Here is a 144,179-nt window from a genome sequence, read left to right as displayed (position 1 = left end):
TTTGTTATTACTGCTTCTATTTCAACTGCTGTTATTGGTCTATTCAGGTTTTCTACTTCTTTTTCATTGAGTTTTGGAAGATTATATTTTCCTAGAAATTTGTCCATTTTACCTAGATTTTCAAATTTCTTGGCATTCAGTTCTTCATAGTAATTTCTTACAATCCCTTCTATTTCTGTGGTATCAGTTGTAATCTCTCCTCTTTCATTTCTGATTGTGTTTATTTGTGTCTGCTCTTTTCTTTTCTTGATGAGCCCATTTAAAGGCTTGTCTATTTTGTTTATCTTTTCAAAGAACCAACTCCTGGATTCATTGATTCTTAGAATGGTGCTTTTTGTCTCTATATCATTTAGTTCTGCTCTGATTTGGTTATTTACTTCCTTCTACTTGCTCTGGGCTGTCTTTGTTGTTGTTCCTCGAGTTCTTGCAGGCGTAGGGTTGGGTTGTTTGTTTGAGCTGTTTCTATCTTCTTTAGGTAGGTCTGTATTGCCATAAACTTCCCTCTCAGGAATGCCTTTTGCTGTGTCCCATAAGTTTTGGGTTGTTGGGAGATCGTTTTCATTTGTTTCCAGAAACGTTTTGATTTCTTCCCTAATTTCATTCTTGACCCATTCGTTTTTTAATAGCATGGTATTCAATCTCCATGATTTTCAGTGTTTTGGCTCTTTTTCCTTGGGGTTGGTGTCCAGTTTCAGTCCCTTGTAGTTGGAGAAAATGCTTAGTATGATTTCAATTTTCTTGAATTTTTTGAGGCTTGTTTAGTGTCCTATCATGTCTTCTATCTTTGAAAATGTTCCATGTGGATTTGAAAGGAATGTGTATTTAGTTTCTTTGGGATGAAGGGCTCTGTATATATATTAGTTAAGTCCATTTCTTCTAAAGCCTTGTTCAATGCCACAATATCTTGTTGATATATTGTTTAGAAGATCTTTCCATTTTTGACAGTGGGGTGTTAAAATTTCCTACTATAATTGTGTTGCTGTCAATATCTTTCTTGAAGTCCTCTAAGATTTTCTTTATATATTTGGGTGCTTCTATGTTGGGTGCATATATATTTACCATGTTTGTGTCTTCTTTGTGGATTCTTTCCTTGAGTATTATGGACTGACCTTCTCGGTTTGTTTTAATTGCTCCTTTTTTGAAGTATATTTTGTCTCATGTGAGTATTGCTACTCTGGCTTTTTCCTGTCCATTTGCTTGGAAAATTTGTTTCCAGCTCTTCACTTTTAGTCTGTGTAGGTTTTCTGTCCTGAGGTGGGTGTCCCATAGGCAGCAAATGTGTGGGTCATGCATTCTTATCCATTCAGCTATTCTATGTTTTTTAATTGGAGCATTTAATCCATTTACATTTAAGGTTATTATTGATAGGTACTTTTTCATTGCCATTTTTTTACCTGTGTTGCTCTCTGTCTCTCTCTTTTTCTTCCTTTCCTTAAAACAATCATTTTAGCATCTCTTGCAGAGCTGGTTTGGTGGAGGCATACACTTTTAGATAGCTTTTTGTCTCAGAAACTCTTTATTTGGCCTTCTATCTTGATTGAGAGCCTTGATGGGTAAAGTAGCCTTTGTTGCAGGCCTGTGGTTCTCATTACTTGGAATATATCTGCCATTCTTTTTTGGCTTGGAGCATTTCCATTGCAATGTGAGCTGCTAAGCTTATTGGGGCTGCCTTGTATGTTACTTTCTTTTTCTCTCTTGCTGCCTTTAAGATTCTCTCTTTGTCTTGAAATTTTGCCATTTTAATGATGGTGTATCTTGAAGTGGGCCTCTTCAGGTTCCTCTTCATTGGGACTGTCTGTGTTTCCTGGATTTCTCTGACTTTTTTCTCTCATCAAATTAGGGAAGTTTGCCATCATTATTTTTTCAAATGTGTTTTCTATCCCTTGCTCTTATCCTTCTGGTATTCCTATTATATGCATAGTATTATGTTTCATATTGTCTTGCATTTCTCGCAATCACTCTTCATTGTTTCTGAGCATCTTTTCCTTTTCTTTCTTTTTCTGGGTTTTTCTTTTTACTTTGTCCTCCAATTGGTGATCCGATCTTCTGCTTCATTGATCTTCTTTTTTTTTTCATTTTTTATTGATTATGCTGTTACAGTTGTTCTATTCCCCCCCTTCATTCCCCTCCACCCTACCCCCCATCCCCACCATTACCCCCCCTTAATTTATGATCATGTGTCTCAAGTTCTTTAGGTTCTATATTTCCGATACTATTCTTGCCCCCCATCTATTTTCTATCTTCCATCTATGCTGCTTATTTTCTGTACCTTCTCCCCCCTTCTCCTCCTCCCACTCCCCTGTTGCTAACCCTACTTGAGATCTTCATTTCTATGTTTCCACTCCTGATCTAGCTGTCCTTTTAGTTTGCTTTTGTTTTAGGTGTGGTTGTTAATAACTGTGAGTTTGCTGTCCTTTCACTGTTCAGATTTTTTAACTTCTTTTTCCTAGATAAGTCCCTTTAACATTTCATATAATAAGGGCTTGGTGATGATGAACTCCTTAAATTTGATCTTATCTGAGAAGCACTTTATCTGTCTTTCCATTCTAAATGAAAGTTTTGCTGGGTAGAGCAATCTTGGTTGTAGGTATTTGGATTTCATGGCTTGAAATACCTCTTTCCAGCCCCTTCTTGTCTGTAAGGTCTCTTTTGAGAAATCCGCTGACAGTCTGATGGGGACTCCTCTGTAGGTGACTGTCCCCTTAGCTCTTGCTGCTTCTAGGATTCTCTCCTTCATTTTAATCTTGGCTAATGTAATTATGATGTGCCTTGGTGTGTTCCTTCTTGGGTCCAACTTCTTTGGGACTCTCTGAGCTTCCTGGATTTCCTGGAAGTCTATTTCCTTTGCCAGACTGGGGAAATTCTCCTTTATTATTTGTTCAAATAAGTTTTCCACTGGTGGCTGTGCCTTTCCCCCTTCTGGTACCCCTATAATTCGGATGTCGGAGCGTTTAAAGATGTCCTGGATGTTCCTAAGACTCTCCTCATTTTTTTGAATTCTTGCTTCTTGACTCTTTTCTGTTTGGCCATTATTTGCTTTCTTCTGGTCCATTCCATTGATTTGAGTCCCAGTTTCCTTTTCATTGCTATTGGTTTCCTGTGCAATTTCATTCATTTCAGTTAGTTTCGCCTTCATATATTTGTCTAATTTGTGGCTATAATCAACCAGTTCTGTGAGGATCCTGATCACCAGTGTTTAAACTGTGCATCTGAGAGTTTTGCTATTTCTTCATTGCTTAGATTTATAGGCTTTGGGGCTTTGAGATCTTCTTGAGCCATTTTTCGTCTGTTTGCACCCTTTAAGTGTGAGGAGCAGAGCCTTGGACTCCCAGGTCACTGGGTTGTGAAGCTGTATGTGGGGGCGTGGTCAGAGTGGGGAAATGGCAGCACCCTCTGCTGTTTCTCCCTGCTGGGTGAGGAGCAGAGCCTTAGGTGGTTCACCAGGGCCGGGCCACTCAGAGTCGCTGGGTTATGACGCTGTATGTGGAGGTGGGGTCAGAGCAGGGAAACGGCATCGCCCTCCCTGCTGCTTGCCACGGGGACCCACTGGGTCCCGGTCCAATTGCCCACTCCCTCGCTTGTCTATCTGTGCACCAATGTGCGACCACAGTCACCCCACAGCCCTGCTCCCTTGCTTTTTCCATGTGGTCGCTCGCTTGGTCGCTCGCTGTGTAGCTCACTAAGTCCAACCCTGCGCCTGAATTCCACGCGCCTGAGTAGATCTGACCAACTTTTCCTGTGCAACCTGGCTCCTCCAGCTGCTGGTTTTGGCCCTTAAAGGTCAGACTGAACAATTTGTTGTTAACAGACTTCGGAAAAGTTCAATTTTCTGTGTTCTGGATATGTTTTCTGTTGCTAATATTTAGTTGTCTCTAAACTTGGTTGTGTGAGAAGGCACGGCATATCCACCTATGCCTCCATCTTGGCAGAAGTCTGCTTCATTGATCTTGCTTTTGATTCCTTCCACTGTGTTCTTCAGTTCAGAAATTGTATTACTTATTTTATCTTGGCCCTTGCTGATAGTTTCTATTTTCTTTTTCATGTTGATATAGTTTGCAGTGAGTTCATTGTAATTCCTTTGTAGTTTATGGTAGCTCATTGTGAGCTCTTTGAACTTCCTGATAACCAGTGCTTTGAATTCAATATCTGATAGCTGACTTGTCTCTGTTTCATCTAGCATTCTTTCTGAGGCTTTCTCCTTTTATTTCAGTTGGGGATTGTTTCTTTGTCTTCTTATTGTTTGTGAGACTCTTCTTGTTAGCTTCAGCTTCCTCACTTGATTTGTTCTGGCTTTCTGTGTTTATGGTGTGAACTTCTGTGGTAGAATAGCTATGAGATTCAGTGGTATGTATAGTCTCCTTGATCTCCCAAGCTCACTGTTCTTTGGCTTTCCTTTAAGCTGGCTCTGTGTTTGGGTTAGGATTGTTTTGAGATTTTTCTTTTGTGGGTCCTTCCCACCAGTTGGTTAACTGATGGTCCCTCTTTTCACCACCTATTGTAATTTGTTTTGCTGCTGAGAGGAAGTTGTGTTGAAGCTGGTTCTTCTGTGTGTACAATGTTTTGAGGATTCTCTTTTGCTCTTGTTCTGTTGTTTGTACTGGGTAGTTTCTCCACTATTTAGTTATATTTCCAGATGTGTCTTGGATTGTGTTTTGTGTGGTTTCTACTTCCTTCTTCACCTTGTTCAGGTTTTATCTGTTGTTGGTTCCTTTGTTGTTGGGTTTCCTCTTTTGGTGGGTATCCTGGTGTTCACCACTTTCACCTGCTCTTGTTTTGTGATCAGTTGGAGAGGCAGGCAAATTGGTTTATGAAAGCAGGAGAGTATTCTATGATATTTACAGTAATAGCCTATAAATAAGAGATAGTAGATCCTTTGGCTAAGTATAGTGTTAACCATGATCTTTAACCCAACTAGCCATTTTTAAGAAAGGATGGAAAGAAGATAAGACTCTTGTTGGGGAGGGAAGGCTTGTGAGTTGGATCTAAAAAGCAGCAGAGGTTGTGGGAAATCAGATTCAAGGGAAGGTGAGAATAAAGGATAGTAAATACTTGTAGTGTGTGAGAGAATATAGTTATCCACTACAGTAATAGGGTTCAGGAAACTGAAGTGGGCTAAGATCCAGGAAGGGTCTTGTGAAGTATTTACAATTGTATGAAACAGCTATTATTTACAATAATATTAGAGCAACAATCATATGACAGAATCTATGTGATCTGTATAACAGGAATAGGGGGTATAGAACTTTGAGTAGTGTGCTAAAGGAACACAAGTGACCTGAGGGATAGTAAATTAGCAATACACTGTGGAGGAGAGAACAGGGGGAACTTGTCAAATGATACAATATAGCCAGCCAAGCAAAGCAGACTATACAGAAATAAGAGAAATACAAAAATACTATTAAAATAAAAGATGTAAAAATAACTAAAAATGATAATACAAATATAGAGTAACTTGTAATTTCTCTACTATAGCAAGTGAAATTTGTCTCTACTTTTGGGATGCCCCCTCTTTGGGTCCAACTCTTGTGTTTTTGCAGTTCCAAGTTTTTTGTCTCCCTTGTGGGTAAAAAAAGAAAACATGTAGGAAAAGTGAGAAAGAAGAGAAGTTCTGATATAAAGGAAGAAGGAATAAAACAAGTATTAAGGCAAGAGAGGGAATAGGTATTGAAAGATAAAAGAATAATAAAGTTAAAAAATAAAAGGTTACTTAAAAAAAATACCTCTTGTTGGTTCCAAACTGGCCAATCTGGTTTTTCTGGTCTTGCTGGCTACAGCAGGCTGAGGGGTGATTGGTGTGGCTTTTCTCCCTTCCTGATGTGTACTCTGCCAGTCTTGCAAGCACTCTCCCAATCTAGTCTGTTGCCTCTCCTCAGTGCCCCATGCAGGGAATCCAGGTCTTCTTCAGAGCACTCTTTCCTTGGGGGTCACTGCCATGGACTGGGGTGCAGGGGTGTGCGCTGCCTGGCTGCCTCAGTTGGTGAGTTTGGGTGCGAACCCTTCCCGAAGCTATGGAGGAATGCAGGGCTTTTCCACTGGCTGGGTGAGGAGTAGGCTGAGCAGCTGTCACAGGAGAATCCCCCAAACAGATTTACTTTTTGAGAAATTCCTCCTACTCAAGTCTGCCTCTCAGTACAGCCCAATTCTCCAGCCGGACCGGTGACTATCTGGGTCAGAGCCTGACACTGTGACTCTCAACTCTCCCAAGCCTGTAACCCCAGACTCTGTGGGTGATCACAGCCCTTGTGTGTTTTCCTCTTTGTCCTTATTCCCCTGTCTGCAACTTCAGGCAACGAAGTCTCTCCAGGTGCTGCTCAAACCCTGCTTGACTGGGGAGGGAGGGAGCAGTTGACTGGGTTCTCTCCCAAGGACTCTGTGGCAGGCCCATAGCTCCCAAGGAGTCTGTGGTAGACCCAGTGCTGGGTGGTGGGTGCAGGGCCGAGGCTGCCACTGCCCTTGTCCTTGGGACCTTATTGTTCTGCAGCTGTCTCTTTACAATATAGTGTTTCAGTGTCCGCTACAATTTCTGATTTCTTGTTTTCATATATGCTGGGGTACCGTTGGCTGTTTGCTCTGTTCCTCCATAGATCAGCCTGGTTTTTCTCCCATGTGTAGGAAGAAATGGAATCTGCTCCGTCCTATTCCATTACCATCTTTGTCTCTTTTATTTTTATTTTTATTTATTTATCTTTAGAGTGGAAAGGAAGGAGAGAGGGGGAGAGAAACATCAATGCATGGTTGCCTCTCGTGCATCCCCTGCTGGGAACTAGCCTGCAACCCAAGCATGTGCCTTAATGGGAAATCAAACCACAATCCTTTGGTTCCCAGGTCCATGCTCAATCCACTGAGCTACACCAGCCAGGGCTATCTTTACCTCTTTTTGATATAGTCTTCTTGATAGATGTAAAATGGTATTTCATTGTGCTTTTGTTTTGCATTTCTCTGATGGCTAATAATGAAGACATTTTCATGTATAGATTGGTCATTTGGATTTATTCCTCAACAAATATCTATGTAGATCATGTGCCTACTTTAAAGTTGTTTTTTTTTTTGAGTTGTACAGTATGTTTATATATTCTATATATAGATTCTTTATTATATATATAATGTATATATATATATATATATATATATATATATATATCATTTTCAAACATTTTCTCCCATTCCGTGAGCTGTTCTTGATTGTATCCTTTGAACTACAAGCAATTTTTTACTTTTATAAAGTCTATTTTTTGTCAGTCACTTAATGCCTTTGGTGTCATATCTAAGAAGGATTTAGCTCACTCAAGTCATGAAAATTACTCATATTTCTTCTATATGTTTTACAGCTTTATTCCTTACATTTAGGTCTGTCTTGCAATTTCAGCTTATTTCTTTCTATATTGTGACATAGTAGTTCTAATTTTGTCTGTAGTGTGAGATAAGGATTTTAATCATTGGACATCTGGTTTTACCAATACCATTTATTGAAGAGGCTATTTTCCTCATTGTTTTGGCGCATGGGTCAAAAATAAATGGACTATATTACCAATAGAGGAATCACTGGATCAAATGGCAGATTCATTTTTAATTTTTAAGGAAATTTCATAGTATTTTTCACAGTGGCTGTACCAGTCTGCATTCCCACTAACAGTGGACTATGGTTTCCTTGTCTCCCCAGCCTCTCCAGCACTTGTTTGTTCATTTGTTTATGGTGGCCATTATCACAAGCATGAAGTGGTATCTTGTAATTTTAATTTACATTTCTCTAATGACTAGTGATGTTGAGCATCTCTACATATGTCTATGGGCCATCTGTATGTCCTCCTTGGAGAAGATTCGATTCAGGTCCTTTGCTCATTTTCTGATGGAATTGTTTGTCTTGCTCTTGCTGAGTCATCTTTGGATGATTTATTTACTTTGGAGATTATTTATATACTTTGGAGATTTGACCATGTCCAATGTATCATTGGTAAATATGTTCTCCCATACAGTTGGTTCCCTTTTCATTTTGATGATGGGTTCTTTAGCCATGTCGAAGCTTTTTAGTTTGATATAATCCCATTTGCTTATTTTTTCCTTGCCCTAGGAGATATATCAGCAAAAATATTGCTACATAGGATATCTGAGATTTTCCTGCCTATGGTTTCCTCTAGGACTTTATGGTGTCACAACTTATATTTAAGTATTTTTAATCCATTTTGAGTGTAGTATGGTGTATGGTGTAAGTTGATGGTCTAGTTGCATTTTCTGCATGTACCAGTCCAGTTCTCCCAACATCATTTATTGAGGAGGCTATCTTTACTCCCTTGCATGCTCATGCCCCCTTTGTCAAATATAATGGACCAAAGAGACTTGTGTTTATTTCTGGGTTCTCTATTCTGTTCCATTGATCTATGTGTCTGTTTTTATGCCTGTACTAGTCTGTTTGGACTATGGTGTCCTTGTAGTATAGTTTGATATCAGGTATTGTGATACCTCCTACTTTGTTCTTCTTTCTTAAGATTCCTGAGGCTATTCAGGATAATTTTTTATTCCATATCAATTTTTGAAATATTTGTTCTAGATCTGTGAAATATGCCATTGTACTTTTAATAGGGATTGCATTGTATCTATAGATTGCTTTGGATACTATGGAAATTTAATAATGTAAATTTTTCCAATCCATGATCATGGTATACACCTTCATTTATTTGTATCTTCCTTATTTTTTTTTCTTCAGTGTTCTATAGTTTTCCAAGTACAGGTCTTTTACCTCCTTGGTTAAATTTATTCCTAGGTACTTTATTTTTCTTGTTGCTATAGTACATGGGATTTTTTCCTTCAGTTTCTCTTTCTGATAATTCCTTGTGTACAAGAATGCCATCAATTTCTGAATAGTGACTTTGTATCCTGCTGTTTTGCCAAATTCACTTATTAGGTCAAGTAGTTTTTTGTGGAGACTATAAGGTTTTGTATGTACACTATCATGTCGTTTGTAATAATGACAGTTTTACTTCCTCCTTTGCAACTTAGATGCCTTTTATTTCTTTTTTCTAAAATTATTTCATTGTTGTTCAAGTACAGTTGTTTGCACTTCCCCCCACCACTTCCCCCCACCCTAACCATCCCCACCCCCCTCCCCTGTTCCCACCCACCTTGGTTTTGTCCGTGTGTCCTTTATATTCCTGAAAACCCTTCCCCCTCCACCAGCATTATCCCCTGTGGTTATTTTCAGATTGTTCTTAATTTCAATGTTTCTGGTTATATTTTGCTTGTTTGTTTGATTTTGTTGATTAGGTTCTACTTAAAAGTGATATCATATGGTATTTGTCTCTCACATCCTGATTTATTTCACTTAGCATACTGCTCTGCAGTTCCATCTATGCTGTACAGGGGTAGGAGCCCTTTCTTTCTTTCTGATGTGTAGTATTTCTTTTCCTTGCCTGATCACTGTGGCTAGAATTTCCACAGTAATCAGGATGTCTTGATTCTATGTTGAATAAGTGTGGTGAGAGCAGACACCGTTGTTTTGTGCTTGATCTTAAGGGGGAAGCTTTAACTTTTTTCCTACTGAATATTATGTTTGCCATACATGTCTCATATATGGCTTTTATTATGTTGAAGTATGCTTTCTTTATTCTCACTTTCCTGCCTTTTTATTTTAAAGGGGTACTGGATTTTATCAAATGCTATTTTAGTATTTATTGATACAATCATGTGATTTTTATCCTTAATTTTTTATGTGGTGTATTACATTTATTGATGTGTGAATACTGAACCAATTTTGCACACTAGGATTAATCCTGAATCACTAATTCAAAAGAACTTACGAACCCCTATGTTCATAGCAATGCTATTTACAATAGTCAAGTGCTAGAAACAGCCTAAGTACCCATCAGTGACTGAGTGGATCAAAAACTGTGGTACATTTACTCAATTGAGTATTGAATACTATGCAGCAGAAAGAAAGAAGGAACTCCTACATTTTGTGACAGCATGGATGGAACAGGAGAATATTATGCTAGGTGAAATAAGACAGTCAGTGAAAGACATATACCATATGATCTCACCTATAGGAGGAACCTAATGAACAAAATAAACTAATGAACAAAATAGAATCATAAACATGGAAACATGGAAACATGGAACAGACTGAAACTGACCAGAGGAAAGGACAAGGAGGATAATTGTGGAAAGAAGGGGAAGGGACTAAAAGGACATGTACAAAAGACCTACAGACATGGACAACAGTGTGGGAATTGATCGCAGAAAGCAGAAGTTGAGGTGAGCAGAGGAGAGCCAAGGAGGAAAATTGGTACAACTCTAATGGAATAACAATAAAAATGATTTAGTAAAAAACCAAATTGACTATAAAATTAAGGGTTTGTTTCTAGCCTCTCAATTCTATTCCACTGTTCTACTTATCTACCTTGATTCTATTTCCATACAGTCTTTTTTAAATATTATTTTTGAATGTTATTTTTGCCAGAGTAACAACACATGCAAGTAGAAACATATTTTTAAAAATAAACAACCCCCATGTATAATCTAAAGCAATAGATGCTCATATTTTGTCATCCTCAAGCACAATCCCAGATATAATTTTTAAGCACTCTCTTTTATTTCATTTCCTAATTATTGTAGCTTTGTGTTAACTTTGAAATTAAGAAATGTTTGTCCAACAATATCATTCTTCTCTTTCAAATTGGGTCATATATTATGGGTTCCTTGCAATTCCAAGTGAGTTTTAGCAGTCCCTTATAAATTTCTGCAAAAAAAGACAACTAGAATTTTGATGGGGTGTGCTTTGAACTTGTAGGTAGATAAATTTGGAAAATATTATCATATTAGCAATAGGAAGTCTTTCAGTCTTTGAACATGGAACGTGTTTCTATTTATTTAGATCTTTGATTTTTACAACAATGTATTGTAGTTTTAAAAATACAACTTTTGTATTTTTTGTTGAATTTATTCCTAAGTACTTAATTCTTTTTGGTGATATTTTAAATGGAATTGTTTCCTTAATTTCATCTTCAGGTTTTTTATTGCTTGGGTATAAAAGTAGAGCTGATTTTTGTACATGGATCTTGTATTCTGCAACATTGTTTAACTAATTATCTGTGTTTTTAAATTTTTTGTGGGATCTTTAGGGTTTTATCTACATAAAATTATGCCATCTGCAAATAGAGATAGTTTTACTTTTTTCTTTCCAATATAAGCTAACTTCTTTCCTTCCTCTCCTGATTACTTTGTCTACTACCTCCTGCAATATTATATGGAAGAGGTAAAAGGAGATGTCCTTTGTCTTGATTCTGATCATATTACAAAAGCATTCTGTCTTTCACCATTAAGTATAATGTTAGCTGTGCATTTTTTATAGATATCTTTTATCAGGGTAAAGAAGCTCTGTTCCATTTCTAATTTGAGTGTTTTCTTCATCAATAAGGGGGTTGGATTTTTGTCAAATGCTTTTATCTGTATAAATTGAGATGATCATATGGTTTTCCCCCTTTCATTCCATTAATGTGTTTAATCTATTATGTTGATATTTGTATGTTGAACTACCCTTATCTTCCTGAGATAAATTGCACTTCCCCATATTATGTAATTATTAAAATTAAGGGGAATGAAGGGGGGAAATGGGACAACTGTAATGGCACAATCAATAAAATATATTAAAAAATAAAATAAAATATGTAGCTGACTTTATTTTCTACTATTTTATTGATTATTTTTTACATTTATATGCAAAAGAGATAATGATTTATAGTTTGTTCCTGTGATTTAATTGTCTGAGTTTGGTATCAGTGTGATGCTTTCCTCAGTAGTCATTGGTCTTTTATTTGGGGGAATAGCTTGTGAAGTATTGGTGATGATTCTTTATTAAATATTTGGTACAACTTATCCATGATTCTGGTCTGTTGTGAGTAGTATTTTTATTATTATTACTCATCTAATCTCTTTGCCTTCTATTTGAATTTTTAATCTTTCTTCCTGAATTATATTAAGTAGTTGTGTCTTATCCAATTTGTTGACATACAATTGTTCATAGCATTCCCTTATCACAAATTCTTTTTGTTTCTATAATATGTGTACTGTTTTCTCTTTTATTCATGATTTTAGTGATTTGAGTGTTTTCTTTCTTTCTTGACCATTCTAATTAAGACATCTTTGTTTATTTTGTTGACCTTTCAAATAACCAACTTTTTGTTTTATTGATTTCCCTTATTATTTCTTTTGTCCCATTAGCTATTTAGGAGCATGGTGTTCAAATTTTACATACTTGTGAGTTTACCAAGTTTTCTTCTGTTATTTATTTCTGATATTGTTTAATTACAGCTGGAGAAGATATACTGTACAATTTCAACTTTGTTCAGTATGTCGAGACTTCTTTTATGCCCTGTTACTATATCATCTTGTTCTGGAAATTATGCTATATGCACTTGAGAAATATGTATATTCTTTTGTTGGGTAAAATGTTATATATACATACATATGCACACATATATCATTTTCTTATATACACATAATGTGTTGCACATACATGCATGTCACACACATATACATATATAACACTTTACCCAACAACAATGTTATATATACATATATGTGTGTATATACACATATATATGACATTTACCCAACATGTAAAATATACATGTAACTGCATGTATATTTATCATATATACACATATATATATACATATATGTATGTGTGTATATATTCTTTAGGTTTAGTTGTTTTATAGTATTATTCAGATCTTTTATTTGCTTGTTGATTGTTTGCCTGATGCCTTTTTTCATTATTGAAAGTGGAACATTGAAACTTCCAAAAGTTACTCTTGAATTGTTTATTTGTATGATTCAGATATGTTAGTTTTTCCTAATGTATTTTAGAGTTCTTGTATAATGTGCATTCATATTTATAGTTGTTCCATTTTCTTGACTGATTGACTTTTATTTTTAGAAGATGTCCTTCTTTGTCTCCAGTAACAATTTTTATATCAAAGTCTTACATTAGTATAGGAATTCCAGCTCTTCCTTGGCATTATCTATCTGACATATATTTTCTGTGGTTTTATTTTCATACTATTTGTGTTTCACATGTAAAGGGAGTTTCATATGAATAGCACATACAGGGTATGACACAAATGACACCCACTTTTTATTACAAAATCTTTTATTAAAAATCATAAGCATGTAGTTCTGTAACATAACAATCACACTCAAGAACACCATATAATATTTTAGGTGAAATTATCAAATTAAAAGTATAAATTATTGTACCCATACTACTACTATACCAACCACACTTGAGCAAGCTTTACCTCTACCAGACCCTGTATTTCAATTTCTTTCTTTTTTTTAAAATATCTTTTATTGATTATGCTATTATAATTGCCTCATTATTTTCTCCTCTTTATTTCCCTCTGCCCTGCAACCACCTCCCACCAGGATTCTCCCCTTAGTTCATGTTCATGGGTCTTACACATAAGTTGTTTGGCTTTTCCATTTCCTATACTATTCTTAACCTCCCCCTGTCTATTTTGTACCTACCATGTATGCTTCTTATTCCCTGTACCTCTTCTCCCATTCTCCTCCCACCCCCTCCCCACTGATAACCCTCCATGTGATCTTCATTTCTGTGATTCTGTTCCTGTTCTACTTGTTTGCTTAGTTTGTTTTCTTTCTTGTTTTTTTAAGGTTCAGTTGTTGATAGTTGTGTTTGCTGTCATTTTACTGTTCATATTTTTGATCACCTTCTTTTTCTTAAACAAGTCTTGTCAACATCAATTTATAATTATTGCCTAATGTAGTTGTCTTTTAAGTCAGATAGAAAAAAAGGAGTTATAAATAAAATACATTTGTATTGTCTTTTATATTTACTTATGTAGTTACTTTTTTTAGTGCTTTTTTTTCATGAGGATTTCAGTTACTGTCTTGGGACTTTTCACTTCAGCCATCAAGACTCCATGGTGTCTGATGAGAAATTAGTAGTTAATCTTATTGAGAAACATTCATACATGAGGAGTTTACCTCTCTTCCATTTTTTCAAGATTTTCTTATTGACTTTTGTTTTCAAAAACTTGATTGTAATTTGTCTAGATGGAGATCTCTTTTTATTTATACTATATAGAGTTCACTGTGCTTCTTAAATGTGTTAATTTATATTTTGTATCAACTTTGGGATGTTTTCAGTCATTATTTCTTTAAAATATTTTCTGCCCTTTCCTTTTTCTTTTCTTCTTTTGGGACCCCAATATGAACATGTTGGTATGCTTCATTATGTCACATGGGTCTATGAGACTGTACATATTCCTCATTTTTTCTTTGTTTCTCAGACTGCATAATCTCAACAGACCTATTTTCAAGTTTTTTTATTATTTTTTTCTGTACCTGTTCAAATCTGTTGTTAAGTCCTTCTGGTGATTTAAAAAAAAATTTTAGTTATCCACTTTTAAGCTCCAGAAGACCTATATGACTTTTAATAGTATATATTTATTTATATTTTCTGTTTGGTAAAAGGTTATCCTTATATATTTTTTACTTCTTAAGGTTTAAGAAATTAAATTTCTTTAATTTCTTTAATTAAATTTATTTAATTTCTTGAACACATTTGTAATAGCTGTTTTAAAGATTTTGTTTAGTAAATCTGTCATCAAAATTTCCTCAAGGGTATGTTTTATGGATTTCCTTTTGTCATGTGTATGTGCCATACTTTCTTCTTTCTTTGCATACCCTATACATTTTGGTTTAAAACTACACATTTTAAACAACATGGAAATTCTGGGAAATATTATACATTTCCCCCATCCCAAGGTTTGTTTTTATTACTGGTTGTTTTATGTTGATTTAATTACTCTTCTAAATTAATGCTGTAAAGTCTGTGTTGTTTTTTTTTATATGTATGGCTACTTTCCTCAGCTATTTTAGTGATCAGCTAATTATAAGATAGAGATTTTCTTAAATTACTGGAATCAGTGAGACTTCCAGTGTTTGCTGAGTGACTCTGCGTTTCTATTGGGGAACACCTTCAACACTTAGCCTGGCAGTTTATAAATCTGCCTTGATTTTCACTTCCTGCCTATGTAGAGCCTCAAGGTCAGCCAGAAGTGATGGCCTGTGGCCTCAGGTCTTTCATGAGGAGGTGTACAGCCTTGGCCACAAACACAGAGTTATGTATGAGCATGGTCTTCTAGATAACTGGGAATATGTAGTTACTTTTCAAAGCCCACTATGGACATCTAATTCTGTAGCTTTGCTTTTAAGCTTTTTGGTCAGCTTATCATCCATTGAATCAGGCACCTTCACTGTTAAGCATTTATCAACAACAGGGTTTTTCTAAATACTCAGAAAATGGACTATTTCACAGCATGATCTCTCAGTCAGGTCAATTAAAGATAAACCTGCAAGTAGAATATTTCAGAAATCACAGCATAGGCCAAATAATGACAATTCCCTGGAAATGGGGCTATGAAGTAGGTTCAACCTCATTGTACCCTCTCCAGTGGCTATTAGGTTGCAGATTTTCATTAAGATTACATGCTGTTATTTTATAAGACTATTTTGGAGCTGAAAGGTAACAGAAAAATACAGTAAATATTAAATTACATTGTGAACTTCTGTGGCATAATACCTGTGAGATTCAGTGGTGTAGTCTGCTTGATCTCCCCAGCTCACAGGTCTTGGGCTGTTCCTTACATTGGCTCTGAGTTTGTCTTTGGGTTTTGATTGTCTTGAGGTCTTTCCTGGTGGGTCCTTCCCACCAGCTGGTTAACTGATGATCACTCGGTCCACTACCTCTTCTAATTTGTTGTGCTGCTGAGAGCAGGTTGTGTTGAAGTTAATTCTGGGTGTACAAGGTTTTGAGGATTCTCTTTTGTTCTTGTTCAGTTGTTTGCACTGGGTAGTTTCTCCACTGTTTAGTTATATTTCAAGATAGGTTCTGGATTGTGGTTTGTGTGGTTTCCACTCTCTCCTTCACCTTCTTCTGTTATCTCTTGGTGGTTCCATTGTTGTTGGGTTTCCCCTTCCAGTAGGTATCCTGGTGTTCACTGCTTCCACCTACTTTTTCCTGTGTGAACACTTGGAGAGCAAGGTAAAATGGTTTATGACAGCAGTAGAGTATTTTCTGATATTTACAGTAGCAGCTGGTAGAGATGAGATAGGAATACTTTCGGTAAATATAGTGATAACCATCATCTTCAAACCAACTAGCCACTTTTTAAAAAGAATGGAAAAAAGATAAGGCTCTTGTTTGGGGAGGTGTTACACCACAGAACTTCACACAATAAACCCAGAAAGCCAGAACAAACCAAGTGAAGAAGATGAAGCTAACGAGAAGAGTCTCACAAACAATGGGAAGACAAAGAAACAATCCCCAAATGAAACAAAAGGAGAACGCCTCAGAAAGAATGCTAGATGAAACAGAGGCAAGTCAGCTATCAGATATTGAATTCAAAGCACTGGTTATCAGGAAGTTCAAAGAGCTCACAATGAGCTACCATAAACTACAAAGGAATTATAATGAACTCGCTGCAAACTATATCAACATGAAAAAGAAAATAGAAACTATCAGCAAGGGCCAAGATGAAATAAATAATACAATTTCTGAACTGAAGAACACAGTGGAAGGAATCAAAAGCAGGATCAACCAAGCAGAAGATCAGATCAGCGAGTTGGAGGACAAAGTAGAAAGAAACATCCAAAAGAGCAAGAAAAGAAAAAGATGCTCAGAAACAATGAAGAGTGATTGCGAGAAATGCAAGATAATATGAAACATAATAATATCCATATAATAGGAATACCAGAAGGAGAAGAAGAGCAAGGGATAGAAAACACATTTGAAAAAATAATGATGGCAAACTTCCCTAATTTGATGAGAGAAAAAAGTCACAGAAATCCAGGAAACACAGACAGTCTCATTGAAGAGGAACCCGAGGAGGCCCACTTCTAGATACATCATCATTAAAATGGCAAAATTTCAAGACAAAGAGAGAATCTTAAAGGCAGCAAGGGAGAAAAGAATGTAACATACAAGGCAGCCCCACTAAGGTTAGCTGTTGACTTTGCAATGGAAATGCTCCAAGCCAAAAAAGAATGGCAGATATATTTCAAGTAAGGAGAAGCAGAGGCCTGAAACAAAGATTATTTTACCCCCCAAGGCTCTCAATCATGATAGAAGGCCAAATAAAGAGCTTCCAAGACAAAAGAAGTCTAAAAGAATGTGCCTCCACCAAACCAGCTCTGCAAAAAATACTAAAAGGACTGCTTTAAGAAAAGGAAGGAAAAGGGAGAACAGACAGAAACACAGGTATAAAAATGGCAATGAATAAGTACCTATCAATAATAACCTTAAACATAAATGGATTAAATGCTCCAATCAAAAGACATAGAATAGCTGAATGGATAAGAAAGCATGACTCACACACATGAAAAATATAATGTTCCAAAACTCAATGAAGAAGCAGAAAGCCTGAAGAGACCAATAACACCAGATAAAATTGAAGAAGTAATAAAAAAAAAAAAAAAAACAACTCCTGACACACAAAAGCCCTGGACCAAATGGTTTCACAGGAGAATTCTAAAAAGCATTTAAGGAAGAGCTAAACCCTATTCTTCACAGACTATTCCAAAAAGTCCAAAAGAATTGAAAACTCCCATACCCTTTTTATGAAGCCAGCATGGCATCATCCTGAACCCAAAACCACATAAAGACACAGCAAAGAAAGAAAACTTCAGGCCAATATTGCTGATGAACATAGATGCTAAAATTCTCAACAAAATATTGGAAAAGTGCATCCAACAATACATTAAAAAGATCATATACCATGACCAAGTAGGATTCATACCAAAGATGCAAGGATGGTTCAATATTCACAAATCGGTAAATGTAATACATCACATAAACAAAAGCAAAGACAAAAACCACATGATTATATCAAAGACAAAAACCACATGATCATATAAATAGATTCAGAAAAAGCTTTTGATATGGTACAACACTTATTTATGATAAAATACTCAGCAAAGTGGAAATAGAGGGAGCATTCCTCAATATAATAAAGGCCATATATGAGACACCTCCAGCCAACATCATACTCAATGAAAAAAAAACTAAAATCCTTTCCACTAAGATCAGGAACTAGCCAAGGCTGTCCATTTTCACTACTTCTATTTAATATGGTATTGGAAGTTTTAGCCACAGCAATCAGAAAAGAAAAGGAAATAAAAGACATCCAAATCAAAAAGCAGGAAACAAAACTGTCACTGTTTTCAGATGACATGATAATGTACATGGAAAATCCTATAGACTATGCCCAAGAATTTCGCAAACTAATAAATAAATTTGGCAAAACAATGGGATACAAAGTCCATATCCAGAAATCAAAGGCATTTTTGTATACTAACAATGAAACAGCAGAACCAGAAATCAAGAAAAAAAATTTCATTCCACATAGCAAAAAGAAAAATAAAATGTCCGGGAATAAACCTAACCAAAGATGTAAAAGACCTGTATGCACAGGACTACACAACACTGAAGAAAGAAAAAAAAGGAAGCCACAAACAAATGGAAATATACACCATGTTCATGGATTGGAAGAATTAACATCATCAAAATGTCCATATTACCCAAAGCAATATACAGATTCAATGCAATACCTATTAAAGTCCCAATGACATACGTCACAGACATAGAACAACACTTCAAAAATTTATATGGAACCATAAATGACCCCAATTAGCATTTGCAATTTTGATTAAGAAGAACAAAGTAGGAGGGGTCACAATATCTGATACCAAACTGTATTACAAGGCCACTGTAATCAAAACAGCATGGTACTTGCATAAAAACAGTCACATAGGCCAATGGAACAGAACACAGAGCCAAGAAATAAGCCCAACTCTCCACAGTCAATTAATATTCGACAAAGGGGGCAAGAACATGAAATGGAGTAAAAATAGCCTCTTCAACAAAGGTTGTTGGGAGAACTGGACAGCTATGTGAAAAAAGTGAAACTTGAGCACCTACTTACACCATACACAAAAATAAATTGAGGTGGATAAAAGACTTAAATATGAGCCATGACACCATTAAAGTCCTAGAGGAGGACATTGGCAGGGAAATCTCAGATATTTCACTCAGCAACATTTTTACTGATATGTCCCCTTGAGCAGGTAATATAAAAGGAAGAATAAACAAATGAGATTTCATCAAAATAAAAAGCTTCTGCATGGCTAAAGAAAACAGTATTAAAATAAAAAGACAACCAACTGTATGGGAAAACATATTTGCCAGTGATACCTCAGACAAAGTTTTAATCTCCAAAATATACAAGAACTTATACAACTCCACTCTAAGAAGACAAGCAACCCAATTAAAAATTGGGAAAGGACTTGAACAGACACTTCTCCAAGGAAGACATACATAAGATCCAGGGACACATGAAAAGATGTGGAATATTTCTATCTATCAGAGAAATGCAAATTAAAACCACAATGAGATACCACTTTATACTGGTCAGAATGTCTATTATAAACAAACAACAAATGTTGGAGAGGTTGTGAGGAAAAGGGGACCCTAGTTCACTGTTGTTGGGATTGCAGACTGGTACAACCATTATAGAAAACAGTATGGAATTTCTAGGAAAACTAAAATTTGACCTACTTTATGACCCAGCAATTCCTCTCCTGGGATTATATCCTAAAAACCCTGAAACATCAATCCCAAAGAACCTATGCACCCCAATATTCATAGCAGCACAATTTACAATAGCCAAGAGTTTGAAGCAACCTAGGTGCCCATCAGTAAATGAATGGATAAAAAATTGTGGTAGATGTATACAATGGAATTCTATGCATCAGAAAGAAAGGAGGAGTTCCTACCCTTTCCAGCAGCATGGATGAAACTGAAAAGCATTATGCTGAGTGAAATAGGCCAGGGGTTGAAAGACAAATACCATATGATCTCACCTTTAACAGGAAGCTAAACAACAAAACAAACAAGCAAGCAAAATAAAAACAAAGACACTGAAATAGAGAACAGGGGGACAGTGACCAGAGAGGAGAGGGGAGGGGATTTCAGGGGAAATAGGGGAGGTATGTAGAGGAACATGTATAAAGGACACATGGACAACAACTAAGGGTGGTGGAAATGGGAGGGAGGTGGGGAGCACGGGGGTGGGGTGGCCTGGGATGGGTGTAATAGAGAACTGTACTTGAAAAATAATTAAATAAAATCAAAACAAAACAAACAGAAAATAAAACCCAACAATCTCTTTAACCACATCATGTTAATCCTAAGTGTCCAACTCAGACCAGAGCCACTTTTCTCAGTGACCATGGTCAATACTTAAATAAAAAAGGCTATGCCAGTCTAAGCTGCCACTAGAACAGTTTGCAATATTATGGTGCCACAACTGTGACTTATCTTGAGACTGGTATCTGGAAATGAGCTACCCACTTGAGTGGAAACATCTCATTTTCCATTGAAGTAGAGCCTTCTCTGTGGAAGATTTAGAGCTATGCCAAAGGCTAAAAGGCAGGAATACCCAATATTTTAAAAATCAATGTCCTTTTTAATTTTTTAAAATTTATTTATTTATTTTTATTGATTATGCCATTACAGTTATTCTATTCCCCTCCTTCATACCCCTTCACCCTACCCCCCATCCCCACCATTACCCCCCTTTAGTTTATTATCATGTGTCTCAAGTTCTTTAGGTTCTATATTTCCGATACTATTCTTGCCCCCCCATCTATTTTCTATCTACCATCTATGCTGCTTATTTTCTGTACCTTCTCCCCCCTTCTCCTCCTCCCACTCCCCTGTTGCTAACCCTCCTTGAGATCTTCATTTCTATGTTTCCACTCCTGATCTAGCTGTCCTTTTAGTTTGCTTTTGTTTTAGGTGTGGTTGTTAATAACTGTGTGTTTGCTGTCCTTTCACTGTTCAGATTTTTTAACTTCTTTTTCCTAGATAAGTCCCTTTAACATTTCATATAATAAGGGCTTGGTGATGATGAACTCCTTGAATTTGATCTTATCTGAGAAGCACTTTATCTGTCCTTCCATTCTAAATGAAAGCTTTGCTGGAGAGAGTAATCTTGGTTGTACGTCTTTGGTTTTCATGACTTGGAATACCTCTTTCCAGCCCCTTCTTGCCTGTAAGGTCTCTTCTGAGAAACAGCTGACAGTCTGATGGGAACTCCTTTGTAGGTAAGTGTCCCCTTATCTCTTGCTGCTTCTAGGATTCTCTCCTTCATTTTAATCTTTGCTAATGTAATGATGATGTGCCTTGGTGTGTTCCTTCTTGGGTCCAACTTCTTTGGGACTCTCTGAGCTTCCTGGATTTCCTGGAAGTCTATTTCCTTTGCCAGATTGGGGAAATTTACATTTATTATTTGTTCAAATAAGTTTTCCACTGGTGGCTGTGCCTTTCCCCCTTCTGGTACCCCTATAATTCGGATGTTGGAGTGTTTAAAGATGTCCTGGAGGTTCCTAAGACTCTCCTCATTTCTTTGAATTCTTGCTTCTTGACTCTTTTCTGTTTGGCCATTATTTGCTTTCTTCTGGTCCACTCCATTGATTTGAGTCCCAGTTTCCTTTTCGTTGCTATTGGTGTCCTGTGCAATTCCATTCATTTCAATTAGTTTTGCCTTCATATGTTTGTCTAATTTGTGGCTATAATCAACCAGATCTGTGAGGATCCTGATCACCAGTGTTTTAAACTGTGTGTCTGAGGGTTTTGCTATTTCTTCATCGCTTAGATTTATAGGCTCTGGGGCTTTGAGATCTTGAGCCTTTTTTTTTCTGTTCATGCTGATTAAGTATGAGGAGCTGCGTCTTGGACTCCCAGGTCGCTGGGTTGTGAAGCTGTATGTGGGGGCGTGGTCAGAGCTGGGAAATGGCAACCCCCTCTGCTGTTTCCTGGTGCTGGGTGAGGAGCAGATCCTTAGTTGTTCACAGGGGCAGGGCTACTTAGGTCGCTGGGTTATGACACTGTATGTGGAGGGGTGTGAGAGCCGGGATATGGCAGCGCCCTCTGCTGCCTCTTGCCACTGGGGCTTGCTGGGTCCTGTCTCACTGCCCAGGCCCTCACTGGTCTATTTGCGCACGAATGCATGACCACAGTCAAATCTCGGCTATGCTCCCTCGCTGGTTCCCAGAGGTCACTCAGTGAGTAGCTCACTAGGTCCACCCCTGGCAACCCTGCGCCTGGGATCCACGAGCCTGAGTCCATCTGACTGAATTTTCCTGTGTACCCTCTCTGCCAGCTGATGGCTTCGCCCCTCTTATGGGTCAAGCTGAAGAATTTGTTGTTATCAGACTTCCAAAAAGTTCAATTTTCTCTGTTCTGGCTGTGTTTTTTGTTGCTAATATTTAGTTGTCTCTAAACTTGGTTGTGTGAGAAAGCACGGTATCTCCACCTATGCCTCCATTTTGGTGGAAGTAAAATCAATGTCTTAACATAATTTATAATTTAAGAATTAAAAGAACAAACTATATTGTAACTCTTTATAAAGAAACACATATGACATTCCCTGTATTTGTTTCTTTTTTTTTACCTTTGACTTTTTTTATTGTGAAATAGAATTCATACAGAGAAGTGCAGAAAACATGAATGCATAGCTCAATAAAGTATCACAAAGCAAACACCTATGTAACCACTACCCCAAGTCATAAAATTGTATATTGGCAGCACTCTCAGAGACCCATCTTGACTTTTTAAAGTGTTCATTGCAATTAATTTTGTTAATAGTTTTGTGACAATTTTAGAGATAAAGATATTTCAGTGAGAAAAGGGGATGTTATAAAACATAACATAAAGCCAGATTTAGAAAGTAGTACCTTATAGAAGTAGGAATCAGAAACTAACCTTTTGAACTTAAACCTGGTGGCAGAGGAAACTAGATAACTATATTGTTAAAATCATCATGAAAACATAGGAAAATTACATACATTATTAAATATTGAACTTTTCCCCATCTCCTCAAAGACTCAGTTTCAAACTGTAGAAAGCTCAGTAGAAGTGTGACAGGCCAATAGAAAGTGACATGCTCTTAGTCTGAGATGCAGGCTTTTACTGACATGTTGAAGTACAGGATAAGTACTTGGCTTCATTAAACACACATCAAATATCTCTAATAATGTTGTGCCTGGTACTCACACATGATCTCAAATTTCAAACGATTCACCAATCATATTGATAATTAACACTTACACTGCACTTACTATGTGCCAGGCACTGTTCTAAGCATTTTGCACATATTAAGTTATTTAACCTCATAGCCCTTTAAGAAAAGTGGATAAACTGAAGCACAAAAGGGTTATATATTTCACATTGTCCATGATCATTCTGGTAGGAGCTAGAAAAGCTGGGATGCAAACTCAGGCTGGCGGGTAGTAGAGTCTGTTCTGGGACTATTTAGCTATTCTGCCTTCATGTAAGGATTTTGAAAATGGCTGTTCCTTGGTATAAACATCAGGATTTCTTTGGTCATTATTCACAGTATGTATGTATGTTAATAGCCTAATTATGAATAATTGCTCTGTTATTATAACTATAGCTATTTTCTAACTGTACTTTAATATATAGGGGCTAGCAGAAGTAAGGTCTGCTTGAGTGTGGTTAGTAGGGTAATAATATGTGTGGAATAATTTATAGTTTTATTTTGAATGTTTCACCTAAAATGTCACATGGTGTGCTTGAGCATGACATTGTTATGTTACAGAATTACATGCTTATGATTTTGTAATAGAAAAGGGGTGTTACTTGTGCCAAACTCTGTATAATAGGTGTCAATATACAGAAGACTATATCTGAGATTCCCGTTAAAGCATGAAAGATACATGGAATTGAAACATGTTTGATGAGGTCAGAAACATTTTCACATGGATATAACATTTTTAGTAAGGACAGAACCTCTTATTTTTTCAAGATTTTTAAAAAAGTATTGAAGTTATATAAGATATATTTATTGTATTAGCAGTGTTGTACACAGCCCATACTCTTATTACTTACTATAGTGCTAATGACAGTTTGTGACTGCTGTTCTGATTAATGTTATGGGGCTAGTAATTTTACCACCATTGCTTTTTCACCATCAGTGAAAATGTCAATGCAGGGAAAACATGAGAAATATCTTAGAATTACAATGAAAATAGCGTTGAGCTTGCAGACCCCATGAAAAGTCTCAGGGACCATCAGTAATACTTTGATCATACAGAAACTGTAAACAAAACTATTTATTTTTGTCCTTTTTGAGAACAATAACCCATTTTTTTAAATCTTAGCTCTCACTTCTGTTTCAGGATCATGATTGAATTGCAGCCATCTGATCCTTTGCTTATAAATTTGGTTTTTCAGGCTGCCAAGCCCACATTCAGGTACTATTTGCATTTCCAGAGGGGAGGAAAACTGTATGCATAAAGTCCATAAGATAAACACTCCCTGACTCAAGGTTAAGTTCTTTTCTTGACTTCTAACAACATAAATTTCTTCTAACAACATAAACACCCCTGAATTCCTGACTCAGTCTTGCTCTGCACATAGTTATCTGCTATTTCACCCAGCTCTTTACTTGAAGTTTGCCAAGCAATTGGTTCAATGGTGAGAGACAGCTAGGAGTAGGAAGAAATAAAAATTGATAAAGTGACGATAATAAAGGTATATCCTTAAGTCACTTGAAAGGAATCAAATCCTTCAAGTCAGCTAGGCTGCTTTTCCACTGTTGTATTAATGTGAATTGAATCATTAGTAAATAATTGGCAATCAATGGTCATTTTCTATGACTTTCAATGATTTGAAGTTGCACTGTGACTGTTCAAGGCCAGACAGGTTCACGAAATTCTGGCGGATAGAAGAATATTCAGAATCGTGGGGAAGTCTGACATGCCTTTATTCCAGAGTGGGTGATTCATGCACGCTACAAACTGCGTGTCACACTGAATGTCCCTGCATGTCACCTGTCCCCCTGGATAGCACCCAGCAGTGAGCCCCTATCCCATTAAATACGGGAATATAGACAAAGCCAGCAGGGTGTCAATAGATAATATGCAACAGACCTTCATGCGAGCCCACTCAATGCTATGGGGGCAATTTATTGGACCTAGTTCCAAGACTGTGAGAACAATACTCATCAGGTTCATTTTTAAGGTAATGGGAAATGGTTTCCCTTAGTTGCCCATACACCTAGGTGAGGAAGCTAGACTGCCATTTACCCTACAGAAGTATTTAGTCATTCTTTTTAAAAGATTTTATTTATTTATATTGATTGATTAATGTAGAAGGAGGGGGAGAGGGAACCAATGCATGGTTTCCTTTTACATGCCCCCTACTGGGGTCCTGGCACACAGCCCAGGCACGTGCCCTAGACTGGTAATCACTGGCAAGTCTTTGGCTCACAGTCCAGTGTTCAATCCACTGAGTCACAGCAGCCAGGGGTGGTTAGTCATTCTTAGCAGCTTGTACCAAAAGCGGAAGAAGCAAATGAAAGAGAGAAACCAGTATTTCCTCCTTTTCCAGACAAGCTTCATGGTGGATATCTTCCTATGAAAGATTTCTAGGCCGATATTTCTGTTCCATGTCTTATGCCTCCACAATGAGGCTGCATAATTTCCCTGGGAGCAGTTCCCTATTAAGTACTACTGGAGAACAGTATTTCATAGGTAACATCACCCTGATGTGAAGGAAATCTGAGTCTGGAAAAATGATAACCTTTACCCATGCCATTTCTTTATCACTATCATCATTAGAATCTTTTCCATGCAGAATGTAAAATTTATTTTTATTTTTTTTAATTTTTTATTGATTATGCTGTTACAGTTGTTCTATTCCCCCTTTATTCCCCTCAACCCTACCCCCCATCCCCACCATTACCCCCCTTTACTTTATGACCATGTGTCTCAAGTCCTTTAGATTCTATATTTCCCATGCTATTCTTGCCCCCCCCATCTATTTTCTATCTACTGTCTATGCTACTTATTTTCTGTACCTTCTCCCCCCTTCTCCTCCTCCCATTCCCCTGTTGCTAACCCTCCTTGAGATCTTCATTTCTATGTTTCCACTCCTGATCTAGCTGTCCTTTTAGTTTGCTTTTGTTTTAGGTGTGGTTGTTAATAACTGTGAGTTTGTTGTCCTTTCACTGTTCATGTTTCTTTAACTTCTTTTCCTTAGATAAGTCCCTTTAACATTTCATATAATAAGGGCTTGGTGATGATGAACTCCTTGAATTTGATCTTATCTGAGAAGCACCTTATCTTTCCTTCCATTTTAAATGAAAGTTTTGCTGGATAGAGCAATCTTGGTTGTAGGTCTTTAGATTTCATGACTTGGAATACCTCTTTCCAGCCCCTTCTTGCCTGTAAGGTCTCTTTTGAGAAATCTGCTGACAGTCTGATGGGGACTCCTTTGTAGGTGACTGTCCCCTTAGCTCTTGCTGCTTCTAGGATTCTCTCCTTCATTTTAATCTTGGCTAATGTAATTATGATGTGCCTTGGCGTGTTCCTTCTTGGGTCCAAGTTCTTTGGGACTCTCTGAGCTTCCTGGATTTCCTGGAAGTCTATTTCCCTTTGCCAGATTGGGGAAATTCTCCTTTATTATTTGTTCAAATAAGTTTTCCACTGGTGGTTGTGCCTTTCCCCCTTCTGGTACCCCTATAATTCGGATGTTGGAGCGTTTAAAGATGTCCTGGAGGTTCCTAAGACTCTCCTCATTTCTTTGAATTCTTGCTTCTTGACTCTTTTCTGTTTGGCCATTATTTGCTTTCTTCTGGTCCACTCCATTGATTTGAGTCCCAGTTTCCTTTTCATTGCTATTGGTTTCCTGTGCAATTCCATTCATTTCAATTAGTTTCGCCTTCATATATTTGTCTAATTTGTTGGTATAATCAACCAGTTCTGTGAGGATCCTGATCACCAATGTTTTAAACTGTGCATCTGTGAGTTTTGCTATTTCTTCATCGCTTAGATTTATTGGCTCTGGGGCTCTGAGATCCTCCTGCGCCATTCTTGGTCTGTTCGGGCCCTTTAAATGTGAGAAGTGGCGCCTGGGATTCCCAGGTCGCTGGGTTATGACGCTGTATGTGGGGGCGTGGCCAGAGCGGGGAAATGGCGACCCCCTCTGCCGCTTCTCACAGCTGGGTGCGGAGGAGCAGTGCCTTAGGTGGTTCACCTGGGCCGGGCCACTCAGAGTTGCTGGGTTATGAAGCTGTATGTGGAGGTGGGGTCAGAGCAGGGAAATGGTGGCGCCCTCCACTGCCGCTTGCCGTGGGGACCTGCCGGCCCGGTCCAACCGCCCACTTCCTCGCCTGTCCACCCTCGCACAAATGCGCGACCTCAGTCAACACGCAGCCCTGGGCCCGGCTGTCTCCCCCGAGGTTGCTCACCTGGTTGCTCGCTGGGTCGCTCACTAGGTCTGACCCTGCGCCTGGATTCCGCGGGCCTGAGTGTGTCTGGCCGAGTCCTCCTGTGCAACCCTGCTCCGCCAGCAGCTGGTTTCACACCTTACCGGTCAGGCTGAAGAATTTGTTGTTAACAGACTTCCGAAAAGTTCAATTTTCCTTGTTCTGGCTGTGTTTTCTGTTGCTTTCTGTTTCTGTTTAGTTTTCTCTAATCTTGGTTGTGTGAGAAGGCACGGCACATCCACCTATGCCTCCATCTTGGCGGAAGTCCTCAATATTTATTTTTAAAAGCTTTTTGTCCTCTCCTTTATGTTTATTTTAAAATGGCAAAGATTTCAAAACTGTCTAAATTTATTTTAAGTTTGTAGGAGTTTTGACTTCTCCAACCATGTGCAAGTTACAGTGGAGTTACTCATAATACTTCTACCTGATTCCTATTATTTACTATAGCTACAAAACTTATTTAATTAAATAAACATTATTTAAGCACTTGCTAGATACAAAAAACTCTATTAGGACTGTGGAAAACCAAAGAAATAAATAACATATCGCTCCCTCCCCCTAAAATATCTCAAACTGTGTGAGAGGTAGAAAATAAAGGAGGCAGATAGCTATTAATAATTTATAATAGAAACTAGTGAATGAAGGAGACATGATATAGACACAGCGTGGTACCAGCCTACCCCATGGTCCTAATTATAATATTGGTAGTGGAGAGGGGGCTGCCTGAGGTTCATAATGTTCTCCTAATGAGCCTTCCCCAGGCATTCAGACACAAGGACTGACGGTTGATGAAAAGCCTGCTTTCAAGCACTTAGGTGGTGAGTATCCACTGTCTATGAGCAGGGTATGTAGGCATAGTCAGTCTCTGAAGATGGAATTTAGTCTTCTCCCAACCCTCACTAAAGCACTGCACTTACAGGAGCTGCTTATCATCTCTTGGGCAACAGCACTGAAAAATGATTGCAGAAGAATTGGTTACTGTTTGTTAGTTTTAAAGGAAGATCCCCAGATGTAAGAATAACCATTAATACTAAATAATTTGCTAAAAAGGTTTTTCTTTTTATTTTACAGTTAGGTAATTAATATCATAAAGTGAGGTAGGGATCTAAGTATTATCTTGAGTGTCTCCTTCCTTTAGGAGATAAGGGACAAAGTCAAAAAATCAAACAGAACTTTATCTTCTATCCTACTCAGCTTTGATTTGGGAAGGAGGTAGTTAAGTTACAACATAAATAAAGTGGCAGTTCTAAAGCTTGCTTTCTATTGCATGCTTTTTCAGTGGCAATTACCTCAGCCACAAATATCATTTACAGAATTCTTTGAAAGTTCTATCTGGATGATGGCAGAATGCACTGGAAATCAATGGAGGGTGATTTCATTCCCAAATTGAAGTTATCATTTAATAGTCAGGGAAAACACACACACATGCTCACCTCAACCTGCTTCTTATTCATTAATAGATTCCCCAGTAGCAATTATGAGGCTCAACTTTCACAAATTCAATTACTCCTCAAAATAATGAATTATAAACACTCTTTACCAATTGAAATGCAATGGCATCCTAGCTTCCAGAAGGAAAATAGACAGGAGCTGTTGGAAATGATCCTAATCATGATGATAATAAGTAACAGCCCAGTGTGTAGTCTGCAAAACAGGCTTGTGCCTGCCTCTCTGCCCCTAACATTATGTGATGTTTTCTTTCCCAATTTATAGTATCCTAGCAACCATCAGTGCATGCTAGTCCTAATGGATCTAAAAATGTTGCACTGGGAAATCTGTGCCTAAGGGGTTCATGCTTTAGGGACATCACTTTCTCCTTGGAGAGAATGTCAATAGCTAAATAAAGGTATGTGAATTAGAGTTATATTCTTTGCTCTGAGACTTTGTTGCCCTTCCTGATATTGTGTGCCCTTCCTGATGCTGTGTAGTCAGACAGCCTGTAATCCTGGTTTAATCTAAATAGATGGCAGTGCTGCCAAGAGATCCTAATTCCACATGCATATTCAATAGCATAACAGAAAAGCCTGGGGATATTGCTTGCTGGAGATGACCTTAAGCATAGCAAAAGTGGACACTGATAATGGCCCTAAATTTTCATCTATGTACTACTCATTGATTTAAGACAGGGAGTGCATTGTCAAAATTTTCATGTTACTGTCAAATTTTCATGTTTCCCAGGATTGGTAAGGCTTTCCTTTATTCTTAGCCATTCTCATCTTACTGTGAATTAGATTACCTATAACCTTCCTTAGGGCCCACTGATAGAGGTGTTTGATATAGAAAAGATTTATAACTAGAGATAGGACCTAAAAGCAGAAGATAAAACCACTGAAAGAAAGCTAGAGAGAAGTTCTCTTATTATTAATTCTGGTCCATGTTCTCCAAAGTCAGTGATCAGGTGCTACCAAGGGCTTTTCCAGATAAACCCTGTATAGTCTGATATACTATACCTGAAGGAGTATGGAGTCCATTCTAAAGCTGAATGGTCCATTAGTTTCACAATGTTGTCAGAGGAGACATAAGTAAAACAGTACTGAGTAATTGAGGGGTCTTTTCATTCTGGCCTTGAACTCACTTCCCCAACTCTGTACTCCCTTCATTTCAGTCATAATGTAAATTCCATCATCACTGAGAACAACCTTGATCCATCATCCTAAATTCTGATCCTCTTCTCTAACCAGAATCTCCTGTGCTTTGGTGGTTATCTATTCTTGTCCCAATGAATGTTCTGTTTTTGATCACATAATTATCTCCAAACCCTTAATTGGTCCCAATTCTCCAAGCCCTTTACTTCTCACAGTGATTTGGTTCTATACACCCTTGGCTCTGTGTGCAGCAGTTTTGAGGATGTGCTTGATAACATCCTGGGAGTTTGTAGCTCCCTCAGCAATCTGTCAATGTTTGTGCCTTGCCAATCAATCCAAACCCTGGATAACATCACCAAGCACTTTTTTTTTTTTTACCTCTGAGGTGTTGAGTGTCCCTATGGAAAGTCACAAAGCCATAATGATTTGATTCTCTAGAGCCATGAGAGCTTATTTCAGTTGGGCCTTACTGGCTATTTATCTACACTTCTCATGACTTGCTAGCTCCCTTTGCTACTTATTCATTCTTTTTATACACTGTTATTAGGTAATTATTGTAGTTCACCTATGGCCCAAACGCTGAGGATATAATGATGATCAAAACTGACAAAGACTCTTCCCTTATGGAGTTTATCACTTAGTGACGGATGTGGAAAATAAACATTTATTTAAAAAAATATTTTGTTGTATTTATCCATTACTATTTAGCCCCTTTATGCTCCCCCTCACTGCAATCACTACACTATTGTTCATGTCTATGAGTCCTTTTTGCTTTTTGCTCAGTCCCTCTACTCCGTAACTTTCCCACCCAATAGCTGTCATCCTGCTCTCTATGAGCCTCTTTCTACTTTGCTTATTAATTCAGTTTGTTCATTAGATTCCACATATAAGTTAAATAATATGGTATTTGCCTTTTTATGACTAGCTTACTTCACTTAGCATAATATTCTCCAGGTCCATCAATGCTATCGCAAAAGGTAAATTTTTCTTATTTTTTATAGCTGAGTAGTATTCCATTGTGTAAATGTGCCATAGTTGTTTTATCCACAAATCTACTGATGGATACTTGGGCTGCTTCCATATCTTGGTGATTGTAAACAACACTGTAATGAACATAATGGTGCTTATGTTCATTCAAATTACTGTTTTGGGTTCCTTTGGATATGTTACCAGAAGTGGAATCACTGGGTCAAAAGACAGATCAATTTTTAATGTTTGAAATATCTCCATACTGCTTTCCACAGTGGTTGCACCAATCTGAATTCCCAGCAATAGTGCTAAAGGGTTCCCTTTTCTTCACATGCTCTTGAGCACTTGTTTTCTGTTGATTTATTAATGATAGCCATTCTGAAAGGTGTGAGGTGATATCTCATTGTAGTTGTAATTTTCATTTCTCTGATGATTAGTGACATTGAGCATGTTTTCATATGTCTATAGGACATATGTATGTCCTCTTTGGAGAAGTATCTGTTTAGTCCTTTGCCCACTTTTTAATTGGGTTGTTAGTTTTACTGTTGTTGAGTTTTGTGAGTTCTTTATACATTTTGGGTATTAATCCTTTATCAGATGTTTTAGTGAATATGTTCTCCCATTTGGTGGGTTGTCTTTTAATTTGTTGATGATTTCCTTTGCTGTGCAAAAACTTTTTAGTTTGATTGCTTTTAGCAATATTTTATCTGATATCTCTTTAGGCAAGGGAAACAAAAGAAAAATAAGCAAATGGGACTACATATATTTTTATAAAGCAATTTTATCAAAGCAAGTTTTGTGCAGAAGTATAAGTACAGGATGACCTGAGATAAGGACAAGCCCAGGAATAGTCAAAGGACAGAATAAAAGTTAGTGTAGGTGGACTTCAAAAGAAGAGTAAAAGTAGTATGATATAAGGTCAACGACATAGGCAATAGACTATAAAAATGTTTAGAATTTTATTCCACTTTTAATAGGGAGCCACTGGAGAATTTTAAGCCAGAGAGTCACAATATCTGATTTGTGCTTTGAAAAGATCCCTCTAGCTGCTATGCAGTGGATGTTAGAGGCAAATGTGGAAACAAAGAGACCAGTAAGGAGACTGATAAAAGACCCAGTTGATATGATGTTGGCTTGGACTAGGATTGTAGCAGTAGAGGTTGTGAAAAGTATTTGGATTCTACTGAGAAAGTGAAAAGCTGAATTATATGGTCAGCATCTAATAAAATGGTAACTGTTACCTTTATAAGTCATATTTAAATTGTCATTTTACTTCATCTGAAGGACAGAAAGTCTGTTTTCTCTTCTGCCTACCCCTCCCCACTTTGGTTTTAACACTGGTGCAATTGTTTTAAAAAGTGCTATAAACATCTCCTTTCTCCTTGAATACCCTTTTCCTGTCCCTTTCCTGGGCTTTCTCTCCACCAAAGCCCTGCAAAAATTTCTTGCCTTTTCCCACCATCTAAACTACCTATGTCTTCCTTCTTCTGTCTAAACATGTGACTGTAAAGTGAGAAGCTGAATAACCATAAAAATCTGTAACTAAAGAGACTATTGAGCAGAGTTGGGAACTAAGAGTACCTCTGTAATCCCTCACAGTAAACCATAAGACTGAACTCAGTGGCAACTATTAAGCTAGGTTTCCAAGAAATCCTTTTTAACAGCTCTTTTATGGTCAGACATAGATATAGCAGAACTCTTTTTTTAAATTTTTTTATTGATTATGCTGTTACAGTTGTTCTATTCCCCCTTTATTCCCCTCCACCCTACCCCCCATCCCCACCATTACCCCCCTTTACTTTATGACCATGTGTCTCAAGTCCTTTAGATTCTATATTTCCCATGCTATTCTTGCCCCCCCCATCTATTTTCTATCTACTGTCTATGCTACTTATTTTCTGTACCTTCTCCCCCCTTCTCCTCCTCCCACTCCCCTGTTGCTAACCCTCCTTGAGATCTTCATTTCTATGTTTCCACTCCTGATCTAGCTGTCCTTTGAGTTTGCTTTCGTTTTAGGTGTGGTTATTAATAACTGGTTTGTTGTCCTTTCACTGTTCATGTTTCTTTAACTTCTTTTTCTTAGATAAGTCCCTTTAACATTTCATATAATAAGGGCTTGGTGATGATGAACTCCTTGAATTTGATCTTATCTGAGAAGCACCTTATCTTTCCTTCCATTTTAAATGAAAGTTTTGCTGGATAGAGCAATCTTGGTTGTAGGTCTTTAGATTTCATGACTTGGAATACCTCTTTCCAGCCCCTTCTTGCCTGTAAGGTCTCTTTTGAGAAATCCGCTGACAGTCTGATGGGGACTCCTTTGTAGGTGACTGTCCCCTTAGCTCTTGCTGCTTCTAGGATTCTCTCCTTCATTTTAATTTTGGCTAATGTAATTATGATGTGCCTTGGCGTGTTCCTTCTTGGGTCCAAGTTCTTTGGGACTCTCTGAGCTTCCTGGATTTCCTGGAAGTCTATTTCCTTTGCCAGATTGGGGAAATTCTCCTTTATTATTTGTTCAAATAAGTTTTCCACTGGTGGCTGTGCCTTTCCCCCTTCTGGTACCCCTATAATTCGGATATTGGAGCATTTAAAGATGTCCTGGAGGTTCCTAAGACTCTCCTCATTTCTTTGAATTCTTGCTTCTTGACTCTTTTCTGTTTGGCCATTATTTGCTTTCTTTTGGTCCACTCCATTGATTTGAGTCCCAGTTTCCTTTTCATTGCTATTGGTGTCCTGTGCAATTCCATTTATTTCAATTAGTTTCGCCTTCATATATTTGTCTAATTTGTTGGTATAATCAACCAGTTCTGTGAGGATCCTGATCACCAATGTTTTAAACTGTGCATCTGTGAGTTTTGCTATTTCTTCATCGCTTAGATTTATTGGCTCTGGGGCTCTGAGATCCTCCTGCGCCATTCTTGGTCTGTTCGGGCCCTTTAAATGTGAGAAGTGGCGCCTGGGATTCCCAGGTCGCTGGGTTATGACGCTGTATGTGGGGCGTGGCCAGAGCGGGGAAATGGCGACCCCCTCTGCCGCTTCTCACAGCTGGGTGCGGAGGAGCAGTGCCTTAGGTGGTTCACCTGGGCCGGGCCACTCAGAGTTGCTGGGTTATGAAGCTGTATGTGGAGGTGGGGTCAGAGCAGGGAAATGGTGGCGCCCTCCACTGCCGCTTGCCGTGGGGACCTGCCGGCCCGGTCCAACCGCCCACTTCCTCGCCTGTCCACCCTCGCACAAATGCGCGACCTCAGTCAACACGCAGCCCTGGGCCCGGCTGTCTCCCCCGAGGTTGCTCACCTGGTTGCTCGCTGGGTCGCTCACTAGGTCTGACCCTGCGCCTGGATTCCGCGGGCCTGAGTGTGTCTGGCCGAGTCCTCCTGTGCAACCCTGCTCCACCAGCGGCTGGTTTCGCCCCTTACCGGTCAGGCTGAAGAATTTGTTGTTAACAGACTTCCGAAAAGTTCAATTTTCCTTGTTCTGGTTGTGTTTTCTGTTGCTAATATTTAGTTTTCTCTAATCTTGGTTGTGTGAGAAGGCATGGCACATCCACCTATGCCTCCATCTTGGTGGAAGTCCTCTGATATAGCAGAACTCTTTTAAAAATAAATATATTTCCAAAGGAGCCAGCAGACTCCATCGTGATATTTTATATTTGTTGAGCATTGGAAAGCTTTGGAAGGAAATAGAAAATTGGCCTTGATAGGTGCATTTACTCTGAACTTGCACCATCTTTAATTTAGTAAGCATAAAGCAGTGCCATTGTTAATGTGTATTACCTTGTTTATCTCAACATCACAGTTGTGGTAACACATCAATAGTCAGAGTTCTCATTTTCCAGGTCAATCAAGAAACATATTTTTAAAGCATCTCCTAGTTTGAGCATCCATGGACTAGTCTTTGGTCTTAAATACAGGTATGTGAGCCATGATACCAGTATCAAATACAAGCTAAATGTAAAATAATAAATTCAAAAACAAGGCAGCATTTGATCATGTACCAACCTGGATCATATACATTCTAATTTTAGAATGAGTTCTGAGATAGAAACATCAATTTTGATTTAATGTTGAAGTTTAGACTTTTGGACCTAGGACAGAAGTTAGAGTCCCACCTACTCATTTCATAAATTATCTAGGGTCTGAGACCCAGACAGATGAAGTAAACTAACCATGGTCACAGAAAAGCCAGTAATAGAGTCAGAACAGGCATCCAGGTGGTCTCTGAATTCCATCCCAGTGGGTTTTTTTTATGTTCTAAAGAACTTCCCCACCAGGCGTGTTCTTAGCATGCTTCTCGGTTGCTGCATTTTATTGGCCAATTAACTATAATTCTCCTAAAACAAGGGGAATATCTGCAGGGGGGTTGTTTTGTTTTTTGTTTTTTTAGCATTTAAGCATCTTACCTAGGAATGACTTTATTATGGGTATCCTAAATCTAGGGCCCAAATTGTGTTACACAGGTCTTTGTGATACATATTCTGCTGCTCTCAGCTTCTATCAGTAATCTCCAGACTTTGAAGCATGCTATTTAATTTATAAAGAAGTGATTGACAGTCAGCAACATTTTTGGGTAAGAACCCCTGCTATGTTAAAAAAGATTTGGTCATTGTTGGCCAGAAAAGCTCAGTCTAATGAGAAAGACATACATGCTATTCATAATGGGGGATCTCAAGATTCCTAGCTTAATTTAGAAAAAATGAAAAACAGAAAACATAAGTATACATATGAAACACACACAGATATTTCACTGCCACATATACACATACTTAGTAAATATATCCACAACAAAGAACTGCAATGAGTTGTGTTTAAGTGAACCCATTATGCATGTTAAATGAGGAGGCTAGCATAATTTGAGTTTCTCACATAATGTACAGTGTATTGAAATCCAAATTTAGCTCTCATTTCATGTGGACTCTGATAATTTTGCTGAACACATATAATTTCACCTAAAAACAAAATGTCCATTAATACATATATGAAAAGATACTCAATATCACTAATCATCAGAGAAATGCAAATGAAAACCACAATGAGATATCACCTCATACCTGTCTGAATGGCCATCACCAATAAATCAAACAAGTGTTGATCAGGATATGGAGAAAAGGAAACCCTGGTACACTGTTGCTAGTAATGCAGATTGGTGCAGCCACTGTGGAAAACAGTACGGGTGGCCCTCAAAAAATTTAAAATAGAACTCCCTTATGGCCCAGCAATTGCACTTCTGAGTTAATATATGAAGAAACTCAGAACACTAATGAGAAAGAATATATGCACCTTTATGTTAATTGAAGTGTTATTTACAATAGCTAAGATATAGAAGCAGCGCAAGTGCCCATCAACAGGCAAGTGGATACAAAAGTCATAGAATATATACAACGGAATATTACTCGGCCATAAAAAATGGAATTTTACCATTTACATGAATGGACCTAGAGGGTATTATGATAAGTGAAATAAGCCAGTCAGAGAATTAAAATACTGTATGATTTCAGTAATATGTGGAATCTTAAGTGCAAGATTAATAAACAAAATAGGAATAAACTCATAGATATAAAGAAAATATCAATGGTGGCGAGTGGGATGGTGGTGATAGGAAGTTGGGGGACTGGGTTAAAAAGGTGAAGAAATTAAGAAGTACAGATTGGTTCTTACAAAACAGTTATAGGGATGTGAACTTCAGTATAAGGAATGTAGTCAATAATAATGTAATATCTATAGATGGTACCAGTTGTGTACTTGGGATGTAAGGGGGATCACGTGTAAAATATATGATTGTGTAACCACTATGCTGCATACCTGACACTAATACAAAATGGCATTGAATGTAAACTGTAGTTGAAAAATAAAATTAAAAAACTTAAATGTTCACTTGACAGTAAGGGTGTAAATTAAATCTTAGTCTTGAATTTATTCTGTATAGATATTATTTAGCGTTTAACCTTGAAACAGGGATGAGACTATGTGTCAGTGGTAAAGAAATTGGTGTTTATTGAGTACATACTTTTTACCATATACATTATAGAAGTTATTTTTGCATGCTGGCTTGTGTGGCTCAGTGGATTGGGTGCAGACATGTGAACCAAAGTGTCCCTGGTTTGATTCCCAGTCAGGGATGCATGCTGGGATGCAGGCCAGGTCCCCAGTAGGGGGCACGTGGGAGGCAGCCACACATTCATGTTTCTCTCCTCTTCCTCCCTTCCCCTCTCTCTATAAATAAATAAATAAATAAATAAATAAATAAAATATATATTTTTCATTATTATTTTGGTCAGAGGGGCTCTTGGGAAGATGGCGGCAGAGTAAGACAAAGGATTTCACTTCCATGCACCAGAGAAAAACTGGGCTGATCTGTGGAGGAGTGTAGCATACAGCCAACAGGGACCCAGCATATGGGAAGGTAGGGACCCAGCATATGGGAAGGTAGGACCCCAGAAATTGGAGCAGACTCTGAATGACCAGACAGTGAGGAGAGATGGCTGCAGGTCAAATAAGGTCTGAGGGAATGGTGCAGAGGATTCAGGCCCTCCCCCGCGCTGTGCCAGGGCCTGGGCTGGTCTGCCTCAGTCTCTGGGAGCCAAGGGCTGGCTCAAAGACCTTGGGAGAGAGCCACTCACCAGCTTCCTCCCTACCCAGCCAGGCACAATTTAAAAAATGCCAAGAGAGTTGTTTGCTTGGAGTAACAGGGAGAGGAGTGGATATGAAGAAGCAAAACAGAGAGCTTTGATCACATGTGGAGTCTGTGGTCACTGGCTTGGGAGAATACAGAGTCGCCTTTGCGTTCCCACATAGCACTGGGAAGGGTTCACAACTAGGCTGGAGGGACCAGAGAAGCCTGGCCAGAATGAAACGCACATCCACACCCCAGGCCAGGACTGTGAGTCCTGGGGAAAGTCTGCTCTCAGTGGGGCGCTGAGGAGAGGATCTTAGGAGAGCAATCTTGAGACTGCCTGAGTTCACCAAGAAGGGAGAAAGGCAGCACTAATCGACCCTCAGACTGCTGCAGCTAGTGTGACCAGAAGAAAAGGCTTGACCAGCTGGAAACCAAGAGGTTTTTTGTTTGTTTAATAATCTTTTATTTTTTAACTTTATTATTGTTTTATTTTTCAATACTTTTACCCTCTCTCTTCTTCTTTCTTGTTTTATTCCTTCTTCCTTTCTTTCCAAACCTACCACTTTCTCCTCCCTTCTGCTGCCTTTTTTCTTCTTTCTTTTCGACCCACCCCCAAGTGAGACAAAAGACTTGGAACGGTGAAAAGACCAGAGTTAGACTCAAAGAGGGGACACCCCAACAGTAGAGATGGAGAGACAAAATCACTTTGCTATAACAGAAAAACTACAAGTTACTGCATATTTGAATATTTTTCATTATTATTACATCTTTTATTTTAATAGTATATCTGTATTCTTCCTCTTTCTGTATAGTCTGTACTTTGGCTGGATATATTGTATCACTTGACAGGTTTCCCCTGTCTCCTCAACTGTAGTGTATTGCTAATTTACTGTCCTTTACTTCCCCTTGCCCAGTTAGCAAACTATTGAAAGTCCAATGCTTTCTAATCTTGGTATATCATAGATTCTATTGTATGATTGTTGTTCTAATACTATTGTAAATAATAGTTGTTTCATAATGTTGTAAATGCTACACCCCCCCTCAGATCTTAGCCCACTACGTTGTTCCCTGAACTATAATACTGAGGTGGTTGACTCTGTTCTCTCTCATACTACACCTATTTACCATCCCTTATTCTCACCTTACCTCAGAATCTGACCTCCCTCAACCTCACTTCTTTGTGGATCCAAATCACAAGTCTTCCCTCCCCAAGAAGAGCCTTATCTTCCTTCCACCCTTTTTGAAAAGTGGCTAGGTGGGTGTAAGATTATGGTTGTCACTGTTAATAGTTGGGGGAGCACCTATGTCTTCTGTACTGGCTGCTACTCTAAATATCATAGAATACTCTCCTGCTGTCATAAACCAGTTTGCCTTCCTCTCCAACTGATCACACATGCAAAAAAAGGAATAGGTAGAAGTGGTGAACACCAGGATTCACAAGGAAGAGGAAACCAAACAACAATGGAACCACCAACAGATAACAACAGAGGAAGTTGAAAGAGGTAGTAGAAACCACACAAACCTCAACCCAAGACCTACCTAGAAATACAACTAAACAGCAGAGAAACTTCCCAGGGCAAACAATTGAACAAGAGCAAAAGAGAATCCTTAAAACCCTGTACACACAGAAGAACTAGCTTCAACACAACCCACCCTCACCAGCACAGCAAATTAAACTGGTTAGGGGACAGAGGGATCATCAGTTCACCAGCTGGTGGGAAGGACCCACAAAAAAGAACTAGAAACAACAAAAACCCAAAGACAAACTCAGAGCCAAAGTTAAGGATAGCCCAAGACCAGCAATTTGGGGAAATCAAAGAGACTACACCACTGAATCTCACAGGTATTATATACCACAGAAGTACAAACCATAAATCCAGGAAGCCAGAACAAATCAATTGAAAAAGCTAAAGCAAACAAGAAAAGTATCACAAACAATTGGGAAGACAAAGAAACAATCCCCAAATGAAAGAAAAGGAGGAAGCCTCAGAAAGAATGTTAGATGAAATAGAAACAAGTCAACTATCACATATTGAATTCAAAGCACTGGTTATCAGGAAGTTCAAAGAGTTCACACTGAACTACCAGAAACTACAGGGAAATTACAATGAACTCACTAAAAACTGTATAAACATGAAAAAGGAAATAGAAACCATCAGCAAGGGCAAAGAGGAAATGAAGAATACAATATCTGAACTGAAGAACATGGTGGAAGAAATAAAAAACAGGACTGATAAAACAGAAGATCAGATTGGTGAGTTGGAGGACAAAGTAGAAAAAAACACCCACAAAGAGCAAGAAAAAAAAATAAGTCTCAAAAAGAATTAAGAGGGATAAAGAGAAATGCAGGACAATAGAAAACGTAATGATATCAGAATAATAGGGGTACCATAAGGAGAAGAAGAAGAGCAAGGGATAGAAAATCTATTTGAATAAGTAATGATGGAAACTTTCCCTAATTTGATGAGAGAAAAAGTCGAACAAATACAGGAAACACAGAGAATCCCAATAAACAGAAAACCAAAGAGACCCACTTCAAGACACATCATCATTAAAATGGTAAACTTTCAAGACAAAGAAAGAATCTTTGAGGCAGCAACGGAGAAATAGGAAGTAACCTATAAGGGAGTCCCAATAAGAATGGCAACTGACTTTTCAATGGGAATACTCCAGGCAAGAAGAGAATGGCAAGAAATATTCCAAGTAATGAGAACCAGAGGCCTTCAAACAAGGTTGTTTTATCCAGCAAGGCCCTCAATCAAGATAGAAGGCCAAATAAAGAGCTTCCAAGACAAAAGAATGCTAAAAAACGCGCCTCCACCAAACCAGCTCTGCAAGAAATACTAAAAGGACTGCTTTAAGAAAAGGAAGGAAAAGAAAGAGAAAATGAGAAGCACAGGTATAAAAATGACAATGAATAAGTACCTATCAATAATATCCTTAAACATAAATGGACCAAATGCTCCAATCAAAATATATAGAATAGTTGAATGAATAAGAAAGCATGACCTACACATTTGCTGCCTACAAAAGACCCACCTCAGAAAAAAAGAACTACACAGACTAAAAGTGAGGGGCTAGAAACAAATTTTCCAAGCAAATGGCAAAAAAAAAAAACCAGGTAGCACTACTCATATCTGACAAAATAGACTTCAAAAAAAGGGCTATAAAGAGGAACCTAGAAGGTCACTTCATAATACTCAAGGGAAGAATCCACCAAGAAGACATAAACATTGTAAATATATATGAAACCAACATAGGAGCACCCAAATATATGAAGAATATCTTAGAGGACTTCAAGAAAGATATTGACAGCAACACAATTATAGTTGGGGATTTTAACACGACAGTGTCAAAAATGGACAGATCATCCAAAGAAAGAAAAAAATCAACAAAGATATTGTGGAACTGAACAACGTCCTAGATGAAAGGGACTTAACTGATATATATATATATATATATATATATATATATATATATATATATATATATATATATGTAGACAGAGCCCTTCATCTGAAAGAAGCTAAACACACATTTTTTTCAACTATGCATGGAACAATTTCAAAGATAGAACAGATGATATGATGCAAAACAAGCATCAACAAATTCAAGAAAATTGAAATCATACCAAGCATTTTCTCTGACGACAAGGGATGGAAACTGGAAACCAACCCCAAGGAAAAAGACCCAAAACACTCAAAATTATGGAGATTGAATGGCATTCTAATTAACAATGAATGGGTCAATAATGAAATAGAGAAGAAATTAAAAAGTCTCTGGAAACAAATGAAAATGAACTCATGACAACCCAAAACTTATGGGACAAAGAGAAGACAATCCTGAGAGGGAAGTTCATAGCAATACAGTTCTACCTAAAAAAGGATAGAAACATTTCAAACAAACAAACTAACCTTCTGCCCACAAGAACTCAAGGAATAACAACAAAGACAGCCCAGAGCAAGCAGAAGGAAGGAAATAACCAAGATCAGAGCAGAATGAAATGACATAGAGACCAAAAGCACAATTCTAAGGATGAATGAATCCAGGAGTTGCTTTTTGAAAAGAAAAACAAAATAGACAAGCCTTTAAACAGGTCCATCAAGAAAAGAAGAGAGAGGACCCAAATAAACACAATCAGAAATGAAAGAGGAGAGTTTACAACTTACCCCACAGAAATACAAAGGATTGTAAGAAATTATTATGAAGAACTGTATGCCAAGAAATTTGAAAACTTAGGTAAAATGGACATATTTCTAGAAAAAGATAATCTTCCAAAACTTAACAAAGAGGAATCAGAAAGCCTGAATAGACCAATAACAGCAAATGAAATTTAAGCAGTAATCAAAAATATCCTGAAGCACAAAAGCCCTGGACCAGATGGTTTCATAGGAGAATTCTACAAAATATTTAGGGAAGAGCTAACTCTTATTCTTCACAGGCTATTCCAAAAAATCCAAAATGGTGGAAGATTCCCAAACTCTTTTCAGGAAGCCAGCATCATACTAATCACAAAGCCAGATAAAGATACAACAGAGAAAGAACTTCAGGCCAATATCGCCAACAAACATAAATGCTAAAATCCTCAACAAAATATTGGCAAACTGCATCCAACAATACATTAAAAAGATCATTCACTCTGACCAAGTGGGATTCATCTCAGGGGTACAAGGATGGTTCAATATTCACAAATCAGAAAATGTGATGCATCATATAAACAAAAGCAAAGACAAAAAACACACATGATAGTATCAATAGATGCAGAAAAACCGTTTGATAAGGTACAGCCCCATTTATGATAAAAAAAAAACTCAGCAAAGTAGGAATAGAGGGACCATTCCTCAATATAATAAAGGATATATATATATGAGAGACCTACAGCCAACATCATACTCAATGGGAAAAACCTGAAATCTTCTCCACTAAGACCAAGACCAAGAACAAGACAAGGTTGTCCACTTTTACCACTTTTATTGAATGTAGTATTGGAAGTTTTAGTCACAGAGATCTGACAAGAAAAAGAAAAAATAAAAGGAATGCAAATTGGAAAGAAGGAAACAAAAATGTCACTATTTGCAGATGACATGGTAGTGTACAAGGAAAATCCTATAGACTCTACCAAAACACTGCTCAAACTAATTAATGAATTTGGCAAAACATCAGGATACAAAGTCAATATCCAGAAATCAAAGGCATTTTTGTATACTAACAATGAAACAGCAGAAGCAGAAATCAAGGGAAAAAATCCCATTTGATATAGCAAAAAGAAAAATAAAATATCTGGGAATAAACCTAACTAAGAAGGTAAAAAACCTGTATGCAGAAAACTACACAGCCCTGAAAAAGAAATCAAGGAAGACACAAACAAATAGAAACATATACCTTGTTCATGGATTTGAAGAATTAACATCATCAAAATGTCCATACTACCCAAAGCAATATACAGATTCAATGCAATACCTATTAAAGTACCAATGGCATATTTCACAGACATAGAACAAACACTTCAAAAATTTATATGGAACCATAAATGACCCAAATAGCAGCTGCACTTTTGAGAAAGAAGAACAAAGTAGGAGAGATCACAATACCTGATATCAAACTGTATTACAAGGCCACTGTAATCAAAACAGCCTGGTACTGGTATAAAAACAGGCACATAGACCAATGGAACAGAACAGAGAGCCCAGAAATCAACCCAACTCTCTACAGTCAATTAATATTTGACAAAGGGGGCAACAACATAAAATGGAGTAAAGATAGCCTCTTCGACAAATGTTGTTGGGAGCACTGGACAGCTATGTGCAAAAAATGAAACTTAAGCACCAACTTACACCATACATCAAACTAAATTCAAGGTGGATAAAAGGCTTAAGTATAAGCCGTGGCACCATTAAAGTCCTAGAGGAGAACATTGGCAAGAAAATCCAAGGTATTTCATGCAGCAACATTTTTACTGATATGTCCTCCAGAGCAAGGGACATAAAGGAAAGAATAAACAAATGGGATCTCATCAAAATTAAAAGGTTTTACATGGCTAAAGAAAACAGTGTTAAAATAAAACGACAAGCAACTGTATGGGAAAATGTATTGGCCAATGATAACTCAGAAAAGGATTTAATCTCCAAAATATACAAAGAAATTATACAACTCCACTCTAAGAAGACAAGCAACCCAATTAAAAAGTGGGCAAAGGACTTGAACAGACACTTCTCCAAGGAGGACATACATAAGATCCAGTGACACATGAAAAGATGCTGAATATTTCTAGCTATCAGAGAGATGCAAATTAAAACCACAATGAGATACCACTTTACATCAGTCAGAATGGCCATCATAAACAAAGCAACAAATGAAAGTGTTGGAGGGGTTGTGGAGAAGAGGAGACCCTAATCCATTGTTGGTAAGATTGCAAACTGGCACGACCATTGTGCAAAAAATTATGGAATTTTCTAAAAAAAACTAAAAATGGACCTTCCTTTTGATCCAGCAATTCCACTGCTGGGATTATATCCTAAGAACCCTGAAACACCAATCCAAAAAAACATATGCACCACAATGTTCATAGCAGCACAATTTACAATAGTCAAGAGCTGGAAGCAACCTAGGTGCGCACCAGTAAGTGAATGGATAAAAAAATTATGGTACATATACACAATGGAATTATTTGCAGCAGAAAGATTGAAGGAGCTCCTACGCTTTGCAACAGCATGGATGGAACTGGAAAGCAGTATATTGAGTGAAATAAGCCAGGTGCTGAAAGATAAATATCATATGATCTCACCTTTAGCAGGAAGCTAAACAAAACAAACAGGCTAGCAAAATAAAGACAAAGGCAATGAAATAGACAACAAGGAGACAGTGACCAGAGGGGAGAGGGGAGATAATTTCAGGGAAAAAGGGGAAGGATTTACAGGAAGTAGTATAAAGGAAACATGGATAACAACTAAGGGGAGTGAAAATAGGAGGGAGGTGAAAAGCACGGGGCAGGGTGGACTGGGATGGGAGTAAAAAAAAGTGTACTTAAATAATAATTAAATAAAGTAAAAAAAACATTCGTTAAGGTATAAATTACACATAAAACTTGCCCAGTTTAATTATGCAATCCAAATATGTTATATTTGGTAATATAAAAAATATTTTTGCAGAGGATGCTGGGAAGATGGCGACAGAGTAAGATGGAGCTGATACTAGCTCCTGTACTCATGGGTGAAAATCCTGGCAGATCTATAGAGAAACAGCACAATAAACCATCGGTTACACAGCATTTATGAAATTAAAAGACCAGAGATTGTGACCCATGCTGAAACACCAGACGGTGGCAGAGTCAGCTACTGGAGCTGGGACACATGAGGCCCCTGTGCTGCCGCCAGAGCAACAGGCCTGGGAGCCGGGGAGTCAGGGACAGGCCTGGACCCTGAGGAGCCAGCTACGGGAGCCAGGACGTTCGCAGATCCTGTGCCACTGCCATAGCGACGGGACTGGACGCCGGGGAGTCAGGTACGGAAGCGGGGACACTCCAAACCCCTGAGACAGCCCTGGGTGGCAGAGGATCCCTCTACGGGAACTGGGACGGTCTCAGCCCCTGTTCTGCTGCCATAGTGACGGGACTGGACACTGGGGAATCAGGTACGGGAGTTGGGACTTTCTAAGCCTCTGTGCCACTGCCATAGAGACAGAACTAGACGCCGGGGAGTCAGGTACAGAAACCGGGACACTCCAAGCCCCTTTGACAGCCCTGGGCGGCAGAGAGAGCCAGATACGGGAGCCGGGACATTCCCAGCCTCTGTGCCACTGCCATAGTAATGGGCCTGGGTGCTTGAGGAGGCGGCTACTAGAGCCGGGACATTCAGCAGTGGTAGGCGACCAACGTAGGGACCAGCGCGAGGACCAGCATGAGTGTAGATGGAGACGAAGAACATCAAGAAACTTCAAGGAGTCTGTACCACTGAACTTCACAAGGATCATACCACAGAAGTTTACACCATAAAACCAGTGTTTCAGAACAGATCAATTTTGGAAGCAGAGACTAACAAGAAGAGTCTCAAACAATGGGAAGACAAAGAAACAATCCGCAAATGAAAGAAAAAGCAGAAACTTCAGAAAGAATGTTAGATGAAATGCAGGCTGATCAACTATCAGACAGTGAATTCAAAGCACTGGTTATTACGAAGTTCAAAGAGCTCACAGTGAACTACCAGAAACTACAGGGGAACTATAATGATCTCTCTGCAAACTACAGCAATATGAAAAAGGAAATGGAAACTATCAGCAAGAGACAAGAGGAAATGAAGAATACAATTTCTGAACTGAAGTACACAGTAGAAAGGTTCCAAAGTAGGATAGATGAAGTGGGGGATAGGATTAGTGAGTTGGAGGACAAGGTAGAAAGCATCTCACAGAAAGAGCAAGAAAATGAAAAGAGGCTCAGAAAGAATGAAAAGGGATTAGGAGAAATGCAAGACAATATGAAACGTAATAATATCTGAATAATAGGAATACCAGAAGGAGAAGAAGAAGAACAAGGGATAGAAAACGTATTTGAACGAGTAATGAGAGAAAATTTTCCTAATTTGATAAGAGAAAAAGTCTCACAAATCCAGGAATCACAGAGAGTCCCAACCAAGAGGAACCCAAGGAGGCCCACCTCAAGACACATCATCATCAAAATGGCAAAATTCCAAGACAAAGAGAGAATCTTAAAGGCAGCAAGGGAGAAAAAAGAAATAACATACAAGGGAGCCCCAATAAGGTTAGCTACCGACTTCTCAATGGAAACACTTCAAGCAAGAAGAGAATGGCAAGAAATATTTCAAGTAATGAGAACCAGAGGCCTACACACAAGGCTACTTTACCCAGCAAGGCTCTCAATCAAGATAGAAGGCCAAATAAAGAGCTTCCAAGACAAAAGAAGTCTAAAAGAATATGCCTCCACCAAACCAGCTCTACAAGAAATACTAAAAGGACTGCTTTGAGGGAAAGAAGGATAAGAGGGAGACAGAGAGGAACACAGGTACAAAAATGGCAATGAATAAGTACCTATCAATAATAACCTTAAACGTAAATGAATTAAATTCTCCAATCAAAAGACACAGAATAGCTCAATGGATAAGAAAGCATGACCCACACATATGCTGCCTACACGAGACTCACCTCAGGACAAAAGACCATCACAGACTAAAAGTGAAAGGCTGGAAACAAGTTTTCCAAGCAAACGGACAAGAAATAAAAGCTGGGGTAGCAATTCTCATATCGGACAAAATAGACTTCAGAAAAAAGGCTGTAAAGAGAGACCCAGAAGGTCACTTCATAATACTCAAGGGAAGAATCCACCAAGAAGACATTAACATTGTAAACATATATGCACCAAACATAGGGGCACCCAAATATATCAAGAAAATCTTAGAGGACTTCAAGTAAGATATTGACAGCAACACAATGATAGTAGGGGATTTGAACACCCCACTATCAAAAATGGACAGATCTTCCAAACAAATTATCAACAAAGATATTGTGGCATTAAACAACACCCTAGATGAAATGGACTTAACTGATATATATAGAGCCCTTCATCCCAAAGAAGCTAAATACACATTCTTTTCAAATGTACAAGGAACATTCTCAAAGATAGACCACATGATAGGACACAAAAGGAGCCTCAACAAATTCAAGAAAATTGAAATCATACCAAGCATCTTCTCTGACCACAAGGCACTGAAATTAGAAACCAACCCCAAAGAAAAAAACCAAAGCACCCAAAAAACATGGAGACTGAATGGTATGCTATTAAACAACGAATGGGTCAAGAATGAAATTAGGGAAGAAATCAAAACATTTCTGGAAACAAATGAAAATGATCGCACAACAACCCAAAACTTATGGGACACAGCGAAGGCAGTCCTGAGAGGGAAGTTTATAGCAATACAGGCCTACCTAAAGATTATAGAAACATTTCAAACAAACAACCTAACCCTACGCCTGCAAGAACTCGAGGAACAACAACAAAGACAGCCCAGGGCAAGCAGAAGGAAGGAAATAACCAAGATTAGAGCAGAATTAAATGACATAGAAACTAAAAGCACAATTTTAAGGATCAATGAATCCAGGAGTTGGTTCTTTGAGAAGATAAACAAAATAGACAAGCCTTTAAGTAGGCTCATCAAGAAAAGAAGAGAGAGGACACAAATAAACACAATCAGAAATGAAAAAGGAGAGATTACAACTGATACCACAGAAATAGAAGAGATTGTAAGAAATTACTATGAAGAACTATATGCCAAGAAATTTGAAAACCTAGGGGAAATTGACACATTTCTAGAAAAATACAATCTTCCAAAACTCAGTGAAAAAGAAGCAGAAAATTTAAATACACCAATAACAGCAAAAGAAATTGAAGCAGTAATCAAAAAACTACCATCACACAAAAGCCCCGGACCAGATGGTTTCATAGGAGAATTCTACAAAGCATTTAAGCAAGAGCTAACCCCTATTCTCCACGGACTATTTCAAAAAATTCAGAAGGACGGAAAACTCCCAAATTCTTTTTATGAAGCCAGCATCATCCTAATTCCAAAACCAGATAGAGACAAAACAAAGAAAGAAAACTTCAGGCCAATATCGCTGATGAACATAGATGCTAAAATCCTCAACAAAATATTGGCAAATCGCATCCAACAATATATCAAAAAGATCATACACCATGATCAAGTAGGATTCATCCCAGGAATGCAAGGATGGTTCAATATTCACTAATCAGTAAATGTAGTACATCACATAAACAAAAGCAAAGACAAAAATCACATGATCATATCAATAGATGCAAAAAAAGCTTTCGATAAGGTACAACACACATTTATGATAAAAACACTCAGCAAAGTGGGAATACAGGGAGCATTTCTCAAAATAATAAAGGCCATATATGAGAGACCTACAGCCAATATCATACTCAATGGGAAAAAACTAAAAGCTTTTCCACTAAGATCAGGAACAAGACAAGGTTGTCCACTTTCACCACTTCTATTCAATATAGTATTGGAAGTTTTAGCCACAGCGATCAGGCAAGAAAAGGAAATAAAAGGCATCCAAATAGGAAAGGAGGAAACAAAACTGTCACTGTTTGCAGATGACATGATAGTGTACATGGAAAATCCTATAGACTCTACCCAAAAACTCCTCAAACTAATTGATGAGTTTGGCAAAACAGCTGGTTATAAAGTCAATATCCAGAAATCAAAGGCATTTTTGTATACCAACAGTGAATCAGCAGAAGCAGAAATAAAGAGAAAAATCCCATTTGATATAGCAAAAAGAAAAATAAAATATCTGGGAATAAACCTAACCAAGGAGGTAAAAAACCTGTATGCAGAAAACTACACAGCCCTGAAGAACGAAATCAAGGAAGACACAAACAAATGGAAACATATACCTTGTTCATGGATCGGAACAATTAACATTATCAAAATGTCCATACTACCCAAAGCAATATACAGATTCAATGCAATACCTATTAAAGTACCAATGGCATATTTCACAGACATGGAACAAACACTTCGAAAATTTATATGGAACCATAAACGAGCCCGAATAGCAGCTGCTCTTTTGAGAAAGAAGAACAAAGTAGGGGGGGATCACAATACCTGATATTAAACTGTATTACAAGGCCACTGTAATCAAAACAGCCTGGTACTGGCATAAAAACAGGCACATAGACCAATGGAACAGAACAGAGAGCCCAGAAATCAACCCAACTCTCTACAGTCAATTAATATTCGACAAAGGGGGCAGTAACATAAAATGGAGTAAAGATAGCCTCTTCAACAAATGTTGTTGGGAGAACTGGACAGCTACATGCAAAAAAATGAAACTTGAGCACAGACTTACACCATACACCAAAATAAATTCAAGGTGGATAAAAGACTTAAATATAAGTCATAACACCATTAAAGTCCTAGAGGAGAACATTGGCAAGAAAATCTCAGATATTTCACGCAGCAACTTCTTTACTGATATGTCCCCTAGAGCAAGGAATGTAAAGGAAAGAATAAACAAATGGGATCTCATCAAAATAAAAAGCTTCTGCAGGGCTAAGGAAAACAGTATTAAATTAGCAAGACAACCAACTGTATGGGAAAACATATTTGCCAATGATACCTCAGACAAAGGTTTAATCTCTAAAATATACAAAGAACTTACACGACTCCACTCTAAGAAGACACCCAACCCAATTAGAAAATGGGACAAGGACTTGAACAAACACTTCTCCAAGGAGGACATACAGAACATTCAGAGACACACTGAAGAGATGCTCAATATCATTAGCTATCAGAGAGATGCAAATTAAAACCACAATGAGATACCACTTTACACCCGTCAGGATGGCTATCATAAACAAAGCAACAAACAACAAATGTTGGAGGGGTTGTGGGGAAAAGGGGTCCTTAGTTCACTGTTGGTGGGAGTGGAGACCGGCACAACCATTATGGAAAACAGTATGGATTTTTCTCAGAAAAATAAAAATCTACCTGCCTTTTGCCCCAGCAATTACACTGCTGGGATTATATCCTAAGAATCCTAAAACATCAATTTCAAAGAACCTATGCACCACAATGTTCATGGCAGCACAATTTACAATAGCCAAGAGTTGGAAGCAACCTAGGTGCCCATCAGTAAATGAATGGATCAAAAAATTGTGGTACATATACACAATGGAATTCTATGCATCAGAGAGAAAGAAGGAGCTACTACCTTTTGCAACAACATGGATGGAACTGGAAAGCATTATGCTGAGTGAAATAGGCCAGGTGCTGAAAGACAAATACCATATGATCTCACCTTTAACAGGAAGCTAAACAACAAAACAAACAAGCAAGCAGAATAAAAACCAAGACACTGAAATAGAGAACAAGGGGATAGTGACCAGAGGGGAGAAGGAAGGGAAGTTAAGGGGAAAAAGGGGGAGGGATTTGGAGGAACAAATAGGAAGGACACAGGGACGAGAACTAAGGGAGGGTGGAAATGGGAGGGAGGTGGGGAGCAAGGGCCGGGGGAGGCTGGGATGGGAAAAATAGACAAAAAAACTGTACTTGAATAATAACTAAATAAAAAAAAAGAGCTTACAAGACAAAAGAAGTCTAAAGGAATATGCCTCCACCAAACCAACTCTACAAGAAATACTAAAAGGAATGCTTTAAGGGAAGGAAATATAAGAGGGAGACAGAGAGGAACACAGGTACAAAAATGGCAATGAATAAGTACCTATCAATAATAACCTTAAATGTAAATGGAGTAAATTCTCCAATCAAAAGACACAGAATAGCTCAATGGATAAGAAAGCATGACCCACACACATGCTGCCTAAGAGAGACTCACCTCAGGACAAAAGACCATCACAGACTAAAAGTGAAAGGCTGGAAACAAGTTTTCCAAGCAAACGGACAAGAAAAAAAAGCTGGGGTAGCAATTCTCTTATCAGACAAAATAGACTTCCAAAAAAAGTCTATAAAGAGAGACCCAGAAGGTCACTTCATTATACTCAAGGGAAGAATCCACCAAGAAGACATTAACTTGTAATCATATATGCACCAAACATAGGGGCACCCAAATATATCAAGAAAATCTTAGAGGACTTCAAGTAAGATATTGACAGCAACACAATGATAGTAGGGGATTTGAACACCCCACTATCAAAAATGGACAGATCTTCCAAACAAATTATCAACAAAGATATTGTGGCATTAAACAACACCCTAGATGAAATGGACTTAACTGATATATATAGAGCCCTTCATCCCAAAGAAGCTAAATACACATTCTTTTCAAATGCACATAGAACATTTTCAAAGATAGACCACATGATAGGACACAAAACGAGCCTCAAAAAATTCAAGAAAATTGAAATCATACCAATCATTTTCTCTGACCACAAGGGGCTGAAATTAGAAACCGACCCTAAAAAAGAAAAAAACACAAAGCACCCAAAAACATGGAGACTGAATGGTATGCTATTAAACAATGAATGGGTCAAGAATGAAATTAGGGAAGAAATCAAAACATTTCTGGAAACAAATGAAAACGATCTCACAACAACCCAAAACTTATGGGACACAGCGAAGGCAGTCCTGAGAGGGAAGTTTATAGCAATACAGGCCTACCTAAAGAAAATAGAAACATTTCAAGCAAACAACCTAACCCGATGCCTGCAAGAACTCGAGGAACAACAACAAAGACAGCCCAGAGCAAGCAAAAGGAAGGAAATAACCAAGATTAGAGCAGAATTAAATGACATAGAAACTAAAAGCACAATTTTAAGGATCAATGAATCCAGGAGTTGGTTCTTTGAGAAGATAAACAAAATAGACAAGCCTTTAAGTAGGCTCATCAAGAAAAGAAGAGAGAAGACACAAATAAAAACAATCAGAAATGAAAAAGGATAAAACATCAATATCAAAGAACCTATGCACCACAATGTTCATAGCAGCACAATTTACAATAGCCAAGAGTTGGAAGCAACCTAGGTGCCCATCAGTAAATGAATGGATCCAAAACTTGTGGTACATATACACAATGGAATTCTATGCTGCAGAGAGAAAGAAGGAGCTACTACCCTTTGCAACAACATGGATGGAACTGGAAAGCATTATGCTGAGTGAAATAAGCCACGGGTTGAAAGACAAATACCATATGATCTCACCTTTAACAGGAAGGTAAACAACAAAACAAACAAGCAAGCAGAAAAAACAGAAAAACAAAGACACTGAAATAGAGAACAAGGGGATAGTGACCAGAGGGGAGAAGGAAGGGAAGTTAAGGGGAAAATGGGGGAGGGATTTGGAGGAACAAATAGGAAGGACACAGGGACGAGAACTAAGGGGGGTGGAAATGGGAGGGAGGTGGGGAGTGAGGGGTGGGGGAGGCTGGGATGGGAAAAATAGACAAAAAACTGTACTTGAAAAATAACTAAATAAAATTTAAAAAAAGAAATGAAAAAGGAGAGATTACAACTGATACCACAGAAATAGAAGAGATTGTAAGAAATTATTATGAAGAACTGTATGCCAAGAAATTTGAAAACCTAGGGGAAATGGACACATTTCTAGAAAAATACAATCTTCCAAACTCAGTGAAAAAGAAGCAGAAAATCTAAATAAACCAATAACAGCAAAAGAAATTGAAGCAGTAATCAAAAAACTCCCATCACACAAAAGGCCTGGACCAGATGATTTCACAGGAGAATTCTACAAAGCATTTATGGAAGAGCTAACCCCTATTCTCCACAGACTATTTAAAAAAATCCAGAAGGATGGAAAACTCCCAAATTCTTTTCATGAAGCCAGCATCATCTTAATTCCAAAACCAGATAGAGACACAACAAAGAAAGAGAACTTCAGGCCAATATCACTGATGAACATAGATGCTAAAATCCTCAACAAAATATTGGCAAATCACATCCAACAATATATCAAAAAGATCATACACCATGATCAAGTAGGATTCATCCCAGGGATGCAAGGATGGTTCAATATTCACAAATCAGTAAATGTAGTACATCACATAAACAAAAGCAAAGTAAAAAATCACATGATCATATCAATAGATGCAGAAAAAGCTTTCGATAAGGTACAACACCCATTTATGATAAAAACACTCAGCAAAGTGGGAATACAGGGAGCATTTCTCAAAATAATAAAGGCCATATATGAGAGACCTACAGCCAATATCATACTCAATGGGAAAAAACTAAAAGCTTTTCCACTAAGATCAGGAACAAGACAAGGTTGTCCACTTTCACCACTTCTATTCAATATAGTATTGGAAGTTTTAGCCACAGCGATCAGGCAAGAAAAGGAAGTAAAAGGCATCCAAATAGGAAAGGAGGGAAGCAAAACTGTCACTGTTTGCAGATGACATGATAGTGTACATGGAAAATCCTATAGACTCTACCCAAAAACTGCTCAAGCTAATTAATGAGTTTGGCAAAACAGCTGGTTACAAAGTCAATATCCAGAAATCAAAGGCATTTTTGTTTACCAACAGTGAATCAGCAGAAGCAGAAATAAAGAGAAAAATCCCATTTGATATAGCAAAAAGAAAAATAAAATATCTGGGAATAAACCTAACTAAGGAGGTAAAAGACCTGTATGCAGAAAACTGCACAGCCCTGAAAAAGAAATCAAGGAAGACACAAACAAATGGAAACATATACCTTGTTCATGGATTGGAAGAATTAACATCATCAAAATGTCCATACTACCCAAAGCAATATACAGATTCAATGCAATACCTATTAAAGTACCAATGGCATATTTCTCGGACATAGAACAAACACTTCAAAAATTTATATGGAACCATAAACGAGCCCGAATAGCAGCTGCTCTTTTGAGAAAGAAGAACAAAGTAGGGGGGATCACAATACCTGATATCAAATTGTATTACAAGGCCACTGTAATCAAAACAGCCTGGTACTGGCATAAAAACAGGCACATAGACCAATGGAATAGAACAGAGAGCCCAGAAATCAACCCAACTCTCTACAGTCAATTAATATTCGACAAAGGGGGCAGTAACATAAAATGGAGGAAAGATAGCCTCTTCAACAAATGGTTTTGGGAGAACTGGACAGCTACATGCAAAAAAATGAAACTTGAGCACAGACTTACACCATACACCAAAATAAATTCAAGGTGGATAAAAGACTTAAATGTAAGTCATGCCACCATTAATGTCCTAGAGGAGAACATTGGCAAGAAAATCTCTGATATTTCACGCAGCAACTTCTTTACTGATATGTCCCCTAGAGCAAGGAATGTAAAGGAAAGAATAAACAAATGGGATCTCATCAAAATAAAAAGCTTCTGCATGGCTAAAGAAAACAGTATTAAATTAGCAAGACAACCAACTGTATGGGAAAACATATTTGCCAATGATACCTCAGACAAAGGTTTAATCTCCAAAATATACAAAGAACTTACACGACTCCACTCTAAGAAAACACCCAACCCAATTAGGAAATGGGAAAAGGACTTGAACAAACACTTCTCCAAGGAGGACATACAGAACATTCAGAGACACATGAAGAGATGCTCAATATCGTTAGCTATCAGAGAGATGCAAATTAAAACCACAATGAGATACCACTTTACACCAGTCAGGATGGCTATCATAAACAAACAACAAACAACAAATGTTTGAGAGGTTGTGGGGAAAAGCGGTCCGTAGTTCACTGTTGGTGGGATTGCAGACTGGTACAACCATTAGGGAAAACATTATGGAATTTTCTCAGAAAAATAAAAATCAACCTGCCTTTTGACCCAACAATTCCACTGCTGGGATTATACCCTAAGAATCCTAAAACATCAATATCAAAGAACCTGTGCACCACAATGTTCATAGCAGCACAATTTACAATAGCCAAGAGTTGGAAGCAACCTAGGTGCCCATCAGTAAATGAATGGATCCAAAAATCGTGGTACATATACACAATGGAATTGTATGCTGCAGAGAGAAAGAAGGAGCTACTACCATTTGCAACAACATGGATGGAACTGGAAAGCATTATGCTGAGTGAAATAGGCCAGGTGCTGAAAGACAAGTACCATATGATCTCACCTTTAACAGGAAGGTAAACAACAAAACAAACAAGCAAGCAGGAAAAAAAAAAAGCAAAGTCACCGAAATAGAGAACAAGGGGATAGTGACCAGAGGGGAGAAGGAAGGGAAGTTAAGGGGAAAAAGGGGGAGGGATTTGGAGGAACAAATAGGAAGGACACAGGGATGAGAACTAAGGGGGGTGGAAATGGGAGGGAGGTGGGGAGTGAGGGGTGGGGGAGGCTGGGATGGGAAAAATAGACAAAAAACTGTACTTGAAAAATAACTAAATAAAATTTAAAAAAAAACAAAAAAAATTAAAAAAAATAAAAAATATTTTTGCAACAACCATGTGAAATATGTGTTATCTCCATATTAGCAATAAGATAACTGAGGCTGAGATGCAATTTAAAAGCAGATCTCGCCCTGGCTTGTGTAGCTCAGTGGATTGAGCACAGGCCTGTGAACCACAGGATGGCAGTTCGATTCCCAGTCTGGGCACGTGCCTGAGTTGCAGGCCAGTTCCTGGCAGAATACCCACTAGAGGAAACCATACATTGATATTTTTCTCTTTCTCTCCTTCTATTCCCCTCTCAAAGTAAATGAATAAAATCTTTTAAAAAAAGCAGATCACACTCAACTTCATGCTCCTACCATGTAATAACATATAAACACTTTGAAATATTGTATTCAATGGGTCTACCGTTGAGTATTGTAGGAAAAACTTCAGTTTTCTAAAAATCTTGGGGAATAATTCCAAATACCTCAGTTATTTTTTTAACTGTTTTTATAGATGACAAATACTATACATAATGAATAAAGTTCAAAGAGAGCAACATATTTAAGCAAAGCCCAAATTTGGGTTCCATTAAAATGAAGTTGGCTGAGGTCTTTAATTGTTTTTGATCAAAGAGTGAAATTTTTGCCTTATTAGTAGTATTCATGAGAGAGCAGTTATTCTTGTGGATTTAAATATCCTTTGATTGAGTACATGTCATTATTGAATCTTTATTTAAATCTACATTTCGGATAAAAATAAGAGTAAAAGAGGGCATAAAGAGATGTAATCAAAAGTTCAGAGAAATTTATTATTAGTTTCAGTCAATGACAGTTCTGATAAAACAGAAAATTTTGATTTAAAGGTGAGTGTGGAAGGATGTACATTACAGCTTTTGTGAAAAGTCGCCATAGAGTGTTGACATATTCATCATGAATTCTCCACTTTTTAAAAAAAAATTCAGGCACACTTTTCTTTTTTTTTTTTAAAATTTTATTTATTTATCTTTAGAGGGGAAGGGAGAAGAAGAGAGGGAGAGAAACATCAATGTATGGTTGCCTTTCATGCGTCCCCTGCTGGGCACTGGCCTGCAGGGAACTAGCCTGCAACCCAGACATGTGCCCTGACTGGGAATCGAACCGCGATTGTGTGGTTTGTAGGCACGAGCTCAATCCACTGAGCTACACCAGCCAGGGCCTAATTCTCCACTTTTTTGAGTGGTAATGTGAGACATGACAAATCTCCAAAAGAAATTCTTGCATTAAAACATCTTAAATCTTCATCCTTGAGGGGAAAACTTATGTGAACAAATAATAAAAGAGAACTTCCCCAATCTGGCAAAGAAAATAGACTTCCAGGAAATCCAGGAAGCTCAGACAGTCCAAAAGAAGCTGGACCCAAGAAGGAACACACCGAGGCACATCATAATTACATTAGCCAAGATTCAAATGAAGGAGAGAATCCTAGAAGCAGCAAGAGATACGGGGAGAGTCACCTACAAAGGACTTCCCATCAGACTGTCAGCTGATTTCTCAAAAGAGACCTTACAGGCAAGAAGAGCCTGGAAAGAAGTATTTCAAGTCATGAAATGCAAGGACCTACATCCAAGATTGCTCTATCCAGCAAAGCTTTCATTTAGAATGGAAGGACACATAAAGAGCTTTTCAGATAAGGTCAGATTCAAGGAGTTCATCATCACCAAGACTTTATTATATGAAATGTTAAAGGGACTTACCTAAGAAAAAGAAGATAAAAAAGATGAGAAGTGAAAGGAAAGCAAACTCACAGTTATTAACAACCACACCTAAAACAAAAGCAAACTAAGAGGACAGCTGGATCAGGAGCAGAACCATAGAAATGAAGATCACATGGAGGGTTAGCAACAGGGGAGTGAGAGAAGAAGAGGGGAGAAGGTACAGAAAGTAAGTAGCATAGACGGTAGGTAGAAAATAGATAGGGGGAGGGCAAGAATAGTAGGGGAAATATATAAACTAAAGAACTTGAGACACATGGTCATAAACTAAAGGGGGGGTAATGGTGGGGATGGTTGAGGTAGGGTGAAGGGGAATGAAGGGGGTAATAGAACAACTCTAATGGCATAATCAATAAAATATATTTAAAGAAAAAAAGAAAAAAAAATCTTAAATCTTCATACATGATTTTTTAGTAAACCCTCATTCATCTGTATCATTTTTGTCCACACGAAGTAGAAAGTTACCCTTTAAGAAATTTAATTTAATTTAATTGTTGTTTAAGTAGTTTTCTGTATTTACTGCCATCCCAGCGCACCCACCCAGTACTCCCCACCTACCTCACATTTCCAACCCCCCTTAGTTTTTGTCCATGTGTCTTTTATACTTGTCCTTGTAAACCCTTCCTCTTTTCCCCTGAAGTTTCCTCCCCTCTTCCCTCTGGTCACTGTCAGCCTGTTCTCTCTTTCAGTGTCTTTGGTTATATTTTGCTTGCTTGTTTATTTTATTATTTAGGTTTCTGTTAAAGGTGAGATCATATGGTATTTGTCTTTCAACACCTGGCTTATTTAGCTTAGCATAATGCTTTCCAGTTCCATCCATGCTGTTGCAAAGGGTAGGAGCGCCTTCTTTTTTTCTGCTGCATACAATTTAATTGTGTAAATGTACCATAATTTTTGGATCCATTCATTTACTGATGGGTACCTAGGTTGCTTCCATCACTTGGCTATTCTAAATTCCACTGCTGTGAACATTGGGTTGTATAAGTTCTTTTGGATTGGTGTTTCAGGATTCTTAGGATACAATCCCTGCAGTGGTCTTTCTGGATCAAAAGGGAGTTAGTTCCATTTTTATTTTTCTCAGGAAATTTTATACTGTTTTCCATAGTGCCTGAATCAGTCTGCATTCCCACCAACAGTGCACTAAGGTTCCATTTTCTCCACAACCTCTCCAACATTTGTTGTTTTTTGCTTTGTTTATGATGGCCATTATGACTGGTGTAAAGCGGTATCTCATTGTGTTTTTAATTTGCATCTCTCTGATAGCTAGAAATATTCCACCTCTTTTCCTCTGTCTCTGGATCCTTTGTATGTCCTCCTTGGAGAAGTGTCTGTTCAAGTCCTTTGCCCACTTTTTAATTGGGTTGCTTGTCTTCTTAGAGTGGAGTTGTGTGAGTTCCTTGTATATTTTGGAGATTAAATCCTTGTCTGAGTTATCATTGGCAAATATGTTTTCCCATACAGTTGGTTCTCTTTTTATTTTAATACTGTTTTCTTTAGCTGTGAGGAAGCTTTTAGTTTTGATGAGATCCCAGTTATTTATTCTTTCCTTTATATTCCTTGTTGTAGGGAACTTATCAGCAAAAGAATTGCTGCATGAAATATCTGAGATTTTCGTACTTATATTCTTTTCTAGGACTTTAATGGTGTTACAGCTTATATTTAAGTCTTTTACCCACCTTACATTTATTTTTGTGTATGGCGTAAGTTGGTACTCGAGTTTCACTTTTTTGCACATAGCTGTCCACACCATTTGTTGAAGAGGCTACCTTTACACCATTTTATGTTGCTGCCTCTTGTGTCAAATATTAATTGACCATAGAGACTTGGATTTATTTCTTGGTTCTCTGTTCTGTTCCACTGGTCCATGTGTGTGTGTGTGTGTTTTATGCCAGTACCATGCTGTTTTCATTACAGTAGCCTTGTAATACAGTTTGGTATCAGGTATTGTGATCCCTCCTTCTTTGTTCTTCTTTCTCAAAATAGCAGCTGCTATTCGGGGTCGTTTATGGTTCTATATAAATTTTTGAAGTGTTTGTTCTATGTGTGTGAAGTATGCCATTGGTAGTTTAATAAGTATTACATTGAATCTGTAAATTGCTTTGGGTAGTATGGACATTTTGATGATTTTTATTCTTCCAATCCATGAACATGGGATATGTTTCCATTTATTTGTGTCTTCCTTAATTTCTTACTTCAGTGTTGTGTAGTTTTCTGCATATAGGTCTTTTAGCTCTTTGGTTAGGTTTATTTGTAGGTATTTTATTTTTCTTTTTGCTGTACTGAATGGGATTTTTTTTTTTTTTCTTTCTGGTTCTGCTGTTTCATCGTGGGTATACAAAAATGTATGGGTTACTGGATATTGACTTTGTAACCTGCTGTTTTGTCAAATTCATTTATTAGGTCCAGCAGTTTTAGGGTGGAGTGTGTAGTATTTTCTGCGTATACTGTCATGTCATCTGCAAACAGTGACAGTTTTGTTTCGTCCTTCTTGATTTGGATTTCTTTTATTTTCTTTTCTTGTCTGATTGCTGTGTCTAGGACTTCCAATACTATATCAGATAGAAGTGGTGCAAGTGGACAACTTTGTCTTGTTCCTAGTCTTAGTGGAAAAGATTTTAGTTTTTTTCCCATTGAGTATGATGTTGGCTGTAGGTCTCTCATATATGGCCTTTATTATGTTGAGGAATGCTCTCTCTATTCTTACTTTGCTGATTTTTTTTTTACCATAAGTGAGTGCTGTACCTTATCAAATGGTTTTTCTGCATCTATTGATACTATCATGTGTTTTTTGTCTTTGTTTTTGTTTATGTGGTGTATTACATTTACTGATTTGTGAATATTGAACTTTCCTTGCATCTCTGGGATGAATCCCTCTTGGTCATGGTGTATGATCTTTTTAATATATTGTTGGATGGGGTTTGCTAATATTTTGTTGAGGATTTTAGTGTCTATGTTCATCAGCAATATTGGCCTGAAGTTTTCTTTCTTTTTGTATATTTATCTGGGTTTGGGATTAGGGTGATGTTGGCTTCATAAAAAGAGTCTAGGAGTATTCCATCATTTTGAATTTTTTCAAATAGTCTTTGAAGGATAGTGGTTAGTTCTTCTTTAAATACTTGGTAGAATTCTTTTGTGAAATCATCTGGTCTAGGGCTTTTGTATGTCATGATTTTTTTTATTACTGCTTCAATTTCTTTTGCTGTTATTGGTCTCATGAGGCATCTGCTTATTCTTCATTGAATTTTTGAAGATTATATTTTTCAAGAAATTTGTCCACTTCACCTAGGTTTTCAAATTTCTTGGCATACAGTTCTTCATAGTAATTTATTACAATCCCTTCTATTTCTGTGATGTCAGATGTAATCTCTCCTCTTTCATTTCTGATTGTGTTTATTTGGGTCCTCTCTCTCTCTCTCTTTTTTGATGATCTTGCTTTAGGGTTTGTCGATTTTGTTTATCTGTTCAAAGAACCAGGTCCTGAATTCATTGATCTTTAGAATTGTGCTTTTTATTTTTATGTTATGGTTATTTCAGTCCTTCTACTAGCTCTGGGCTGTTTTTGTTGTTGTTACTCGAGTTCTTGTAGGCATAGGTTTAGGTTTTTTGTTTGTAATGTTTCCGTCTTTTTATGTAGGCCTGTATCACTATGAACTTCCCTTTCAGGACTGTGTTCACTGTGTCCCGTAAGTTTTGAGTTGTTGTGAGTTCATTTTCATTTGTTTCCAAAAACATTTTGATTTCTTCTCTAATTTCATTCTTGAAACATTCATTGTTTAGTAGCATGCTGTTCAATGTCCATGATTTTTAGTTTTTTTGTTTTTTGTTTTCCTTTGGGTTGCTTTCTAGTTTCAGTGTCTTGTGGTCAGAGAAAGTGCTTGGTATGATTTTAATTTTCTTGAATTTTGGGGGATTTGTTTTGTGTCATATTATATGGTCTATCTTTGAAAATGTTCCATGTGCATTTGAAAATAATGTGTATTTAGTTTCTTTGGGATGAAAGGTTCTATATATATCAGTTAAGTGCATTTCATCTAGGGAATTTTTTTAATGTCACAATATCTGTGTTGATAATTTGTTTGGAAGATCTGTCCATTTTTGATAATGGGATGTTAAAATCTCCTACTGTAATTATGTTGCTGTCAATATCTTTCTTGAATCCTCTAAGATTTTCTTTATGTATTTGGGTGCTTCTACATTGGGTCCATACATATTTACAATGTTTATGACTTCTTGATGGATTCTTCCCTTGAGTATTATCAAGTGATCTTCTGGGTCCCTCTTTATAGCCCCTTTTTTCAAGTGTATTTTGTCTGATATCAATATTGCTACCCCGGCTTTTTTTCCCTGGTTGTTTGCTTGGAAAATTTGTTTCTAGCCCTTCACTTTTAGTCTGTGTAGGTCTTTTGTCCTGAGGTGGGTCACTTTTAAGCAACATATTCATGGATCATGCTTTCTTATTCTTTCAGCCCTTTTATGTCTTTTAATTGAAGCATTTAATCTATTTATGTTAAGGTTATTATTAATAGGTACTTATTCACTGCCATTTTTGTACCTGTTTTGCTCTCTGTCTCTCTCTTTTCCTTCCTTTCCTTAAAGCAGTCCTTTTAGCATATTTTGCAGAGCTGGTTTGTTGGAGGTGTATTCTGTTAGACTTCTTTTTGTCTTGGAAGCACTTTATTTGGCCTTCTATCTTGATTGAGAGTTTTCCTGAGTAAAGTAGGGTTGATTGTAGCCCTCTGGTTCTCATTACCTGTAATATATCTGCCATTCTGTTCTGGCATGGAGCATTTCTTTTGAGAAGTCAGCAGCTAACTTTATTGAGGCTGCCTTGTGTGTTACTTCCTGTTTCTCTCTTTCTGCCTTTAAGATTCTCTCTTTATTTTGGAACTTTGCCATTTTAATGATGATATGTCTTGAAGTGGGCCTCTTTGGGTTCCTCTTTATTGGAACTGTCTGTGTTTCCTGGATTTGTGTGAGTTTTTCTCTCACCAAATTAGGGAAGTTTTCCATCATTATTTTTTTAAATAGGTTTTTTTATCCTGTTCTTTTCTTCTCCTTCTGGTATCCCTATTATTCAGATATTATTATGTTTCATATTATTGTGCATTTCTCTTAAACCCTCTTCATTCTTTCTGTGCCTCTTTTCCTTTTCTTGCTCTTTCTGGGTGTTTTTTCTACTTTGTCCTCCAACTTGTTGATCCGACCTTCTGCTTCATCTATCCTGCGTTTAATTCCTTCTACTGTGTTCCTCAGTTCAGAAATTGTATTCTTTATTTTCTCCTGGCTCTTATTGATAGTTTCTATTTTCTTTTTCATGTTGATATTGTTCTCAGCAAGTTCATTTTAGTTTCCCTGTATTTTTCATAATTCGCTGTGAGCTAATGAAGCTTCCTGATACCCATTGCCTTAAATTCAATATCTGATAGTTTACTTGCCTTTATTTCATTTAGTTTTCTTTCTGAGGTTTCCTCCTTTCCTTTTATTTGGGGATCGTTTCTTTGTCTTCCCATCATTTGTGAGACTCTTCTTGTTAATTTTAGCTTCTTAAATTGATGTGTTCTGAGTCCCTGTGTTTATGGTGTGAACTTCTGCTGTAGAATACCTGTGAGATGCAGTCATGCAGTCTCCTTTGGGTATCCCGTTGTTCACCACTTCCACCTACTCTTTTTTTTGATCAATTGAATGAGTAAGGCTAAACGGTTTAAGACAGCAAGATAGTATTGTATGCTATTTACAGTAGCAGCCATTAAGGAGAGATAGGAGATCCTTTGGCTGTGTATAGTGTTAACTGTGATTTTCCACCCAACTATCCACTTTTTAGAAAGGATGGAAAGAAGATAAGACTCTTATTGGGGAGGGAAGGATTGTGAGTTGGATCTAGAAAGCTGTGAGGTTGTGGGAGGTCAGATTCTGAGGTAGGGTGAGAGTAAAGGATAGTAAATAGGTGTAGTGTGTGAGAGAATAGAGTTAATCACTACAGTAATAGAGTTCAGGAGACTATGAAATGGGCTGAGATCTGGGAAGGCTGTTGTGTAGTATTTACAATAGTATGGAATAGCTATTATTTACAATAATATTAGAGCAACATTCATATGACAGAATCTATGAGGTCTAGATACCAAGGATAGGGAGTATCGGACCTTCAGTAGTGTGCTAATGGGACACAGGTGAAGTGAAGGACAGTAATTTAGCAATACACTATGAATGAGAGGAGAGGATAAACTTGTCATACAATACAATATAACCAGCCAAGCAAAGAAGACTAAACAGAAAGAAGAGGAAAACAAAAATATTATTCAAATAAAAGATGTGAGAATGATAAAAAATAATAGCACAAATATGCAATATCTTGCAGCTTCTTGTAATAGCAAAGTGAAATTTGTTTCTCTGTCTCAGCTGTTGGGATGCCACCTCTTTGGGTCCAACTGTGGTCTTTTCACAGTTCTGGGGCTTTTTGCCTCATTTGTGAGTATTAAAAAAAAGCACACTAAGGAAGGTAGAAGAGATGAAATTGGAAATAAAAGAAGAAGGAATAAAATAAGGAAAAAAAGAGAAGCAAAAGGAATTGAGAAATAAAAATTAATAAAAAATAAAAAATTACTATAAAAAATCAAGCAAATAAACAAAAAACAAAAACACAAAAACAAAACAAAACAACACAAACCAAAACAAAAAACCTCTTGCTGGTTTCAAACTGGCCAAACCCATTTTTCTGTTCTTGCTGGCTTCAGCAGACTGAGGGGCAGGTTTGATGGTGAAGTCTCTGGGTGTCATGAGGCATGCATGCTCTCTCCGGGTCCCCAGATATGGTTTCCAGGTGTTCCACAAAGCTCTCTCTCCCTGGGTTGTGGGCGCACATGCCCAGCCAGGCCACCTCCAGTCACACTGGCTCTGGCACAAACTATTCCCAGGGTTATGTGTGGGTACTCACAGCCCCTGTGTGTTTGCCACTCAGTCCTTACTTGCTTCTCTGTGACTTCAAGCAAACAGGTCTCTCCCAGTGCTGCTGAAACCCTGCTTGGCTGGGGAGGGGGTATTGACCCAGCTCTCTCCCAAGAGTCCTGTGGCAGGCCCAGCGGGCCGGGCCTAGGGCTGCAGCCTCCCTGGTCCCAATGCTGATCCCTGAGCCCTTCTTGTCCTGAAGTACTCTCCCTACTGTCTAGTTTTTCAATGTCTGCTACAATTGTTTATCTCCTATTTTCACATATGTTGTGGTTCATTGGCTGTATGCTCTGTTCCTCTGTAGATCGGCCAGATTTCTCTCCTGTGTGTAGGGGGGAGTGGAATCTGCTCCCTCTTGCCTAGCTGCCATCTTCTCTCTGTCAAGAAATTTCTTATGTTAAGGTAGTGAGGAGACTAGATTTAAGAGCAAAATCACCCACTTTTCTCCTTACAAGAATTTGGTGCAGACACAGATTTCTCATAAAAAATTTTAATATTGTATAATTTTTTCTCAGTGATTAGATATTATCAGTTGAAATTCCAATAAATTACACAGTGACTTACAAAATATTCCAATAAAGTCTCAATTAAATTAACTCCAATTAACTTGGAACCCTTAATTTTACAGTAAAATATTTCAAGTCAAGTATTTTTTGAAACAAAAATAAGATGTCCTGGGCTCAATACAATGTGTCCCTAATGTCCTGGGCAGGAAATACGTAAGCTCGAAAGAATGACCCATTAAGAGTTTGAAATAACAATGAATGATACAGTTTTTCTTTTAGACTCTAGCTTCTAAAACAGAGAAGTGTACTGAGATATTATGGAAAGGTTTTCCAACAAAAATAAAGGATGACATTACCAAAAACAGTCATGGAGTATAACAGAATCTTGGCAGGTTGGAACAGTGGACTGGAACTAATAAGAAGGAGTATAATAACAACTAATGGAAAGCTCTGTGCTCAAATTCTTCCCCCTTTCAAAAAGACTCGAGTGAGGAAACCAAGGTTAAAGTGACTGCTTGTGAAGAAGCCTAAAGGTTTTAGTTGACAATAGTGGCAAAAATCAGTAAGTTCTGATATTGGAACAAAAAACTAATATTACTTTTATCTTTATTTTGTTTATGTGATGTAGACTATTCATTGAGGTGCAAATATTGTACCAACCTTGCATTTCAAGTGGATAAACCACACTTGATCATAGTGTATGATCTTTTTAATATATAGGTGAATCCAGTTAGGTAATATTTTATTGAGAATTATAGCATCTCTGTTCATCAGGGACATTGTAATATCCCTGTAATTTTCTTTCTTTGTAGTGTATTTACCTGGTTTTAGAATTAAGATAATGATGACTTTATATAAAGAGCTTGGAAGTCTTCCATCTTCTTGAATTTTTTGGAATAGTTTGAGAAGAATATGTGTTAGCTTTTTGAATGTTGGGTAAAATTCACCTGTGAAGCCATCTGGACCAGGACATTTGTTTGCCAGGAGTTTTTTATTACTACTTCAATTTTATTATTTTTGATTGGTCTATACAGGTTTTCAGATATTTCCTGACTCAGTTTTGGAAGATTGTGTGTTTCTAAGAATGTATCCATTTCACCTAGGTTGTCCAATTTGTTGGCATATAGTTATTCATAGTATTTTCTTGAAATTATTTATATTTCTCTAATGCCAGTTGTTATTTTTCCATTTTCATTTATAATTTTATTTATTTGGGCTATCTTTTTTTTCTTGATGAGTCTGGTTAAAGATTCAAAAATTTTGTTTATCTTTTCAAAGAAGCATCTCTTGGTTTCATTGGCATTTTGTATTGTTTTTTAGTCTCTATGCCAATTATTTCCACTCCGATCATTATTATTTCTTTCCTTCCACTTACTCTGTGTTTTATTTGTTGTTCTATTTTTAGTTATTTTAAGTGTGTAGGGTTAGAGAGTTTATTGATAAAATCCAGCACCCAATTGTGATAAAAATTCTCATCAAAGTGGGAATACAGTGATCATACCTCAACATAACAAATGCCTTTTATGAAAACCTACAGCCAACATTATATTAAATGAGCAAAAAAATTAAAAATTTTTCCTTAAGATCAGAACCAAGACAGGGATGTTAACTTTCACCAATCTTATTCAACACAGTACTGCAAGTCCTAGCTATAGGAATCAGACAAGAAGATATAAAAGGTATCCATATTAGAAAGAAGGAAGTAAAACTGTCATTATTCACAGATGATATGATGTTGTATGTAGAAAATCATAAAGCCTTCATTAAAATGATCTAATAAATGATATTGTCCAAGTAGCAGTATACAAAATTAATATTTATAAATTGATGGCTTTTTATGTACCAGTAATGAACAATCAGAAATAAAAACAAAGAAAACAATCATATTTACTATTGTACCTAGAAATAAACTTAACAAATGAGGTAAAATACCTAGAAATAAGGTACCTAGAAATAAACTTAATGAATGAGGTAAAATACCTATCCTTGGAAGACTATGGGATGTCAAAAAATAAATTGAAGAAGATACAAATAAGTGGAAGCATATACCATGTTCATGGATTGGAAGAATTAACATCAATAAAATGTCCATATTACTCCATGTCCTATAGATTTGATGCAATCCTATTAAAATACCAATGACATATATCACCAAACTAAAACAAATATTCAAAAATTTATATAGAACATCAAAGGATGCCGAATAGCCTCAGCAATCTTAAGAAAGAAGAACAAAGTATGAGGTATCCCAATACCTGATATCAAACAGCACTACATGGCCATTGTAATCAAAACAGCCTGGTACTGGCATAAGAATGTGCATGTAGATCAATAGAATGATACAGGAGAGCCCAGAAATAAACCCATGTCTGTATGGTCAATTAATATTTGACAAAGGAAGCAGGAGCACAAGATGGAGTAAAAATAGTCTTTTCAATAAGCCAGGAAGTGAAAGACAAATACCCTATTATCCCACCTATAAGTGGAACCTAATTAACGAAGCAAACAAGTAAACCAAATATAACCAGAGACCTTCAAATTAAGAACAAAATGACAGTAAACAGAGGGGAGGTGGGAGGGGACAATGGTGGGAAAAGAGGGAAGGGTGGTCAAGGAGCATGTATAAAGAACACAAGGACAAAGCCAAACTGGGGTAGGATCGAAGGTGAGAGGTGGGGATGGCTGGGGTGGAGAGTAGTAGGGGGAGAAATGGAGAAAACTATACGTGAACAGCAATAAAAAATAGTCTCTTCAATAAACAGTGTTGGGAAAATTGGACAGGTGTATGAAAACAACTAATAACAACAACAAAACTAGACCACTAATTTACACCATACATAAGAATAAACTCAAAATGGATAAAGTACTTAAATGTAAGTCAAAACCATAAAAATCCTATCAGAAAACATAGGCAATGCAATCTCAAAACATCTCTTGCAGCAATATTTTTGCTGATCTGTCTCCTAGGGCAAGAGAAACAAAAGAAAAAATAAACAAACAAATGGGACTATATCAAATTAAAAAGCTTTTGGCCCTGGCTGTTGTGGCTCCGTGGGCTGCGTGCCAGCCTGGGAACCAAAAAGTCACTGGTTTGATTCCCAGTCAGGGCATATGCCTGTATTGCAGGCCAGGTCTTCAGTTGGGGGCATGTGAGAAGCAACTACACATTGATGTTTCTCTCCTTCTCTTTCTCCTTCCCTTCCCCTCTCTCTAAAAATAAATAAATGAAATCTTTAAAAAAATTAAAAAGCTTTGCACAGCAAAAGAAGCCATCAGCAAAATGAAAAGGAAACTCACTGTATGGGAGAACACATTTTGCCAATGATACACCTGATAATTGGTTAATTTCCAAAATATATAAAGAACTTATACAAGTCAACACCAGGAAGGAAAACAATGTAATTAAAAATTTGGCAAAGTACTCGAATGGACACTTTTCCAAAGAGAACATGCAAATGAAAAGATGCTCAATGTTACTAATCATCAGAGAGATACAAATTAAAACCAGAATTAGATATCACCTCACATCTGCTAGAATGGTTACCTTCAATAAATCAACAAACAACAAGAGGGTGAAAAGGGAACCCTTTTGCAGTGTTGGTTGGAATGCAGAGTGGTGAAGCCACTGTGAAAACAGTATGGGGATACCTCAAAAAATTAAAAATGGATCTGCCTTTTGACTCACCAATCCCACTTTTGGGAATGTGTCCTAAGAATTTTAAAACACCAACTCAAAAAATAATGTTCATAGCAGCACTATTTACAATAGCCAAGATTTGGAAACAGGCTAACTGCCCATAAGTAGATGAGTGGATGAGAAAAGCTATGGTACATTTACACAATAATATTATGCTACTGAAAAAAATGAAAAAACTAGCCCTGGCTGGTGTAGCTCAGTGGATTGAGCGCGGGCTTGCGAACCACAGGATCGCGGTTCGATTCCCAGTCAGGGCACATGCCTGGGTTGCAGGCTGGTTCCCTGCAGGCCAGTCCCCAGCAGGGGACACACAAAAGGCAACCATACATTGATGTTTCTCTCCTGCTCTCCTTCCCCCCTTTCCCTCTAAAGATAAATAAATGAAATCTTTAAAAAAAAGGAAAAAACTACTTTTTAAAATATTTTATTCATTTATTTTTAGAATGGAAGTGATGGAGAGGGAAAGAAATATCAATTGGGTGCCTCTGGCACGCCCTCAGCTGGGGACCTGACCTGCTACCCAGGCATGTGCCCTGACAGGAAATCAAACTGCTGACCTTTCTGTCCACTGAGCAACACCAGCCAGCATGGAACCCTCACCTTTTGTAATGGGACAGATGGACCTTGAGATTATTATACTAAGTGAAATAAACCAGTCTATGAAAGAAAAATACCATATGACCTCACTTATATGGGGAATCTAATGAAAAAGATAAACTGACAAAATTAAAAGAGGCATGGATACATGGAACAGACTGACAGCTGTCAGAGGGGAGGAGGAAGGTTGGGAACTGGATGAAAGAAGTTGAAAAAATTAGTGAAAGAATGTATATACATGGCCCTAGGACATAGACAATGATGTGGGGATTGCCTAAGGGAGGGGAGTGAGGGTGGGGGGAAGGGTAGGATAGGGGGGAGGAAATGTAGACATTTATAATAGTGTAAAATATAAAAATAATGTAAAAATGGAATACCTTGGGACTATCTTTCTTTTATTTAATTAAAATATTCAGAGATGGGGATAGGGGAAATATCTGTTACCTATATCCATCTGAATATTCTAGTCTCATTTTACATCCTCCCCCAAACCTCAAAGAACAATGTTGTACTTCAGATCTCTAACGATATGTAGTGTTTATAATTAGATGTAATTTGATTTTTCTACTTTTATTGCAAATCTAATAAAGAGAAATTAAACTTACCTTAAAATTTTTAAAATATTTTATTTATTTATTTATTTATTTATTTTTAGGAGAGGGGAAGGGAAGCAGGAAGAGAAGTAGAGAAACATCTATGTGTATTTGCCTTTCACACACCCCCTACTGGTGACCTGGCCCACAACCCAGGCATGTGCCCTGACTAGAAATCCAACTTGCAACCCTTTGGTTCACAGGCCCGCACTCAATCCACTGAGGTACACGAGCTAGGGCTTTACCTTAGAATTTTTAAAAAATAAATAAAAAAGCTAATATAATCTGTGAGTACATTGTATCTTTTCTAGAGAGTTACAACCCCACTGTTTTGGATGTTGATCAGATCACTTAAATAACATGTTGTTTTGTGGGGGACATTGTAGGGAGAATATTGACAAACTGGAGTGTGGTAAGAATAGGTGACCAAAATTGTTAATCGTTTCTAAAAGCAATAGTTGAAAAAACTGAGAGTGTCAAACCAGAGTTGAGAGTAGAAGGCATAATGGTTATTTTTGTGACTTATAAAGTGGTTACATGTAGAAAACAATAGATTTTTTTTTTGCTTCAGGGACTGTCACTATGACAAGGAACTTTAAAGAATAAAAACATTTATGAGTCCTATGAATTGATTCCTGCACTCTGTGGGGAGTTGTACTAGATGACCTTGCAGATCTCTTCAAATTACAATATTCAAGTTTCTGAAATGTATCCAACTGATTGTTAATCCTCGTCTCACCTTAAAACTTCAGTATACAAAATTCACTTGGCTGGAAGAGAACAAAATCACATCAAATAAATTTGAGCTGGATTTCTTCACAGCAACTGTATACATTTCTTCACTTTACAGGTAACTGTGTTGCTCTGTCTTCATCTATTTGATTTTTCTCTATACCTCTGTCACTCTTCCTTTCTCTCATAATTTTTAAATTACTTTTTGTAGGCATCATTATTCAAATTCAGTGGGACCTAAATAATAATACAATTATACACTAGGTATTAAGGCCACCTGTAGCATTGTGGGCTGACTATAGAGGCATTAATCTATGAACTGTGGATTTGAAAAATGAATCTAGAAAAATCTTTATTTTTGCTTTTTAATAGCCCACAATTTTTGATAAATTCTTAGTCTTATTAAGAAAAGAGGGTGAGAAAATATGTAGCATTATAATGATTTATAATAATAAAAGTGACACAGCTAAAAAAATGTTAATTCTCCTTTTTTCCTGTCTGGAAACTAAACTTTAAATCCTGGAAGGAGAAACAATAACCTTTGGGTTGATTTGTGAGATATGAAAAAGTATACCTACAACTGTGAGTGCTGAGAAAGTAATGGCTTAAGAAAAAAGAGACCAGACTTCCGCCAAGATGGAGGTTTAGGTGGATGTGCCTTGCCTCCTCACACAACCAAGTTTAGGGACAACTAAATATTAGCATCAGAAAACACAACCAGAACACGGAAAACTGAACTTTTCGGAAGTCCGCTAACAACAAATTCTTCGGCCCGACCGATAAGGGGCGAAACCGGCGTGGGGTGAGGAGTTACAAGGGAATCGACCCGGGCGCGGAATCCAGACGTGCGAATCCAGTCGCACGGGTTCCAAACCCAGGATTGGACCTAGTGAGTGACCGAGCGGCCCACCGGGTGAGCGACTACGGAGGAGTCAGTGGGGAGGCGGTGGCAGCGAGTTGACTGTGGTTGCCCGGTTGCACGCGGGTGAGGGAGTGAGCGGTCGGACCGGCCGCGGCGGCGGCGGCGCCATTTCCCCGCTCTGACCACGCCCCCACATACAGCGTCACAACCCAGCGACCTGGGACTCCAAGGCGCCGCTTCTCTCACTTAAAGGGCCAGAACAGACCAAAAATGTCGCAGGGGGACCTCAAAGCCCCGGAGATAAATCTAAGTGACGAAGAAATAGCAAATCTCTCAGACACACAGTTTAAAACACTGGTCATCAGCTTCCTCACAGATCTGGTGGACTATAGCCACAAATTAGAGAAACATATGAAGACTAAATTAAGGGAAATGAATGGAATTCCACAGGAAACCCATAGAGATGAAAAAAAAAACTGGGACTCAAATCAATGGAGTGAACCAGAAGGAAGAAAAAAAATGATCAATCAGAAAGGAATGAAGATATAAGAATTCAGAAAAATGAGGAGAAGCTTAGGAACCTCCAGGACATCTATAAACGCTCCAATATCCAAATTATAGGGGTACCAGAAGGGGGAAAGACACAACCACCAGTGGAAAAACTATTTGAACAAATAATAAAAGAAAATTTCCCCAATCTGGCAAAGGAAACAGACTTCCAAGAAATCCAAGAAGCCCAGAGAGTACCAAAAAAGTTGGACTCAGAAGGAACACACCAAGGCACATCATAATTACATTAGCCAAAATTAAAACGAAGGAGAGAATCCTGGAAGCAGCAAGAGCTAAGGGGACAATCACCTACAAAGGAGTCCCCATCAGGCTGTCAGCAGATTTCTCAAAAGAGACCTTACAGGCAAGAAGGGGCTGGAAAGAAATATTCCAAGTCATGAAATCTAAAGACCTACAACCAAGATTGCTCTACCCAGCAAAACTTTCATTTAGAACGGAAGGACAGATAAGGTGCTTCTCAGATAAGACCAAATTCAAGGAGTTCATCATCACCAAGCCCTTATTATATGAAATGTTAAAGGGACTTATCTAAGAAAAAGAAGTTAAAGAAACATGAACAGTGAAAGGACAACAAACTCACAGTTATTAACAACCACACCTAAAACAAAAGCAAACTAAAAGGACAGCTAGATCAGGAGTGGAAACATAGAAATGAAGATCTCAAGGAGGGTTAGCAACAGGGGAGTGGGAGGAGGGAGACGGGGAGAGAAGGTACAGAAAACAAGTAGTATAGACAGTAGATAGAAAATAGATGGGGGGGGACAAGAATAGTATGGGAAATATAGAACCTAAAGGACTTGAGACACATGGACATAAGCTAAAGGGGGGTAATGGTGGGGTTGGGGGGGCAGGGTGGAGGGGAATGAAGGGGGGTATAGAACAACTGTAACAGCATAAACAATTCAAAACAAATAAATAAATTTATTTAAAAAAAAAAGAAAAAAGAGACCATTACTTTGCCATTTTAAAGATAGCTGTGGCAGGAGCAACAGTATCACCCAAAGCAGCTGAGTCTTTGTCTGGAGTAGACAGAATGACAATGACCAATGGCAAAATGTTGCTTGACAGAGGGGCATTAAGCAATCTCATAATCTCCATTAGTCCTAGTCTGCCCAATACAAAAATTCCTCAGGGTAATAGTTTTCAGCTTAATTGGTAGAGGCTATGTGTAATCTACCACTATAAATATAGTCCAACTTTACTAAGCATATGAATAAATGTAAAATGTCGCTAGTTATCAGGGAAGTGCAAATTAAAGTCATAGTGGGATACCAATATACATCCATCAGAATGGCTAAAATTAAATAAATTGAGAACACCAAAGCTTTGTGAGTATGTAAAGCAACCGACTCTTGTACTTTGTTGGTAAGTGTATAAAACATGATAATCAATTTGAAAAAAGACTTCAGAGTTTCTTATGATTAAAAATACTCCTTGAGGCTTCTGGTCAAGATAGTGATGTAGGCAGTTGTGGCTTGACTCTTCACACAACCAAATTAAAATTACAACTAAAACACAGAATGATCATCACTTAAGAACATCAGAAATTGAGTTCAATAGAACACCTTTAACAGGAAACTAAACAACAAAACAAACAAGCAAGCAGAAAAAGAAAAAACAAAGACACTGAAATAGGGAACAAGGGGACAGCAACCAGAGGGGAGAGGGAAGGGAAGTTAAGGGGAAAAAGGGGGAGGGATTTGGAGGAACAAATAGGAAGGACACAGGGATGAGAACTAAGGGGGGTGGAAATGGGAGGGAGGTGGGGAGCAAGGGGCAGGGGAAGTTGCAATGGGAAAAATAGACAAAAAACTGTACTTGAAAAATAACTAAATAAAATTAATTAAAAAATAAAATAATACTTAAAAAAAAAGAAGTCTAACAACCACAGAATTAAAGAAACCGCATCCATCTGGCCTGGTAGGAGCAGCATGGATGTAGAACAGGCTGGCCCCACACCCATGTGGATAAAAATTCAGGAGGGATACCACAGGAGCAAGGAGTCCAACTCAACACCAGGGCCCCTATCCCAGGATTTCAGTGTCAGGAAGGTAAGTCCCCACAACTTTTGGATGCAAAAACCAATGGCGATTGAGTCAGTAAAGAAGGCTGCTGGAGCCCTAAGTAGTTCCTCTTGGGGAACCCACAAATGGACTACCTATTCAGACTCACTCCCACTGAGCTCCAGCATTGAGGTGGCAGCTTAAAGGGCACAAGTGGTATACAGGGAAAGTCTGAGGCATCTGGCATCATGGCAAGCATAGGGTATTGTCCCTTTGGTTTGCTCTCCCCACCACAGAGTCACCAGGCTGGCATCATATCAGAGACTCTGTCAAACAACCTGGCTAACACTGTGTGACCCTCCTTGGAGATCCACAGAGGCTCTACCCCACCCAAATTATGGGCCCACCAAAGCTGCTTTTCCATAAGAATGGCTCATCTTGGCTCCTAAATCCTATTAAACAAGCAACAACTGGCTTAATTGAGCCCTAGTGGCAGCCATATTAGAGTCACAGCTTGTCTTCACCTGGGAATCTCCAGGCCCAACTCAGATTGCTTTACAGCTCAGGCAGGGTGTGCTGGGTGAAACACAGGTCGGGGATGACCTTGGACTGCACCACTCAAGAAACTCCAGGGTCAATGCACCCAGTGGATAGCTATAGACCACATCGGAGCACCACCACCCTGTCCCTGTACAGCTGATCTTCCACAGAGGGCAGAGGTTGGTGGTCAGTGGTCACAGCTAGTTCATGCAGCTGACTGGCCTGGGTAAATGCCTCCCATTGATCTGCCAACAGCAGTCAAGACATAACTACAAGAGGAGGGTGTCTTCAGCATACACGAAGAGTGCACTTTGAACACCCAGCTTGGGTGATAGAGGAGGCTGTGCCACTGGACCCTACAGAACACCTACTACATACTACAAAAGACACAGAGTTAAAGCAGCTTTACCTAATACATGGAAGCAAACACAAGGAGGCTGCCAAAATGAGGAGACAAAGAAACATGGCCCTAATGAAAGTACAGATCAAAACTCCAGAAAAAAAGAACTTAAATGAAATGGAGGTAAGTAATCTACAAAACACTGTTCATAAAGATGCTCAGGGAACTTAGTGAGGACCTCAGGAGCATTAAAAAGATCCGGTCAGAAATGAAAGATATACTAATTGAAATAAAGAACAATTTACAGGTAAACAATACTAGAATGGATGAAGCCAAGAATCAAATCAATGATTTGGAACTAAGGAGGCATTCAGAACAAGAAGAAAAAATAATCCAAAAAAATTGAGGATAATATAAATAGCCTCTGGGACAACTTTAAGAGGTCCAACATTCACATCATAGGGGTGCCAGAAGGGGAAGGGAAAGAGCAATCTGAAAAAATAGTGAAAAAAATTCCCTAATTTGGTGAAGGAAATAGACATGCAAGTCCAGGAGGCAAAGAGAGTCCCCATTATGATGGATGCAAAGAGGGCCACATGAAGACACATCATAATTAAAAGGTCAAAGTTTAAAGATAAAGAAAGACTGTTAAAAGCAAGAGAAAAGAAGTTAATTACCAGAAAGTTGCCAGATGGGAGGGGGTAGGGGAAGAATAGATGAAGAGGTGAAGGGATTAAAAAATACAAATAGGTAGTTATAGAATAGCCATGAGGATGTAAAGTATAGTATAGGAAATGGAGTAGACAAAGAATTTATACACATCATCCATGGACATGAACAATGGTGGGGGATTACCTGAAGGATTGACGTGTGCTGCATGGAGAGGGGCAAAAGGGGAAGCATCAGGACAACTGTAATAGTATAATCAATTAGATATAATTTTAAAAATAAAAATAAATAAATAAAAGCACTCCTTATCCTGTGACCCAGCATTTCTACTCCTAGGTACATTTTCTAGCAGAAAAGAAAATATGCGTTTACAAAAGAGATTTGTAAGAATGTTTAAAACTGCTTTATTTATAATTTTTCCAAGATGAGAACTGCCCAAATGTCCCTCAACAGAAGAATAGATGAACAAATTATGCTATATCTATTAATTGGAATGTTCCTATAACATGTCACTGAGTCTACTCTGACTCCTAGAGACTCTATGAATGAGTGATGTCCTCAGATTACTTTACAGCTCAGGCAGGGTGTGCTGGGAGTACTGTCTGCAACAGTGCTCTTCAGCTCCTGTAGGTTCCTACCTATGGCTTCTTTTATTGAGTCAATCCATCTCATTTAGTCTTCCTCGTTTCCTTTTGTGTTCTATTTTTCCCAGCATAATTGTCTTTTTGAAAAAGAGCAGTGCCTTCCCATGATGTTACTGAAGTAGGACAACTTTAGTTTTGTCATTTTTGCCTCTAGCAATGTTTCATGCTTAATTTTCTCTCGGTCTTTAGTATAGCTCTAGGACTCTAGTATTCAATATAATACTACTCAGCCAAAAGAATGAATTACTAATACATGTTAAAACAAAGATCAATTTTATACCACTTTATTGAGGTATTATTGATATAAAATACTGTATATATTTAATGTATACAATTAGAAAAATTTGGAGATATGTACACATCTATGACACCATCATCATAACCAATACCATAAATCTATCCATTGCCTCCAAAAGTTTTTTCTGCCCTTTTTATTTATTATCTTGATTGATTATGATAATGACAGTTAACATAAGATACACTCTTTTAAGTAGATTTTTAAGCATACAATTTATTATTATTAACTACAGGTACTATAATGCACATTAGATATCTAGGACTTATTTATCTTGGATTCATGAATCTTTGTACCCTTTGAAAAACACCTCACTGTTTAACCCTCCCTCAGCTCCTTGTAACTACCATTCTGCTCTCTGTTTCTATTAGTTTATTTCATATTTCTCATATAAGGGGAATGATACAGTATTTGTTCTTTTGTATCTGGTTCATGTTGATTAGCACAATATCCTACAGGTTCATCCATGTTGTTGCAAATAACTGGATTTCCTTCTTTTTCTAAGCCTGGCCAAGAATATACAATGAGGAAAGGATGTTTTCTTCAATAATCAGATCAATTTACATACATGAGGTTAAGTGAAAGAAATAAGATACAAAAGTGTATGTATATATATGTGTGTGTGTGTGTGTGTGTGTGTGTGTGTGTGTATGAAATGAATTTCAAAAACAGACAAAATGACCAAATTGTGGTGTCCTGAGCTAGGGGTTGTAATGAGGGATTGACTGGGATGAGGTTATAAGGAAACTGTTTTCTGGGATTATAGAAATATTTCATCATTTGATTTGGGTTTTGGTTACACAGGTATATATAATGCATTTGTCAAAACTCATAAATTTGAACATGCAAAAAACATGCATTTTTCTCTACACATAAATGTTACTTCAGCCCTGGCTGGTGTAGCTCAGTGGATTGAGCACAGGCCTGCGAACCAAAGGATCACAGTTCAATTCCCAGTCAGGGCACATGCCTGGATTGCAGGCCAGTTCCCAGCAGGGGGTGCATGAGAGGCAACCATACACTGATATTTCTCTCCCTCTCTCCTTACCTTCCTTTCTAAAGATAAATAAATAAAATCTTTTTAAAAATGTTACTTCAATGAAAACATTTAAGCAAATAAAGTTGATAATTAGAAAGTAGAAACTTTCAGGTAAATCAAAGTAAGAGCCATGTGCTTAGTAGCTTGATATGGAGATGCAGACAGTTTCTCTAGGTAGGCCCCCACCACATCACCATACCTGAATCCCCTCACCATACAGAAACTATGGAGTTACCACTGGGTTGGATCCTATGAAAATTAATAGCTTAGAAGGTGACATGCTCTTCAGTAGCCAAGAGTTCCCTGGATGATCTGGACATTTGACCACTTAAACGTGCATCCAATCTCAAAGAGGATCTAAAGAATGAAAGGTATTCTAGATGAGAACATGTGAAGAGTAGGGAGACGTTAAAGCCTTCCATGTGGCTTTTCATGGAAGCCATTTATTAGGCATGAAGAAGTATGGCTTTAGAACCAGACAGGCGTGGCTTATAATTCATGCCTTTTAATGCACTCAACTTCATCTTTGAAATGGAGCTCATACAATCTCCCATAAACAATTTAAGTGATAATTATAGATAATAGCTATAAATTATCTAGTTCCATGGGAAACATCTAGTTCAGTGGCTTATACATGGGTAAATGGAAGATATTATTAACATTGCTTCAGCCTCTGCTATTGCATCCAGAACAACTGTTATACTTTTGTGTGTCTGTGTCCCTGCTCAAAATATTAGCCCTATCCCAGCCCAATGGAAACTCATTCCCTTTTTAATATATCAATGTGTTGGGAACTGCCCTGCCTGGTTTCAGGTATTGTAACTAAGTGAGCGACCTCTGGAATGCGGGCTACAGGAGACAAAGCTTGTCTCTGGCAGCAAGTGCTGCTTCTGCTTCTTCCCCTTCCCCCAAAGCGTGGTTGATGTCCATGGTGGGTACAACCCCTCAGAGAGGGACAACCTAGGCCAGACACAATAACTTGGGAGGCCATCATGGAAGGACTTGGGGGGGCTGTGACAAAGAAAAAGCGATGGACCCTCATACCCCCCACTATTGTGACATAACCTGAGTCCCCATTTTAGTCTGGGAGAAATGCTGCCTGGCTCTAATCCACTTAAGCCTAAAAACCTATGATGGGTAAGGTGGTGCAGCCCTGTGCCAGAAAGGGTGGGTATCTGGGGTAAATCAGGCATAAGAAAGAATATATAAAAATCCTGTGAAACCTGCTTTGTTTAGAATGCTCTCATTTAAATGATAAGGGTCCAAGCAAGAAGTTTGTTCCTCAGAGTTTTATGGCTCATTAGCTATCTGACCCTGACTGAGAATAAGCCCTCATAGTTCTTTGAATGATATCTATTGTTTGATCCTTACCTGTATTCTTGTGCAAACGAACCCAATAAAAGCCCCTTGAGCAGGGGGCTCTTGGCGCTTACCCTTTGAGGGATTGGCCACCTTTCCTCCCCAAGCAGATCATGTCTTGGTAATGTTTACTTTCATCCATGGTGGATGGGGGTGGGGGGACATGTGGGAAAATCCAGCCCCACGTCAGTGCATACCCAAAATTTAAGCCCTGACTCTTTTGACTATCTTTTTGAAGAGAGCTACTCTTACCTGTTAGGCCTGGAAAATTTCCCCCAAGAATATTTCCCTCTGCTTCCTCTGCTTAGCTCTAAAGATGCTTATAAGTATTTTATAGATATAGTATTTTAAGTATTATATAGAGTAGTGATGATTACATAGACTTTGCTTCAAAACAACTCTATCACTTAATAGAAATGTGGTTTTCTAAAGACAATCTTACTGAAATTCAGTACAATGAGGATAATAATAGTAGTTACTTCACAAGATTAAATTATATAGGAGTAGCAAAAGTAGGTTTACTGTGACATTCTTTTGAGTTAATAAAACTATTGTAATAATCATAACCTGCATGTTTTTTCCTGATGAGCAACTGCAAACCCAGTTTTTTTTTCCTCCTCTGTGTATGTATAAAGCATCTAGAATGGTGTCTGGTTCATAGTGGGTATCTACTAGGCGGTGCCTGTTACTAGGATTAAAGTTCCTAACTTGGTGCATTTGTAGCATGGACCTACTTGCTTTGAGTTATTTTCTTTTAAAATGTATTGTCTGTATTATTTTAAAGAATGTATTATTTGATGCCTCATGCCCAGTGTGAACTAGTTACTACATATACACTCAGCCTGTGCTATGCCTGAGGTCCTTCATGTAGCTGAGAGTTCTGACTTGCCTCAGCTTGGATACCATAACTGATCTATTCCTTTTTACTTCATATCCAAAACTATGATACATGCTTTTCCTCTTAGTCAACCTGTACTCTATTGACTTCACCCCTGGTACTCTGGCTGTAATCTGTTTGCCAAGGCCCTAACATGACTTACCTGTGACTTTCCTCAGTGTCAAGACTTTTCTTGGCCTGTCTTGTCTTAGTATCACTCTCAATTCAACATCAACATTGAATTGCTATTCATATATTCTGGGTTTTATATTCCCAGTTACATTCTATTCTCTTAGGAAGAAAAAGCCACAATGTTATGTGTTTGTTGTTCCTTTTAGTGGCAAGTACGTTTGGTCAACATCAATATTCTGATTAAAGGAAAAAAAACAGTGCTACAGCATTGTCCAAGGTAGTAGTTACTGCCACATATGGCTATTTTAATTTTAATTAGTTAAATTTTGATAAAATAGATAAAATAATTTGCTCAGTTGCACTAGCTGTGTTTTAAAAGCTCAGTAGCTGCATGTGGCTACTGGTTACTGTCTTATAGTTCAATATGGGGTCTAGACTAGGACATAATAAGTTGTGTCTTTAATAATAGCATCTTGAAAGTTTACTGGGGAGACAGTGTGAAATGTCAGATGAATTTATTTCTATACTGATAATCAGAGGAAGATCAGTAAAACATTATGGTTAAGAACATGGAATTTAGATCCAGATGACCTAAGTTAAAAGCATTTTAACTGACATTTATTAGCTATGTGTCCTTGGGTAAGTCTCCTAGTTTCTCTGTGCCTATTTTCCTATCAGTAAAGTTTGGGTAACAGTGGTGACTGACTCATATGAAATCTCATGTGAAAACTGTATTACATGCACACATGGGGGGAGGGAGGGAGAAAGAGAGAGAGGGAGAGGGAGAGAGAGAGAGGAGGAGGAGAGAGAGAATGAATTTAGAACACTGTCCAGTGAATAGTAAGTCTTATAGGCATGTCTCTTATTGCTGTTCTTATTCTTGTTTTGGAAAGTGGATTTTAGAGCAATTGTTTGCCAGAAATAGACTTTTTATAAATTATAAGAAGAAGCAGTGGTTTAAGTAACAAAGATTTGATAATAATTCAAGTACTTGTGATATGTTAGAAGGAAGAGCCAAATATCAGGTTGCATGTCTTACACTTGGGACGTTGTATGACTTTCCTAGGGGAGTAGGAAATAGATACACTTTATTTCCATGCTGAGTTTCAAATCCTGGGGAGATCTCCCAAGTGAGAGTGGAACAAAACAGCAAGAGAGTCAGGAATAGTCAGAGGAGAGTATTAGGCTGGAAAATTAGATTGAAAAATAATCTCTTTAAAGATAGCAGTTACAGCAGGTGTGGAACACACACTGAATGATATATTGAGGAAGCAAGCTGAGTTTTAGTAAAAGGGATGAGCTGGCAGTAGTGTTGAACAATCAGAAGTGTAAAAAAGCACAAAAAAGTAAAAAAGATGTTAAAATTATTTCCCCTTCTCTTTCTCCCATTCAGTGTTAGCATGCTAGCCATAAAGATTAGGGGACCATCCCCATGTTGTAATGTGGTCCAAAAATATTTGAGCCTCAAAATATTTCTTTTTACTACCCTAACTCAGGGTTTGAGTAAAAGTATTGAGTAAATGTACTCCAAAAGTATTTGGGTAACTCAAGACCAATATAGTGCAGCTTTCGTTGACCTGGCTGGAATATAACCTGTTCACACATGTAAACCCTTGCCTCCATTTCTCAACTAAAGTCCATCTTACCTACCATTCCCTAACTCCAACAAAACTCCTCAGGACAACTTAATACTTTTCTCGTAGTGGCAATGTGTCTGACTGATACAATTGCAGATGTACTACCCTAAGGAGAAATCAAATAGCATATCTGGTTACCCTTGTATGGCCACAAACAGTATAGAGTCACTTGGTATATAATTATTTCCAATGAACACAGAGACTGTTTGCTGAATTACAGTAAACATTCTTTCAAATACAGAGAAAAAAGAGAGCAGTATGCATTTAGTGAGAAATAAATTATAATTCAACAGTGAAAAGTATAAAAGGGTTTGGATCAAGTTAACAGAGATTACAGTACAGTGATAGCCAGGGTTTACACATGAAATGAATGTTTCTCCATGTTTGGAGCAGAGTTGGCAGCACAATAAATATTGGTTAAATAAAAGAGCATCAGGTTCTTTTGAATTAGTATTTTGGAATTCTTAGGGTATAGTCCAATCAGGGGAATTGCAGGATTAAATGGAAGTTCCATTTATAGTTTTTCAAGGAAATTCCATACTGTTTTCAACAGTGGCTGCACCAATCTGCATTCCCACTAACAGTGTACTAGGGTTCTCTTTTCTCCACAGCCTCTCCAGCACTTGTTTGTTTATTTGTTTATGATGGCCCTCTGATCAGTGTGAAGTAGTGCCCATCAGTAAAAGAGTGGATCAAAAAACTATGGTGCATTTACACAGTGGAATACTATATAGCAGGAAGAAAAAGGGAGCTCCTATCCTTTGCATGACAGCATGGATGGAACTGGACAGTATTATGCTAAGTGAAAGAAGCCAGGCAGTGAAAGAGAAATACCATATGATCTCATTTATAAGTGGGACCTAATCTATAAAACAAACAAACAAACAAACAAACAAAAAACAAACAAAATATAACCAGAGACATTGAAATAAAGAACAAACCAACAGTAATCATTGTGTCTTTTTCAATCTCTCTTATGTTTCATAGGTTTCAGTATATAGGTTCTTCCCATCCTTTAAGTTTATTCTTAGCTACTGCATTCTTTTTGTTGCTATTGCAAAGGAATTGTTTTTTTTCACTTCTTTTTTCTGAAATTTTATTGTTAATATATAGAAATGCAGTGGATTTTTTACATTGATTTTGTATCCTGCAATTTTCCTTCATTGCAGGTGAGAATGTAAACTGGTACATTTTTTGAGGTTCCTCAAAAAATTAGGAATAGAATTACCATGCAAACCAGCAATCTTGCTTCTGGGTATTCAAAAAAAAATTAAAAACAATCAGAAAGATAGATGCACCCTATGTTCATTGCAGCATTATTCACAGTGGCCAAGACATGAAAAACAATTTAAATGTCCTTCAGTAGAGTATTGGATAGAGAAGATGTAGTGCATACATATAATGAAATACTGCTCAGCCATAAGAAAAGATGAAATACTGCTATTTGTGACAACATGGATGGACCTTGACAATATTATGCTAAGTAAAATAAGTCAATCAGAACATGTTAAGAACCCTATGAGTTCACTCAGATGTTGGAAATAAAACTGAAACTCATAGACACAGACAACAGTGTGGTGATTACCAGAGGGAAGAGGGTAGGGGGATAGCAAAGAATAGAGGGGACTAAATATATGGTGATGAAAGATGATTTAGCTTTAGGTGGTGGGTATGCAGTGCAATATGCATATCATATATAATAGAAATGTACATCTGAAACCTAAGTAGTCTTATTAACCAAAGTTATCACAATAAATTTATTTTAAAAATAAAAGAATTTTTAAAAATTTTACTCCCAAATTTATGATATGAACAATAGCATGAGTAGCGATATGAGTCACTGAGAACACTGGAAGAGTAATAAATTTAAGGTGGGGTAGATAATAACTATTGTTTGCGAAATGTTGAGTATGAGTTACCTGTGGGTCATCCAAGTTGAAATGTTTCAGCAGAAAGCCAGATAAAATGAACCTGTATCTCAGAAACTACAATGGAGCAAGAGAGACCAATTTGGAAAATGCTTTGCAAAAGTCAGAAGAGTAACTAGCATTTCCTAGGATGAATTTAGTAAAAAATACCAAGAAATAGGTCTAGAGTTTATCAATATTTAAGAAATTAATAAAATAACATCAGCTAGTGAAGGACAATGAGGAGAAATAGTGCAAAAAATTTGATAAGAGCCAAGAAAAAATAGTGCTACAAATAATACCAGAATATATTTATCCCAAAATGGTGATCAGTGGAAATATATGGCACATAGAAATCAAAGATTTTGCACTTAGAGGTAATTGCTGAGTTTAGTGAGATAATTTGAATTGCAAGAGTATTTCAGTAACCAGATTATACTGGATTAAGATAGAAGTGCAGGCAATGAGTGTTGATTAGTAATGAAAGATGATTGGCTATGAAGAGATGAAGAAAGTATTTGTTTGAGGGAGATAGAGAGTTGAGGTCCATGGTACATTTTTATTACACTTGGGCTTTTAAAAATTATATGTGGAGCCCTGGCTGGTGTAGCTCAGTGGATTGAGCGTGGGCCTGCGAACCAGACAATCGCGGTTCGATTCCCAGTCAGGGCACATGCCAGGGTTGCAGGCAGGTTCCCTGCAGGCCAGTTCCCAGCAGGGGACGCACGAAAGGCAACCATACATTGATGTTTCTCTCCTTCTCTCCTTCCCTTCCCCTCTAAAGATAGATAAATAAAATCTTAAAAAAATTATATGTGGAGAAGACTTGAACATGTTTAATTACTGGTGGAAAGAATCTGTTGCTTGGGTGTTAATAAAGTAAGACTGTGGTATCCTTTCCTTTATGGAAAGGACAAAGAAATAAAATTTTGACTGAGGTTACAAAAGCTGCAGCACTATTGGAGTGAGCTGTGCCTGAAAATTTCATCTGGTGCATGAGTGATCATTAATTGCCTCCTGGACTGAGCATTAATGAGAAGGCTGTGGTGAACATTAATTAGGAGATGTTTGCAAGATGAGAAAAAAGTGCTCACTTTTGGGAAATTCAGTGGATGACATTAGAGGACACTGGCTCCTAAATGAAATAAAGAGGGGGAATTAGTGAAATGAAACCATGAATAAAATGGTGTCATGAAATGGCATACAAGCAGTTTTCAGAAATCAGAAATTCCCCATCTTGAAATGACCACTAAGCCTGTGTATAAATAAGCAAAGGGAAATGGAGAGTTGAAATAATTGTTTTAAAATATCTAGGTCCTCAACCCCACTTGAGAAGAGATAAATTTGTAAGATCAGGCAGGATTTTCAGGAGTGTGGGAGGCTCAGGGTCCATTCCTGAGGTTTATGGAGCTCAGAAACAGTCACACTACTACATTCCTCTCATATTCTACAGATCTCTGTCCCCAACTTTATCCAGAAGGTACCAGATTATAAGGAACATAAAGTGCAACCTAAAAGGTAAACTAAACAGAAACCTTCACAAAAGGTCTTTCTCTGAGTGTAGTTCCAGGGAGTTGGAGCAGTAGATTTACTTGCATTAAGGTCTATTTTATGCAAGTGAGCTTCTGATTTGTTTATTTTAGCATCATGTGGGATCCATGTTCTTCCCTCAGCTACAATCTTAATGTATAGCTCCTCCTGGGTATATTTTTATTTCCTTAAATGCTGCATCTGCTTGATAACTGGGATATTGAGGGAGCATAATTGAAGACCATGAAGTATGCATTTAGAATTAGACATGTAGATTGGCACAGTTTATTGGTTTTGGTAGCTTTTGGAGAACTTCATTCAAGGCCTGGAAAAGCTCAACTCCCACTTTTCATTTATTTACATGTACTCTGTCAATAAATACTGATTAAGCAGCAGCTTTGTACCAGGCATGCTATGCACTGGGGATATAGCAGTGAATGAGACAGGCCTGCCTTCATGGGGTCACACACCATTGGAAATTTTGGCTGCAGAAGTTTCTTATGCTTTTACCCCTTGGCTCAACATCTGATAGTGCCAGACCCTATGTTGGACAAAAGACTTGACTATTTATTTAGTCCTGCTCTGTTACTTTATTTCATGAGGACCCATTCAACCTTCCTGCCACCTTACTTGCCTCATTATTGCATTTACTTCTTGAATCTTAGATATGGGCCTTGAGACACAGGACACTTTGCTACTAGGGCTTTGCTGACCTGAGGGTGGCACCTGTACAAGAAAGTTAGTTTGTATCAATCCTGTTTGTACTGGCTGCATTGCCAAATTTGGGGCTGGGAGGCATCACAGAATTAGAAAAGTCAGGAAAAGACTAAGGCCAAGGTGTTGGTTATTGGCCTCAGTGTCTTTTATGAACTCTGAGACATTGGACAAGTGAATACAATCTCTCTTCTGTACCTTTGTTTGCACAATAAAATAGTTAAACTGGATAAATAGTTCTCAATATTTTAATTATGAAAGACCCTTTGTATTATCAAAGAATTCCAGGCTTCCATGATAATAATGTGCATTTAATGTATTTGTGAGCTGAATAATTACTTAATGACAATAGGTCTACAAACTGAATATGTCCTTTAATAATTACAGAATCATATGCACAGTTGAAAAATATAGTACTTTTTTCACTCATTTTTTTAGCAGGAGGTTTACTAAGAGGTAAAGGAACAAAGATAAAGAGCCAAAGTCTCTACTTTCAAAATCTGTGGTCCATAGAGAAGACAGGTAAGTTAACAGACTGTTGGAGGGTGATAGGTAGGGTGCTCTAGTAGCTCAGAAAAGCAATAACTAATGTAGCTTGAGGTCATCAAAGAAGGCCTTCCAGTGGAGCTCATGTCTAAATTAAGGCCCAAAACATCAGTAGGAGTTAGCCAGGTAAGGAGATGGGGGGAAAGGAATTTAAGTTGAGGAATAAGCAAGGTTATTTATTTATCCTGATTACAGAGGATCCTGGTGTATATAGATTCTTGTTATAGTACCTTACTTCAGAGGTCTTTAACAAATTAGATAGGTTCTGGTGGGTTAAAGGTACATTAAGAATCCTCCTAACTCTTACAATTGCTGATTCTTCAACTAAATTTTACATGATTAATATATGCTCAACAGTCACAGAGATGTAAAGTACTGCATAGGGAATATAGTCAATAATATTGTAATAACTATGTGTGGTGTTATGAACACTAGACTTAACAGGGGGATCACTTTGTATTTATATAAATGTTTAATTGCTACGTTGTACATCTGAAACTAATATAATTTTGTATGTCAACTGTAATTAAAAACCAAAAAGATAAAGTTAAATATGTGAACAAATCAAAGCAGAACAACCAATAATTCCAGGCAATGGAATTTTAGTTAAGTCACATTGCGTTTAGAATCTTTGTCAAGGTGTTCTGTCTTTGCTACCCATTTTCCTCAGGATCAGTGGCTTTGCATTGTATAAATATTTTCTGCTCATGTTCACTCCAGCCATGGAGTGAAAACCCTGAGAAATGTCCCATGTGTCTCACAACTGATAAAGGGGTGAAACTTTTGAGCAGGACTAATTATAAATGCGTGGGTCTCAGATCAGTACAAAAGGAAAATATGAGCTTCTTGTTCTAAAATTATTAAGAATTTCAGGTGGCAACCATAGTTCATTAAAAATTATAAGACTTTTCTTAGTGCGTAGCTCTGTGTAATTGCTCATTGCATACCAATGAAGTTATCCTTTTTTTTTTCAGAAGACTACAGAAAGTTTGAGGATATGGAAAAAAATAAACTAGAGTATACTTCACCACCACCACTAATAGCATATTTGGCTGCTCTCATAGCCCACAGGGTAAGACCCATAATGAGAATTTTATAAGTGGCATATATCTACATAGCTCTAGGCTTACTTCTGTGTGGCCAGAAACTAGCTAACTTTCTTTCCCAGACGTAAGCAACAAATAGTGTGAGTATGTTTACACAATACGTTCCAGGTCAAGTTTCAGCTCTTTCTATGCCCAGAGAAGAAAAGTTCCCACTTACTACTAAATGAGAGCCAATTTCCATGTTTTTATTTCCTTTCTCCAGCCCTGTCATTTTTAAGAATGACTGCTAATGGGAATGCCAACTGTTTTGAAAGGGCAATTCCAGTTCTTCTTTGGTTAGTTGTATCCTTACCCCTTAGCCCTAAAAACAGTGACATCAGAAGGTGATTTATTAATTAATCATCAGTGCATTTCCCAAAGTATGAGTCATTTGGTTTCAAATTAAAAAGTAATTCAATCTAAGTTAAGCCACATAAACTTATTTTGGTTCTTCTTTCATAAGAATTAAAATCACATAGCATATAAAGGTCACATCTGTGCATATTTTTTTTTTTTGTAGTTCTGTAGTCTGGATGGTAACTAAAGCTATCCAGTGAGAAATTGCCAACCACTTCCACGTCTTCAAATGAACAAGCAACAATTGAAGTGCAGCAGTCTAAATTCATAGAAATTCACAATCCTACCACCCCAAATGCAATAAAGTCTGCAGATACAGCCCTGACTTAATCATATAAAAATTTTCATTACCAAAGAGAACAGTTACGTCTGAGTCTAAAATGAGGGTCCCCTTTTCTCCATATCCTCACGAGCACTTGTTTGTTGATTTATTGATGATAGCCATTATGATAGGTGTGAGGTGATATCTTATTGTTGTTTTAATTTGCATTATTCTGATGATTAGTGATGTTAGCATTGTTTCACCAATTTTTCTTTTTTAAACTTTTTATTTATTGATTTGAGAGAGAGAGAGAGAAAGAGAGAGAATTTGTTGTTCCATTTATTTACGCATTCATTAATTGTTTTTTGTATGTGCCCTTACTGGGGATTGAACCTGAAACCTTGGTGTATCAGGACAACACTCTAAGCAACGAGAATCCCAGCCAGAGCCAATTGCTTTCTTAAAAATTACAGTTTACTATAAATATTATTTTGTATTGGTTTCAGGTGTACAGCATAGTGGGTAGGCAATCATATACTTTACAAAGTGTTCTAGAATGTTCTTTTGATTTGGGGAAAATCCACTGAACAAACCCTTTATACTTAAATTTTGTTTAATCTATTTTTTCCTGAGTTTTCTAATTCTGTGATGTCTCTCTGCCCCAAATTTGGCAATGAAGCCAGTGCAAACAAGATTGACACAAACTAACTTTCTTGTACTGGTACCTCCCTCAGTTTGGCAAAGCCCCTAGTAGCAAACTGTCCTGTGTCTCATAGGCCCATACCTAAAACACCATTTGCTCCTTAGCTGCTGCGTTCTACTGTTCTTTTTTTTTTTAAAGAGAGAGACAAGATTAAATCTTTTGAATATCAAACAATCCAGGCTTCACAGTTCTTCATACATATTTGTCAAAGCTTTTCTTTCCTTCTTTTTTTTTTTTTGCCTTCATAAGGGTAAAAGGGAATTTGCTGCCATTCCATGTGTTTTTTTTTTTGAAGTGCTAAATGGTTTATCATGGGTACTTTTAATTTGGTGGAGTCAAATCAATTTTAACAGTCTGAGAACTATATTGGGGGAAGGTCAGAATGAAGGCCATTTCCCCCCCAGAAATATAATTAATGCTAAATTTCTTGCTTTAAATTGATATCAGGGAGAAATGAAGCAGGGAAATATGACTTCCTCTGCCATTCCTGTACACCACAACAAGTATACAGAATTATATACAGGTGTACCTTGGAGATACTATGGGTTTGGTTCCAGATCACTGCAATGAAGTGAGTATCACAACAAAGTGAATTGAAATGTTTTTTGGTGGTGGAGGGTCTTGTCTTTTATTTTAAACCAAATGAAATATTTGTGTAGTGTAATAAAGCAAAGTAGAATAAAACAACATATGTCTGTATATAACTATATAATTATTTATCATATGTATTATCATATGTATTATGCATTGTATATATTATATATTTGAATTCAGGTTAAATTCATTGAAATAATAAAGTTTAAAACCTGTCTTGCAGGAGAAAAATTAACATATGAAGCTTGAAATACATATATAGAAAGGGAAAAAAGGCAGTCAATTGTTGAGGAAGGAGGCATGAGGATATTGAGGTCAGTAGAATATATACCATTACAAACACCAGACCGAGTTTCTTCTCCATCTCCTTAGTTGCTCCGTGAATTTGAGAACTTGTCCTTTAAAATTAAATGTCTCTTTGACATGAGCAGGTCATAACTCACTTGAAGTTGCTGGTAGATAAATGTATCTTCAAAACTGCAGTGCTCGATGTTTGAGTTGTTTTGACACACATGTGCATAGGCATTCTATCTTTAATTTATGAAAATCACTAATCATTCTGAGTATTTTTGTCTTGGTATATTTTTAAATTTATACATTGATGTCACCTTGGTTTCCCTGGTTTATAGTTTTGTTCTATTAAAAAATGTTATTTACCTTTTAAATTGTATTTTATTGTTTATGCTATTACAGTTGTCCCAATTTTCTCCATTTGCTCCCTTTCAACAGCTACCCCTGTTCCCTTTCAACAGCTACCCCCACTCCCTTAGGCAATCCCCACACCATTGTCCATGTCCCTGACTAATCCCTTCACTTTCTTTCATGCAGCCCTTGCCTTGCCTCTCCCCTCTGACAGTTGCCAGGTTGTTCCATGTATCCTTGACTCTTATTCTATTTTGCTAATTGTTTATGTTGTTCATTAGATTCCACATAAAAGTGAGATCATGTGCTATTTGTCTTATACTGACTATCTTATTTCACTTAGCATCATAATCTCCAGATCAATCCATGCTGTCACAAATGGTAAGATTTCCTTTTTTTCTTTGTTCTTTTTATGGCTGAGTAGTATGCCATTGTGTAAATGTACTGCAGCTTTTTAATCCACTCATATACTGATAGGCACTTGGGCTGTCTCCAGATCCTGGCTATTATAAATAATACTGCAATGAACATAGAGGTGTACATACTCTTCTGAATCAGTGTTTCGGTTTCTTAGGATATATTCAGAAATGGGATCACTGGGTCAAAAGGCAGTTCCATTTTTAATTTTTTGAGAAATCTCCATATTGTTTTCCACAGTGACTGCACATTTCTGCATTCCCACCAATGGCGCATAAAGGTTCACTTTTCTCCACATCATTGCCAGCACTTGTTTGTTGACTTATTGATGATAACCATTCTCACAGACATGAGGTGATATCTCATTGTGGTTTTAATTTGCATTTATCTGGTAGTTTGTGACATTGTGCATTTTTCATATACCTATTGGCCATCTGTATGTCTGTTCTCTTTGGAGAAATGTCATTTCAAGTCTTTTGCCAACTTATCAACTGGGTTGTTTGTCTTCTTGGTATTGATTAGTAGAAGTTCATTATATATTTTAGAAATTAACCTCTTATCAGGTGGATCATTGGCAAATATGTTCTCCCATTTGGTGGGTTCCATTTTCATTTTGTTGATGGTTTCTTTTACTGTGCAAAAGCTTTTAAAATTAATGTATTCCCATTTGTTTATTTTCCTTTGTTTTCCTTGCTCTAGGAGATATACCTGCAAAAGTGTTATGAGAAATGTCTGAAATTTTACTGCCTATGTTTTCCTCTAAGCTTTTTATAGTTTCACGACTTTCATTTAAGGTTTTCATCTATTTTGAGTTTATTTTGTTTATGGTGTATGATGGTGATCTAGATTTTTTTTAAAGATTTTATTCATTTGTCTTTAGAGGGGAAGGGAAGGAGAGAGGGAGAGAAATATCAATGTATGGTTGCGTCTCATGCATCCCCTGCTGGGAACTGGCCCGCAACCCTGGCATGTGCCCTGACTGGGAATCGAACCGCAGTTGTTTGGTCTGCGGGCTCGTGCTCAATCCACTGAGCTACACCAGTCAGGGCGGTGATCTAGATTTTTTTAATGTATCTCTCCAGGTTTCCCAACACTATTTATTGAAAAGACTGTCTTTACCTTATTGTGTGTTCTTGCCTCCTTTGTCAAATATTAACTGATGATAAAGGCATGGGTTTATTTCTGGGCTTTCTATTCTATTTCATTGCTCTATTTGACTGCTCGTATGCCAATACCATGCTCTTTTGAATACTATGGTCATGTAATATAGCTTGATATCAAGTAGTTTGGTAATTCCAACTTTGTTCTTCTTTCTCAAGATTGTCAGGTATACTCAGATTCTTTTGGGTTCCATATAAATTTGAGAGATCTTTGTTTTAGATGTGTGAGATATGCCATTGGTATTTTAATAGGAATTGTGTTGAATCTGTAGATTACTCTGTGTAGGGTGGACCCTTTAATGATGTTAATTTTTTCAATCCATGAACACAGCATATGCTTCCACTTATTTGTGTCATTCTAAATTTCTATCTTCAGACTCTAGTAGGTTTCTGAGTACAGGTTTTTCATCTTCTTGTGTAAATTTATGCCTAGGTACCTTATATTTTATTTGTTACAACAGTAAATGGGATTGTTTTCTGAGTTTCTATTTCTGATAGTTCATTATTGGTGTGTAAAAATGCCATTGACTTATGAATATTGATTTTGTATCCTTCTACTTTACCAAATTTATTTATTAAGTATTTTTGTGGCATCTATAGGGTTTTGTAGGTACACTATTATGTCTTCTGTGAATAATGACAGTTATGCAAGGATGATATAACATTTGCAAATCAATAAATGTAATACATTACATAAACCAAATGAAAGACAAAAAAACTTTAATCATACCAATATATGCTGACAAATCATTGGATAAAATCCAGCACTCATTTTATATAACAATGCTCAGCAAAGTGGGCATAGAAAGAGCATACTTCAACAAAATAAAGACCAAATATGAGAAACCTAATGCCAACATAATAATCAATGAGCAAAAAGTAGAAGTGTATCCCTAAGATCAAAAATAAGACAAGGGTGTCTGCTTTCAACACTCTTTTTTGACATAGTACTGGAAGTTATAGCCACAGTGATTAGAGAAGTAAAATAAACAAAAGTCATCTAAACCAGAAGACAGGAAGTAAAATTGTCATTATTTCCAGAGGACATGATAATGTACATAGAAAACCCTATACTCTCCAAACTAAAAACTACTCTACTTAATAAGTGAATTAGACAAAGTAGTGGGATATAAAATCAATATTCAGAAATAGATGGCATTCTTGTACTCCAACAATGAATTATCAGAAAGAGAAACTAAAAAAATCCCATTTACTATGGTAATAAGAAAAATAAAGTACCTAGGAGTAAATTTAACAAAAGATATAAAAGACCTGTATTCAGAAAACTATAGAACACTGAGGAAGGAAACTGAAGAAGATACAAATAAATGTAAGTACATACCACGATCATGGATTGAAAGAATTAATATAATTAAAATGTCCATACTATCCAAAGCAATCTATAGATTCAACACAATTCCTATGAAAATACCATTGGCATAGTTCACAGATCTAGAACAAATATTCCAAGAATTTATATGGAACTAAGAAAGATCCTGAATAGCCTCGGCAATCCTGAGAAAGAAGAACAAAGTAGGAGGGATCACAATACCTGACATCAAACTATATTACAAGGCTACTGTAATTATGACAGTCTGGTGCTGGCATAACACCAGACACATAGTTCAATGGGATAGAATAGAGAGCCCAGAAATAAACCCATGTCTCTGGAGTGAACTAATATTTGACAAAGGGGTCATGAGCATACAATGGAGTAAAAACAGTCTCTTCAATAAATGGTGTTGTAAGGACGGGACTGGCTCATTCAAAAAAAAGTGAAACTAGACCACCAACTTACACCATACACCAGAGAAAAAACTCAAAATGGATAAAAGACTTAAATGTAAGTCATGATACCATAAAAAGTCCTAGCAGAAAACATAGGCAGTAAAATTTCATGCACCCCATGTAGCAATATTTTTTTTTTGTCAATAGATCTCCTAGGGCAGGGAAAATAAAGAAAAAAATAAACAAATGGGACTACATCAAAATAAAAAGCTTCTGCGTGGCTAAAGAAAACAGTATTAAATTAGCAAGACAACCAACTGTACGGGAAAACATATTTGCCAATGATACCTCAGACAAAGGTTTAATCTCCAAAATATACAAAGAACTTACACGGCTCCACTCTAAGAAGACATCTAACCCAATTAAAAAATGTGTAAAGAACTTGAACAGACATGTCTCCAAGGAGGACATACAGAAGATCCAGAGAGACATGAAGAGATGCTCAATATAGTTAGCTATCAGAGAGATGCAGATTAAAACCTCAATGAGATACCACTTTACACCGGTCAGAATGGCTATCATAAACAAAGCAACAAACAACAAATGTTGGAGAGGTTGTGGGGAAAAGGGGTCCTTAGTTCACTGTTGGTGGGATTGCAGACTGGTACAACCATTATGGAAAACAGTATGGAATTTTCTTGGAAAAATAAAAATCGACCTGCCTATTGACCCAGCAATTCCACTGCTGGGATTATATCCTAAGAATCCTAAAACATCAATATCAAAGAACCTATGCACCACAATGTTCATAGCAGCACAATTTACAATAGCCAAGAGTTGGAAGCAACCCAGGTGCCCATCAGTAAATGAATGGATCAAAAAATTGTGGTACATATACACAATGGAATTCTATGCTGCAGAGAGAAAGAAGGAGCTACTACCCTTTGCAACAACATGGATGGAACTGGAAAGCATTATGCTAAGTGAAGTAGGCCAGGTGTTGAAAGACAAATACCATATGATCTCACCTTTAACAGGAAGCTAAACAACAAAACAAACAAGCAAGCAGGAAAAAAAAAACAAAGACACTGAAATAGGGAACAAGGGGACAGCAACCAGAGGGGAGAGGGAAGGGAAGTTAAGGGGAAAAAGGGGGAGGGATTTGGAGGAACAAATAGGAAGGACACAGGGATGAGAACTAAGGGGGATGGAAATGGGAGGGAGGTGGGGAGCAGGGGCAGGGAGGCTGGGATGGGAGAAATAGACAAAAAAAAACTACTTGAAAAAGAACTAACTAAAATAAAAATAAAATAAAATGTTTCTTCATGGCTTAAAAAAAGTCATCATAATATAAATGGAACTGACTGTACTGGAAAACATATTTTCCAATGATACATTGGACAAGTGTTTTATCTACAAAATATATAAAGAACTCATATGACTCAACACCAGGAAGACAAACAACCCAATCAAAAAATGGGCAATGGACCTAAATAGACACTTCTCCAAGGAGGACATACAGATGTCCTGTAGATATATGAAAAAATGATCGACATCACTAGCCATCAGAGAGATGCAAATCAAAGCCATAATGAGATATCACTTCACACCTGTCTGAATGGGCATCATTAATGAATCAATAAACAACAAGGGCTTACAAGGATGTGAAGAAAAGGGAACCCTATTGCACTGTTGGTGTGGATGCTGACTGGTTTAGCCATGGTGGAAAATGGTATAGAACTTCCTCAAAAAAGTTAAAAAATGGAACTACCTTATGACCCAGTGATTCTACTGCTGGGAATATACTCTATAAATCCTGAAACACCAATTCGAAAGAACTTATGCATCTCTATGTTCATTGCAGTGGTATTTACAATAGCCAAGTTTTGGAAATAGCCCAAATGCCCATCAGTAGTTGAGTGGATTAAAAACTAGTACATTTACACAACAGAGTACTATTCAGCATAAACAAATAAGGAATTCCTATCTTTTATGACAGCCTGGATATTCATGGAGACTATTATGCTAAGTGAAATATGCCAGTTGGTGAAAAACAAATACCATATGAACTCATTTTGTTATTGATATCTAACGAACAAAACAAACTAACAAGAAATATAAAACCAGAGACATGGAAACATGAGACAGACTGATAGCTGTAGGAGGGGATGAGAGATGGGAGAATGGAGGAAATAAGGGGAAGGGATTAGTCAAAGAACATGTATGAGTGACGCATGGACTTTGTCAAAGGAGAGAGGATTGGCTGTGGGAGACAGTAGTGGTGTGAGTCCAAGGGGGCAAAAGAGGAAAAAAATTGGGACAAGTGTAATAAAATAAAAATAAATAATTAAAATTGAAAAAAGATATTTAATTTATAGTCAGAAGTTGGCAGTGTTTTATAATTGTGTTAAACCAATTCAACTGACATATTCTGCATATGTCCCAGAGACTGTGTTAGGTTCTAGTCATCTAAAGGTGTTAATTATACAGTTACTATTCTCAAGGAATTCACAGATTAGCCAAGAAGATAGAAATAAGGAATTAATAAACATTTGTAAAATAATGAATGAAGTATATGGTGCTGGCTAAGAAAGATGTGGGACCTATCTTCCTAAATCTCACAATTCAGTAAAGCAAACATATACATATCACAGACAGATATTGAGTGTGTTGGATGACAAAGTAATAGAGCTGGATAGAATGTGAGGAGTTAGGAGTCTGGCAGATAAACAAATTGGGGAAGGACATTTTTATCAAGGAAACCTAGAATGTGCAAACTCATGGTTATTTGAAAATGCACAATGTTTTAAGGAATTTATAGGTAGTTCAGTTCTCCTGAAGGTTGAAAGGAGTGGAAGAACATGTACCTGGCTGCATAGACAGGGGAAACCAAGGTGTGATTTTTCCCCCCATTTAACCAGCACTTACTGAGCATCAATTGTGCTGGGCACTGAAATAAGATCTGCAGGAGCCAAGAGAAATGGAAGAAATTTCTCTAAACCTTATTCTCAAGATAATAGCCTGCTTTTGGATATAAAAACAACTAGGGTATACAAGCAAGTGCATGCATGTGTGACCCCCACTGAATATTGAGTTTTGGGTTTTGCAATGACCTTTTCTTACTTGGATAGAAAATTCTTATTTTTTCCCTTTTCCTGGTCTCCTACTTATCTTACTTTATGCCATACCTCTTTTTTATCCTGCTTTGTTTATCTCTACCATTTGTCCTTTTGTTTCTACTTTTCCCTCTCCTCCCTCTTTTCTCTACTTTTTATTCATGGGAGTGTTAGGCAAATCTCCAGAGTCAGTCTCTCTTTCTGTGTCTATCTTTCTCCTCTTTCCTTCTTTTTTTTCTCTCCCTCTCTATCTATAAGAGGTGAGGACTTGGAATGAGAATAGAGAGTATAGACTAAATTTTAGTTATGTTTCATTCCAACCTCAGATATGGGGAAATGTCACAGTCCCCTCATGTGCCAAATAGACTTTTTGAACATAAATCTGAGTTGTGCTCTTTGAAATTTAGATAAAATTATGTTAGGGTACTATCTCACATTTCCTTAGAATTTTATTGCTCTCCTAGTTTCCCTGTAAATTAAAAGGGACTCACATTTTATTATCACTTTTGGTTTTGAATTTTTGTTTCCACTAAGTTCTCATTCTTACTGGCCTATGTCTCACTGTACTCTGATATATTCCATGTCAATCTAGAACTGGGAGTCCAGTCACATTTCTTTTATATCCACAGCCAATGCCCACATATATAAGCTTTTGTGTTTGTGGAAATTTCACAGCATCACAAATATCCCTTGTCTTCTCTTTCCCACCACAAACTTTATTCAATTCTTATTTGATGAATTTAAATTGCTTGCTTTTTAAACTCTTCCCCACCCCCAAATCCAGGCCAAATTGGTCTCATTGTTTATATTCAATTGACCACAAAGATATTTTGTTAAAAATAGTATTCTTTTTTGAGAGACTCTGCCCAGTTATTAAAATAACCTTTTCACCCAATTATAATAATAGTTTAAAAACATACATTTCCCTTGAGGGTTCTGTAAAGCTCCTTGAGATGTCACTTAGGAACTGCGGAGGAAAGAGGCTCAGGCAACAAACCATAGTTCTGCTTCTACCATACCAGCTTCACTTTAATCTCTTTTATATATTTATTTCTTGACCATTTAGGGGTGAGGAATAATTTCCATTCCTAAAATAAAATTTGAAAACTACTGCTTTAACAGCTGAAACTTAACTCCAAAAGATAGTATGAATTACAGATATATGAATTTGTCTCAAAAGAAGGCAGAGAAGCCCTGGCTGGTGTAGCTCAGTGGATAGAGCGTGGGCCTGCGAATCAAAGGATCGCGGTTCGATTCCCAGTCAGGGCACATGCCTGGGTTGCAGACTGCTTCCCTGCAGGCCAGTTTCCAGCAGGGGATGCACAAAAGGCAACCATACATTGATGTTTCTCTCCCTCTCTCCTTCCCCTCTATAAATAAATAAATAAATAAATAAATAAATAAATAAATAAATAAATAAAATTAAAAAAAAAGAAGGCAGAGAATATCAAGGATTCCAGATGTACACTGTTTAAAAAAATGATTCAAGGCAAATTAAGATGTTTGGAGGTCATGGAAAATCCCTGAGGTTGACATGAAAGTGAACATCCAGATCATCTGGAGAACTCAACAGAGGCTAAATTATTTGTAGAATGAACTCTGGAGCATGATGGCATTTCTAGAAAGAGAAACCCTTTACATTTATGGCACACTTTGTAAGGCTGCAATATCATGTGTTTGCATGAGACTGGAAGACTTGCCAAAGAGGTAATTAAAGATAGACCAATGCTTCAGAAGCACAGCTCTTAGTTTCCTACCTTTATTTTCACCTAGATATGAGTGATGAACAGTTTAACACGAGTTTAAGATTATTTTACTCTTTGATGTCATCCTTAATTCATTTTTTCCTTGCTTCATATACTCCCTTCATCATGAGTGTGCTTGACAATGTTAAATGGGACTCCAGCTGTCTTTCAGATGGATTGGTTTGATATACCTCTATAATTTAAAAAAATATAGTTCTGGTAATTATGCATTTCTTTTTATGATTAACTCTTCTGTGTAATTAAAAGTAACTAGTGAGTTTCTTGGAATTTAATAGAATTCTATAGTATTTTGGCTTGTTCCTCAAATTGAGGTCATTTATACACATCTTGTTTCATGTATGGATTATAATCTCATCTAAGATAGGAGTTGTGTTTGATATATCTTTGTGTCCTTCATAGTACTGAGCAGATATTAAGCATGAAGAAATAATTTGTTGAATTTACTTTGTGCCAAAGTTGACCATGGTCCACCATAGTATTCCATGTGAAAAAGGGGGTCCTGTTGCAAATAAGTTTATATTGTTAGGCAATTAAAAGGAAGAGGACTGACAATTTTATACACTTATTGTGTACTACGCATTATCCTTAGAAAGTTGTCAATGTCTTCTTGTTTATTGTGTTTATACTGTAGGTTTTATGAGAAACAGTTGAATCTTCCTTGCCATAATGTTAGCTTCCTATTCAATGTATTATGTATGCTACATGATTCAAAAAGTCACATCCTGCCTTTACTGCTATGATTTAATCATTATGTTTTCCTTTACACCTGTGGCCTGAGAGATACAGCATTCATTCAGTCCCTAGTAGTTAGTTTTAGTGCCACCCATTTTAATTATTTTTATTGGGTTTAACAAATCTACCTTGATGTATTCTGAGAATATCACAGGGCACAGAGTATTAAAGAGGAAGTAATGAGAATGACAAATAGCCTTGGTATTATGGACTTGAAGTAACCTCCAAATATAGCTTCTCTGATATACATCCTTTCCTTCCCATTTCTTCAACTAGTCTTCACTTCCTAGTTCCTCTAAGATCATACTCGAGACTAGGTTAGAGATTTCCCTAAGCTTACCTTGCCATGGAAAGAACTGGTGTCCCTGTCTTGCCAGGAATTCCTTTGCCAGCTTGCCAAAAACAATGCCTTAAGCCTAATATTCTTGAACCTCATAGCTATATTTCTTCACAATCCTCAGTGATATAAAATACTTCTCTTGGTTTTAACCTCTTTCCTTTAATTTTGTTTTCCTTCCATACACAGGACAGAGCTTCTTTTATCTTTTGTCCTGCTGGACCCTGGCAACACTTCAATTCAATCACTCTAATTAACATGCATATCTAATTTGTTTGGTGTTTTAAACAGTTTCATGTAAATCACAGACTGGTCAGAAGGTCATATATTGAACAGAAGGACTTACACAATAGAGAGAACATTTTTTTCCCAGCAAGTGAACTGAGATATGAAAATATGAATTTATATAAAATAATTCAAGGAATAAATTTTCACTTTACAGAAGGATTCACCATGGGATTCCTTGAAATAGCTGGTACCCCTTTTATGTTACAATGGTATTCTATCATAAAACATTCAAATCCAAATGCAACTTTTCAGAAAGCAGGAAATTATTATCACACCTGGTAATTTTTTCTTCTTTTCTCTTATGAAAATATTTTTAACCATTGTAAGCATTTTAAATTGTTTACTGCTGTTCAAGTACAGTTGTCTTCATTTTTACTTCATGAAGACTCCCTCCCCACACATCCCTGCCTCCCAGCATTGAACCTACCTTCTTTGGCTTTGTCCATGTGTCCTTTTTACAGGTACCTTGATGGTCCTTCCTCTATTTTCCTCAATTGATTCCTCTCCCACTTCCCCTCTGGTTACTGTCTGTTTGTTCTTTATTTCAATGACTCTCGTTATATTTTGCTTGCTTATTTGTTTTGTTGATTAGATTCCACTTATAGGTGAGATTACAGGGTATTTTTCTTTCACTGTCTGGCTTATTTCACTTAGCATAATGCTTTCCAGTTCCATCCATTCTGTCCCAAAGGGAAAGAGCTCCGCCTTTCTGCTGCATAGTATTCCATTGTGTAAATGTACCACCGTTTTTTTTTTCTTTGTTTTGTTTTGTTTTACCCATTCATTTACTGATTGGCATTTAGGTTGCTTACACTACACTACTTGGCTATTGTAAATTGTAATGCTAAGAACATTGGGGTTCTTAGAGCATAGGTTCTTTGAATTGGTGTTTCAGGATTCTTAGGATATAGTCCCAGCAATAGAATTGCTGGGTAAAAATGCAGTTCCATTTTTAGTTTTATGAGGAAGTTCCATACTGTTTTCCACAGTGGCTGTACCAGTCTGCATTCCCACCAACAATGTACTAGGGTTCCCTTTTCTCCACAACCTCACCAGTACTTATTGTTTGCTGATTTTTTTTATGATGGCCATTCTGACTGGTATTAAGTGGTATCTCATTGTGGTTTTGATTGGCATCTCTCTGATAGCTAGTGATATTGAGCATCTTTTCATGTGTCTCTGGATCCTCTGTATGTCCTCCTTGGAGAACTGTCTGTTCAAGTCCTTTTCCCATTTTTTAATTGGGTTAGTTGTCTTCTTAGAGTGGAGTCATGTAAGTTCTTTGTATATTTTGGAGATAAAACTCTCGTCTCAGGTATCATTGGCAATTATATTTTCCCATATAGTTGGTTGTCTTTTAATTATAATACTGTTTTCTTTAGCCATGCAGAAGACTTTTATTTTGATGAGATCCCATTTGTTTATTCTCTCCTTTATAGTCTTTGCTCTAGGGGACAAATCAGTAAAAGAGTTGCTGGGTGAAATATCTGAGATTTTCTTGCCAATGTTCACTTCTAGGACTTTAATGGTGTCACAGCTAATATGTAAGTCTTTTATCTACCTTGAGTTTATTTTGGTGTATGGTGTAAGTTGGTGCTCAAGTTTCATTTTTTTGCATGTAGCTGTCCAGTTCTCCCAACACCATTTGTTGAAGAAGCTATCTTTACTCCATTTTATGTTGCTGCCCCCTTTGTCGAATATTAATTGACTGTAGAGAGTTGGGTTGATTTCTGGGCTCTCTGTTCTGTTCCATTGGTCTATGTGCCTGTTTTTTATGCCAGTACCAGGCTGTTTTGATTACAGTGGCCTTGTAATACAATTTGATATCAGGTATTGTGATCCCTCCTACTTTGCACTTCTTTCTCAAAAGTGCAGCTGCTATTCGGGGTCATTTATGGTTCCATATAAATTTTTGAAGTGTTTGTTCTATGTCTGTGAAATATGCCATTGGTACTTTAATAAGCATTGCATTGAATCTGTAAATTGCTTTGGGTAGTATGGACATTTTGGTGCAGATGGTTTCACAGGAGATTCTACAAAGCATTTAAGGAAGAGATAACTCCTATTCTTTACAGATTATTCCAAAATATCCAAAAGAATGGAAATCTCCCAAACTCTTTTTATGAAGCCAGCATAATCCTAATTCCAAAACCAGATAAAGATACAACAAAGAAAGAAAACTTCAGGTCAACATTGCTAATGAACATAGACGCTAAAATCCTCAACAAAATATTGGCAAATTGCATCAAACAATATATCAAAAAGATCATACACCATGATCAAGTGTTATTAAGCCCAGGGATGCAAGGATGGTTCAATATTCGCAAATCAGTAAATGTAATACATCACATAAACAAAAGCAAAGACAAAAACCACATGATCATATCAATAGACGCGGAAAAAGCTTTCGATAAGGTACAACACCTATTTATGATAAAAACACTCAGCAGAGTAGAACAGAGGGAGCATTCCTCAATAAAATAAAGGGCATATATGAGAGACCTACAGCCAACATCATATTCAATGGGATAAAACTAAAATCTTTTCCACTAAGATCAGGAACAAGACAAGGATTTCCACTTTCACCACTTCTATTCAGTATAGTACTGGAAATTTTAGCCACAGTGATCAGGCAAGAAAAGGAAATAAAAGGCATCCAAATTGCAAAGGAGGAAACAAAACTGTCATTGTTTGTAGATGACATGGTAGTGTACAAGGAAAATCCTATAGACTCTAACAAAAAAACTGTTCAAACTAATTAATGAATTTGGCAAAACAGCAGGATACAAAGTCAATATCCAGAAATCAAAGGCATTTTAGTATACTAACAATAAAACAGCAGAAGTAGAAATAAAGAAAAAATCCCATTTGATATAGCAAAAAGAAAAATAAAATATCTGGGAATAAACCTAACTAAGGAGGTAAAAGACCTGTATACAGGAAACTACACAAAATTGAAGAAAGAAATCAAGGAAGATACAAACAAATGGAAACATATACCATGTTCATGGATTGGAAGTATTGACATAATCAAAATATCCATATTACCCAAAGCAATTTACAGATTCAATGCAATACCTATTAAAGTACCAATGGCATATTTAACAGGCATACAACAAACACTTCAAAAATTTATGTGGAACCATAAATGATCCTGAATAGCAGCTGCACTTTTGAGAAAGAAGTGCAAAGTAGGAGGGATCACAATACCTGATATCAAATTGTATTACAAGACCACTGTAATCAAAACAGCCTGGTATTGGCATAAAAGAGGCACATAGACCAATGGAACAGAACAGAGAGCCCAGAAATCAACCCAACTCTCTACAGTCAATTAATATTCGACAAAGGGGGCAGTAACATAAAATGGTGTAAAGATAGCCTCTTCAACAAATGGTGTTGGGAAAATTGGACAGCTATGTGCAAAATAATGAAACTTGAGCACCAACTTACACTATACACCAAAATAAACTCAAGGTGGGTAAAAGACTTAAATATAAGCCATGACACCATTAAAAATTCTAGAGCAAAACATTGGCAGGAAAATCTCAGATATTTCACACAGCAACATTTTTAGTGGTATGCCCCTGTAGTAAGGGACATAAAGGAGAGAATAAACAAATGGGATTTCATCAAAAATAAAAAGCTTCTGCATGGCTAATATAAAAAGCTTCTGCATGGCTAAAGAAGCTTTAAAAAGCTTTTCTTTTTAAGATAAAAAGAGAAGCAATTTTATGTGAGAACATATTTGCCAATGATACCTCAGACAAAGGTTTCATCTCAAAAATATACAAAGAACTCACACAAATCCACTCTAAGAAGACAAGCAACCCAACTGAAATATGGGCAAAGGACTTGAACAGACACTTCTCCAAGGAGGGCATACAGAGGACCCAGAGACACATGAAAAGGTGCTCAATATTGCTAGCTATCAGAGAGATACAAATTAAAACCAAAATGAGATACCACTTTATACCAGTCAGCATGGCTATCATAAATAAATCAACAAACAACAAATGTTGGAGAGGGTGTGGGGAAAAGGGGACCCTAGTACACTGTTGGTGGGATTGCACACTGGCACAACCATTTTGGAAAATAGTATGGGATTTTCTAAGAAAACTAAAAATGAATATGCCTTTTGACCCAGCAATTACACTCTTAGGAGTATATCCTAAGAACCCCGAAACACCAATCCCAAAGAACCTATGTTCATAGCAGCACAATTCACAATGTTGGAAGCAACCTAGGTGCCCATCAGTAAATGAATGGATCCAAAAACTGTGGTACAATTATACAATGGAATTCTATGCAGCAGAAAGAAAGAAGGAGCTCCTAACCTTTGCAACAACATGGATGGAACTGGAAAGCATTATGCTGAGTGAAATAAGCCAGGTGTTGAAAGACAAATACCATATGATCTCACCTTTAACAGGAAGCTAAACAGCAAAACAAACAAGCAATCAAAATAAAAACAATGACACTGAAATAGAGAACAGGCTGACATTGACCAGAGGGGAGAGGGGAGAGAATTTCAGGGGAAAAGAGGAAGGATTCACAGGAACAATTATAAAGGAAAAATGGACAAAATCCAAGGGGAGTGGAAATGGGAGCGGGTGTGGGTTGGGATGGGAGTAAAAGACAAAACTATACTTGAATAATAATAAATAAATAAATGCTTAAAATAAAAAAATAAAAAATAAAAAATACTTTAGCTATTTGGGGTCATTTATTGTTCCATATGAATTTTTGAAATGTTTGTTCTATATCAGTGAAACATGTCACTTTTATTTTAATAGGGATAGCATTGAGTCTTTAAATTGTTTAGGGTAGTATTGACAGTTTAATGATGTTAAGTCTTCCAATCCATGAACACAATATATGCTTCCATTTATTTGTGTCTTCCTTAATTTCTTTTTTAAAAATTTTATTTAGTTATTTTTCAAGTACAGTTTTTTGTCTATTTTTCCCATCCCAGCCCCCCCACCCTGTGCTCCCCACCTCCCTCCCATTTCCACCCCCTTAGTTCTCGTCCCTGTGTCCTTCTTATTTGTTCTTCCAAATTCCTCCCCTTTTTTCCTTTTAAATTCCCTTCCCTCTCCCCTCTGGTCCCTTAATTTCTTTCTTCAGTGTTGTATAGTTTTCTCAGTACAATTCTCTTAACTCCTTTGTAAAGTTAATTTTTAGGTTCTTTATTTTTCTTGTTGCTGTACCAAATGGGATTTTGCCCCCTGATTTCTTATTCTAGTATTCCACTGTTGCTGTACAAAAATGCATTCAATTTCTGAATATTGATTTTGAATCCTAATGTTATGCAAATTCACTTATTAGATTGAATAGTTTTTTTGTGGAGTCTATAGGCTTTTCTATGTAAACTATCATATCATCTTCAAACAGTGACAGTTTTACTTCCTTCTTTCCATTATGGATGCGTTTTGTTCCTTTTCTTTTTTTGTTTTGTTTTTTTATTTATTTATCTTTAGAGGAGAAGGGAAGGAGAGAGGGAGAGAAACATCAATGTATGGTTCCCTTTCATGCATCCCCCACTGGGAACTGGCCTGTAGGGAACCGGTTTGCAACCCAGGAATATGCCCTGACTGGGAATCAAACCTCGATCCTCTGGTTTGCAGGCCTGTGCTCAATCCACTGAGCTACACCAGCCAGGGTTTCTTTTCTTTTCTGATTGCTGTGGCCAGGACTTCCAATACCATGTGGAATAGAATAGAAGGTCAGGAACAGGAAATCCTTGCAATGACCCAGAATAGAAAGTCAGGAACAAGGGATCTTTGCCTTCACCTTAGTGGGAAAGCTTTTAGTTTTTGCCCATTGAGTATGGTGTTGGCTGTAAGTCTCTTATATATGGACTTTACTATGTTGAGGTATGCTCCCTCTACTTCCGCTTTTCTGAGTGTTTTTATCATAAATTGGTGTTTCATGGTATCAAATGCTTTTTATGCATCTATTTATATGATCATGTGTTTTTGTCTTTTTTGTCTATGTGATGTATTATGTTTATTGATTTGCAAATATTATGCCAACCTTATTTCCCTGAAATAAATTCTAATTGATCGTGGTATATAATTTTTTCATGTATTGCTGTATGAGGCTTGCCAGTATTTTTTTTTGAGGATTTTAATGTCTATGTTCATCAGCAATATGAACCTGTAACTTTCTTTCTTTGTTGTGTCCTTATCTTGTTTTGGAACTAGTATGATGCTGGCTTCCTAAAAAGAGTGTGGGAGTCTTTCCTCTTCTTAGATTTTTTGAAATAATCTGAAAAGGATAGGTGTGTGCTCTTCCTTAAATGTTTTATAAAACTATCCTGTGAAACTATCTAGTTTAGGGCTTTTTTTGTGCTGAGAACTCTTTGATTACTGCTTCAATTTTATCAGCTGTTATTGGTCTGTTCAGGCATTCTGCTTCTTCATTCACTTTTGTGAGATTATTTTTTTTTTCGAGAAATTTGTCTATTCCACCCTGGTTTTCAAATTTCTTGGCTTATAGTTGTTCATAACTTTTTACAGTCCTTTGTATTTTTGTGGTATCAATTGTAATCTCTCTTCTTTCATTTTTGATTTGGTTTACCAGTGCACTCTACACTTGATGAGTCTTCTTAAAGGCTTGTTGATTTTGTTTATCTTTTCAAAGGATTAGTTTCTGGATTTATTGATCCTTAGAATTGTTCTTTTAGTCTCTATATCATTTAATTCTGTTCTGATCTTGATTATTTCCTTCCTTCTTCTCATTCTGGGCTTTGTTAATTGTTGTTTCTCCAGTTCTTCTGGATGTGAGGTTAGTTTGTTTATTTGAAATGTTTCTATCTTTTTTAGATAGGCCTGTATCATAATGAACTTCCCTCTCAGGACTGCCTCTGCTGTGTCCCGTAAGTTTTGGACTGTGGTGTGTTCATTTTCATTTGTTTCCAGGAACTTTTTTATTTCTTTCTTGATTTCATTAATGACCTATTTATTGTTTAATATCATGCTATTCCGTTTTCATGAATTAGACTGTGTTTGATTTTTTTTCCTTGAGGTTGGTTTCTAGTTTCAGGCCCTTGAGGTCCGAGAAAATGCTTGATATAATTTCAACGTACCTGAATTTGCTGAAGCTTATTTTGTTTCCTATTATATGGTCTATCTGTGAAAATGTTCCATGTGCATTTGAAAAGAATATGTATTTTGCTTCTTTGGGGTGAAAGGTTTTATATATATATATATATATATATATATATATATATATATATATATATACACACATTATATATATACACATTATATATATATACACATTATATATACACTATATATATACACTATATATATATAATCTGTTAAGTCCATTTGATTGAGGGCATTGTTCAATGCTGCATACTTTTGTTGATCTTTTGTTTGGAATATCTATCCATTTTTGACACTGGGGTGTTAAATTCCTCTAGTATAATTGTGTTGCTGTCTATATCATTCTTGAAGTTCTCCAAGATTTTCCTTATATATTTGGGTGCTCCTATGTTGGGCATGTATATGTTTATAATGTTTGCCTTGATAAATTCTTCCCTTGAATAATATGAAGTGTCCTTGTGTGTCTCTTTATATGGCCTTTGATTTTAATCTGATTTTTCTCTGATATAAATATTGCTACTCCAGTTTTCATGTGTGTCCATTTGCTTGGAATATATTTTCCAATACTTTACTTTCAGTCTGTGTAGGTCTTTTTTTCTGAAGTGAGTCTCTTGTAGGCAGCATACCTGCAACTCATGTTTTTTTATCCATTGACCTACTCTAAGTGTTTTGGTTGGAGCATTTATTCCATTTACATTTAAGGTTATTATTGATTGGTACTCATTTATTTTTACCCCTTTGTAACTGTGTTCCCCTCTCTCTCTTTCACTCTTCTTTTCTTAAAGCAGTCACTTTAGCAAATCCTGCAGTGCTGGTTTGGTGGAGGTGTATGCTTTCAGTCATTCTACTTTCGTCTGGGAATCTTCCATTGTAATTGACAGCCTTGCTTGGCAGAGTAATCTTGATTTAAGGCCTTTGCTTTTCATTACATTGTATATTTCTTGCCATCTCTATTTGGTTTTTAGTGTTTCTGTTGAGAAATCAGCTGACAGCCTTATTAGAGTTCCCTTGTATGTTACTTCTTTTCTCTCTTGCTACTTTTAAGATTTTCTCTTTGCCTTTAAAACTTGGCATTATAATTATGGTGTGTCTTGGAGTAAGCCTCTCTAGGATCATCTTGATTGGGATCCTTTGTGCTTCCTGAACTTGCATGGTTTTCCCCCTCTCCAGGTTCAGAAAGTTTTCTGTCATTATTTTTTCAAACACGGTTTCTATCCCTTGCTCCTTTTCTTCTCCTGGTATTCCTATGCTTCAAATGTTGTTGCATTTCATGTTGTCTTGCAGTTCCCTTAAGCTATCATCATACTTTTTAGATTTTTTTCATGCAAATGCTCTATCTGAGCATTTCTTTCTAGTTTATCTTCCAGCTCACTAATTCAATCATCTGTTTCATTTAGCATGCTTATAATCCTTCTAGCATGGTACTATTTATTTGTTTTAAAGATTTTATTTATTTATCTTTAGAGGGGAAGAAAAGGAGAGAGGGAGAGAAACATCAATGTATGGTTGCCTCTCGTGTATCCCCTGCTGGGAACTGGCCCGCAACCCAGGCATGTGCCCTGACTGGGAATTGAACCATGATCCTCTGGTTCACAGGCCCACACCCAATCCACTGAGCTACACCAGCCAGGACATTCTAGCATGGTTTTAGTTTAGAAATTTTATTCTTCATTTCTTCTTGGGTCTTGTTTATAGTTTCTATTTCCTTCTTCATGCAGTTGTATTTTTCACTTAGTTCTTTATAGTTATCCGTGAGTTCCTTGAGCATCTTTATAACCATTGTTTTGAATTATATATCTGATTGTTTGCTTGCCTCCATTTCATTTATCTCTTTTACCAGGGAGTGTTCCATTCCTTTTGATTGTAGGTTCTTTCTTTGCCTCTCCATTTTAAGTGAGTCTTTTTGTTTGTTTGTGTGATTCCCAATGCTCTGCTTTGTCAGCAGTCATTGTAGGATGAATCTGTGGTAGGGTTCTGTGGGATTCAGTGGTGCAGTCTCTTTGATCTTCTTGTATGGATGCTCTAGAGTTGTCCTTTCTTTGGTTTGTGTGGGCTCTCTTATTGTACTTGGCCTTTACCTGTCATTGCTTCTTTGTTGATGGGTTCTCTGCTCCAGCACGTTTACTCATATTCACAACTTCCATCTTGTCTCGTATGTGGTCAGGGGCAGGGTGAAGGTGAAATGGAGTAAGACAGTGGGAGAGTATTCTATGGGATTTAATGTACCAACAAGGAGAAAACAAATAGGAGGTCCTTTGGAGAAGTACAGAAATAACCATGATATATCACCCAACTAGCCACTTTTAAAACTAAATGAAGAAGATATAAGAGTCTTATTATAGGGCAAAAAGAACATGAGCTGATTTTGGAGAATAGAGTGCTTATGTTACGTTAGGTGGTAAACTATAGTGAGAGTGAGGGACAGAAACTTGGCATATTGTGTGAGAGACTAAAGTGAACCACAACAATAATAAAGCTCAGGAAGATGGTGACGTGGATTAAGGTAATAGAAGGGTGCTTTGTGAGATTTGAGATAACAATAAATCAATAAGAAATATATAATCTGAATAAAAAAGAATAAGACCAAGAGCAGTGTGTTATTGGAATAGAAGTAAAGTGAAAGTAAAAAAATTAAAATGCAATATGAAAAGAATAAAGAATGCCAATAAAACAAAAAACAAATTTAAAAAGACTAAATGAAATAAAAGAAATAAAGAAAATAAAAAATAAGGACTACTGGCCAAGATGGAGGCATAGGTGGAAACACTGTACCTCCTTGCACAACCAGATTTAAGGACAACAAAGATTTAGAAAAAAAATACAACCAGAACAGACAGAAAAGTGAACTGTACCGAAATCCAACAGCAAGGAACCATTCATCCAGACCTGTAAGAGGGGTGGAGTTGGCGGCCTGTGGAGAGGGGTCCTGGCAGGAAGAGGCAGTGGTTGGCAGAATCAGGTGTGGGGAGGAAATGAACAAACCCAGTGAAGTGCACAAGGTGGTTGGCTGACCACAGACACACATTCGCGCATAGATAAACCAGGCAAAAAAAGGGCAGTGAGACCGCACAACCCAGGGCCCCAGTGACCGGAAATAAAGCCTAAAAGCACCAATTGGAAAAACTTGTAGGGGTTGAGGTGCCAAAAGAGGCTCCCAGCCTCACAGGAGGGATCGTTGCAGAAACCTGCAGGGTCCAAGGACATATACAAGCCCACACACCCAGGAACCAGCACCAGAAGAGCCCAATTTTTTGTGGGAAATGGCAGAGGAGACCAAAATCCAAGAGAGAGCAGAACAAGTGCCATTGTTCTCTCTCTGACCCCGCCCCCATATGCAGCATCACAACCCAGAGACTGGGTTGACCTGCCCTGGTGAACACCTAAGGCTCTGCCCCTCATACATAACAAGTGTGAACAGACCAAAACATTATGGCTCAAACAAAAGAACAGATCAAAACCCCAGAGCCAATACTTCTAAGCGACCAAGATATAGCCAACCTACCAGATGCACAATTCAAAACACTGGTGATCAGGATGTTCACAGAACTGGTTGATTTTTATCTCAAATTAGTTGAAAGCTACACTAAGTGAAATGAAGGGAAATGCACAGGGAACTAATAGTGATGGGAAGAAAACGGGGACTCAAATCAATGGAGCGGACCAAAAGGAAGAAAGAAACAACCAAAAAGAAGAAACAAGAATTAAAAAAATAACAAGAGGCTCAGGAACCTCCAAGACATCTTTAAACATCCCAACATCTGAATTATAGGGGTACCAGAAGGGGAAGAGGAAGAGCAACAAGTGGAAAACTTATTTGAACAAATAATAAAGGAGAACTTCCCCAATCTGGCAAAGGAAACAGACTTCCAGGAAGTCCAGGAAACTCACAGGGTACCAAAGAAGGTGGACCCAAGGAGGAACACACCAAAGCACATCATCATTACATTAGCCAAGATTAAAATGAAAAAATTCTAGAAGCAGCAAGTGATAAGGGGACAGTCACCTACAAAGGAGTTCCCACCAGACTGTCAGCTGATTTCTGAAATGAGACCTTGTGGGCAAGAAGGGGCTAGAAAGAAGTATTCCAAGTCATGAAATCTAAAGACCTACAACCAAGATTGCTCTATCCAGCAAAGCTTTCATTTAGAATGGAAGGACAGATAAAGTGCTTCTCAGATAAGACCAAATTCAAGGAGTTCATCATCACCAGGCCCTTATTATGTGAAATGTTAAAGGGACTTACCTAAGAAAAAGAAAATAAAAAAGATGAACAGTGAAAGGACAGCAAACTCACAGTTATTAACAACCCCATCCAAAATAAAAGCAAACTAAGAGGAGAGCTAGATCAGGAGCAGAACCATAGAAATGGAGATCACATGGAGGGTTAGCAACAGGGGAGTTGAAGGAGGAGGAAAAGGGGGGAGAAGGTACAGAGAATAAGTAGCACATACGGTGGGGAGAAAATAGTCAGGGGGAGTAGTGCAGGCAATGTAGAAGCTAAAGAACTTATGACACATGGACATGAACTAAAGAGGGGGAATGTGGGGGGAGAGGTGTACAGGGTGGAGGGGAATGAAAGGGGGAAATGGGACAACTGTAATAGTATAATCAATAAAAGTATATTAAAAAAGAAAAAAGAAAATAAAAATAGGAAAGAAACTAAATAAAAAATTAAAATAACAAATTAAAATGAAATAAAATGCAAGTTGTAAAGGATAGCAAGGTGAAATTTTTCTCAGTTGTTGGTGTTAGCCTTCTGACTTTTTTTTCTGTATCTGTCTCTCTCTGCTCCACATAATATTGGCTTACACTTGAAAAAAAAGAAGAAAAAAGTGTCCTGGTTACTTTAAACATGCTGAGTAGGTTTTGCTGGTTTTCCTGGATGCTGCAGGCAGAGGGGGGCTGGGCTCCATTTGTTTTCCTCTTCTCTGGTTCCCTGAGGATGGGGATTCAGTCTGAACTACTGTATTCACAGGTGTCCAGTTTCCATTACATGCCTTCAGAACGTTGTGCAGCCCACACTGTCCACTGTGCATATGCGTGAGGCCTGCCCTTTTAGTCCACCTTGTGCAACACTTTGATTAGTTCATGAAGTGCACTGAGTGGGAGCAAATCTCACTCCTCCTTCTTCATTGGCCTGGGCCTGTGTGCGCTTAAAGTCTTTTCAGGACCATTTAGTTCCCCTATTTAATTAAGTCTCTCTGAGCACTGCTACCTCACTGAGCTCCTACTGCCCCACTTTGATCAGTCTGTGAGGTGCCGTGAGTGGGAGCAACTCGCACCCCTCACCCTTGGCCCAGCCACTGCACACGAGAGTATCGTGCACAGTGACTAAGGGCCTATTTTGTGAAAATTCCCATTGTTTGTGGCAGGCTGTTCTTAACAAGCACTGGCTTTCCACAAAGATCAACTCTCTGACCATTCCAGAAACTATCTGGGTCATGGCCAGTCGTGGCCCATCTCTTCTCCCATCTCCAGGTGTCACCCAGCTCCCCAATTTCTCTGGTAATGTCCCAGTCAGTGACCACAGTCCCCACAGGGGTACACCGCCATCTGTGTTTCTCTTATTCCATTTTTATTCCTCCAGCAACTTCAAGCATCCAGGTCTTCCTGGGCATGGGTCTGTGAACTCTCCACTCTGGGAGGGGAGGGATCTTCCAAGTCATAATCACTGACCTGGCTATCATTCAAAGCTGCTGTGGCAGCTGCAGTCTCTGGCACAGGGCCTGGGGACCCTCCCATTAGCTTGCAAAATCTCCTTACCATCCATTTTCCAATATCTTCTGCAACCTTTGGCTTCCAAACTTCATATCAGCAGGAATTCTGTTGGCTGTTCACCCTTTTCCTCAGAATATTGGCTAGGTGTCCCAGTTGGGTACACTAGTGCAAGTGGGTTCAGCTCCCACCTACCTTGCCACCATCTTCCAGTCTCCTCCTAATGACATTAAAAAATAAAACAAAAATATTATCAAATTTGTGTGGAACCACAAAAGACAGCAAATAGTGAAAACAATCCTCAGGGAAAAAAAAGAACAAAGCTTGAAGTATCACATTACCAGACTTCAAATTATGCTACAGAGCAACAATAATCAAAACAGCATGGTGTTTCCAGAAAAAAAAGACAGAGATTCATGGAACAGAACTGAGAGTCCAGAAATAAAACCACATGTTTACTTGAAAATAATTTTTGTAAAAGAGCCAAAATGGTGAAAAGAAAGCCTCTTCAATAGATGGTGCTGGCAAATTTGGAAAGCCACATGCAAAAGATCGACACTAGACTACAGTTTGTCCTCATGTAAAAAAAATAATTATAAATGGATCAAAGAGCTAAATATAAGACATCAAATAGTAAATTACATAGAAGAAACATAGGTACCAAATTTATGGACGTTGGTCTTAGAGGAGATATTAATTTGACCGCAAAGGCAAGGGAAGTAAAGGCAAGAGTAAATGAATGGGACTATATCAAGCTAAAAAGCATCTGCATGTCAAAAGAAACCACTACAAAACAAAAAGATAAGCAACTGAATGGGAGTATTTGCAGACGACAGCTCTGACCAGGGATTAATATTTTAAATATATAAAGAACCTATACAACTCAACACCAAACAAACAAATAATCCAATTAAAAACTGGGGGGAAAAAACTGGGCCGATGACTCAGTCATTTCTTGCAAGATACACAAATGGCCAACACATATATGAAAAAGTGCTCAACTTCACTAGCTACTAGGTTAATGCATATCAAAACTACAATGATATACCATCTCACACCTGTATGAATGACTATTATTGCCAAGCAAGAAATAACAAGTGTTAGAAATGTTGTGGAGAAAAAGGAACACCCATTCACTGCTGGTGGGAGTGCAAACTGGTACAGCAAACTGGTAGTATAAAAAAAAAGGATGGAGGCTCCTCAAAAACTTATGAATTCATATGACCCAGCAATCCCTTTTCTGGATATCTACCTGAAAAATTTGTAAACATTTCTTTGCAAAGATATAGTGTCCCTATGTTCACTGCAGCATTACTGATGGAGGCCAAGACATGTAAACAATAAAATTGCCCTTTGATAGAGGATCGGATAAAGATGTGGTGCATGTATATAATAGAATACTACCCAGCCATAAGAGAAGATGAAACACTGACATTTTTGCGATGACATGGTTGGACCTTGAGAATATAATGCTAAGTGAAATAAGTCAGTAAAAAAAAGTTAAGAACCATGTGATTTCACTTTTATGTAAGATATAAAATTGAAACTCATAGTTATAGACAACTATATGGGGGTTACCAGAGGGAAGGGTGTGGGAGGGGAATAGAGGATAAAGGGGGCCAAATATACAGTGACAGAAGATGATTTTACTTTGGGTGTTGGGCACACAATGCGATATATAGATTATGTATCAGATTATGTATTATAGAAATGTACACTTGAAACCTATGTAATCTTATTAACCAACGTCACTCAAAAATTTAATTTTAAAAAATAAAAATAAAAAAGAAGATAAAGCAATATTCTGATTAGCTATCAAACTTAGGCTACTCTCTAGAGAGGACCTTGGGAAAGAAATGGATAATTAGGAATTAAAAAAAACTGCAAAATCTTAGTTTATATTTTTGAAGCAGTCTAACCTCTTGTGACCAATAGTACAGACATGAAATCAATATTAAATACTCTTTACACATTATGTCCTAAATGTTCACTATTAATTTCTGGAAATGATTCTATACAAAAGGTAGCTAAATCTTAGGCAACCTGAATATGGATTGGTGACACAGGAGTTGAAGGGTCCCCAAGGGATCCATGGAAGTCAAAGAACAAGAGGTACTGATGATTTTTACAGTGTGGCATTGAGATTCTATAGGGGGTCATTTAACCCTGCATTGGTGTACAATAACCATTTCAACTATGCTATCTATGTACCAGGAAGGCCAGCACTCATTCCCTGGAATTTAGTGAGTTAGTTTGCTGAAAGATGAAGATCTGGTCCACCAGGAAGAAAGTAGGAAAGGCAATGGAGAATGAGGTATGGTGTAAATAAAGGAAATAATTCATATCAGGTTCTTCCCTTTATTTTCCTAGAGATATAGACCCTTCCATTAAGCAGCTAGCATACTGCTGAGGGGGAAAATAGAATGATATCCTTCCATGCTGGAATCTGGCATTGGGCCACAGTCTTTTATCACTAGATCCTGATATCCCTATCAGGCAATGGTTGGTCACTGGTGTTACACAGCATGTATGTATGTGCATGCCATTGTACATATGTGCATGAACTCCTGTGCTTTTGAGAACATTTTTGAATTGCGTTATTATGTTTCTGAAATTATACAGGAAAAGAACCGAAGGTTACAGGAAGTTCCATGAGATTGATTGGGCTTAAAATTCCTCAAATCCTAAAGCCAAACCAGAACCTAAAATGGCCCATATGCATTCTAAATTTTTTTTTTGTAATTGAACTTCTTAGCAGATGGTCTCACATAGAGTATTATTTATAACTTTTTACTTGGTTGTTATCAGCTGAAAACACTGACTGTTACCATGGTGGACAGGTCATTCAATCACTTGCCATTATATTTCCAAGGCTCACTTTTGAACAGCAACAACAACAAAAAAACCTATCTCATCTTTCAGAACAAAGAAAAAAAGACTGATTTTCTATTTATCTTCTCCCCAAATCTTTGTATTTCTGCCTCCCAAAATACTGACTAGTATAGTTCCTTGCAATAAGAAAGGAGGCTATATGTCAGAGCTTGCCTGCTAAGGATAAATAGCATATAAATCAGGTTTGCTTATATACCAGCTTATGCCTTTTGTCCTGGCTTGATTAATAGCAGCCCTTTCCATTCTCAAAATTTTCTCAGTTTGAACTATAAATAATATGGTTACCTGAGATAAACAATGTGAGTCATTGGGTCAGTTGTTCTTTATTTTCTCTAATTTAATTAATATTTGCAATTTTGTCTGTGTATCCACCACTAAATATTTTCAAGGCAAGTAACTTCAAGTGAAAGTGAGTAATGACTTTTGAGTATACGAACTGCATTAAATATCTTCAGGGCATTTCTACAGCTTGGAAACTCTTCCTCATGAGATTGTTATTTTTTAGAATCTTATTAGGCATGCTTTGAATATGACCTTGGGAGCCAGGGTACACTCCAAGATAACATTAGCCTGCACCCTAACTGTACACTGGCAACCTTTAGCCATTATGCTTGGAACTTGAAATCAATTTCCCTTTCCTAACTATGCCTTTAGGACCAGGTGCTATAAGCTTATTTTGTAGGTAAAAATGTTTTCATATTTCAGCATTGCTGGTGAACTGGGATGTAGAAACCATCCCACTGACAAGCTTATGGATGTGAGGTTGAAATGAGAAATGTCCTGTTAGTGAATGGGTTATAAGATGGTATTCAAATGTAGTTCTAGGGTCATCTTGTACTTATGAGAGACACTGTCCACACATTGCCTTAACTGTTCTTGTACTCCTCAAGGCATGGGTGATATAAATTTGCTTTAATCACTTTAATGGCTTCAGAGTATTTCTCTTAAATGATTAGCAATGAATTCCTCAGTACATAAAAGATCTTCTCAAATATCTCCTGGAGACACTAAACTGCTCATGAAGTAGAAAACAATAATATCAAACAGACCTTGAGTGTTTTTCTGGAATGGAGGAAGAAAAACAATTAGAGAATGCAGATTCCAAGGCCAAATTTTTTAATTTAATTATTTTCAAGTACAGTTTTCTGTCTATTACTCCCATCCCAGCCCATCCTGCTCCATGTTCCCTACCTCCCAACAAATGAAAATATATACTGGGTTCATGGATTAGAAGAATTAACATCATCAAAATGTCCATACTACCCAAAGCAATTTACAGATTCAATGCAATACCTATTAAAGTACCAGTGGCATATTTCACAGACATAGAACAAGCACTTCAAAAATTTATATGGAACCATAAATGACCCAAAATAGCAGCTGCACTTTTGAGAAAGAGGAAAAAAGTAGGAGGGATCACAATACCTGATATCAAACTGTATTACAAGGCCACTGTAATCAAAACAGCCTGGTACTGGCATAAAAACAGGCACATAGACCAATGGAACAGAACAGAGAGCCCAGAAATCAACCCAACTCTCTACAGTCAGTTAATATTCGAGGAAGGGGGTAGTAACATAAAATGGAGTAAAGATAGCCTCTTCAACAACTGGTGTTGGGAGAACTGGACAGCTATATGCAAAAAAATGAAACTTGAGCACCAACTTACACCATACACCAAAATAAATTCAAGGTGGATAAAAGACTTAAATATAAGCCGTGACACCATTAAAGTCCTAGAGGAGAACATTGGCAGGAAAATCTCAGATATTTCACTCAGCAACATTTTTACTGATATGTCCCCTAGAGCAATTAATATAAAGGAAAGAATAAACAAATGGGATCTCATCAAAATAAAAAGCTTCTGCATGGCTAAAGAAAACAGTATTAAAATAAAAAGACAACCAACTGTATGGGAAAACATATTTGTCAAGGCCAAAATTTTTAAATTCCAATTTGTTAAATTTTAGGTGGACTGTAGGAATTTGCACTTTAAGAATTGTGGGTGATTTTGAAGCAATGGTCTCATGACCACTCTTTAATACAAATTAGGGGAAAAGTTTTAATTCTAAAAAAAATCATAAAAAAGGGAAGGTGGCATCATTTGAGACCAAGAGAAACAAAGCTATCTGAAAAGGAAGCTGTCATTGACCCTGCTGGAGAAAAACAGTGGTGATCCAAACTTGGCAGACCAACTAACCAAAGGAAGTTGGCAAAAGCTGCATACACTACACTAAATATCTATAAATACCTATCCCTGTAGAGATTAATGCCTCATTTTAATCTTATAACCTGCAATGCAATAGCAAATGGGCAATTACAAGGACAACATTCAGTACACAGCTTTTGACACATAGCAGACATTCAGTAATGGGCAGACTAATGGATAGTTAGATAGCAGCATGAAATATTTCCATACAGAAACCTCATAAGTAGAAGCTAATCAATAAGGCAACAAGGCAAACAAGCAAGCAAAATACAACCAAAGATACTGAAATGGAGAACAGACTGACAGTAACCAGAAAGGAGGGGGAAGAGGGATGATAATAGGGGATAGTAGATGAACGGCCATTAAGGAACATGTGTGGAGGACACATGGATAAAGCCAAAGTGGGTAAGATTTGAGGGTGAGTGGCAGGGATGAGTAGGGCATGGTAGGGTGAAAATGGAGACACCTGTACTTGAACAACAATTAAAAACAAGAAATTTGGGATGGGAAGAGCATATGATTCATACACTATGGCCACAAAACTCTGTGCCATCTTTGGATGGTAGGACCAAAGAACAAGAAGTAAGTGTAATTGCAGGCACATGTCCCACCATACTTGCTCCCAAAGGCTGTTATTTTTAATAACTACATCAATTACTTTACATTTTCTGGTCGCTCCCTCAAATTCTTTTCTTTCTGTTTCTTATGTAATTATTACATATACAGTGCTCAGGAAAAGAATTGATTTCATCAAACTCAGGTCTTTGCCTCACATACAGGGCTATATGAGTACACTGGCTACACAGGAAATAACTTGCCATGCATTCCACAGGAAAGAAAGATGCTCTTACTGAGGAAGGACCATAGAAAAATAACCTCTTCTATGAGCTCTTGCAACAATTGGTTTTGGGACTTCTGCCAAGATGGAGGCATAGGTGGATGTGCCATGCCTTCTCACACAACCAGGATTGGAGAAAACTAAATATTAGCAATAGAAAACACAGCCAGAACACGGAAAATTGAACTTTTCAGAAGTCCATTAACAACAAATTCTTCAACCTGACCGGTAAGGGGCGAAACCAGCGGCTGGCGGAGCTGGGTGGCACAGGAGGTCTCGGTCAGACGGACTCAGACCTGTGGAATCCAGGCGCAGGGTCGGACCTAGTGAGCGACCGACCGAGCGACCAGGAGAGCGACCGCGGGGGAGACAGCGGGGCAGCGGGGCTGCGTGTTGACTGAGGTCACGCATTTGTGCGCCAGTGGACAGGCAAGGGAGTGGGCGGTTGGACCGAGCTGGCAGGTCCCCACGGCAAGCAGCAGTGGAGGGCACCGCCATTTCCCTGCTCTGACCCCACCTCCACATACAGCGTCATAACCCAGCGACTCTGAGTGGCCCGGCCCAGGTGAACCACCTAAGGCGCTGCTCCTCCGCACCCAGCTGTGAGAAACAGCAGAGGGGGCCGCCATTTCCCTGCTCTGACCACGCCCACACAAACCAGCGACCTGGGAATCCAAGGCGCCTCTTCTCACACTTAAAGGGCCAGAACAGACCAAAAATGGCACAGGAGGATCTCAGAGCCCCAGAGCCAATAGATCTAAGCGATGAAGAAATAGCAAAACTCACAGACGCACAGTTTAAAACATTGGTGATCAGGATCCTCACAGAACTGGTTGATTATACCGACAAATTAGACAAATATATGAAGGCGAAACTAATTGAAATGAATGGAATTGCACAGGACACCAATAGCAAGGAAAAGGAAACTGGGACTCAAATCAATGGAGTGGACCAGAAGAAAGCAAATAATGGCCAAACAGAAAAGAGTCAAGAAGCAAGAATTCAAAGAAATGAGGAGAGTCTTAGGAACCTCCAGGACATCTTTAAATGCTCCAATATCCGAATTATAGGGGTACCAGAAGGGGGAAAGGCACAGCCACCAGTGGAAAACTTATTTGAACAAATAATAAAGGAGAATTTCCCCAATCTGGCAAAGGAAATAGACTTCCAGGAAATCCAGGAAGCTCAGAGAGTCCCAAAGAAGTTGGACCCAAGAAGGAACACACCAAGGCACATCATAATTACATTAGCCAAAATTAAAGTGAAGGAGAGAACTCTAGAAGCAGCAAGAGCTAAGGGGACAGTCACCTACAAAGGAGTCCCCATCAGACTGTCAGCAGATTTCTCAAAAGAGACCTTACAGGCAAGAAGGGGCCGGAAAGAGGTATTCCAAGTCATGAAATCTAAAGACCTACAACCAAGATTGCTCTATCCAGCAAAACTTTCATTTAAAATGGAAGGACAGATAAAGTGCTTCTCAGATAAGATCAAATTCAAGGAGTTCATCATCACCAAGCCCTTATTATATGAAATGTTAAAGGGACTTATCTAAGAAAAAGAAGTTAAAGAAACATGAACAGTGAAAGGACAACAAACTCACAGTTATTAACAACCACACCTAAAACAAAAGCAAACTAAAAGGACAGCTAGATCAGGAGTGGAAACATAGAAATGAAGATCTCAAGGAGGGTTAGCAACAGGGGAATGGGAGGAGGAGAAGGGGGGAGAAGGTACAGAAAATAAGTAGCATAGACAGTAGATAGAAAATAGATGGGGGGCAAGAATAGCATGGGAAATATAGAATCTAAAGGACTTGAGACACATGGTCATAAACTAAAGGGGGGGGTAATGGTGGGGATGAGGGGTAGGGTGGAGGGGAATAAAGGGGGAATAGAACAACTGTAACAGCATAATCAATAAAAAATTTAAAAAAATTTAAAAAAACAATTGGTTTTGTGTTGTAGTGTAGGGAGGAACCAATTCCTTCCCCAGACAATATTGAAACATTATGAAGTAAAAGCAATAAATCTGGGAAAGCAGGGGTCAGTGATGCAAAACAGAAGATGATGTGATCTGAAGTTAAAAAAAAAAGACCTAGATTTGAATCCAGCTACTACCACATGGAACTGTCGGACTTTGGAAAGGGAACTAAACTCTTCTGAGTTTGTTTTCAGATTTGTAAATTGAGAATTACAGTAGTAATATTTCTCTCTTTAACAGGATTATCCTGAGTATTGATTAAATGTGGTGAATATAAATAATTTAACATAATGCCAGACACATAATAAGTACTCAAGGCAAAGTCATTTTTATATTGTTGTGCTATAAGCTATAACAGTGTGAAGAGATAGTGTTCATAAGGACATAGAGAAGTAGACTTACCTCTGTCCTGTCCACATTGCCTTGGTGATAAAGGAAGGTGGGTAAGGACTTTTTTTTTAAATTTTTTTATTGATTATGCTGTTACAGTTGTTCTATTCCCCCTTTATTCCCCTCCACCCTACCCCCCATCCCCACCATCACCCCCCCTTTAGTTTATGACCATATGTCTCAAGTCCTTTAGATTTTATATTTCCCATGCTATTCTTGCCCCCCCCATCTATTTTCTATCTACTGTCTATACTACTTATTTTCTGTACCTTCTCTCCCCCTTCTCCTCCTCCCACTCCCCTGTTGCTAACCCTCCTTGAGATCTTCATTTCTATGTTTCCACTCCTGATCTAGCTGTCCTTTTAGTTTGCTTTCGTTTTAGGTGTGGTTGTTAATAACTGTGAGTTTGTTGTCCTTTCACTGTTCATGTTTCTTTAACTTCTTTTTCTTTTTTTTTAAATATTTTATTTATTTATCTTTAGAGGGGAAAGGAAGGAGAGAGGGAGAGAAACATCAATGTATGGTTGCCTTTCATGCGTCCCCTGCTGGGAGCTGGCCTGCAGGGAACTAGCCTGCAACTCCAGTATGTGCCCTGACTGGGAATCGAACCACAATTGTCTGGTTTGCAGGCCCGCGCTCAATCCACTGAGCTATACCAGCCAGGGCTTCTTTAACTTCTTTTTCTTAGATAAGTCCCTTTAACATTTCATATAATAAGGGCTTGGTGATGATGAACTCCTTGAATTTGATCTTATCTGAGAAGCACCTTATCTGTCCTTCCATTTTAAATGAAAGTTTTGCTAGATAGAGCAATCTTGGTTGTAGGTCTTTAGATTTCATGACTTGGAATACCTCTTTCCAGCCCCTTCTTGCCTGTAAGGTCTCTTTTGAGAAATCCGCTGACAGTCTGAAGGGGACTCCTTTGTAGGTGACTGTCCCCTTAGCTCTTGCTGCTTCTAGGATTCTCTCCTTCATTTTAATCTTGGCTAATGTAATTATGATGTGCCTTGGTGTGTTCCTTCTTGGGTCCAACTTCTTTGGGACTCTCTGAGCTTCCTGGATTTCCTGGAAGTCTATTTCCTTTGCCAGATTGGGGAAATTCTCCTTTATTATTTGTTCAAATAAGTTTTCCACTGGTGGCTGTGCCTTTCCCCCTTCTGGTACCCCTATAATTCGGATGTTGGAGCGTTTAAAGATGTCCTGGAGGTTCCTAAGACTCTCCTCATTTCTTTGAATTCTTGCTTCTTGACTCTTTTCTGTTTGGCCATTATTTGCTTTCTTCTGGTCCACTCCATTGATTTGAGTCCCAGTTTCCTTTTCCTTGCTATTGGTGTCCTGTGCAATTCCATTCATTTCAATTAGTTTCGCCTTCATATATTTGTCTAATTTGTCGTTATAATCAACCAGTTCTGTGAGGATCCTGATCACCAATGTTTTAAACTGTGCGTCTGTGAGTTTTGCTATTTCTTCATCGCTTAGATCTATTGGCTCTGGGGCTCTGAGATCCTCCTGTGCCATTTTTGGTCTGTTCTGGCCCTTTAAGTGTGAGAAGAGGCGCCTTGGATTCCCAGGTCGCTGGTTTGTGACGCTGTATGTGGGGGCGTGGTCAGAGCAGGGAAATGGCGGCCCCCTCTGCTGTTTCTCACAGCTGGGTGCGGAGGAGCAGCGCCTTAGGTGGTTCACCTGGGCCGGGCCGCTCAGAGTCGCTGGGTTATGACGCTGTATGTGGAGGTGGGGTCAGAGCAGGGAAATGGCGGCGCCCTCCACTGCCGCTAGCCGTGGGTACCTGCTGGCCCGGTCCAACCGCCCACTCCCTCGCCTGTCCACCCTCACACAAATGCGGGACCTCAGTCAACACGCAGCCCCAGGCCCGGCTGTCTCCCCAGTGGTCGCTCGCCTGGTTGCTCGCTGGGTCGCTCACTAGGTCTGACCGTGCGCCTGGATTCTACGGGCCTGAGTGTGTCTGGCCGAGTCCTCCTGTTTAACCCTGCTCCGCCAGCCGCTGGTTTTGCCCCTTACCGGTCAGGCTGAAGAATTTGTTGTTAGCGGACTTCCGAAAAGTTCAATTTTCTGTGTTCTGGCTATGTTTTCTGTTGCTAATATTTAGTTTTCTCTAATCTTGGTTGTGTGAGAAGGCATGGCACATCCACCTATGCCTCCATCTTGGCGGAAGTCCAAGGACTTTTTTGTTTATACTAATTACATATGAATATCTCAGGTAGTTTTTATTATTTCATCTTCTAGAGGCTCTGATTGCTATTTGCTTTCATCGACTCCATGTGCTGCCTCTTCAGTCTTCTAGCCTTTGTAGTGAGGCTGAACCTCCTAGAATGACTGTGCCTCAACTTATCTGCATCCTGTAGCCAGACTTACTGGGTAAAATGCAAAGGCTAACAGCAGGCAAAATGTGGCTAATACCAGGCAGAAATTAAAATAAATAGCAAGTAGTAAGTTACAACAAGGTTGACTCTCTCAAGTATACTTTTAAAGGACACATGGACAACAACTAAGGGGGGTAGAAATGGGAGGGAACACTGGGGGGTGGGCTGGGATGGGAGTAAAAAACAGAAAACTGTACTTGAAGAGTCATTAAATAAATTTAAAAAAATAAAAAATAAATTATAGAGATTTACTAATTTTACTGGTATTGATATTTTTTCTTCCACACTCCCATCAAACCAAACAGGGGCTTGTAGAGTATTTCGGGGGGGTGGGTTACTCTGATGTTATCTTTTATTCCATCAGTAATTCTTGGAGGTTTTTCATTCTTTCAAAACTAGTAGCAATGTCACTACCTTACCTTTGTATAATGACTGGTTTTCAAAGCACTTTTGTACAGACAGTCTTCATGAAAACTCTTTGGTAGATACTTTGTAGAGATAAAGATAAAAAAAAAAAGAAAGTCAGAGAGAGAGAGAGAGTGAGACAGAGAGACTGCAATAAAAAGATGAGACAAGCAGAAATACACAGAGATACACATACACATATAAAACACAGGTGATCTGAAGTCACAAAATGTGAGATAAAATGGTTCAGTAACAACAGAAGAGTAAACAAACAGGAGCAATCACAAGAAAATAAACAGATAAAATGAAAGTGCAAAGGAAACAACGACAACAGAGCAAGGACCTTATGAATGAACACACCCTAAGCTCAGCTCTCGAAGAGAATAAAAGTTCTATTAGCCAAAGCACTTTTACCACTTGTCTTGTGTAGGACACCGGTGAACTGAAAAAAAGCACCAGTCAGGGAAAATACATGAGCAAGGAAGGCCTGAAACATAAAGCTGATATTCTCAATTTGTTTTTAACTGTTACCTCCTTTTGTAAACATAAAACAAAATGTTTCCCTTTATTGTAATAAATCCTGTTAAAGGAGTTTGCTACCTGACCAGTTGAGAATGAATAATATAGGAAAGCTAGTATGAGTACTACTGATTTCCATCAGACCAGAAAAAAAAATCAAATTTTACCTTTTACCCTAAAATTGTTATAATATCAAATGTTTTTTCTATGTCATGCATATTCCCTGTCTTATCTGATGTTCTTGTGCTCACACTGTTCACCTTCCCTCCTATTCTCCAAATGCACACTGAGTGAAAAACTTTTCTATCCCTTGAAACTCATTGGTCTAGACCACAGGTAGCAAACACAAGGCCCAAGGGCCAAATCTGGCCCTCTACCTTGTTTTATCTTCCAGGCACCTTGATTCTACCCAGAGGCAGTACCAATATCTCACTTAAGTGTTGAGGAGGAGTTACATTTATACAGTCCTAAAATTACAGTTGGCCCTTTGAAGGCAACCGTCAGGCTGATGTGGCCCTTGGTGAAAATGAATTTAACACCCCTGGTCTAGACAAAGCCCATACAAGGTGCAGGCTATAAACCAGGACAAATGCTCCAGGTGAACAGAATGCTGTTTCTTTTTAAATAGCTGAAGTTAATAATGGTTCATTTTCTGTAAGGGCAAAATGCTATCTTTTCCACCCATCTTCCTGGGATGGCCTTCTTCATAATTTCTTCATTATTCCAGGTCTGAAGTTTTTTTTGTACTGCTGTGGCAGAAGTCATTGTAAGACAGACTGTTTTTCTCCTGTGAAAGCACTGACTTCACTATTGCAGTGACTGTGAGAAGACTCTTCTGTTACTTCATAAAACCAAGGCAGCATGTCCATCTTAGTCCATCCTCAGTGGGCAAAGGGGTTCACTGGCACTGAAGTGCAGCTAATGTCAAAGGAAAGTTATTAGAAACAGAAGCAGGGGACATGCAAAGAGCAGCTTTCAACTGAGCTCTTAGCTAAGTTTCCCTCCTGATAGATCGGGCAATATTTCTGTATTGGGTATGGGGAAAAGAGTTGGTTTCTAACTTTGAAAAGCTTTCACAGGTGTTGCCAGGTCACTTGGGTAATGACCTATGGTGTGGTGGGGGGTCAAATGGGTTTGTAAAAGCCATATTTCGATTAGCAGGTGGCTGGTTTGACCTCCTCATGTCTTATCTCACTCCACCAACAGGGAGTCACTGACTGCTGTGTCTGAAGGAAATAAAACAGGTTCATTTTCCTGCATACTTCACAGAGGGGTAGAAGTAACAGGCAACTCAAATACATGGCAGCTGGTGGGAGCAGAGGAAAAAACCTCTATTAAGGAATATTTGAGTTGTGCTGGAAATGGCACTAACACCAAAAAAAAATAGAAGTCCCTGCTGCCTCATGGGGAACTGGCTACTTAAAGGGTAATACTGTTAAATCTGGGTATAAGCCCCCTGAATGATGATGAATTTGCTCTTATCCTAACTGTCTCAGATCCTTAACATTGTATATGACTGGGACCCTAAACTCTGACCACAGCCTGAGTTCCTAATCTTGACCGGTTTTTCTAAATCACAGCAGGGAGCAAATAAAATGGAAAATATCAGTTTTCTCCATCCTTAGAGCAATAAAACCAATTTGGAGTAACATTTAGGGACAGTAGTTCGAATGTATTATCTTATGTGAATAGCAAAGAGAAAAACTGGGGTTGTATCAAGGAGAAAAAAAAGCCTGCCTTGGAAATCTAACAGAAATTCCTCCCACAGAGCCCAGTTGTTGGGCAGACTGCTGCTTTTAACTAATTGGCTGATGTGTGGAATTAAGGGTACTCTAAGGCTACCCATTCAGAATACAGAATGACAGGAAGACGCTGATTTCTCCCACCTTCTCAGAGAGCCTCACCGTAAGATGAAGAAAGCCATTACATGTTGGCCTATAAACTAACTGAAGTGTGGCCTTGTAGTAAGATTGATTTTTTGAGGAACCATGTTGTTAAAAAACACATGTTTTCTTCCTGGGTTCAACTCCTGGTGATCCCACTTCTTACATACAAGACTTTAGACAAGACACTCTCTGAACCTCACATTCTCCATCCATACACAAGGATTCTAATGGTACTTATTTTATAAAACTAGTGTGAGGCTTAAATGAAATAATATAGGTAAAGTATTCAGCACAGGTCAGAGCACAAAACAATGACAATTTTGTCATTGTTATTATTATTACCACCACTATTATAACATGGTTCTCATCAGGTTAACAATGGAGTATAAGATAGAAATTATTAGGAATTCAGCTCCCACTCAGTGCACCTCACAGACTAATAGGATTAAAGGGTGGCACAACAAGGTGGATTAAAGTCTCTGACCTGGTGCATGAGGACAGTGGGGTCCACCCAGCACTCTGAGGGCTTAGGCTGGAGGTTGGACACATGTGAGTACTGGAGCCCACACCCAGCCCCCAACACAGAACAATAGGAAGGGGAAAAAGGAGCCCAGCTCCTCTCTGCCTGCAACATCCAGGAAGACCTGCAAAACCCACTTGGTGAGTTTAAAGTCAGCAGGAGGCTGTTTTTTCTTCCAAGTATAAGACAATAAGACCTGGAACTGTGAAAGGACCAAATACATGCCTGGAGAGAGACCAGAAGGCTAATGCCAACAACAGACAAAATTTACTATGCTATTCTACACAACTTGTGTTTTATTTGTTACTTTTTTGATATTGTTTTTATTTTTTTATTTTTATTTTTTTAATATTAAATTTTATTTAGTTACTTTTCAAGTACATTTTTTTTCTCTTCCCCCCCCGCCCGGTCTTCCCCCTCCCTCCCATTCCCCCCCCCCCCAGTCCTCATCTCTGTGTCTTTCATACTTGTTCCTCAAAATCCCTCCCCCTTTTTCCCATTAAGTTCCCTTCCCTCTCCCCTCTGGTCGCTGCCCACTTGTTCTCTATTTCAGCGTCTTTGTTTTTATTCTGTTTGCTTGTTTGTTTTATTCTTTAGCTTCCTGTCAAAGGTGAGATCATATGGTATTTGTCCTTCAATGCCTGGCCTATTTCACTCAGCATAATGCTTTCCAGTTCCATCCATGTTGTTGCAAAAGGTAGTAGCTCCTTCTTTCTCTCTGCTGCATAAAATTCCATGGTGTATATGTACCACAATTTTTGGATCCATTCATTTACTGATGGGCACCTAAGTTGCTTCCAACTCTTAGCTATTGTAAATTGTGCTGCTATGAACATTGTGGTGCATAGGTTCTTTGAAATTGATGTTTTAGGATTCTTGGGGTATAATCCTAGCAGTGGAATTGCTGGGTCAAAAGGCAGGTCAATTTTTATTTTTCTGAGAAAATTCCATACTGTTTTCCATAATGGTTGTACCAGTCTACAATCCCACCAACAGTGAACTAAGGTCCCCTTTTCCCCCACACCCTCTCCAACATTTGTTGTTTGTTGCTTTGTCTATTATAGCCATCCTGACTGGTGTAAAGTGGTATCTCATTGTGGTTTTAATTTGCATCTCTCTGATAGCTAACGATATTGAGCATCTATCTCTTCATGTGTCTCTGGATATTCTGTATGTCCTCTTTAGAGAAGTGTCTGTTCAAGTCCTTTTCCCATTTTTTAATTGGGTTCGATGTCTTCCTAGAGTGGAGTCATGTAAGTTCTTTGTATATTTTGGAGATTAAACCTTTGTCTGAGGTATCATTGGCAAATATGTTTTCCCATACAGTTGGTTGTCTTGCTAATTTAATACTGTTTTCTTTAGCCCTGCAGAAGCTTTTTATTTTGATGAGATCCCATTTGTTTATTCTTTCCTTTATATTCCTTGCTCTAGGGCACATATCCGTAAAAATGTTGCTGCGTGGAATATCTGAGATTTTCTTGCCAATGTTCTCCTCTAGGACTTTAATGGTGTCATGGCTTATATTTAAGTCTTTTATCCACCTTGAATTTATTTTGGTGTATGGTGTAAGTTGGTGCTCAAGTTTCATTTTTTTTGCACGTAGCTGTCCAGTTCTCCCAACACCATTTGCTGAAGAGGCTATCTTTACTCCATTTTATGTTACTGCCCCCTTTGTCGAATATTAATTGACTGTAGAGGGTTGGGTTGATTTCTGAGCTCTCTGTTCTGTTCCATTGGTCTATGTGCCTGTTTTTATGCCAGTACCAGGCTGTTTTGATTACAGTGGCTTTGAAATACAGTTTGATATCGGGTATTGTGATCCCTCCTACTTTGTTCTTCTTTCTCAAAAGAGCAGCTGCTATTCGGGCTCATTTATGATTCCATATAAATTTTTGAAGTGTTTGTTCTATGTCTGTGAAATACGCCATTGGTACTTTAATAAGTATTGCATTGAATGTGTATATTGCTTTGGGTAGTATGGACATTTTGATGATGTTAATTCTTCCAATCCATGAACACGGTATATGCTTCCATTTGTTTGTGTCTTCCTTGATTTCTTTCTTCAGTGCTGTGTAGTTTTCTGCATACAGGTCTTTTACCTCTTTGGTTAGGTTTATTCCCAGATATTTTATTTTTCTTTTTGCTATATCGAATGGGATTTTTTCCTTGATTTCTGCTTCTGCTGATTCATTGTTTGTATACAAAAATGCCTTTGATTTCTGGATATTGACTTTGTATCCTGCTGTTTTGCCAAATTCATTAATTAGTTTGAGCAGTTTTTGGGTAGAGTCTATAGGATTTTCCATGTACACTATCATGTCATCTGCAAACAGTGACAGTTTTGCTTCCCTCCTTTCCTATTTGGATGCCTTTTATTTCCTTTTCCTGCCTGATTGCTGTGGCCAAAACTTCTAATACTATATTGAATAGAAGTGGTGAAAGTGGACATCCTTGTCTTGTTCCTGATCTTAGTGGAAAAGCTTTTTAGTTTTTGTCCATTGAGTATGATATTGGCTGTAGGTTTCTCATAAATGGCCTTTATTATATTGAGGAATGTTCCCTCTATTCCCATTTTGCTGAGTGGTTTTATCATAAATGGGTGTTGTACCTTATTGAAAGCTTTTTCTGCGTCTATTGATATGATCATGTGGTTTTTGTCTTTGCTTTTGTTTATGTGATGAATTACATTTACTGTTTTGCGAATGTTGAACCATCCTTGCATCCCTGGGATGAATCCCACTTGGTCAGGGTGTATAATCTTTTGGATATATTGTTGGATGAGATTTGCTAATATTTTGTTGAGGATTTTAGTGTCTATGTTCATCAGCGATATTGGCCTGAAGTTTTCTTTCTTTGTTGTGTCTCTATCTGGTTTTGGAATTAGGATGATGCTGGCTTCATAAAAGGAGTTTGGGAGTTTTCCATCCTTTTGGATTTTTTGGAATAGTCTGTGAAGAATGGGGGTTAGCTCTTCCTTAAATGCTTTGTAGAATTCTCCTGTGAATCCATCTGGTCCAGGGCTTTTGTGTGATGGGAGTTTTTTGATTACTGCTTAAATTTCTTTTGCTGTTATTGGTCTATTCAGGTGTTCTACTTCTTTTTCATTGAGTTTTGGGAGATTATATTTTTCTAGAAATGTGTCCATTTCCCCTAGGTTCTCAAATTTCTTGGCATACAGTTCTTCATAGTAATTTCTTACAATCCTCTCTATTTCTGTGGTATCAGTTGTAATCTCTCCTCTTTCATTTCTGATTGTGTTTATTTGTGTCTGTTCCCTTCTTTTCTTGATGAGCCTACTTAAAGGCTTGTCTATTTTGTTTATTTTTTCAAAGAACCAACTCCTGGATTCATTGATCTTTAGAATTGTACTTTAAGTCTCTATGTCATTTAGTTCTGCTCTGATCTTAGTTATTTCCTTCCTTCTACTTGCTTTGGGCTGTTTTTGTTGTTGTTCCTCGAGTTCTTGCAGGCGTAGAGTAAGGTCATTTGTTTGAAATGTTTCTGTTTTCTTTAGGTAGGCCTGTATTGCTATAAACTTCCCTCTCAGGACTGCCTTGGCTGTATCCCATAAGTTTTGGGTTGTTGTGAGATTATTTCATTTGTTTCCAGAAACGTTTTGATTTCTTCCCTAATTTCATTCTTGACCCATTCGTTGTTTAGTAGCATACCCTTCAGTCTCCATGATTTTGGGTGTTTTGGGTTTTTTCCTTTGGGGTTGGTTTCTAATTTCAGTGCCTTGTGGTCAGAGAAGATGCTTGGTATGATTTCAATATTCTTGAATTTGTTGGGGCTTGTTTTGTGCCCTATCATGTGATCTATCTTTGAGAATGTTCCATGTGCATTTGAAAAGAATGTGTATTTAGCTTCTTTGGGGTGAAGAGCTCTGTATATATCAGTTAGATCCATTTCATCAAGGGTGTTGTTTAATGCCGCAATGTCTTTGTTGATATTTTGTTTGGAAAATCTGTCCATTTTTGATAGTGGGGTGTTAAAATCCCCCACTATAATTGTGTTGCTGTCTATATCTTTCTTGAATTCCTCTAAGATTTTCCTTATATATTTTGGTGCTCCTATGTTGGGTGCATATATATTTATGATGTTAATGTCTTCTTGGTGGATTCTTCCCTTGAGTATTATGAAGTGACCTTCTGGGTCACTCTTTATGGCTCTTTTTTTGAAGTCTATTTTGTCTGATATGAGAATTGCTACCCCAGCTTTTTTTTCTTGTCCATTTGCTTGGAAAATTTGTTTCCAACCTTTCACTTTTAGTCTGTGATGGTCTTTTGTCCTGAGGTGGATCTCTTGTAGGCAGCATATGTGTGGGTCATGCTTTCTTATCCATGACGCTATTCTGTGTCTTTTGATTGGAGCATTTAATCCATTTACATTTAAGTTTATTATTCATAGGTTCTTATTCATTGCCATTTTTGTACCTGTGTTCCTCTCTGTCTGTCTCTTTTCCTTCCTTTCCTTAAAGCAGACCTTTTAGTATTTCTTGTAGAGCTGGCTTGGTGGCAGCAAATTCTTTTAGACTTCTTTTGTCTTGGAAGCTCTTTATTTGGCCTTCTATCTTGATTGAGAGCCTTGCTGGGTAAAGTAGCCTTGGTTGTAAGCCTCTGTTTCTCATTACTTGGAATATTTCTTGCCAATCTCTTCTTGCTTGGAGTGTTTCCATTGAGAAGTCAGTGGCTAACCTTATTGGGATGCCCTTGTGTGTTATTTCTTTTTTCTCCCTTGCTGCCTTTAAGATTCTCTCTTTGTCTTGGAAGTTTGCCATTTTAATGATGATGTGTCTTGAAGTGGGCCTCTTTGGGTTCCTCTTGAATGGGACTCTGTGTGATTCCTGGATTTGTGTGACTTTTTCTTTTGTTAAATTAGGGAAATTTTCTCTCATTACTCTTTCAAATATGTTTTCTATCCCTTGTTCTTCTTCTTCTCCTTCTGGTATTCCTATTATTCGGATAGTATTACGTTTCATATTGTCTTGCATTTCTCTTAATCTCTCTTCATTCTTTCTGAGCCTCTTTTCCCTTTCCTGTTCTTTCTGTGAGTTGCTTTCTACTTTGTCCTCCAATTCACTAATCTGATCTTCTGCTTCATCTACCCTATTTTTAATGCTTTCCACTGTGTTTTTTAATTCAGAAATTGTATTCTTCATTTCCTCTTGGCCCTTGCTAATAATTTCCATTTCCTTTTTCATGTTGATATAGTTCACAGTGACATCATTGTAGCTTCCCTGTAGTTTCTGGTAGCTGATTGTGAGCTCTTTGAACTTCCTGATCACCAGTGCTTTGAATTCAGTATCTGATAGTTGAATTGCCTCTATTTCATCTAACATTCTTTCTGAGGATTCCTCCTTTCCTTTCATTTGGGGATTGTTTCTTTGTCTTCCCATTGTTTGTGAGACTCTTCTTGTTAGCCTCAGCTTCTTAGATTAATCTGTTTTGACACCCTGGGTTTATGGTATGAACTTTTGTGGTGGAATGCCTGTGAATTTCAATGGTGCAGCCTCTTTTGGTTATTCTGTTGTTCTCTGCTTCCACCTACTCAAATATGCAGCAACTTGTGGCTTCTCTCCTAGAACAATGTGCAATATGTCTCTCTGATTCTACTATTGGGAGGCCTCTTCTATGGGTCCAGCTCTGGTCTTTTTATATTTTCAAGTTGATTGTGGCTCTTGTGGGTAAAAGAAAGAAATGATAAGGAAAGAAACAAAAGGAAGAAAGAAAAAATGGTAGGGAAATGGAAGAAAGAGCAATAAGTTTAGAAAGAAAAGAAAAAGAAATAAAACAGGAAATCCAGGAAAAGAGGACAAAAGTATGGAAAGATGAAACAGTAATAAAGTTTAAAAGAAATAACAGATTACTTTAAAAAGCAAAAAGATAAAGAAAAGGAATGGAGAAGGGAGAAAGGTAAATAAAAAAAAGAAAGAATAAAAATAAAATAAAGTAAAAAAAAAAAAAGCACCAAAATAATCTCTCAAAAACAACCTCAGAAAAAGGAATGTCACTTGTTTGCTTCAAACTAGCCGAACCGGTTTTTCTGGTTGCAGTTGACTGAGGGTCGATTGTTGTGATTTTTTTCAGCCAGCCCCTCTCAGGATCCAGACACTTGGCGCCTCTCCCCCAGCTCCCTACAATGGGGAGCTAGGACTTTCTCGCAGCGCTCCCCTCCCAGGGGTTACTGCCATAGTCTGGTTTGCTGTGTTTGCAGGCACCTGCACCGGCCTAGTTGCCTGGTACCCTCGGGATTGAGCACAGGCCTGCCCCCGTTCAGTTGGGAGGCCCCAGACCCTCTGCCCAATCCTGGGCTCGCTGCCAAGGTGGGTGTGAAGCAGACCAGGCTGCCGTGTCTACTGGATTCAGAGCCCCAGGCTGCACCTCTGAGTTCTCCTGGGCTGGCAACCACAGAGTCTTTGGTTGGGGCCCTTTGTCCTCCGCACCCTCTCTGTAAACTCTATCAATCAAGTCTCTCCTGGCCCCCCACCTTGCTTGGCCAGAAAGGGAGGGGGTTGAGGGTCTCAGCTCTTTTCCCAGGACCCTCAGCGTCCCGGGCTTCCAGATAGTCTGAGGGGGGTAGACTGGAAGCCGGGAGCTGATCTGAGGACTGGGCGCAGACCTAAAAACTCTGTGTGCTCGTCATGGCACGCTGCGTGGTGTGTATCCCTTCTGCTCCTGTGTTTGCCTGGGTCCCCTGGCCAACCTCTGGCAAAAAAAACAAAAAAAAAACAAAAAAAAACAAAAAAACAAAAAAAACCCCAAAAAACCAAAACCCAAATAAACAATAACAACAACAACAGAGAAACCTTTCCCTGGTTGGTTTCAAACTGTCCAGACTGGTTTTTCTCGTTGTAGCAGGATCTCCCTGTGTGCTGGGATGCCGGCGCAAGTGCACGCACCAGCCGGGCTACCAGCTTGGGGTATGGGCGCCTGCACACTTGCTGGGAGCACCAGCCAGGCTACCGGATCCGGGTGTGGGTGCCTGCGCACTTGCCGGGCACACTTCCGGGCTGTCTGGGACTGCGCATCCAGCGCTTCCCGGTCTGCGCCGGCCCCGAGCACTTCCCAGTCCGCGCAGACCCCGAGCACTTCCCGGTGAGCACCGGCCCCAGCTCTTCCCGATCCTAGTGGCGTCAGCCTAGAGTTCTCTGCGCCCCCGCTCGCGCGCGAAACCGTCTGGCGCTTCTAGGACCAGTAGCCCCGGCTCAAAGATCCCTGCGCCAGTGCGCGCCAGAGTCCGGCTATGCGTGCGAGCAGGAAACCGTCAGGGAGCGTCCTTGTCCTGCGGCGCCTCTCTGAACTCTGTGCCCGCGAGCTCGTCCTTCTGGGACTGGCGTAACCGGCAGAGGGCTTCCCAGTCCCCTGGTGGTGGCTCAGAGGCCTCCGCTTCCAACAGACCTTCTGGGACCCGGAGTAACCGGCAGGGCGCTTCCCATTCGTGTGGCTAGTCCCCAAATGCCTCCACTTTCCCCTGGCTCGCTGCAAGGCCGGATAGGAAACAAGCCAATCTGCCTTGGCAGGAGAACACCTCAGTCCATTTTCAATAAAACAAAACAAAACAAAACAAAACTTTCCGGACATCCTGTCTCTCATTCCTGCTCAGTCCCCAACCAAACCCGTGAGGCTAATGCATCTCTGGATTCCTCCCAGGCTTGCAATCACAGAGTCTGCAGTTGAACTGGGCCCTGTGTCTTTGTACCCCTCCCCAAAAATGCAAGCCGGCAAGCAGACGGGTCTCTGCCTGGTGTTGTCCAGTTTTGCTTATACAGGAAGCAGGGGAGCTGCTGGCCCACGCTGGTGGCCACTGGAGCCTCTGGGTGCCCAAGCTCCTGTGGTAGACCTCTCTGGTGTTGGTCTCAGACCGATGGTTCTGGACCCCGGCTGTAGATGCAACACCGGGGCCACCTGGCCTGGGGTGCCAGCCCCCTCCGCTGCTTTGTCTTTACTCTGGTCCCCAAAGCCCCACTGACCTGCCGCTTTCTGGTGTTTCAGCGTCCAACAGAGTCTCTGTTCTTTCAATTTCACAAATGCTGGATAACTGATGGATTAGTGCGCTGCTTTTCTATAGATCTGCCAGGATTTTCACCCACGAGTGCAGGAGCTAGAATCTGCTCCCTCTTACTCCGACGCCGTCTTCCCCGGTCCCGTCCTTGTTTTTATTTTTATTATTTTTATTTTCTTCTTTTCATGTAATTTTTTGTTTTGTTTGTTTGATTTTATTGTTTGAATGCTTTTCTTTGTTCTCCCTTTAATATTACGTTTTAATTTCTCTTCCTTCACTTAATTCACATTGCTATAACACACTACTCTTTTTCTTTTACTTTTTATTCTTTATTCACAGCATATATTTTTGTCATATTGTTGTTGTTTTCACTTCAACACAGCACCCTTTTCTGATCTTGGTCCATTTTACTATCTTTCTGAGCTGTATTACTGTTGTGGTTAACTTCATTTTCTCTCACACTATGTCAAGTTTCTATCCCTTACTCTCACTATACCTCACAATCTAACATCACATAAGTGCCCTGCTTTCTGGAGTCAGCTCACATTCTTTTTCCCCTCTAAAAAAAAGTCTTGTATCTTTTTCACATTTTAAAAAACGTGGCTAGTTGGGTGAAATATCATGGTTATTGCTGTACTTCTCTAAGGGATCTCCTATCTATTATCAACTTGTTAATATTTTACATCTCATAGAATAATCTCCCACCATCTTAATCACTTCATCTTCACCCTACCCCAGATCACATACAAGATAAGGTGGGAGTTGAGTACCAGTAAACCCACTGGAGGAGAGAACTTACCAAGAAAGGAGCCAACAATGGGTAAAATCCAAGTACAAAAAAAAGCCCACTGAAACAGAAAAAAAGGGCAACCCTAGAGTATCCAGACAAGGAGATCAAAGAGACCACAAAACTGAGTCCCACAGAACTTCTACCATAGAAGTTCACCCTGGCATAGAATAAGACAGCTGGCAAAGCAGAGCATTGGGAATTGCAGAGACAAACAAAAAGAGTCACTCTAATTGGAGAGACAAAGAAAGAACCTGCAATCAGAAGGAATGAAAGACTCCCCAGTAAAATAGCCAAATGATATGGAGGTAAGCAAACTATCAGATACAGAATTCAAAGCCTGGTTATAAGGATGCTCAAGGAGCTCACAGACAACTACAAAGAACTGAATGAGAAATACAAGAGCTTGAAAAAGGAAATGGAAACTGTAAACAAGATCCAGGAAGATATGAAGAATACAATTTCTGAAATAAAAACACAGTAGAAGGATTACAGGCAAGCTAGAAAAAGCAGAGGACTGAATTAATGAGTAGAAAGGAATGCTTGGGTAGAGTGGCTGCACAAAAAAATGCTAAAAATATAATGATAGCTTAAGGGAATTGCAAGACAAAATGAAATGCAACAACATTCAAGTCATAGGAATACCAGAAGAAGAAGAGGAGCAAGGAATAGAAACCTGTTTGAAAAAATAACAGAAAACTTTCTGAATGTGGAGAGGGGAAAAATCACATAAACTTTCTGAATGTGGAGAGGGGAAAATCAGAGAATACAGGGGGTCCCAATCAAGAAGAACCCAAAGATGCCTACTCTAAGACATGTCAATTAAAATGCCAAGTCTGAAAAACAAAGAGAAAATCTTTTTTTAAAGATTTTATTTATTTATCTTTTAGAGGGAAAGGGAAGGAGAGAGAGAGAGAGAGAGACATCAATGTATGGTTGCTTTTCGTGCGTCCCCTGCTGGGAATTGGCCTGCAGGGAACTGGCCTACAACCCAGGAATGTGCCCTGACTGGGAATCGAACCGCGATTATCTGGTTCGCAGGCCCATGCTCAATCCACTGAGCTACACCAGCCAGGGCCCAAAGAGAAAATCTTAAACACAGCAAGGGAGGAACAAGAAGTAACATACAAGGGAGCTCCAATGAGATTAGCAGATGATTTCTCAACAGAAACACTACAATCCAGGAGAGAATGGCAAGAAATAGTCCAAGTAATGAAAAGCAAATGTCTTCAGCCAAGACTACACTAACCAGTGAGGCTCTCAATTAAAACAGAAAGTGAAATGAGAAGTTTCCCAAACAAAAGAAGTCTGAAAGAATACACGTCCACTAAACCAGCACTGCAAGATATGCAAAATGGACTGCTAAAAGAAGAGGAAGGAAAAGAGTGAGAGAGAGTGGAACACAGATACAAAGTGGGGGAATGAATACGTACCTATCAACATAACCTTAAATGTTAATGAATTAAATGCTCCAAACAAAAGACATAGGGTAGCTGAATGGATCAGAAAACATTACCCACACATATGCTGCCTACAAGAGACCCACCTCAGAACAAAAGACTCACAGAGAGTGAAAGCGCAGGATGGGTAAAAAAAATATTCCAGTCAAATGGACACACACACACACAAAATGGGGTAGCAATACTTATATCACACAAAATAGACTTCAAAACAAAAGTAATACAAAGAGACACTGAAGGATACTTCATAATACTCAAGGGAAAAATCCATCAAGAAGACATAAACATTATAAATATGTATGCATCCAATATAGGAACATTGAAATACATAAGGAAAATCTTAGAGGACTTAAAGAAAGGGATAGACAGCAACACACTTATATTAGAAGATTTTAACACTCCACTGTCAAAAATGGATAGATACTCCAAACAAAGTATTAACAAGGACATTGTGGAATTGAACGTCTTCAATCAAAGGGATTTTAAGAGTACACACACACACACACACACACACACACACACACATATAACATTTCATCCAAAAAAAGTAAATATACATTCTTTTCAAATTCACATGGAACGTTTTCATGGGCAGACCACATAACAGGACACAAAACAAGCCTCAACAAATTCAAGAAAATTGATATGATATCAAGTATTTTCTCAGACCACAAAGGTCTTGAACTGGAAACCAACCTTAAGGAAATAATTCAAAAACACTTAAACTTATGAAGATGGAATAGCATGCTATTAAACAATAATGGGTTAAGTATGAGGTCAAGGAAGAAATAAAAAAGTTTCTGGAGACAAATGAAAACAAACTCAGAACAGTCCAAAACTTATGGGACAGAGCAAAGGTAGTCCTAAGAGGGAAGTTCATAGTGATACAGGCCTACCTAAAAAAGATAGAAACATTTCAAATAAACAGACTAACCCTATATCTACAAGAACTGGAGGAACAATACCAAACAAAGCCTTGAGTAAGTAGAAAGAAGGAAATAACAAAGATCAAAGCAGAATTAAATGACAGAGACTAAAAGCACAATAAATCTAAGAGCTGGTCCTTTGAGAAGATAAACAGAATTGAGAAGTCTTTAAGGAGACTCATCAAGAAAAAGTAGAGAGGACCCAAATAAACAAAATCAGAAATGAAAGAGGAGAGATTACAACTTATATTACAGAAATACAAAAGATTGTAAAAAATTATTATGAACAACTACATGAGAAGAAATTTGAAAACCAGGGTGAAATAGACAAATTTCTAGAAAAAAATATTATCTCACAAAAGTGAATGAAGAAGCAGAATTCCCGAACAGACTGATAACAACAGATGAAGTTGAAGCAGTAATCAAAAAATTCTCAACACAAAAAAACCTTACACTGGATGGTTTTACAGGAGAGTTTGACAAAACATTTAAGAAAGAGCTAACCTCTATCCTCCTTAGACTATTCCAAAAAATCCAAGAGAAGGGAAGACTCCCATACTCTTTCTAGGAAGCCAGCATCATCTTAATCCCCAAACCAGATAAAGACAAAATGAAGAAAGAAAACTACAGATTGATATCACTGGTGAACACGAATGTTAAAATTTTCAACAAAATACTGGAAACTGCATCCAGCTAAACATTAAAAAGATCATACACCATGACCAAGTGTGATTCATTCCAGGGATGCAAAGTTGGCACAATAGTTGGAAATCAATAAATGTAATATATCACATAAAGAAAAGGAAAGATAAAATAACACATGATCATATCAATAGATGTGGAAAAAGTTACAGTGCCCATTTATGATAAAAAGCACTCATCAAAGTGGACATAGAGGGAGCATACCTCAAAATAATAGAGGCCTTATATGAGAAACCTACAGCCAAATTCATACTTAATGGGCAAAAACTGAAAGCTTCCCCACTAAGATCAGGAACAAGGCAAAGTTGTCTGCTTTTGCCACTCCTATTCAACATAGTATTGGAAAGTCTATCCACACTAATCAGAGAAGAAAAAAATTTTAAAACGCATCCAAATTGGAAAGGAGGAAATAAAAGTATTCATGTTTGTAGATGATATGATAGTGTTCATAGAAAACCCTATAGACTCCACCAAAAACTACTCGATCTAATAAGTGGATTTGCAAAACAACAGGATTAAAAGTCAATATTCAGAAATCAAGGCATATTTGTACACCAACAACAAAATGTCAGAATCAGAAATCAGGAAAAAAGATCCCATTCACTATAGCAACAAGAAAAATAAAGTACCTAGGAATAAACCTTACCAAGAAGGCAAAAGACCTGTAATGAGAAAAATATGCAACGCTGAAGAAAGAAATTAAGGAAGACACAAATAAATGGAAGTATATACAGTGTTCATGAGTTGGAAGAATTACATCATTACTGTCAATACTATCCAAAACAATTTATAGATTCAGTACAATCCCTGTTAAAATACCAATGATGTATTTCACAGATATAGAACAAACATTTCAAAAATTCACATGGAACAATAAATGACCCCAAATAGCTGTGGCAATTTTTAGAAAGAAGAACAAAGTTGGTGGGATCACAATACCTAATATAAAACTATATTCCAAACCACTGTAATCAAAAGAGTATGGTACTGCCATAAAAATAGACACATAATGTAATGATAAGAATAGATAGCCCAGAAATAAATTCAAATCTCTATGATCAATTAATATTTAACAAAGGGGCAAAAACATAAAACAGAGTATAAATATCCCATTCAACAAATGGTTTTGGGAGATCTGGACAAGTACATACAAAAAAATGAAACTCGAGCACCAACTTACACCATACACAAAAATAAATTCAAGGTGGATGAAAGACTGAAATATAAGTCATGACACCATAAAGGTCTTCTGGGAGAACATAGGCAGGAAAATCTCACATATTTGACACAGCAATATTTTCACCTATATGGCTCCTAGAGCATGGTATATGAAGGAAGAAAAAACAAATGGGACTTCATCAAAATAAAAACCTTCATGGCTAAATAAAACAGCAGTAAAATGAAAAGGAAACCAACAGGGTGGAGAAATATGATTGCAAATGTCATCTCAGACAAGGGTTTGATCTCAAAAATATATAAAGAACTCACATGACTACACTCCAGGAAGACAAAAACCTCTATTAAAAATGGACAAAGGTCCTGAATAGACACTTCTTCAAGGAGGAAAAACAGAGGTACCAGAGACATGTTAAATAATTCTCTGCATTACTAGCCATCAGAGAGATGTAAATTAAAAGCACAATCAGAGACCACACTGGTCAGAATGGCCATCATATAAAAATCAACAAACGAGTGTTGGGGAGGATGTGGCAAAAAGAGAACCCTAGTGCACTGTTGGTGGGAATGCAGACTGGTGCAGCACTGTGGAAAACAGTATGAAATTTCCTCAGAAAGCTAAAAATGGAACTGCCTTTTGACCCACCAATTCCCCTGATGGGATTATACCCTAAGAATCCTGAAACAACAATTCAAAAGAATCTGTGCTCCCCAATGTTCATAGCAGCACAATTTACAATAGCCAAGTGCTGGAAGCAATCTAAGTGCCCATAAGTAAATGAGTGGATCAAAAAATGGTGGTACATTTATGCAATGGAATACTTTATAGCAGAGAGAAAGAAGGAGCTTCTACCCTTTGTGATAGCATGCATCAGACTAGAAAGCATTATACTAAATGAACTATGCCAGGTAATGAATGACATATACCATATTATCTCACTTATATGTGGAACATAATCAACAAAACAAGCAAGCAAAATATAACAAGAGGCATTGAAATAAAGAACAAAGAGACAATAACCAGAGGGAATATGGGAGAGGGATAATGTGGAAAAATAGGGGAAGGTTCATCAAGGAATATGTACAAAGGACACACGGACAAAGCCAGAGGGGGTAGGTTCAAGGGTGGGAGGTGGGGATGGGTTCTGTGAGGGGCCATGGTGGGATAAAAAGGGTGGCAACTGTACTGGAATAACAATTATAAAAATATTCATAAAAAGAATGCAAAATAAAAAGATATAGCCATATTCTTTTACCCATATATGGAATACTAAATTACAAATATAGAGAATATTTTCTTTTTACTAGTAGTGAAGTGCAGAAAGTCATACAATATGTTAGGCTTTGTATTTGCAGAATGTATCTCCCATGAGAGAAAATTGTTCCGTATTTTTCCTTAAACTGGAAGATTAAAAGTTAGCCCACCAATATGAACACCATTAACTCAATTGACATTTTTTAACATATCATAGGATTTGAACTTGTCCATGTGTCTCTGAGTTCAACTATTATAACAAACAAAAATGAGTTTTCTGTAAAAAGCAAACAAACAAGCAAAATATAACCAGAAACATTGAAATAAAGAATAAGCTGACAGTGACCAAAGGAGAAGCAGGAGAGGGATAATGGGGAAAAATAGGGGAAGGGTCATCAAGAAAGATATGTAAAGGACACAGGGACAAAACCAAAGGGGGAAGGATCATGGGTGGGATGGGGGGATGCGTGGGGTGGGGGGCATGTAATGGAGGGAAAATTGAGTCAACTGTACTTGAAGGACAATAAAAAATAAAAAAAACAAAAAAGATTAGATGGACTTATTAAAAGAATAAAAAAAAAAAGAATTCAGGTTTGGCAGCTAGGGTTGAGTTTCAATATGTGAGCTAACCTGTGTACTTTTGGGCAGATTACTTATCCAGTCTGTATATTACTTTCCTCTGTGCCTCTGTGTGATAGTCTTGTTTTACTCACAGGATTTGGAAGATTAAATAAGATAGCATATGTGAAACACTTAGAAATGGTGCCTGGCACAGATTAAGTGTCATGTAAATATTAGCTATTATTATCAGTATTTTGGTAAACATCTTGATGGCTTTGCTCACAAGTCCCAATGGTGCCTTCAGTTCACAACACGTTCTCACTCTGTTTTGCTAAACATACAGTCTCCACTAAAATCCTAAATCTAATGACTAAAGCTGCAGTTCACAAATGGAGGTTGGGAACCACATCTGGTCATTAAGATTCTGTCAGCAAAGGCATGTGCCATCACACTTCTCCAGAATCCAACCCTCTGTCATCTCCCATTTATGAGTCACTGAGATACCATAGTTGCATCTGTCACAGCAGATTATGTTATGTCAGCAGGACAATGCAACAGTAGATACAACTGGTTATAGCATGCAAGAAAATGACAAATAAGTTCTAAGAATTTGAAAAGACAGTTTTCTGAAGGGAGCGCAGGTGCTGAGTCTGGATATGACATAAAAACTACTTACAAACTGGAAGAAGGAGAAATTCCAGATTTGACACTTGGCCAAGTTGGAAGTCCACACAATTTATATTTAGAGCCTTCCTTCTATTATCTCAGTGCACCCAACAATTGGATTGACTCCTGTGGTACTTCAGTTGGTTTATCTTCCCTAGAAAAGAATTGTTCCAGAATGTTTCTTCTCAACTCCCTCCTACCTTGCTCCTAACCCAAAATTCTATCCCTTCAGTATCTGACCTAGAATGTACAAGGCTGATTCAATCTTAAAGCAATACTCTTATCAGGAATATCAATCATTTTAAAAGCCTCTAGGAGCTTTAGACTAGGAAAATGTATCTGAAAGAAAACGATCAAGAATATTCTGAAAGATGGAGATATATGAAAAGATTCTACTAGGGCACACCTTTGGCAGCACTTAATGAATTCATTATTTTTAAGCAAATACATATTGACAGTATATGTTAATTCTAAGAAACAAGAACTCCATCAGTTAATAAAGAAGATTCCTGGACTTAGGGGGTTTATGTTCTAGTAGGGAAGAAAATAACCAAGAAAAATATAGTTTTAGCCTTGGCTGCTGTAGCTCAGTGGATTGAGTGTGGGCTGTGAGTCAGAGGGTCTCCAGTTCGTGATTCCTCTTATACAAAGTACCTAGAGTAGTCAAATTCATAGATGCAGAGAGTAGAATGGTGGCTGCCATGGGCTGGGCGGAGGGGGAGGTGGGAAGTTGTTTGGTGGATGTAGTTTCAGTTTTGCAAGATGAAAACATTTTGGGGATCTATTGCATAATGAATATACGTCTCACTACTGAACCATACACTTTAAAATGGTTGCAGTGGTAAATTTTATTACTTAATTTTTTACCACAATTTAAAATTGTTAATTTTTTAAAAAGTGATTCTCAAAAGGCAAATTTGATCACATTACCCTCTGTTTAAAACCATTTGGTGGCTTCCCAGAATTCTTATAGGACCCACAAGACCCACCCAGCAGGTTTCCTCCCACATCCTGCCACCCCCATTTTCTTTACTTCAGCCACAAGGGATGTCTGTCTGGAGACTGCTCTCTGCTCCCTGCTCCCTCTCACTATAGAGACGCTCCTCTCGTGCTACATTGTCACACCTGCTCCAGGGCCTGCATCACAATTTGTAATTATACATTAATTATTTGATCAAGGCCACTCTCTCCCACTAGGTCAGCAATTCAGCAGTGGCATAGGCCAATAGACCACTTTACTTTTTTTTCCATTTCCGTACTATGGTATTCCCAGAACCTAGTCTAATGCCTAGGACTCCAAAATCTGTGTCATCTACAACTCTAGTATTGGCAAAGGAATAAAAGCATGCATGTCTGCTGCTTGTCAAAGGGTAAACAAGTGTCACCTTTCTGGAAGCAATATGGTAGTATATATCAAGAGCCTGGAAACATCCGCAGTAGTAATTCCACTTTGCCTAAGTCTGGGAAGGTTAATCCCAGCATTATTCATTATAGCAGAAAAACTGGAAATATCCCTGGCTGGTGTGACTCAGTGGATTGAGCGCCAACCTGCAAACCAAAGGGGGTTTGGACTTAATTTTAATGGTAAGACTTTGGAAGGGTTTAAACAAATGGGTGGCATGATCTGATTTCCATTTTTAGAAGAATAAAACAGAAACAGTATAAGGTAGGAGACACAAGCAGGGAAGCAGTTCATAAGAAACCTTCAAGAATAAGATGAATCAAAACACATTAAACCCCAAATCTTACTTTCTTCAACAGGAAAGTGGAGGAAAGCTCCTGAGATTGTACACCATACCTCTGAAAGCTTTACTTTTTTTTTGTGGGCAAAGAACACGTACTTTCCATAAAATAAAGCATCTTTTCTTAACTTACTAATTACTCTTAAATGTTATAAATTATTTCCTTCCTATAAATCATTTTTAAATATGTAATATTCTTTTTATTTATGCAACACTGAACAAAATAACTTACTATTGGAATATTTTCTAATTATTTCATATAGAATACTTGTTTTTATTTTCCTTTTTAACTAGTGTTGCAACCAGTGTATTCCATAGAATATGTGCTTTACAATCACTGTGTGAGCCTATAAAAGAAGCGAAATTTGGACCTACTCCCCAAACCTACTAAGTGCAAAGTTCTGCAGATGGCATCTTGTTACATACATGTTCTAAAAGTTCTCCAAATGCTTCTCATGCACAATAAAGTTTGAGAACCATCATCCTACACTTTCAATGTATTTGCACCTACTATTGCTTCTTTCTGGGATGCTATTTTTCTCTAAATCTACACAGAAATCCCACACATTCTTCAAGGCTCAGTTCAAATGTACCCTTCTCTACAAAAATTTTCCTAACCTATTTTCTTCTATCTAAACAAATATGATCTCTCCTATTGCTATGATTACCAAGTAGGTGGAAAGATGTCAATATTAGTGTTTAGGGGGCTGATGGGTACACTGTGCTGGGGCAACTGCTACAAAACTAGAAGAAAATTGCTGATCTGAAGTCTGACCTTACTCAGCACTCTTTATTTGAGGACTATGGAATCATATATTTTTGAATCTTGCTTATAAATTCCCAAAGACTCTGGTCTAAAGAGAAACTTAAAGGGTATCCTCTACTTTCCTTGGTACTCATGCTGTATGCATATCTAAGACAGTGTTTATCAAAGGTTCTCTGTAAGCACTATCTGTGGACCAATTAGTTTATACTTTCCTTGTGGTTTATC

This window comes from Artibeus jamaicensis, unplaced genomic scaffold, assembly GCF_021234435.1.
Source record: "Artibeus jamaicensis isolate MK-2021 breed Jamaican fruit bat unplaced genomic scaffold, CSHL_Jam_final contig_240, whole genome shotgun sequence".
Classification (NCBI taxonomy): domain Eukaryota; kingdom Metazoa; phylum Chordata; class Mammalia; order Chiroptera; family Phyllostomidae; genus Artibeus; species Artibeus jamaicensis.
The sequence above is the reverse complement of the archived record's forward strand: the minus strand, read 5'-3'. Positions refer to the sequence as shown.